Genomic DNA, 144179 nt, shown 5'->3' on the forward strand with positions numbered 1-144179 from the left:
TGGAGTGGGATTGAGGTGACAGTGGTGGAGAGGTAGGCAATGGACAGATCATGAAGACGCTTATGCTCTCATAATCCTGAAACCCATTGGAAGCCATGGCATAATTTTCTCATTAGTAAGTCATCTTGGAAATAATGTAGGTGTTAGAATGGGATAGATTAGGGTAGCAATGACTTATAGGAAATAATCTATGAGTATTCCAGATAATATAGCTATGAAACGTCAGAAGATAGAAGTTACATTTCTTGCAAACTGAGTGATTTGAGTGAATCCTTGAGGCGGAGGGAGTTGAGTATGTTGTAGAAATAGAGTATAAGTCCTAGGACTCTTGTTTTAGAGGTTGGGAAGAAGATGGTGCCATTTATTTGAAAATAAAAAATAACTGTAAAACATGTAAATTTATAGAAGTGGATAAACCATTCAGTTTATATATATATATATGTGTGTGTATATATATATATGATATGTATATATATATATGAAACAAAATAGTAGTGAAAATGCAATGGTAGATATCCTTGTGGCGATTGAACTTTAAAACATAAAATAGAAAAAAATATAAATAAACCATATAAGCAAAAGGATTGATACAAAGTAGAGCAAGAAGAGTGAAAATTAAATTTGAACATCAACACATGGAAGGTATTCATTCAATGGAAACTTTAGAGTGTCATACAGGAAAAGTATGTAGTTTGAGAAGATCAGAAAGATGAGGACAGAACTGAAAACTACCAAGAATTATGGTTTGAACAGAACTAGAAGAGACTGAGAAGAATTGACCCAAACATATGAAGAAAAGCTGGTGAGACTAGTGACACCCAAACTAAGGGATGGCAGAGTGTGTGAAAGAAGAAATAGTTAACAGTGTCAGGTGCTGCTTTAAGTTCAAATAACATCAGAATGGAAAATAAAGAGGCTGAATTTGACAATTAGGAAATTATTGGTAACCACTTTTAAAGCAGTTACAGTTGAGTGACAAATGCAGCAGGTAGATTTCAGTGGGTTGATATGGAATTGATGGTGAGAAAGCCAGTTCTTCAGTGAAAAGAGATTAATTTTCAAAAAGTTTGACTGTAAAGGCGAGGTGAGAAGTAACCTATTGAGGACTGTGTGGCAAAGGCAGGGGTCTTTTTATTTTAAAATGCCAGAGCAGAGTGTGTGTGTTTGCAGCAGAGATTGTGGTGAGCTGGGGGGAGGAACTAACTGGAAGAAAGAAAACCATTGAATTAACAAGATCCTTAAAGAATTTTGAATGGATACAATCCAAATTACAGGTAGAGATATTTGTTTTAAATAGAAGACTGTGAAATTCAAGGAAAGTCATTGAATGTAGTACTCAATGTCATAAATCTGCTGGAGATAGCAGAGGAAATTCCTTCCTAGTGCTTTCAAAGTTCTCGGTAAAATTGAACTTACGACAGAAAGGATTCAGCAGTAAGTAAAACAAGAAGGAAATGAATTGGTGGAAGGGAAGCACAGAGCTGTATAGAATGGGTGGAATAAGGAAGGTAGAGAAGATGAGGGTCTTCAATTTTGAATGTTGGCTGAGTTGATGTTAAAAATACCAGATAGAGAATGGATCCTGTCAATTAGAGTGGACAGCCCTCAATTGAGATGTTGAAATTGGGTCCTAGAAACTCTCTGGGCTGAATTTTAACCCCTGCTTGTATCTCGATGAGGTCCAGAGTGGTCCCACAGTTAGTGGCTTGGCTAGTTAAGCCAGTAGGCATGGAGGAGCCTTGGAATAGCAGTTATTTTTCACATTATGTGCATTTATTTCATCAGTTTGACTATTGGTATGGTCATGGCTTCCATGGTAGCTCAACTGGTAAAGAATCTGCCTGCAATGAAGGAGACCCCAGTTCAATTCCTGGGTCAGGAAGATCTACTAGAAAAAGGATAGGCTACCCACTGCAGTATTCTTGGGCTTCCCTCATGGCTCAGCTTGTAAAGAATCAACCTGCAATGCGGGAGACCTGGATTTGATCCCTGGGTTGGGAAGATCCCCTGGAGAAGGGGACGGCTACCCATGCCAGTATTCTGGCCTGGAAAATTCCATGGACTGTATAGTCCATGGGGTTGCAAAGAGTCGGACACCACTGAATGACTATCACTTTCATAAGTGTACAGTGTTCCCTTCATATCTGAGGTGTATTAATTCCAGGACTTTCATTGAATACTAAAATTCTCAGATGTTCAGGTCCCTTATATAAAATGATATAGTACAGGCAGCCCTCCATATCCACAGGTTCTGCCTGTGTGGGCAAAGGACCAGCTGTACAAACTGATTCAGTATCAGTCTTTGGTGTTGGCTAGGGGTAACAAAGACAGTCAGGCTGCGTATTTTGGTTTTTCAGTTCAGTTCAGTCGCTCAGTCGTGTCCGACTCTCTGTGACCCCATGAATCACATCACGCCAGGCCTCCCTGTCCATCACCAACTCCCGGAGTTCACTCAAACTCATGTCCACAGAGTTGGTGATGCCATCCAGCCATCTCATTCTCGGTCGTCCCCTTCTCCTCCCGCCCCCAACCTTTCCCAGCATCAGAGTCTTTTCCAGTGAGTCAACTCGTCGCATGAGGTGGCCAAAATTCCTAGAATGTCTATGTTCACTCTAGCCATCTCCTGTTTGACCACTTCCAATTTGCCTTGATTCATGGACCTAACATTCCAGGTTCCTATGCAATATTGCTCTTTACAGCACCGGACCTTGCTTCTATCACCGGTCACATCCACAACTGGGTACTGGTTTACCTGTTTTTTTATGCCAGTGGGCAAAGAGGCACCAAACCCCATGGTAGACAGTGTTGGTCTACAAAAATCGTTTACTTGAAGTTCACTGCAAGTAAATAAGATCTTTGGTCCAGATCAAGTAAACAAGAGTAAACTTTTGATCCAAAATTCAAGATCTTTGCTCCAGATTTCAAAAAGACAGTTGGTGAGAAAGTTGTGGGTTTTTTTTTTTTCTTTTTAATTTTATGATTCACCAGAGTTTATCTCTGGAGGGAGAAGATTAGAATAATAAAGTGATAATCATAAGCGTAGGCTTTTCTTATCTACCACAACTCAACCAGACATTCCCATCATCACACTGAAAGTTGCCATTATCAATTATATCAGCATTGAAATTTTTGTTTTCTAGCATCCTAGTCTAGGACAAATATATCGTGACTTCTTAGCATATTCCTTCTGTACTTCCACTCCAACATTATTTGACTACCTCAAGTCTTTCAACATATTGACTATCATTTTTTCATTATTCACTCTCCCAACCCATGTCCTCACTTGCTTCTTACTCAGTTTAGATGCCATGGCTCAGCATTAAAATAATCCTCATTCAAGTATCCTTTTTTCCCTCTGAAGAACCTACAATGTAAAACCCCTACTCCTGTTCATCAAAATTTACTTGCTTCTTCCTCTGTACTTGAGCAGCCATTTGTAATGAGAAAAAAGGCACAATCATGTTAATTGTTATACTTTAAATTCCAAATAAAAAGCCCATAGGGGATTTTTACCATTGCTGGACAAACCTACAACATTTCCCTAATTCATTTACTCTCTCACTCTACCATACTTCTCTTTCCCATGCTTCCTTCCCTCTTTACTCTAGATTTCTCCTTCTCCCTTTCAGCAGATGTCCTTGCTTCTCACTTCATTGATAATATAGCATGTACAGCAGAAACGACATAGAGTTGAAATATCTTGGAAGGTTCCTCATTGGAGACTAAGACATCCCCTTATAAGAAGTCTAATAAAACCAGTTTTTCTCTCTGGCATTGAAACTTTCCTTAGTTTGGTATCAGATAAATTATATAGCCTATATTCACAGTCCATATTGTACCAAAAGATGTGTTTTTAGATATTATAATCATCTTTTCTGTAGCTAGATACCCACTCAATGAGACTTACATGGGAAATTACCTCAGCTGACTCTTGCTCTGGAGCATAAACTCATAGAATGAAATGACAGGACAAATGTTTATATAGATGTTAATTTCTATAGCTATTTAAACTCATATTTTGAAGTGTGGGAGCTACTGAGTGTCAGCTGTTAATTCACATTACACAACAGATGCATGATGTGACCCCACTGAAAAATAAGATTCATTATCAATTTCTTGTTAAATTTGGTAGTCTATTTAAAATGCTTAACACAGTGACTGTCGTAGAGTAAATAATAAATATTAGCTATTATTAGCAGTGTTAACATTCAAGAGTTTATGTTACACCCAAGTGGAGAGGACATACGAATCTGAAGATAAATGGTGATGAATGATAAATACTAAATAACAATTATAGGTGCACAGAACAGAGTGATCACCATCAGATGCCTCCTCAATGGTTAGATGTGAAATGTTATGCATAAAAATACATGAGATTATAAGAAGAAACCTAGCAGCTGCAAACCTACAGTTCAGATAAGATACAGGACAGCACTGGAGATAATTTTCAGATCATTTCCAGAAAAAGAAGCCACAGAATCAAAGTTTACATGCATATGCTTTATGGTTTTCAAGAAATATTTACCTTCATTCTCTTTCTCATTTGATCTTCATGGAACTTAGTTAATAGAAGGACAGGGATTCCTATTTTCATTCTGCTAATGAAGAAACTGTTCATAAGAGAATCTATGACTTGTGTAGCTTCCTTCCACTCAGTGGTAGGGCCAGAGCTACATGTTGATCCTTCTGACTCTAAATCCAACACCTTAGCCATTGTGTTCTTCCTGTTTAGCCTGCAACAATAATTCAAAGAAAATAAATGTGTTATGATGGTAAGTGTAAGGCTTAATATATGCTTAAAGTACTTTGTTGTGTTGACAAAGTCCATTTAAGAAGAATGAGAAAATCTTTGAAAGTTGTGCAACCACCAATACTGTTATCCCATAAACTAGACACACTGGTATCATCTTAATTCAAATATTTGTAAGCAGAAAAGATATGCTAATTTTTATTCACAATGCCTTTCCTATCCCATCTGGCACAAGCAATTTCCTTTTGTGTGCCTTTAAAGTGTGTTATAAAGAAATCAATTTTACCCTGAGGGCTTTCACTATGAATCTCACAACTTTCATTCTGATTATTTCTCAATTTCATCATCAGTAACAAATTATTCATGTGGGGGGCAATTGTGCTTGTCAATTTTTCTAGTTTAGCCCATCAGATTTCTCATTAGTTCTTGCCACTAACAAATGCCTTTGTTTTCTTTCCAAAGTTGTCAGCACTATTATAATTGTCTTATCATAAAAACACAGTTTATATTAGTATATAAGTATTAATTGGAAAGTTAACTTTTTGAATTAGTTTATAATGAGAATTATTATGTTTCCTGACAGTGGCAAACAAAAAAGAGTCAGTTCAACTAAATATGTTATTAATAATTAAAATATAAATGTCTTCAATTATTCAGTTACATATTTCTTGCAGTTTTCTTGATGACTTCAACAGTTGATTAGAAAAAGCTGCAGATGCATAGCCTCAGCTTCCTAAAAGTCAGTGTTATCACTTTTATTAACTCCTTATTGATTCACTACTTTTAAATTAGGCTCAGGTTTGTTATCAGGGACATGGAAGTAGACAAGGTATAACTCCTGACTTAAAGAAGTCAGTCTAAAAACGTGACAGTATCAACAACTACCAGTTAGTCAACATTTTCTGAGGAATAAACAGAATTTCAGGTTTTTTTTACAAGGTACATAACTATTTTTCCATTGAAATATGATATCAACTCTGGAATGAAAACACATTGTAAATAATGTGAAATCCACAGAGCTCACTTGCTAAAGGTTATACTAGACCTAGGAAGTGACAGGTAGATTTAGGATGTGAACCATCTCTTGTCTCCTTCTCTCACTATGATGAGATAAGAGCCTCAGAGGTGGTGCAGCCACCTTGCTACAGAAGCACAGAAGAATCACTGTTTCACTTTTCTGGTCCAGTGCTGCTCAGAAAGACCTGTCCTCAAGTGATAGTCAAAGAAAATCCCATATTCAATAGGCTCACCATTTTCCTAGCACCCATTGTCATTAGAACAACCTGGGAGACAGTGTTGCCCACAGCATCCCTCTCCAAAAATAATCAGGCATTCAGTTCAATTCAGTTCAGTCGTTCAGTCGTGTCCGACCCTTTGTGACCCCATGAATCACAGCACGCCAGGCCTCCCTGCCCATCACCAACTCCTGGAGTTCACTCAAACTCACCTCCATCGAGTCGGTGATGCCATCCAGCCATCTCATTCTCGGTCGTCCCCTTCTCCTCCTGCCCCCAATCCCTCCCAGCATCAGAGTCTTTTCCAGTGAGTCAACTCATCACATGAAGTGGCCAAAGTATTGGAGTTTCACCTTCAACATCAGTCCTTCCAATGAACACCCAGGACTGATCTCCTTTAGAATGGACTGGTTGGACCTCCTTGCAGTCCAAGGGACTCTCAAGAGTCTTCTCCAACACCATAGTTCAAAAGCATCAATTCTTCAGCGATCAGCTTTCTTCAAAGTCCAACTCTTACGTCCATTCATGACTGGAAAAACCATAGCCTTGACTAAACAGACCTTTGTTGGCAAAGTAATGTTTCTGCTTTTTATTTTTTTTTAATTTTTTTTTATTTTTTAAATCTAATTATTTATTTATTTTTATTTATTTTTTTTTATTTTACAATATTATATTGGTTGGTTTTGCCATATACTGATATGAATTTGCTCCAGGTTTACATAAGTTCCCCCTCCTGAACCCCCCTCCCACCTCCCTCTTCCCTTTATCCTCCCTCTGGGTCATCCCCGCATGCCTGCTCCGAGCATCCTATAACATGCATTGACCCTGAACTAGTGATTCGTTTCACATATGACAACATACGTGTTTCAATGCCATTCTCCCAAATCATCCCACCCTCACCCTCTCCCACAGAGTCCCAAAGACTGTTCTATACATCTGTGTCTCTTTTGCTGTCTCGTATACAGGGTTATCATTTGCATCTTTCTAAATTCCATATATATGTGTTAGTATACTGTATTGGTGTTTTTCTTTCTGGCTTACTTCACTCTGTATAATAGGCTCCAGTTTCATCCACCTCATTAGAACTGATTCAAATGTATTCTTTTTAATGGCTGAATAATACTCCATTGTGTATATGTACCAAAGCTTTCTTTTCTGCTTTTTAATATGCTGTCTAGTTTGGTCATAATTTTCCTTCCAAGGAGTAAGCGTCTTTAAATTTCATGGCTGCAATCAACATCCACAGTGATTTTAGAGGCTTTAGGTCAAAGCTTCCAGATTTAACTCTGCTCTAAGCCCAGAGCCATGACCACTTAAACTCCCACTGCAGTATCATACCCAATTTTTAGTTCAGACAAACAAGCAATTTTGAATCCTAACTCATGTGCCAGCCACTGAACCAGGAAGTCTGATAAATTAAATGATAAAAATAAAGTTAATAAATGGAAGATTAATACATGATGTCCACTTTCAGAAATTCTAAGGCAGGATGTACTACAAGCTCATTTTTGATGAGGATGAAGAGTACAGTAGAATTTTTTTTTGAGAGAGAAGTGGTAGAAATGTTTATCTTTATTAGAAATGTCCAAAGACTAAACATTTGTCATTTTCTTTAGTCAAGTTCATCAGTTAACTTTCATGTGGTCAATCCAATGATTGTTTCTTAATATTCTTCTTGCTCACTCTGTCAGTAGCATTTGGCTCAGTTTATCACTTCCTCTTCCATATAACATCTTACTGTCCTTCAAGCACTGGTACACTGGAACCCTCCTTGCAAAAGACAACTGTTAATTTTTTTTGGAATTTTGCAAGCCTATTATTAAATAGTTCATAGCTTAAATTTGGCCAAGGTAAAAGTTTTTACATTTGTTAAATATTTACCATCACACCACTGACTTCATGACATTACGCTTTTAGTTCTTTGCCTACCTTGCAACATTTTCCTGATCTTTTAGCCAGTGACCCAGGGCTATCAGTTCTTGGACCTGTTCTCTCTCTCTCTCTCTCTTTTTTTTTTTTTAGTTATACTCACTCTCCAGGGGATCTCATCCAGGTCCATAGTTGTTAATGACTACAAAACTTATATCTACTTTCTGTTGACTACAGAATGTTCATTTCTAGCTTTGACTGTTCTGTAGAATCTCAAATTCTATCTATCCACTGGCCTTGTTGGCATCTTCACTCCAGTGTCTAACCAAGCATTCCAAAGTTAATATTCCAGAAGTAAAGTATGCCAAAGTGAAAGTTTTTCAGTCATGTCCAACTCTTTGTGACCCCATGGAATATACAGTCTATAGAATTCTCTAGGTCAGAATACTGGAGTGGGTAGCCTTTCCCTTCTCCAGGGAATTTTCCCAACCCAGAGATCGAACCCATGTCTCCCACATTGCAGGCAGATTCTTTACCAACTGAGCCACAGGCAAGCCCAAGAATACTGGAGTGGGTACCCTACTCTTCTCCAGGGGATCTTCCTGACCCAGGAATCGAACCGTGTTCTCCTGCATTGCAGGCGGATTCTTTACCAGCTGAGCTACTAGGGAAGCCAAACTCTCCCTCAACTATGCCTCTCCATGAGTCCTTCCCATGTCTCTGGCCAAAATCTTGGCATGGTCTTGACTATTTTCTTGATCTTACACCCCGCACCTAACCCATCAGCAACTCTTTCTACTTTCAAAATACACTCAATCTACTTCTCACCATCTCCACTGCCATTTCCCTAGTTCAAAGTACTATAATTTCTTATAAAAAAAAAAATTCAATAGCCTCCTAACTAGTATCCTTATTCCAACCTTGCCAGCCAGCAGTCTATTCTCCACTCCTCAGCATTGATTCCCATGCCCTTCTGTTTCATTCAGTGCAAAATCCAAAGTGATCCCAATCATATCCAATGTGAACTCTGGCTATCTGTCTAACTCTCTTTCCCTGGAATCTAGACACATTCATCTCTTTACTATTCCTCTATGTTCTGAGAATCTTTCAGAGCCTTTGCTTTTCTATCAGGCTACAATATTCATTGCTTAGATGTCTGCAGGGTTCATTTCCTTCAGTTCCTTACTCAGACATCAACTTATCAGAAAAGACTGCCATGATCACCCCCAAATACTTTTATTTTCCTTTTATAGTCTTTATCACAGTGTGCCTTAATATTACATTTATGTGTTCAGTGTGATTCCCCCCTTTTGAATTTAAGCTCCAAGAAGGAAGAGACTTGGACTGCTTTGCTTACTGCTGATTCCTTGCACTTAACAATATTTACTGAGTCAATGATAACTAAAATGCTTTTTGTGTAGTTGCTTACTCTTGTTGGGATATAAGCTTCAGCTCCATGAAAGGCTACCAAAAGATTATATACCTAATAAATTCTCAGAAGCTGTTGATAAACCCCTTGATATTCTTACCCAATTTTCCCAACAGAACCAAACTCAGTATGTCAAAAATGAACTCATCATTCTATCCACTGGAACAGCAGGTATGGTCCAGAACTTTTCAGGAGGACTGTGGTCACTGTAACTTTCACAGCGACTTTTGGTTGCCTACTCAATAATCATGCCTCCCTTCTTCTTTCTGAAGGGAGAAAAACATTTTTTTCTGGCATTCACTCCTCCTCAACATGTTTTAGATGAAGCAAATTAAGTTGTCTTAGCCAACATAATTTGTCAGTAATTGATTTGAAAGAAGCATGTGATCTAATTTTAGCCTGTGAAATATGAGAGGTAGTCTGTTCAGGGAACGAGATCTCTGAAAGATGTTTCTATACGCATACAAAGACAGTTCTTCTTCCTCTGCAGGGACTGGAAGGCTGCAATCTCTTTTGGAATACATTATTTGATGTATTTGATGACCATATCTTTGTATAGGCTTCCCCTCATTCCAGAAACTATCTCTGTTCATTTGTGCATATAAAAATCCTCAGGGCTCACTCATCTCAGATCTCTTCCGAAAGATTTCCTGATTTCTGAAATAAATCTTATCCTTCCCTGTTTTGAATCCATGTTGCCATAATGAGGTCATACTTCTCTTATGACATAGATTTGATCCCATTCTATAATACTATATACAATTCTAAATCTTACCCCTACACTTACTCTTCTCTGTATGCTTTAAGCACCTGATGGCCTTAATCAAAAGGAATATGACTTTCCATCTGGTTCTACAAAGATTAAGTTATTAACCATTGTAGTCACTGACCTACAGTACAAAACAAGGCCTTCAGATAGACAAATATATTTCAGGAGAAATTTTTATGAACCCAGAGTCTTGCTTCTCAACTTACAGCTTTTATGTTGTATTTTTTTTTCTGTTGACATGACACAGAATTTTGCATATGCAGGAAATATTTCTTACATTGAAGTTCTAAAAATATTTCTTTATCTCCAGTTATAATAAGTTAAGTAATGTATTCTTATAATTTGCAAGGCACCACACTTAAATCATTATCTTGTGCTCAAATCACTATTTAAATTAAAGAATAGAAAAAATGGGTATTTAATGATCAACATGTTTTGGGTTTTTTTTTTTTTTTCTTGATTGACAAGTACATGCTACAGATAATGCAATACTTATTTTTTCACACATCTACCCTGGCTAACCAGTTGGCCAAAGTAACTGCTTTATTGGCAGTGTATTTCTGCAATATATAGCGGATGCTTTAAAGAGATATAGGGAAGCTTGCCATATATGATGCCAAATTCTTCACTGAATTAAAAGGAATAGAGGGAAATATAGAAACGTGTATCAGTTTAGAGTTAAACTTCTTATTCAGATAAAATGCCTCTGGTTTAGCATATTTCAAACAGACTTGAGATTCTGTTCCTGGTTTGATTTTTTATTTTAAAAAATTGAACTTAATAAGAGAGTGAAAGGCAGGGAGAGGCAGGAAAAGACTTATGCTGATTGAGTGCCTAATGTATGCCACATACTATGTTATGAACTTTGGGTACATTCTTTTATTTTAGCCCCAGAAAAATCATCTAAGGGAGATGATTTTAATCTCCAGTTTACCAAAGAGAAACTGGAAGCACAGAATTCTGCCCATGAACACAGTTATTACATGATAGACTGAAGATTTCAAACCCAGGTAATTGATGTACTAGATATATTGGTAGCAATAATATTTTGAACTAAAAGTCAAAAGCTACATTTAACAATATAGAATTTTTAAGATGTAAATTGAGGAACTAACAAGTTAGGATTAATAGATGAAACAAATGCCCATAAATAATATAAAGAAAAATCAAATAAGACCATAAGGAATTCAGAACTGAAATGCTGAACTCTCTGAATTTAGATTTCCCTAAAGGAATTGGGTTTGGACAGTTATTTACAAAATTAGTATTGTGAGCACAGTGAGAAAGTACTGAGAGTGAGGCAAGGCTGGGCAAAACACCAGGAAATGGTGCATTAATAAACAGATACTATGGGCAACTGATGCGTAATCCCACTGATAGGCTCTGAGGAATTGCTCTGCTAGCAAATGGGGGAGCTGCATTATCTACACATTCCCATCTCTGAAAGTTTGAAGATTATCCCTGGGAGGTGGTAAATCCCCAGGACTCTGGGGCTTCCTTGCTCTCCAAGCACTCACACTGTGTTAAGAAAGTGCCTGAGTCCTAAGGCAGAGAAGCAGAGATGCAAGCACTTGAGATGGGAACCTGTCAGATGCACATTCACAGATGCAGGACGTGTCCACAACTCAGGGGAGGGGAGGTGAGTAACACAGGCAGCCGCATAGGGGGATACAAAGGGGAAATGTTGAAGACATACTAAGGAAACCAGGGCAGCCTTCACAAAGGAGATGTCATTTGAAGAGGGATTGAAGAACAGTTAGAATCTAACTCAGCTAGGTCTGGCAGGAGGTAAAGAAGATCAGGAAGTAGAGTTGAGTTCTGTTCAGTTTCACTCTATCCTGCCCACCCAGTTTAAAATTGCAACCCATCCTTCCCACCATTCCTTCCCACAATTCTGATCTCCCTTATTTGACTTTCCATTGCATTTATTAAAACAGTACATAATTCAATTGTTTCTTATATTTACTCTTTACTGTCCATACTATCTGGAGGAGGGCACAGCAATCCACTTCAATATTCTTGCCTAGAGAATCCCATGGACAGGGGAGCCTGGCAGGCTACAGTCAGTAGGATTGCAGAGTCGAACACGACTGAAGCTACTTAGCATGCATGCATGCATGTCCATACTATTCATTTCATTAGAATACAAGTTCAAGGAAGGCAGGGATGTTTGTTTGTCTTGTTCCAAATGTACCCTAAGTACTTCGAACAGTGCTCAGAACTTCAGACTAGTTTTGATTTGTTAAATGAAAGAATGAACCTGTTCGTTCAGCTCTTGAGTTAAAGGATGGCTATCCCTAAGTTTACTGAAGATGGAGAATCTGAAAAGAGAAAAAAATAAGAGAAAAGAATGAATGAATTCAGATTGGAACCCAATTGAATTGAAGGTACCTGGGAGACATCCCAGCCTTATGTCAGGAGGAGGAAGGGCAGGAATTGATGCTCAGTTGGTACTCTGTGTCTTTGCTATTTAACTTGATATTCAACATCATACATTTGATGCATCTTCAAGGATCTTTTTCCTCAGGAAATTATATTTACAGCAGTAATATGCTCTGGCAGGCACAATAATCTCACATTTTTCTGGCATCATCTATCCTCAAAGGCCTCTAGGATTTTGTGCTAAAAAGTTATTTCTCTTACGGTTTTGCCTTTACTTCTTTAAACTGAGAGCATCTATCACAGGGGCTGATTCTGCTTGGCAGCTCCCAATTGCTCAGTAGTCCTCTTACCATCACTGTGAAACTCAGGGGTCTGTTTTCCCTTGGACTCACGCTTCTGCTCTATACATCACAGGATTCTCCTCTGACCCTACATGCTGGGTGGAACTTGGGGATGCACAGTCTTTAGAGGTGAACTCTTCTCTGACTCTGTGTGTTAGTCAGTCTTACAATGGAGATTATTCTAGTCAGTACTGACACGAATTCTAGTTCTTGGGTGATCAGATATAAATAATAAAGGTTCAAGCGATAGCCAATGTCTGTTTCTGACATTTAAGTTTACACCTACTGTGCCCTGACAGTGAAATTTGCTTGTATAAATTACCATAATTTGAAAATATTCTTAACTGTGTTGAAGTTTACCTTTGCTCCAATGATGAAGAAATGATTTGTTAAGCAAATTAATAGAGGAAAACCATTGTGAACAGAACGTTTAAAGTTTATAACTCATTCAAAGATGAAATTACTTTCAAACAACATTGAGTGCTTTAAAAGCATCATTTACATTTATATGTAATACCTATATGTAATAAGCTAATTATAGTTGTTTTTATTTATTCATTGAGTCTATTTCCCAAAACGTTCTCTTCAACTATGCTCTCATATTCTATCATCTAGCTTCCTTGATAGTAAAATGAGTGGTTTTTAAAAATATACAATACTTTAGATTCTTCCCTAAATCTGCTTGCACCCAATCAATGAGGTTTGCCAAAAGTGAATTCACCAGCCAAGAAACAACATCCCCAAATTAAAATGTCAAAAGCCCAATGCTGTAAGCTTCAACATGAAGAAATTTCAAGTTTTATAGCCTTGTTTGAAAAGAACAAATGAGCACTGAGTGAATATTATTTACGCCAGAGGCTAAGAGCTTCCTCATTGGCCATAGCACAGTGAGGGGAGCCATAGCCATGTAAAGGAATCCTTTGAAGGATTGAAGACTGTTTGAAGAAAGAACTTGAAAAAACATGTCTTTAGTTTCTGTCCTCGTAATTAGTGTGATACCTTTAGGTTTTGTGTTTTAACTCTACAATGTAATTGTATATGACATTACTCATTGGTATATAGATTCACCGAATGAATTTTTCTACTAAAAATGATTATTCCTACTAATCCTTCTTTGCTCACATTATTTTTACTCTAGAAGGGAAATAGTTGCAGGCCAAAAACAGATGGGAAATAGAAAGGCATCTGGGGACAATCACTAGGCTGAAATTAGAGGAAGGCGAATGGGTCAGGCTTACACAGGGCTGAACAGCCGTGTCTATGCCAAAATTAGCTCCAGCATCTACTAAACAACTGAGGAAGGCAGTTCATTTGATGATGCTTGGTTTAAACTCTCTTCTATATTATACCCACCATTGAGACCCCCTACACTGACTGGCTCAGAGACTCTCTGGTTCTGTTTCTCCAGAAAAAATTTCTCATTTCCTGCAGGATGTGGGGGCTTCCCAACTGGCACTAATGGTAAAGATCTCACCTGCCAATGCAGGAGATTTAAGAAGTGTGGGTTTGAGCCCTGGGTAGGGAAGATCCCCTGTAGGAGGGCATGGCAACCCACGTCCATTTTCTAGCCCAGAGAATCCCATGGACAGAGGAGCCTATTGGGCTACAGTTAATGGGGTCACAAACAGTTGGACAGGGGATGCAGAGGAAGGTTAGGTACCTGAAACGCCAGGGTCAGGTTGACACCCTAGAGTAGTAACTGGTCTTCATCAGTTCAGTTCAGTCGCTCATTCATGTCTGACTCTTTGCAACCCCATGGAGTACAGCACACCAGGCTTCCCTGTCCACTGCCAACTCCCAGAACTTGCTCAAACTCATGTCCACTGAGGTGGTGATACCATCCAACCATCTCATCCTCTGTCATCCCCTTCTCCTCCCGCCTTCAATCTTTCCCAGCATCAGGGTCTTTTCAAATGAGTCAGCTCTTTGCATCAGGTGGCCAATGTATTGGAGCTTCAGCTCCAGCATCACTCCTTCCAATGAATATTCAGGACTGATTTCCTTTAGGATGGATTGGTTGGATCTCCTTGCAGTTCCAGGGACTCTCAAGAGTCTTCTCCAACACCACAGTTCAAAAGCATCAATTCTTCGGCACTCAGCTTTCTTTATAGTCCAACTCTCACATCCATACATGACTACTAGAAAAACCATAGCTTGGACTAGACAGACCTTTGTCGGAAGAGTAATGTGTCTGCTTTTAAATATGCTGTCTAGGTTTGCACAGCTTTTCTTCCAAGGAGAAAGCATCTTTTAATTTCACTTAGTATTGCCCTTCTTGGGAATTAGGATGAGGATTGAACTTTTCTAGTCCTGTTGCCACTACTAGGTCTTCCAAATTTGCTGGCATATTGAATGCAGCACTCTGATAGCATCATCTTTTTAGGATTTTCAATAACTCTGCTGGAATTCCATCACCTCCACTAGCTTTGATGACAGCAGGGCTTCCTAAGGCCCACTTGACTTCACACCCAAGAATGTCTGGCTCCATGTGTGTGTGTTTCTGTACATGTAAGGAAAAATATCAGGAGGAAAGGTGAGTATGTAGTCAGGTAGAAAACAGTGAAGAGTCTGGTATAACAAGCTAAGAAATTTAAGTTTTATCCTGAATAATATGATCATTGAGAGATTTTAAGCATGATAGTTTCACAATTAATTTTACACTGTAAATTTTCCACTCCAACAACAATTTAGATGGAGAGTAAATTGGAGAGGTCAAAACCAGAAGCACATAAGTCAAGTTGGAAACTATCTCTGTAATCCAGTCAATGAATGCTATATTCACTAACTAAAACCATCAGTAGGAATGGAGAAAAGATAATAAAATGAAGATATACTGGAATGTCAGATTAGATATGAAATACTAAATAAAAAGCAGGTTTATAAATGACTCACTCATTCTGTGATAAGGAGGATAACTTCATTTTTGTTTGAAAATAAAGAATGTAAACACAGGACGGGGTTTGGTAAAGGTAGGAGGTGGATTTTAGATATTCTATCTCTGAGGTACCTACAAGTCTTACAAGTAAAAAGATATTCAGTAGCAGTTGGATACATGGTAAATAGATCAGACATTTCAACACCCAAACAAATGAAAAAAAGGAAAAAATCATATAAAGAATAATTTAGAAAAACCTCCCACATCTTTTAATCTCATTTATACCTATGACTTTACATAATATTTATAAACTAATGGTTCTAAATGTATAACTTTGGCTCTAATCCTTATAATCCACCTGAGCTGAATCCATGCTCAAATGTTTTCTAGGCAATAGTACCTTGACATCTAAAGACACACTAAGCCTTATCCTTTATTTATCCTGGTTAATAGATTGATCACTCCTTAGTTTCTAAGGCAGAAACCTCATTTCATTTCAACAACTCCTGTTCTCTCACTCATTGTATCAAATCAATTATCAATTTCTTTCAATATTAATCAAGTAAATATTTCTGCAAACTATTCTATCCATTCTATCCTCACTGCTAATTCCTTGGTTCAGACTCATATAACAACCTTCAGTCCATCTATTGCACTGGCCCAGAAGAGACATGATAATATCATGGTTCCAATATGGCTTTAGCATCAGGTACCCATAGAATACTCAAGGCAGTAAAGTGCCTCTATGCAGTGAGCATTCTGAAGTATCTAGGTTTAGATGCTAAAACTATATATGTACTGAAAACCCAATAATTATGTTTGCAAAAAATGTAGAGGCATAGATTGATATAGTAATGCATTATTATGTTTAAATGTGGGAAAGCACATGTGTACATGTATGGGTTTGATCTTAGCTCACATAAATTGACATCACAATTCATCTAATGGTATGCATCCTAAAGTCAGTCACAGTGCACATACATAATTATTTGATCTCTATGAGAAGGAAATGGCAACCCATTCCAGTATTCTTGCCTGAAGAATCCCATGGACAGAGCAGCTTGGTGGGCTATAGTCCATAGGGTCACACGGAGTTGGACACAGCTGAAGGGACTTAGCATGCATCTGATTGGTCATTCATTTTGTGTTCATTTTAGAAACATAATCTAACACATTCTGACTATGTTTTCATATACAGCTACATCTGCCCATTTAATAGCAATACAATTTTTTTTTAAAGTAGTCAGTGGTATCCAAAATAATAGACAGTTGGGGCCAAACGAAAAGGGAATATCACAGCCTTTTAAAATGCAGGTTTCAAAATGCATCATCTCCATGGCACATCTGAATGTCAACAGTCTATTATGGTTTCTTTACTTGACCCTAAGCTGGATATCAATATCAGTTTCTCAGCAATGTGTTATCTTTTTAATTATTTTACTTTCAGGTAAATTATTGAACATAGATATCCTTGCATGTAAACTGCAAATGACAAAAAACAACTAAGACTTCAAAAAGCTTAAGTTCCTTATGGTAAGTAAGTTTACAGTACAACCCAGCAAATGTCCGTTACCCACAGTCATTTTTCTTCATAGACATTCCTTTGGAGTCTATTCTAGAATGCATTCTGATAATGAGTTTTTGAGCACTAATTTTATGTGCTACAGGGTCATATTTGAAAAATTTTTATCAAAATAACTGGAGATGTAATCTTAAATACACTTCATCAGTACAGCTGTCTTTAGTCTCTGGGGATAAATAGTGACAAATGAGGCTTAGTTTTTGACTTGTGTACCTGCTGCTGAAACAAGAGTGGGTGTTTTAATGACGCTCTTAAGTGGATAATAGGCATGCAGTGAGGTATGATAATGAGCTCTATGTATGGTTGCAGGATTATATTTTTCACTGTGTTTCTGCACAAGAAAGTGTTTGCAATTTATAAAAGAATCAGAAGCCTATTTACATGGCCACTGGGATGTATGCTAAATTTCCTTATGCATTTAAATATCCCTATTTTCACACCCACTACAACCATTATTTAGTTTGCAGATTCATTTAACTGTATAATGTGTTCTTATTAACTGCCAAAGAAATCATGTCAAATTAGGTGTGGATTTTTATTATGTTAAAAAAAATTTCACAACAATGCAACATGCTCAAAATGTTTGAATCACAAAATGGATATGAGGAGAAAAAAACTTTGGATAAAAATCTTTCAGCCAAACCTTCACATTAATGAATTTAATGTTAATGTACTCCAATTACAGGAAAGCACTAGCTGTGATTTGGGGGACTGGTTTGATGAAACTACTAGAGAATCTAGATTCTCTAATTACTGAAATGTGATAGACCACAGAAATGACTACAAACTGGATACAGGGAGCCATGGGATCACGACAAAGCAGCAGAAACTCCTGCTTTTGCAAATCTCAATGTAGTTGGTGTAGAAGAAAGAGTAATCAAAGGTACAAGGAAAAGCTATGGTTGGTACTCTGAAAATAACATATTTTGATAGCCTAATAAAATCAATGATTTCCTGCAAATAAGATAATGTGAAGGCAAATATACAGGAATTTTATTAACATGATGCTTTATATTTCCCACTATATGTACCGACAGAGGGTGGGAATATGATCTGATAGAAACAGCACAGATTCCCATCCTACCTATGAAAATTTCTAGCTATAAAATGTGGGCAGATTATATATCATCTTTTTTGTTGGTTTTCTTCTTATTAAAGTTTGATGTGGGGGTGTACTTCTGATTCAGATGATGAGCTCAATTCTCTTTATGATCATATAGAGTCAAGATATTCTGAAGATGCCTCTAAATGCCATACAACTAGATATTGTACTTATGTAATAATTGCTTTTTAAAGCATTACTGGACTCACGAGAAATTCTTTTTTAAATTTAATATCCTTCCCTAATTTTTTAAAAAATAGAACTAAAATCGAATGGTTTGGCCTTGACAATATCTGAATCAGCCTTAGGGCCCTTCCCTTTCTTGAAAGATAGCACAAGTTCACAGACAAACAGCTCCATGGTCCAGTGGAGCAGGGTTTAAGAAACCATCAATTTTCCTTCATTTCTTTCTACATTCTCTGTCTCCTTTAGTACAAACTGGTAGTGTCTGCTGGTATAATTCCATCTTGATTCTTGTCCTCTGTTGAGATGGTTGATAATATCCATGGTCATGTTGTTGTTGTTTAGTCTCTGAGTTATGTCTGACACTTTTGCGACCGCATGGAGCCTGCCAGGCTCCTCTGTCTATGGGATTTCCCAGGCAAGAATACTAGAGTGGGTTGCCATTTCCTTCTTCAGGGGATCTTCCCCATCCAAGTATTGAACCTATCAGCACGAAATGAAGCAGGGCACAGGCTAATAGAGTTTTGCCAAGAGAACGCACTGGTCATAACAAACACCCTCTTCCAACAACACAAGAGAAGACTCTACACATGGACATCACCAGATGGTCAACACCGAAATCAGATGGATTATATTCTTTGCAGCCAAAGATGGAGAAGCTCTATACAGTTAGCAAAAACAAGACCAGGAGCTGACTGTGGCTCAGATCATGAACTCCTCACTGCCAAATTCAGACTGAAATTGAAGAAAGTAGGGCAAACAATTAGACCATTCAGATATGACCTAAATCAAATCCCTTATGATTATACAGTGGAAGTAAGAAATAGATTTAAGTGACGAGATCTGATAGAGTGCCTGATGAACTCTGGACAGAGGTTCGTGACATTGTACAGGAGACAGGGACCAAGACCATCCTCATGGAAAAGAAATGCAAAAAAGCAAAATGGCTGTCTGAGGAGGCCTTACAAATAGCTGTGAAAAGAAGAGAAGCAAAAAGCAAAGGAGAAAGGGAAAGATATAAGCATCTGAATGCAGAGTTCCAAAGAATAGCAAAGAGAGGTAAGAAAGCCTTCCTCAGCAATCAATGCAAAGAAATAAAGGAAAACAACAGAATAGGAAAAACAAGAGATCTCTTCAAGAAAATTAGAGATTCCAAGGGAACATTTCATGCAAAGATGGGCTCGATAAAGGACAGAAATTGTATGGACCTAACAGAAGCAGAAGATATTAAGAAGAGGTGGCAAGAATACACAGAAGAACTGCATAAAAAAGATCGTCACGACCAAGATAATCACGATGGTGTGATCACTCACCTGGAACCAGACATCTTGGAATGTGAAGTCAAGTGGGCCTTAGAGAGCATCACTACGAACAAAGCTAGTAGAAGTGATGGAATTCCAATTGAGCTATTTTAAATCCTGAAAGATGATGCTGTGAAAGTGCTGCACTCAATATGCCAGCAAATTTGGAAAACTCAGCAATGACCACAGGACTGGAAAAGGTCAGTCTTCATTCCAATCCCAAAGAAAGGCAATGCCAAAGAATGCTCAAACTACCGCACAATTGCACTCATCTCACACACTAGTAAAGTCATGCTCAAAATTCGCCAAGCCAGGCTTCAGCAATATGTGAACCATGAACTTCCAGATGTTCAAGCTGGTTTTAGAAGAGGCAGAGGAACCTGGGATCAAATTGCCAACATCCGCTGGATCATGGAGAAAGCAAGAGAGTTCCAGAAAAACATCTATTTCTGCTTCATTGACTATGCCAAAGCTTTTGACTGTGTGGATCACAATAAAGTGTGGAAAATTCTGAAAGAGATGGGAATCCCAGACCACCTGACCTGCCTCTTGAGAAACCTGGATGCAGGTCAGGAAGCAACAGTTAGAACTGGACATGGAACAACAGACTGGTTCCAAATAGGAAAAGGAGTACGTCAAGGTAGTATATTGTCACCCTGCTTATTTAACTTATATGCAGAGTACATCATGAGGAACGCTGGGCTGAAAGAAGCACAAGCTGGAATCAAGATTGCCAGGAGAAATATCAATAACCTCAGATATGCAGATGACACCACCCTTATGGCAGAAAGTGAAGAGGAACTCAAAGGCCTCTTGAGGAAAGTGAAAGAGGAGAGTGAAAATTTTGGCTTAAAGCTCAATATTCAGAAAACAAAGATCATGGCATCTGGTCCCATCACTTCATGGGAAATAGATGGGAAAGAGTGGAAACAGTGTCAGACTTTATTTTGGGGGGCTCCAAAATCACTGCGGATGCTGATTGCAGCCATGAAATTAAAAGACGCTTACTCCTTGGAAGGAAAGTTATGACCAACCTAGACAGCATATTAAAAAGCAGAGACATTACTTTGACAATCAAGGTCCATCTAGTCAAGGCTATGGTTTTTCCCGTGGTCATGTATGGATGTGAGAGTTGGACTGTGAAGAAAGCTGATCACCAAAGAATGATGCTTTTGAACTGTGGTGCTGGAGAAGACTCTTGAGAGTCCCTTGGACTGCAAGGAGATCCAACCAGTCCATTCTAAAGGAGATCAATCCTGGGTGTTCATTGAAAGGAGTGATGCTAAAGCTGAAACTCCAAAACTTTGGCCACCTCATGTGACGAGTTGACTCACTGGATAAGAGTCTGATGCTGGGAGGGATTAGGGGTGGGAGGAGAAGAGGACGACAGAGAATGAGATGGCTGGATGGCATCACCGACTCTATCGACATGAGTTTGAGTGAACTCCGAGAGTTGGTGATGGACAGGGAGGCCTGGCGTGCTGTGATTCATGGGGTCACAAAGAGGCAGCCATGACTGAGTGACTGAACTGAACTGAACTGATCCTGCATCTCCTGCATTGGCAGGCAGATTCTTTACCATTGAGCCACTGGGAAGTCCATTCATGGGTCATACCCACACTTAATCCCCTTATCAAAAAATCATTCAGACACACACTTCAGTTCAGTTCAGTTGCTCAGTCATTTCAGACTCTTTGTGACCCCATGAATCACAGCACACCAGGCCTCCCTGTCCATCACCAACTCCCGGAGTTCACTCAAACAGACACACCCTAGATGTTCTTATTTCTTGTAATATGAACAGGCCAAGAATTTTCAAAGTCTCCAGGTTCTCTTCTTTTTTGCTAAATGATTTCATTTTCCATTTATCACCCTTCTGTCATATTTTACTGTAAGTAGTGAGGAAGAACCAAGCCTTTCCTTCAATATTTTGCTTAGGAATCTCCTAGGCTAAAAGTCCAACTTCACTGCTTGTAAATGATATCTTCCAGAAAACATTAAAACACAAATATAATTCAGCCAAGTTCTCCACTGTCTTACCAGGGATTGCCTTTTCTCCATTGTCCAGGAATATATTCCTCATCTCGATCCAGTTCAGTTCAGTCACACAGTCGTGTCTGACTCTGCAACCCCATGGACTGCAGCATTCCAGGCTTCCCTGTCCTTCACCACCTCACAGAACTTGCTCAGACTCATGTCCATCAAATCAGTGATGCCATCCAACCATGTCATCCTCTGTTGTCCCCTTGTCCTCCTGCCTTCAATCTTCCCCAGCATCAGAGTCTTTTCTAATGAGTCAGCCCTTTGCATTAGGTGGCCAAAGCATTGGAGCTTCAGCGTCAGCATCAGCCCTTTCAGTGAATGTTCAGGACTGATTTCCTTTAGGATTGACTGGTTTGACCTCGTTGCAGTCCAAGGGACTCTCAAGAGTTGTCTCCAATGCCACAGTCAAAGACCTCATCAGAATGGCCTCTATATTTCTACCATCATTCTGTATATCATTATTAATGCATTTTTAAAAGAAGATTAAACTTTGGCCACCTCATGCGAGGAGTTGACTCATTGGAAAAGACCCTGAAGTTGGGAGGGATTGGGGGCAGGAGGAGAAGGGGATGACAGAGGATGACATGGCTGGATGACATCACTGACTCAATAAACATGAGTTTGGGTAAACTCAGGGAGTTGGTGATGGACAGGGAGGCCTGGGTGCTACAACTCATGGGGTCGCAAAGAGTCGGATACGACTGAGCGACTGAACTGAACTGAACTGAAAAGAAGATTAGAGCTTCCTCTACAGTCCCTTGTTCTGAGCCCTTACCAGATTGCTTTTAAAAATCCCTTTATAGAGATGCTGAATTTTTCTGGTATGTACCTCAAAACTCTTCATCTAGTTCTAAAATCCACTTGCACATTTTTAGATATTTGTTAGAGTGGAACTATACTTCTTGATATCAATTTCTGTCTTAGCTCTGTCTCTCATTATGAGAGCTCCACACCCATGACCTCATTCAAAATGAACCACTCCCTAAAAGGTTCCACCTTTAAATATCATCACATTGGGGATTAGGAATTCACCATATGAATTCGGGGTGGGGAGACAAACATTCAATCCATAGCATTGCCTTAGTACTCTACCATAAACTTTATTAACCTATACTGTTACTGGTTGTTCATTTATCTGTTTTTTTTTTTTTAATTAGACTTCATAACAAGATTTTTGCCATGTTTTTGGTTGTATTCCATGCATGTAGCATAGTGGCTGTTGACTCCAAGTAAATATTTATTGAATTGAAGAAGGAATTAATATGTAGGAACAGGAAGACATAGCTCTCCTTTTTGTAATAGAATTTTTCAATATTTATTAATACTTCTCTTCCAGCCCAGCGTTCCTCATGATGGAATCAAGATTGCTGGGAGAAATATCAATAACCTCAGATATGCAGATGACACTACCCTTATGGCAGAAAGTGAAGAGGAACTCAAAAGCCTCTTGATGAAAGTGAAAGAGGAGAGTGAAAAGGTTGGTTTGAAGCTCAACATTCAGAAAACAAAGATCATGGCATCTGGTCCCATCACTTCATGGGAAATAGATGGAAAAACAGTGAGTGTCAGACTTTGTTTTTTTGGGCTCCAAAATCACTGCAGATGCTGATTGCAGCCATGAAATTAAAAGACGCTTGCTCCTTGGAAGGAAAGTTATGACCAACCTTGATAGTATATTGAAAAGCAGAGACATTACTTTGCCAACCAAGGTCCGTCTGGTCAAGGCAATGGTTTTTCCCGTGGTCATGTATGGATGTGAGTGTTGGACTGTGAAGAAAGCTGATCGCCGAAGAATCGATGCTTTTGAACTGTGGTGTTGGAGAAGACTCTTGAGAGTCCCTTATACTGCAAGGAGATCCAACAAGTCCATTCTAAAGGAGATCAATCCTGGATGTTCATTGGAAGGACTGATGCTAAAGCTGAAACTCCAATACTTTGGCCACCTCATGCGACGAGTTGACTCACTGGAAAAGACTCTGGTGCTGGGAAAGGTTGGGGGAGGGAGGAGAAGGGGACGACAGAGAATGAGATGGCTGGATGGCATCACCGACTCTGTGGACATGAGTTTGAGTGAACTCCGGGAGTTGATGATGGACAGGGAGGCCTGGAGTGCTATGATTCATGGGGTCGCGGAGAGCCGGACACGACTGAGCGACTGAACTGACTGAATGACTGACTGATTAATACTTCTCTAAAGGATAGCAATTGCAATTTTATTATTTTTCACATTTCCAATGAATTCATAGTTCTTTTCATTAATTTATAGTTTTTTATACTTTTTTTTTTCCCTGAGAAGCAGAGAAAAGAGAGAAGTTAGTGTTAGTGTATGCTGCTGCTGCTGCTGCTAAGTCACTTCAGTCGTGTCTGACTCTGTGTGACCCCAGAGACGGAAGCCCACCAGGCTCCCCCGTCCCTGGGATTCTCCAGGCAAGAACACTGGAGTGGGTTGCCATTTCCTTCTCCAATGTGTGAAAGTGAAAAGTGAAAGTGAAGTCGCTCAGTCGTGTCTGACCCTTAGCGACCCCACGGACTGCAGCCCACCAGGCTCCTCCATCCATGGGGTTTTCCAGGCAAGAGTACTGGAGTGGATTGCCATTGCCTTCTTCGGTGTTAGTGTATCAGTTCAGTTCAGTTCAGTTCAGTCGCTCAGTCGTGTGCAACTCTGTGTGACCCCATAGACGGAAGCCCACCAGGATCCCCCGTCCCTGGGATTCACCAGGCAAGTACACTGGAGTAGGTTGCTATTTCCTTCTCCACTTCAGTTCAGTTCAGTTCAGTCGCTCAGTCGTGTCCGACTCTCCGCGACCCCATGAATCACAGCACACCAGGCCTCCCTGTCCATCACCAACTCCCGGAGTACACTCAAAATCATGTCCACAGAGTCGGTGATGCCATCCAGCCATCTCATTCTCTGTCGTCCCCTTCTCCTCCCTCCCCCAACCTTTCCCAGCATCAGAGTCTTTTCCAGTGAGTCAACTCGTCGCATGAGGTGGCCAAAGTATTGCAGTTTCAGCTTTAGCATCAGTCCCTCCAATGAACACCCAGGATTGATCTCTTTTAGAATGGACTGGTTGGATCTCCTTGCAGTATAAGGGACTCTCAAGAGTCTTCTCCAACACCACTTCAAATCAAGTACTGTCTCTTTCAGAAGTTAGTACTAGCATTTGGATCAAAATGTCCTAATTTGGTGCATAAAAGTGATTCAGTATTATTATGACTCTATCTGTGATGTGATAGAAAAAAAAACTCTATATTTTTAATAAAGAATTGTATAACTTCATGGGAAATGTGAATAATATAATTAGCTAAAATCCATACAATTGTTATTATTGGGGAAAAAGTGTTCTCTTCTCAAAAATGACCCACAAGACATTGAAAACACCGTTTTCCAGAATCCATATTTTTCTTTTTCCCCATCTAAGATGTATTGAAGTGTTAAGGAACTGGCAAATAATTGTTTTTATCATTCAATCTAAACCCTACCCAATGCACACTACATAAATTCAAGTCTGTTATTCTCATAACATTTATTTCAAATTGATGTCAGTTTACTGATTCAAGAACATTTAATTGAATTTGTTGAATAAAGGAGATGAAGCATTTCAGGGGAAATAGGAAATGACACTGATACTGATAAACTGTGGAGAATCAACTTATAGGTGCCTTCAAATTATGACGGGAGTAATTAGTTCCATTTTATTAATTTCTAATTCTGTCTTCTGTTTGTAGCACAAGCAGCATTATACCAATAATGAAAGCTATAAATAAAAATAAAATCTTTCCCACCTCACTAACAAATCCTTTGTTTTTACTTTTTATATTCTCTTGATCATAAGAAAACAAATTTTATGCATTTGAAAGTACAGTGTACGCTTTAATTTTTTTGTACTTGACAGTATGCTATAAACATTCTTACATGTTGCTATTCTTCACAACAATACATTTTAATGGGTAGTTTATAGTCTACAAATTGATACTGTGCTATTTACTGAACCATTTCTCAGTTTCAGATATTAAGCTGCTTTCAGTTTTTCACTATTATAATTAAGGTAGCAATGAGTACTTTTGCATATGATTTTTCATTTTTCTTTCAAATAAGATAGAGTCTCAACAATAGTAATAAGATGTTCAAAAACTTTAAAATTTTCAAACTTTTTGCTATTTGGTTTTCTCAAAAAATGACTATTAATTCATCCTTAGGGCAATATGCATTAGTGCTGTAGTTTCAACACAAACTTGCACATATAAGCTAATTTCAGTTCAGTTCAGTTCAGTTCAGTTCAGTTCAGTTCAGTCGCTCAGTCGTGTCCGACTCTCCGCGACCCCATGAATCAGAGCACGCCAGGCCTCCCTGTCCATCACCAACTCCCGGAGTTCACTCATAAGCTAATTTACTGGTTGTAAAAAGATACATCATCTGATTTTACTTCGTTAACAAATGCTCACATTCATCTTTGTTCCCCATGTGATTATTGGTATGTAGACTCGTGATCCCCTTCTAGACTGCAGCTCCCTAATATAAGGCCTATTAAAACCATGACAAGGTTTTAAGTGAAGCTGCTAATCCTCTGAAGAGAAAATGATCCTATCCCTCTTTTAGCCCCTTCCCAATTTCCTGGCTTATTCTTCAACTACGTCTGACCACAAAATCACTAACTCAATATTTTCTGATGTTGAAACATGATACGTATCATTCTGCATTTCATGTTATAGAGAAAGTAGGGATACTAATTAAGATGAGAAGGAGGAGAGGTGTAAACTCTATAATTACAGAACAGCATAGGTGTTTCTGTTTGACATATAATCTAAAAAATCATATAAATAAATATAAGGACCCCTGAATTTAAGAGTACCACTGAGTATTTTCATGACTGAGTCACTTTAAGGTCACTATTAACACTTTGATTCTAAGGGGACTTTTTAAATGTATTAAATTCTAACTTTGTAAAAAAAAATAGCTACTTTGTTTCAAGTGCTTATTATGTGCCAGACATTTATATATGGGCTTCTCTGATAGCTCAGTTGGTAAAGAATCCACCTGCAAATGCAGGAGACACTGGTTTGATTCCTGGGTCAGGAAGATCCCCTGGAGAAGGGATAGATTAACCTCTCCAGTATTCTTGGGCTTCCCTGGTGGCTCAGCCAATAAAGAATAAGCCTGCAATGCGGGAGACCTGGATTTGATCCCTGTGTTGGGAAGATCCCCTGGAGAAGGGAAAGGCTACCCACTCCAGTATTTTGGTCTGGAGAATTCCACGAACTGTGCAGTTCATAGGATCGCAAAGACTTGGACATGACTGATCAACTTTCACTTACATCTAATTTTACCAACAGTCCTATTAAATAAATGTCCGTTATCTCTGTTCTATGGATTAGGAAACTAGGAATCAGAGAAGTTAAGTATCCTATCTGGATCTGTTCTGTAAATGGCTAAGGTGAATTTCACATCCAATATTGTCTCTCTCTAAAGCTATGATCTTTCACTTATACTGAGTCATTTGAAAGGGTAAGTATATTTTCTTATTTGAACCTTAATTTTCTATTATAAAGTATACTTTAACATTAGTATATTTTAAGACATGAATCAGTTATAACCCATGTAATCAAAACTCAATGAATTACTATTTCTGCTTAAAACCAGGAAATATTTCTTTCCATATAAGTTTTCACCTGAATTTTTTAAATACAGTATGAATTTTATAAAGGGCTTCCTTAGTGACTCATATAGTAAGAATCTGCCTGCAATACAGGAGACCTGGGTTTGATCCCTGGGTCAGGAAGATCCCTGGAAAAGGCAATGGCTGCCCACTAGAGTGTTCTTGCCTGGAGAATTCCATGGACAGAAGAGTCTGGTGGGTATGGGGCTGCAAAGAGTTGGACACAACTGAGAGACTAACACACGTATGAATAAAAAACACTCACAGGGCCTTATCTCCCAAAGCTCTGTATGTTACAAGCTATATGCCATTTTGACCATGATTTTCACCTTATTGCTTTTGTACCTTAGCCTATTTTCAACAGCAAACTTCCTTCTTTAACTATTAGGGGCCTAATCCAAAGGATATCTTCTTTATGACAAATTTATTAATTACCTGAGTCAAAGTAACTTCTACCTCTTTGCAATAGCTATATGACTTTGTTCTATTCTCTTCTACTTCAGTTTTTTTCATTCCATACAGAGTATGGAAAGAACATGGGCTTTGAAGTTGTACAGATGTGGTTCAGTACTCTTCCCTAGTCTAAATTATGTCACATTTCTAAAGATCAGAGTGCTAATTAACTACTGCTAGCTAAGTGCCTCGGTTGTGTCAGACTCTTGGCAACCCCATGGGCTGTAGCCCACCGTGGGGTCCATGGAATTTTCAAGTCAAGAATACTGGAGTGGGTTGCCATTTCCTACTCCAGGGGATCTTCCCCACCCAGGGATAGAACCTGCATGTCTTATGTCTCCTGCATTGGCAGGTGGGTTCTTCACCACTAGCACCACCTATTGCTGTGTAACAAATAAACCCGAAACTCGGTGTCTTAATAAGGATTTCTTCTTGCTTTTTAGTCTATGAGTGAGCTACGTGGTCCTTCTGGTCTTGGCTCCACTTACTTATGTAACTTTAATGAGATTTGTATCAAGAAGGCAGCTTTACTGGTGTTGGCTGGGTTCTTTCATGTATTTGTTAGTTGGCAGGCAATAGATGATATAGGGAAGTCTCAGTTGGGATAACTAGACTCTTTTCACATAATTTCTCATCCTCCATTAAGGTAGACTGAGCTTTCTCACATGGCAGAGACAGTGCCAAGAAAGAGCAACTGAGTATCTTTGAGCCTAAGCTCAGAAATGACAGTCACTTCTATCATAGTCTGTTGGCCAAGAATTAATCATAATAAAACTTCAGATTCAAGTGGTGGGAAATAGAGTTCACCTCTTGAGGGAAGAACTGCCAAAATTGGTATAATGGGAATACCTACATTTCAGAACTCATAAAATATTTGATTAAAATCCTTAGCAAATGCCTTAAATATATATTTATACTCAATACATGTTAAGTTACATATTCTTTACGCATCTCAGCCTGATAAATCCTGCACAAAGTAAGTCCATAAGAAATATGAAATGAATGGATTATAGAAACATAATTTAGAAGACTTTCTGGAAAATAATTTTTTTATATTTTAATAAAATATGTAATTAAATAGATACATTATTGCCTCAAAATTATATTTAACTCAAATTATATAAGATGTATAGCAAAATAAAACTTGATGCTAAAAGTCTTGACAACTTTAACCATTTTCCTTCAAACTCCTAATTCCTAATTTATATTTTTATGTCATATAAAAAGTGGGAATTTTGAAAGGAGGTGTTTGTCATTTTCAATATATAATTTGTTCAGGACTATTATTTTTGGCAATAGATTTTCTTTTATGGGATCAAAATAGAGTGTATAAATTCTGCATCACATGCTGGGAGAAAATCAGTATGGCTACACACTTTTCATGCTTCAAGGATTTTTACTGTAAGAGAAATCTGCAGGAACATAACACCTTTGAACTTGACTGCCTCACTGTGTCTTAGATAGACATGGTGAGAATGCATTCTCGTGAGTTTTACCTGCTGAAATAAAGCACACATCATGTTTAGTAGCCAAACAGATATGCTGACGTTATTATACTTACAGTTTTATAAATAGAAGCCACCTTATCTTGCCAGAGAGCTTTGAAAAAATAATCTGGAAAAAAAAGCATTTCCAAGATAAAATTGAATATTTACATTTATATATGTAGTAAAATTCAGGGTTGGGATTTGAATCATATGAAAATCAATAAAAGTTCTCTCATTCAATAAGAAAACATAATTTGCTATGATAGTGAAATTTCTCTAATTAATCTTCTGGTACAGATGCACATATTTCTACAGAACTCTGAGCAGGCACTTCAGTATTTCTAACATTTCTGATTGGCTTTTTATCTTATATAGTGTCAAAAGCAATTTTCATACATATAAGAAAAATGCCTAAGTTTGAATGTGCCATATACAATATGTAAGCTTTTAAAAGTATTGTTTCAGTTATGAAGTGGTTCAAAAGACACAGACAACAATGTAGAATAATATAAAAACCATGTGCCCAGCACCTTAATTTATCATGTTCTCACAGTATTTCATATTTGCTTTGGGGTTTTCTCTAAAATCTTTCATTTTTCCATTACCTTCGTTTCTTCCCGCAGATAATCTACTCTCAATAACTCAGTGTGTTTGTTTATAGTTATGTTTTCTAATATTTCTATTTGTATTTATCTATGAACTATATACTACAATTTTACAGAATTTTGAGCTATCTATCATGTTATAGGTATTATTTTTCAAAGTGCTTTGTGATCTTTATCCATATTGATATGTGTTGCTCTGGTTTGTTTTGACTGCGTTATTTTTGTAACATTCTGTTTTATGACAATATGACACTGTTTATTCTCCTGTGGATGGATACTGCAATTGTTTCTTATTTTTCCCCTTTCAAACAATTCTGCCAGAAAGTCTAGGACATATCTCCTTTTGCACACATGGAAGAGTTTCTCTGCTAAAAACAAACAAACAAGCAAAAAAAAAACACAAAAAACAGTGCTGAATTGTAGGGAATATACTTCTTAGATATTACCAGTTCACAATTCACTTGCCATTGCTGAGAGTTCCCTTTCTCCAAATTTTTATTTCAGTAATAAGTTATGTGCTTTCTTGTTATCATATAATGACATCTGCAGTGTGTCTCTTGACTCAGACCTCAGTGTAGTACTCAACTATGGTAACTGCCAGATTCTTCATCAAGATCATGAATCCTGATTAAACCTACCAGTTCCTGCACCATGGATTAAAGCAATAAAGATGTTTATTTTGTGAGAGGAAGAAATCAAGAATGTTAACAATGGGACCTCTCTCTGTTCCCATATAAAAGGTATGTATGATTTGTTAAAGGCGGACTATATCCAGATGAATCCTCTGAAAGTAGGCATACAGATCTCACAGGGCACAGTTCTTGGTATTTTGTAGTCTGGGAGTCAGTAGTTAAGCATTCTTGCCTCTCCACTCCCAAATTCTCCTAGGAAGGCTATATATTGAGAAGCTTATTTTGTCTTTGGAATGAGACACCATTGGTATGTGTTGTGTTATACACCAGGAGCCTCCAAATTTTGCCCTTCTCCCTCCATTGCCTAGAAAGGAGGCTTTCCAGGAGAATCTGGGAGTGGAGCGGTAAGAATGCTTAACTACTGATAGTAGAGAGTTCACATCCACATGAGTACTGATAGTTTTGCCTCCTGTTCTAACTTTGATCTTCCAGGTAGCATAAGGTTTGTCTGATATTATAATGATATATTTCAATGATATATCATTATATTGATATAATTATATGTTAACCTCTTCAATTCCCAGTAGCCTCATTTATTCCAGGAGAAACAACTGGGAATCAGGAAAGGAAAGTATTTTTTTTCAGCACAGCCAGAAACTAGCAAACCATGGACTGTAACACGTTTTTTTCTGCTTAGAAATGCATTGCTTCTCATATCATTCTTCCAAAATGACTCCCTTTAATTTATGTTGTTTTTCCTCTGAGACTTTACTGGCATTTGCTAGACAAAACTGACTTTTGCAATGAGTTCCTAGAAATAATATTGTGTAAATATGAGCTTTAGACTCAATGTTATATAGGTCATCTGCATCTTATATTCTATCCCCTTTTGAGTCTTACAGCCACAGAATTTCATAGCAGGGGAGCAAAACTTTTCCTCAAAAGTTGGTTCAACACTACTGACTTACAGATAAGACAAAGGGGTTGGTTTCCCAGGGTCACACTGCTAGCAAGTGGCAAAACCACTATCATACTTTTTCTAATTATAACTGAAAAGGACAAAATAAAATTCAATGAGAAAATTCTATCAATATCTGTTTCTCCAATCTAAGTATCCATCAGAAAAATTTATGAAAGAGAAATAAAAGGGTGCCTTCTCCATGCATGAATTGCTTATATCTAAACTATGGACAGAGTAGCCTGGTGGGCAACAGTCTGTGGGTTCGTGAAGAGTTGGACATGATCAAGCAGACATCCACATGTCATACATTTTTAATTGAAGACAAAGCCAAATCTTTGGGTGTCCAACTTAGGCTGACTTAACACATTATAGTATGTCACAAGGTAAGCCACCCAGCTGTGTTTTGCTCCCACTGCCTGCACCTGCTTTTCTCCTTTCACTTCCAACACTTCATTATCACCCTGAAGGGAAAAAACCCTAACCCTATTGCCAGACACAATTTGTTTCTCCTCTTGAATTAAAAATTCTTTAATTTCTCACTAATAATTGACCTCTCCTATATTTGTGACCCATTTTAGCTTGAACATATACTTGTCATAAACCTGAAGTCTTTATTTTTTTTTGCATCTTTCCAAGCATATGTCTGTACCTTGGAAATATAGACGAATTCATCTTTCTTTCCTCAGCACACAGCAGATTAGGTGTTCTGTGACTGTTAAGAAAGGAGAAAGAGAGAGAAGGAAGGAGAGAAGGATGGACTCCGATAAATTGAAGCCAGACTATGGTAAGGGACAATAGCATTTCAGCAAGAGAATTGTTTTTAAGAGTGAAAGGAATTGGTCTGAAACGAGACGGTTCCCTTTCAGTGTTAAGTTTTTATTTGTATCCATTCTAACCCAAGCTAGGATTGTGTATACACCCAGAGAGAATAAAAAGGGCTCTGTGTCAATTGAAAGGTCTGTTTCACTAGACTCAGTAATGATTTGGGACCCAAATAACTCTGCTGTGGAACACTTCTTTTTACAACTGAACATAACATACTTCACAAGTGCAGAGGTACTTGCATATTGGCAGCAGTAATACTGGCTCATGCCAGCATAGATCACTGGACACGGTGCCGTTAAAATAAGTGCAGAACAGTTTTGGAGCAGCAGCTAGGAAATCCCTATTATACTAGTAACCTTGGCTGTGACATCAGCAAATCTTGAGAGTGGCTGGTTTTCAATAAATAGTGGTGGTAAAAAATGGTCTGATTTGAAGGTCAGTGAGAGGTATCTCTGCTTAGAGCAGAGATGTGTCATCTTGGAGCAGCGTTTCTGTGGAATTTTTAAGGCTGGTGGTGGTGGAATCCTGAATCAGTTAACAGAAATTAATTGACTAATTAAATTTCTTTACAGATTCATCCATCATATATTTGCCTAGTGCCTACGTCTATGTTAAGTGAGAATCCTAAGTGTTTGTAAGTGCTGGACACACACTAGAGGACAAAACATATGGATTTTCTGATTTCATGGAACTGAAATTTTAGAAGAAGAAGATAGGAAATAAACAAGTAGATGAGTAAATAAGTAATTTTAGGTATTTGTATTTGGCTAACAAAGAAAGGTGGAGAAGGAAATGGCAACCCACTCCAGTGTTCTTGCCTGGAGAATCCCAGGGACAGGGGAGCCTGATGGGCTTCCGTCTATGGGGTCACACAGAGTCGGACACGCCTGAAGTGACTTAGCAGCAGCAGCAGCAACAAAGAAAGGAATCAAGAATGACGTCTAGGTTTTGGAGAATGGTTATGCCATTTACTGAAATGTAGTCATTAAAATTTTTTTTAGTGAGAAAAACCAAGTGTTTGGTTTTGAACAAGTAAAATTTGAGATGCTGCCTTGATATTAATGGAAATGTTGATTAAGCGGTAGAACATAGGAGTTTGGAGCTTGGTGTCCAGCTGTGAATTTCCACTTCAACAAGCATGGAATTAGTTGGAGCACTGATAGTACAGCCTGGAACGTTACATGTGGGCTGACAGCAAGTGGCTGCCTCAACTGGTTCATAATCCACATGTCCCCATCTTTTGGGTGTTCCCACATATATTCGAGGATGGTTACTGTAAGAATAAAGGAGCTAGAGTTGTTGGAGGAGTGGGTGGGAGCTTGAAGCAAGTAAGATTTGGGTGCTCATCTGGATGTGAGCTCATTGAAACTTACAAATTAGTGAGGAATAGCATGTTCCTATAATAGAAATACACGCAGAGTGCTATATAATTGTTTAATGAAGTATCCCAATGTGATTTCTTATTTTCACTGTATAATTCACAATTAACATGTATTAATGTCAACAGAGACTAGTGCTGTTAAATCAGTGGAGACAATGCGAATGGCAGGGTACTGGATTTGGAACAAAATTGAGGTCATCTTCCTTCAACGAATACCGTGTTGCCTCAGCTGCTGGGAGTCCTGTTGGCAGGCAGTCCACGGCTGCCATCATCTTCAGAGATGGCTTCAGCTGCAGAGAACCACGTGTCCCCAGTTCACACCCCTTCCCAGGGTGCCCCACACCCAGTGTGGAGAGTCTGTGTAAGGAGACCACGGAGAGAGCTATGCCTGAAGAGCTCTGCTCTCACAGTGGATGTTAGAGACTTCCCAGCCCAGGCATCAAACATGAGTCAAACTTCAGAGGTGACCTCAGTCCCAGTCACCACCTGATTGCAACTGCTTGAGAGACCCCAAGTATCACCCCTCAGGTGAGCAAAGACATGAGCGCTATTATTTTAAGCCACTGTTTTAGGGTGGTTTGTTAAAATTATTGCTCTCATGATAAAATTATTTTAATTCTTTCAGCCTCAATCCCTCTATCTATGGTATGGGAGTAATTTTATTAAAACTCCCTTAACCTAACTCTTGAGCATATTGTGAAAATAACTTTAATAGTTATGTAAACTTGCTTTATAAGCTAAAAGAGGCATTAGAGGAGCAATATATTATAATTATCACCATAAATCATCATTAACTTAGAAGAAAGTGTACATAGTACCAAAAAAGCAGGGCTTCTAATTTCAAGGAGCAACAATATCATCTTTGAGTTCACAATCATTTATCCTAACCACACAAATATGGAAATTTTTAAATGTAAATTAAAGGGCCTAAACTGGGAGGGGGAAACAGAAATCAAAAAGTGTACTTAAAAGCAATAATATAACATATACTTTTGCTTATCTGTCCCTTTCTTATAGCCCAGATCAGCAGGGTATTTTCAAATATACTTGCAGAAGGTCCATTCTAACTTTAAGCACAGAAACTCAGTATTTAACAATTCCCTCTTTTAACCCACTAAACACTGCCCACACTTTCATGCCCCTCCAACCTCCTATCCCTGCCATCTTCTCTTAATTCTCTTCTTCTGTATACTTTGAATTCCTGTACAGTGAACTTCGCTCAGTCATGTCTGACTCTTTGCAACCCCATGGGCTATACAGTCCATGGAATTCTCCAGGCCATAATACTGGAGTGGGTAGCTTTTCCCTTCTCCAGGGGATCTTCCCAACTCAGGAATCAAACCCAGGTCTCCGGCATCAAAGGAAGATTCTTTACTAGCTGAGCTACAAGGGAAGCCCAAGAATACTGGAGTGGGTAGCTTGTCCCTACTCTAGCAGATCTTCCTGACCCAGGAATCGAACCAGGGTCTCCTGCATTGCAGGCAGATTCTTCACCAACTGAGCCCTGTTCATGGAAGCCCTGTTCAGTTCAGTTCAGTTCAGTCGCTCAGTCCTGTCTGACTCTTTGCAACCCCATGAATCACAGCACTCCAGGCCTCCCTGTCCATCACCAACTCCCAGAGTTCACTCAAACTCATGTCCATCGAGTCGGTGATCATCCAGCCATCTCATTCTCTGTCATCCCCATCTCCTCTGTATCTCCAACTAAATATGTGTCTTTAAAGAAACAAATCCAGAGTTTTTGCCCTAAGAGTAACCATCACAGCACTTTGCAAATACTAGAAGATCAGTTCAGTTCAGTTCAGTCGCTCAGTCGTGTCCGACTCTCTGCGACCCCATGAATCACAGCACACCAGGCCTCCCTGTCCATCACCAACTCCCGGAGTTCACTCAAACTCATGTCCACAGAGTCGGTGATGCCATCCAACCATCTCATTCTCTGTCGTCCTCTTCTCCTCCCACCCCCAATCCCTCCCAGCATCAGAGTCTTTTCCAGTGAGTCAACGTCGCATGAGGTGGCCAAAGTATTGCAGTTTCAGCTTTAGCATCAGTCCTTCCAATGAACATCCAGGATTGATCTCCTTTAGAATGGACTGGTTGGATCTCCTCGCATACAAGGGACTCTCAAGAGTCTTCTCCAACACCACAGTTCAAAAGCATAGATTCTTCGGTGATCAGCCTTCTTCACAGTCCAACTCTCACATCCATACATGACCACGGGAAAAACCATAGCCTTGACTAGACGGACCTTTGTTGGCAAAGTAATGTCTCTGCTTTTTAATATACTATCAAGGTTGATCATAACTTTCCTTCCAAGGAGTAAGCGTCTTTTAATTTCATGGCAGCAATCAGCATCTGCAGTTGCTAGAAGATACTTAGTACATATTTTCAGAATAGGTAAAAGAAAAACAATAGCACAAATATAATCTGAAAGATAATACAGGATCAATGATTGCTTACTACTAAGATTCTTTTTAATTGAAAATTCAACTACCAGTTTAGCCTATTTCTTTGCCTTTTTGAGTTTCTAGACTCCAAGATCTTCCATTAGTCATTCGTGAAGTCACTTCAGTTGTGTTCGACTCATTGCGACCCTGTGGACTGTAACCCACCAGGCTCCTCTGTCCATGGGATTCTCCAGGAAAGGATACTGGAGCAGGTTGTCATTTCCTTCTTCAAAGGATCTTTCCAACCCAGGTATCAAACCCAGGTATAAATCTTCTGTATTGGCAGATGGGTTCTTTACCACTAGCACCACCTGGGAAACCCTGCCAAAGAGTCCAGTTCTCCCCTCTGACCCTGTGACTTTCCAGGCACATTTTATGATTGCATTTCCTGAGTCACTTGTGGAAACCCACTCCAGTATTCTTACCTGAAGAATCCCATGGTCAGAGGAGCCTGGAGGGCTATATGGTCCATGGGCTCTCAAAGAGTTAGACACAACTGAAGTGACTTGGTATGCATAGCTTGCAGGCATTGTAATAAATACTTGTGGTGAATTGTGAGTATAGGTGGTGTGTGTCACTTTTGATGAAGTATTTTAAAACCTGGTTCTTTTCCCTTTCAGAGCTCTGTTCCCTCTAGCAGGGATCCACAGAATTCTAGGTCATGGCTGCTTCCTTACTGACTATGAAAAGCAGAACTGTCTCTTGCCTCTGCAATGGATATATAGCATGAACAAGAAATAAACCATAGTTGCTTTTAAGGCACTTGGTAATTTTTTTCTTTTTTCCTACAGCGTAAATTCCTGATATAGCCCTTCTGATAGAGCCCATCATACTTGGTGACCAGAACCTATTGATGGGTTTAGCAAAATCTGAGAACAGAAGGACCATAGCTCAGGTATGATTTCTCTCCTTCCCAGTTGTCAGTGGAATATAAATTGGTTTAGTAATTCAGCACTTAACTTGAGATGTCAACTTTGTTACCATAGAGACCATGAATCAGCACTTCTAGTGACTGAATCATATGTACACTTTAGGCTTTGTGAGCTCTACATTAGATTCAGTTAAAATAGCTAGATAGCTAGTATATGTGAGAGTGTTAATTGCTCAGTCATGTCCAACTCTTTGCAACCCCATGGACTATAGCCCACCAGGCTCCTCTGTCCATGGGATTCTCCAGGCAAGAATATTGGACTGAGTAGCCATTCCCTTCTCCAGAGTATCTTCCTGACCCAGGGATGGAATCCAGGTCTCCTACATTGCAGGCAGATTCTTTACCTTCTGAGCCACCAGGGAATTCCCCTAAAATAGCCTATAGTATTTCAAACTTTATCTGGTATTATCTTAGGTGCAGAAAGTTTATTTGGGAGTGCTGTCCAGAACACCCGTGCCCTAGTGCAGAAAACAGAATTAGCCACAGGGAGAAGCCACACCATGGTACAGCCACAAGGCTTCAGCTGATGGCCTGCGAAGCTGTTGAGATGGCCCTTTATAGTTATCGTGGTTGAAGCAAAGGGGCTTTTGTGTTCCTGCACCAACCAGTCACTGGCTATGGCCCAACACCGAAGGGGAGATTAACATCAGACGGGCAGCTTCCTTCCATGGAGAGCCATTCTAGGGAAGAGGCTCAGCTGTGAGCCATCTGCACCCAGCTCTCCTGGGAACTGGAGGATCTCATGCCTTGGTTCCAAAGGGGGATTCTGTGTGGTGTGGTTCAGCACCCACTATAAGAGGAGTATACATTTCTAGTAATTTTTCTGGAAGGCTGTACCAGGTAACCTTCTACACTTGGACTGCTGATTCCCTATCTCCACCTGTCAAAGGCATATTTTTCCTTAAGGATTCAGCTCAAATACTATCTAGGAAAATCCTCCAAGGCTGTGCCTCTTGATTATGTTCCCAGCCTTGATTTTGTTCTTTTTATGGACTCCCTGGGCACCTCCACCAATTCTATGTACCACATATGCCTCGTAAGAGGAAAAGGTCCTTTAAGTGAACGACTGAGGTTGCTTCTCAAACAAGGCATAGAGAAACTAAGCTAGAAGATGGTGGGGCAGGGGGAACAAGAGGAGGAATTCCGATGGGACACCCCACTCTGGTGCCATGTGTTTTTTCTGGCACAGAGGACATTACACCTGTGAGTCTCAGAGGATCTTCTTGGCCCATGTTGTGTCTTGTAAGCTAGATTCTTCTCTTTTTTCACCATGCTGTATCATTCCTCCAGTGTTATTCTTAACATTCTAGTCAAGGATTGTTTAAATATTCCATTCTTGACTTGACCTTCTTTCAGAGCCTTAAAAGGAGAACAGATCATTCCCATTCCCTCTCAGGCTTTCTGTCACCATTGACCACCCCAGACTCCATCCCCACCCACAACTGAATCCTGCATGCTGATTGTACTGTTACTTACTGAAGTATTTCTTGGAGGGAGAGGGAAATGTCAGAGAATAAAGGTCTGGGCTGTAAGAGTCTGTTAATTTCCAAGTAATGATTTCCACTACATAGCCAACCTCTGATAATCTATTTGAATTTTTATTTCACCAGAAAGCAATTTCTTTATATTTTGAAGTCATTCATACATATATTTTATTTCCTCAATAGACTTATTTGAGATAAAGAGTAAATTTAAGAAAATCATTAGAAGCCTTAATTTCCCCATTTGACAAATGTGTGGTTATAATTCTCCAAGGGCCCTTCTATGTGTAGAAGCTGCTGATTTTATGAGTCAGCCTAAAATGATAGGATGTCACAATTCTAGAAGAGTTGAGAATACCTTATCTCTGGTTTCCATATTAGTTTGCTGGCAGATATGCTGGCTACATCTTTTTATTACTGTCAAGTAAAATAACTGCTCTGGAATAGAGGGCAAGAATAACACAAAGAAAGTAAAACAAAGAAATTTCACAACAGCCATCATCAGGAACTCAGGAGTGATTCAACTTACAGCAGCTTGAAACTTTAAGAGAAAAACAGAAAATGCAGTCTGCCTTTTCATTTACTTTCTGCTTCTTCTTTAAACAAGCACACTTTATCTCCCCAAAGATTTTCCCCTAAAAAGAAAACACATTGCACAGCTTGACCTGTAATTTAAATCACAATTAAGCTTCCAGTTAGGATATATCTTCATCATAAATCTGCTCTAAATTCCCCAGTGTATAGTTAAATTCCCTTATCCTCTTAAACAGCATGACCCCCATTTTAATTCCCCTAGACACAAAATGCTGAATTATAGCTTATTTATGAGTTTCATGAATAAGACTAATTTGATTGCCATTTACAGACAAATTCTCACCAGGTTATTACACTCCTAGATCTCATTAACTAATAAAAAATATACAAAATAAAAATTATTCTAAATTAGTCTTCCAAGAAGAATCGCTGGCAACATTTCTTTGTACAAAATGAAGATGCCACCAACCAACCCTAACAGGAGCAGTTCTTCTTTTTGCACTTGCTCAAGACCTCTACCTGTACTAAATCCAATCTACTTTTTATGAATATTTACAAGTCCACCCTTTAGCCTGTTACAGCATTTACTCCTAGTGGAACATTGCTACTTCCCTAAGAATTCATTCCCTGTGAACAGTGTTTAAAATGCTTCAGCTTTCGTTCTTGACCTAAGCCTGAGTACCCACTATAAGTCCGAGCATGACTGAGAATGTCCAAGCATGACTGAGAATGCCCAAGCATCTGGTGAAATAGGCCAGCTGGGGTTTCTATGACTTGAGGACTTCAGTAGTCACATGGAAAGGACAATTATTTGAGGCATTGAGACTGATAGCTACTACTAAGGCAGAATAAGAGTGTTGTAAAAAGTTACGCTTCACAATCAATAAAATAAGAACTGATGTCCACCACGGTGTAAGCTCCATAAGGCAGAAATTCTTGCTGTACTGCTCACTGGTATTGTGAGCGCTCATGCATTTGCTGAATAACTGGATGGACTTTAGTCCCAGTGCTACTCTAATCTTTAGTTCTATGATCTAGCTTCTTTGTCTAAAAAACAGAGATGATAATAATATGGAATTGCTGAATAACATGAAGTAACATAACGAAAGTATATTGCTGCTGCTGCTGCTGCTGCTACTGCTAAGTCACTTCAGTCATGTCTGACTCTGTGTGACCCCACAGACGGAAGCCCACCAGGCTCCCCCGTCCTTGGGATTCTCCAGGCAAGAACACTGGAGTGGGTTGCCATTTCCTTCTCCAATGTGTGAAAGTGAAAAGTGAAAGTGAGGTCACTCAGTCGTGTCCAACCCTTAGCGACCCCACAGACTGCAGCCTACCAGGCTCCTCCATCCATGGGATTTTCTAGGCAAGAGTACTAGAGTGGCTTGCCATTGCCTTCTCCGAACGAAAGTATATTAGGATTTTTTATTTTTTTTCAAGCAACTACCCACAGATTGGGAGAGGAGATGTTGAAATGGCAGAAAAGACTTGGTGACATGGTCTTCCTTGTCCAGTGACAAAGGACATAAATAGAACGTGATCTGCATTGCTGAAGACTCCCTGAACTCTACTGTGAATGTCCCATAAATACTGATGTTTTGAAGGGAAATGCCCTCAAACTCTTAAAAATATATTGATGTTACACTGTCCTGGTCTGTAGTCCCTTAGGAGCCCAAGGGCAGGATCCCAGCCTTATGAGAATGAGTGGGATTTGAGGAAAATGGAGTAGAGGAAGGGTGGAGACTGAAAGGTAATAAACCAGTGATTTCCTATCTGCCGTGTACCAGATGTGCAACAGAAGTGGTGTGGAAGTCAGTGTTTGGAAACAAGGCGGGAATGAGAAAAGGAAAAGAGATAGTAATCAAGGTAATTTCTCAGTTTCTTTGCATGTTAGTCTTTGAGTATCACACAAACCTCTAGTAATTTAAGTAAGGGCAAAAATAACAATAAAACAACCACCAACATTCATTTGAAAAATCTGAAAAACAGAGAATGAGTGTTCTCTGATTTAGAAAAAACAACCACCTTAATAATCTTTACATGTTCATGTAATAGTTCATGCACTTGATAAACATTTATGGAGAACAACTCTGTGTCAAGAACTGCACTGGAGGCGAGGTTTACAGACCCTGATAAGGTAAGACCACTGACATCATGGTGCTCACAGCTGGGAGAGACAACTATATAAATGAATAAATAGAACACCATGTAACGTAAGTCTGTGTGTATAATAAAGGAGTGGGAAGCAAGGGTGTGATTATACCTGGACAGAAGCTAGAGATGTGGTTATACCCAAACTGTATTCTTTCCACCTGAAACTTCAGCCATTCCAGCATTAGTAGAAGCTTGTTTTTATTTTACAGGTCAAAAGAGCAAGGACAGGGAAAAGTATATGGCCGAGAGCTCTAAGAAGCCAGCAGCTGTTAATGCCCATTCCATGGCAGATTCCTTATGAATGTCACAGTGGCCACTGGTTGTATTTGTTCAATTGCTCAGTCATATCCAACTCTTTGTGACCCCATGGACTGCAGCACACCAGGCTTCCCTATCTTCACTACCTCCCAGAGGTTGCTCAAACTCATGTCCATTGAATCGGTGATGCCATCCAATCATCTCATCCTCTATCATCCCCTTCTCCTCTTGCCCTCACTCTTTCCCAGCAGCAGGGTCTTTCCCAATGAGTCTGCTCTTTGAATCAGGAAGCCAAAGCACTGGAGCTCAGCATCAGTTCTTCCAATGAATAGTCAGGGTTGTTTTCCTTTAGGATTGACTGGTTTGATCTTGCTGTTCAAGCGACCCTCGAGTCTTCTCCAGCACCACAGTTTGAAAGCACCAATTCTTTGGTGCTCAGTCTTCATTATGGTCTAACTCTTACATCTGTACATGACCACTGGAAAAACTATAGCTTTGACTATACAGACCTTTGTAGGCAAAGTGATATCTCTGCTTTATAATACTCTGTCTAGGTCTGTCATACCTTTTCTTCCAAGGAGCAAGTGTCTTTTAATTTCATGGCTACAGTCACCATCTGTAATGATTTTGGAGCCCAGGAAAATAAAATCTGCAACTGTTTACATTTTTTCCCCATCTATTTGCCATGAAGTGATGGGGCCAGATGCCATGATCTTAGTTTTCTGAATATTGAGTTTTAAGCCAGCTTTTTTACTTTCCTCTTTCACTTTCATCAAGAGGTTCTTTAGTTCTTCACTTTCTGCGTTAGGGAGGTGTCATCTGCGTATTTGAGATTATTGGTATTTCTCCCAGCAATCTTGATTCCAGGTTGGAATTCATCCAGCCTGGCATTTAGCATGATGTAGTCAAGGCAATGGTTTTTCCTGTGGTCATGTATGGATGTGAGAGTTGGACTGTGAAGAAAGCTGATCGCCGAAGAATCGATGCTTTTGAACTGTGGTGTTGGAGAAGACTCTTGAGAGTCCCTTATGCTGCAAGGAGATCCAACCAGTCCATTTTAAAGGAGATCAATCCTGGATGTTCATTGGAGGGACTGATGCTAAAGCTGAAACTGCAATACTTTGGCCACCTTATGCAACGAGTTGACTCACTGGAAAAGACTCTGATGCTGGGAAAGGTTGGGGGCGGGAGGAGAAGGGGACGACGGAGAATGAGATGGCTGGATGGCATCACCGACTCTGTGGACATGATTTTGAGTGTACTCCGGGAGTTGGTGATGGACAGGGAGGCCTGGCGTGCTGTGATTCATGGGGTCGCAGAGAGTCGGACACGACTGAGCTACTGAACTGAACTGAACTCTGCATATAAGCTAAATAAACAGAGTGACAATATACAGCCTCGACATATACCTTTCCCAATTTTGAACCAGTCCATTGTTCTATGTCCAGTTCTAACTGTTGCTTCTTAACCTGAATACAGGTTTCTCAGGAAGCAGGTAAGGTGGTCTGGTATTCTCATCTCTTTAAGAATTTTCCACAGTTTGTTGTGATCCACACAGTCAAAGGCTTTAGCAGAAATTGATGTTTTTCTGGAATTCTCTTGCTTTTTCTATGTTCAAATGGATTCTGGCAATTTGATCTCTGGTTCCTCTGCTATATCTAAATCCAGCTTCTACATCTGGAAGTTCTCAGTTCACGTACTACTGAGGCCTATCTTGAAGGATTTTGAGAATCACCTTCCTAGCATGTGAAATGAATGTAATTGTGGAGTAATCTGAACAATCTTTGGTGTTACCCTTCTTAGGGATTGGAATGAAAACTGACTTTTTCCAGTCCTGTGGCCACTGCTGAGTTTTCCAAATTTTCGGAGTGCAGCACTTAAGCAGCATCTTCTTTTAGCATTTGAAATAGGTGGTTGCTGGTGGTATTACACAAATAGAACACTGCTAGCTGATGTAAAAATTTTTTCAACGTCTGATCAATGAAATAATCACCACCATTAACTTGTTGAATCTTATAATGTTGAATAGTTTATGGATTATGTTGTATATTTCAATATTTTCCAAGTCCTTTGACTTTTTAAATCTATTCTTTTCCTTTACCTTAATCAGAAAGCAGCAAATGAACCTCCTAAATTTATTCATATTCAACCAATATTGTGCTAGGTACTGAGGAATGTCAGAAGGTATGTCACAGTAGGAATATAGGTTAGAAGTAAATTCTAGATAAAGGGTTAAGGGATTACATAAGAATCTGCAAATAATTCTCCCAGAAATGGATCAAATTCAGGGTTTCAAATATAAGTAGAAATACATATGGGAGTAGATATGGAGAGGGGATAAGTTCAGCATGTGCAAAGACATAAAGACATAGAAGAGAACATCAATATTTCAAAACTGATAACACATTTTTCAAGATGGCACATAAAATGTTCCATAATCTGGCTTATCCTACACTAAATTTTGCTACTTCTTGCCTCTTACACTGTGTTTATCTTCCATGTCCTTGCTTATGCAATCTATCATTTATAATGCCTTTCACTCTTCCTCTGGTTAATTTCTTTATGCATGTCACTTCTATTCATCTATGGACTCCTTGGGGACAGGCCCACATCTTATCCATGTTTGTATTCCAGAACATAGTAGATTCTTAGAATAAGGTAGGCATTCTATAAATGCCTATTGAATTCTATTCATTTTAAAAGTTGTCAGACACTCTTTGTCATTGGTTGGTGCTTGGTTTATAGCAGTGAACAACAAATGACAAGGTAATCTAAGGAAGAAGTTGTAGGACACGAGTCCTAGCAAAGTAGATGGAGAATAAATTACAAAAGGCCAGGCATGCCATCTTAAAGAGGTTAAAATTAATTCTGTAGGCAATTTTCACCAAGAATTTATGCAGAGTAAAGAGATGTCATATTTCTGATATAGAAACATATATTTTGTAGGACATTTAGAGAGCAGAGACTGGTGGCTAATAAGTTTGCTGAGGTAGAAATTTAAGTAGGAATTTAAATAATGTAACAGAGACAGAAAACGCTGATTACTGAAGGGGCAGATCTTGTGGAAAATATCTAAGAGTGATATCTAGTAAGAACGGAGCTGGTAACAAAAGGAAACCAACTGAAAGGAGGTCAAGCAGATGTGTGTGGACCTGAAGTAAGAAGTAGTAAGGGACCACTGTGAAAGGGAGAACGATGAAATGAGAATGGTATTTGAGAAAGGGGAGTGAATACTCTTCCCCATAAAGGAAGGGCTGTGGCCAAGCAGAACAGCAATGAGATGAGCAGCTTTGACTGGTAACCAGTGTGGAAGTGATAAAAGCCAAGGAGAACAGGAAACACTGAAAGAACAAATACGAAATAAGTACCAAGAGACTGGATTTTATGAGTAGTGCGTGAACATATTTTCTTAAGAGCTGATACCAGACATCTTTCTCTGTTTTTTAGGAAAAACTCATTTGAATGTGGAATTGAAAATCTGAAAGCAAGGTTCAGCAGGAGCAAAACAAAGATCACTGATGCACTTCATGAATAATAAGTGGAAGGGCCTCCTCTAACCTGGTTGACTGAAATTCTCTTTCATAAAGTCATAGAACTACTGGGGAAATCTATAACTATTGTCATGTACACCATATACCACGCACAGTAACAAAACCAGAAAATTCAAAGTGCCAGAAACAGACTGAAAATGTAAAGAACAGGCACTGACAGGCAGCCCTGGCATTTACTTTACACTTGGCTATAGGGTTCAGGGGGGCTTCCCATGTGGCCCTCCCTGTGGCTCAGTGGTAAAAAATCATCTACCAATGCAGGAGACACAAGAGGTGTGGGTTCGATCCCTCGGTCAGGAAGATCCCTTGGAGAAGGGAATGGCAATCCACTCCAGTGTTCTTGCCTGGGAAATCCTATGGTCAAAGGAGCCTGGTGGGTACAATCTTTTGGGGTCCCAAAAGTCAGACACAACTGAATGACTAAACAACAATAATAGGGCTCAGGAGCCAGTGGCTGGGTTCTCAGGCACAAGCAGTGGCCCTTGAGCTTCAGTGAGCCAGAGGAGCTGGAACTAGGCCCTTATATGAAACCTGCAGTCTTAAAGATCTGCCAGTCATTGCGAATGGAAAAACTCCACGTACTAGCCTCTGGAAGAGGTAAGAAGGTTTGTTTTTTGTTTGGAGCTTTGGATAGGGGGATAAAACAAAAGCTACTTGTGATAAATTAAAAACCACAGACCTGCAACAGACATGAATTTATGATATCTGTGTAATTCAGGAACCACAAACTGAGAAACAATCATTTATAAAAGCTCCCAGATCCTTAAGAGCCAAAGAACCCTGGCAGAAACAAATGTGTAAGTGCTCTGAAGGGACCCTTTCACAACTCGGGGCATAAGAGACTCCCATAAACCAAACAACCCCATCCAAGAACAGCACCATGGGAGGAAACAAATCACTATGAGTAAGAGTCAGCAACTGTTGCAGAGTTAGGAACTCAAAAAGCTTGAAATAGTAGAAGTACCTAAGAAAAGAAGATAAAGATATTTAACTTGACTAAGGAGGCAAGATAATAGAAATCAGAAGGAAAATATAAGCAGATTTCACAAGGAACCAAACAACGAGTAGTACTGAAGACAGTGTGCTCAGATGCATCTGCCTCTTTGCGTCCCATGGATTGTAGCATGCCAGGTTCTTCTGTCCATGGTATTTTCCAGGTGAGAATACTGGAGTGGGTTGCCATCCCCTACTCCAGAGGATCTTCCCAACTCAGGGATTGAACCCGCATTTCTCTTGTCTCCTGCGTTAGCAGGTAAATTCTTTACCACTTGCACCACGTGGGAAGCCCACTGAAAACATTGTCATTGAAATGAAAATAAATGTGTCTACGTGAAAGAATATAATCACCTTTTTTAGTCTTCATTTTAAAGTATGCTCAGTTGGCATGCTTTCCAAGCTTTCCAGATTGGTTTTATTTGGTGTATTCAAAATGTGCTGCTACTCAATACAATTTTGCAATATGAACTTCAGTTCTTCCCACTGAACCCAAAATTAATCTCTTAACAAAATGAACCAAACTTTCCTTATTTCTGCAATGAAGGTAAAATTCTTTCTCCCCCGCCGCCCCCCCCCATCCTAAATTCCAGCAAAAGAGGATTGACTCAGTTACACAGAATTTTGTAGGACTCCAAAATTAGAAAAGTGAGGCTTTGGGAAGTGAGTCCCTCCCAATACCCTGGAAGAGAAGATCAAATCTTTTTCCTAGGTCCTGTTTTATTTATCAGTGTCCTTGCTGGTACCACTGCCTTCTACATAAGGACAAAGACTCCACCTGCCCACGAGTGTTCAAGCTTTCAAAAGCTTTTTTTAAAAACTTAATTTATTTTTGGTTGTGCCGGGTCTTCGTTGCTGCATGCCGGCCTTCTCTAGTTGCAGTGAGTGCAGCCTACTCTCTAGTTGTAGCCACAATAGGCTTCTCATTGTGGTGGCTTCTCTTGTTGCAGGACACAAGGTCTACTGTGCACAGGCTTCAGTAGTTGCAGCACACGGGCTCAGGAGTTGTGACCCATGGGATTAGTCACCCCATGGCATGAGGAATCTTCCAAGACCAGGGACCAAACCTGTGTCCCCTTCATTGACAGGCAGATTCTTAACCACTGAACCACAGGGAAGTATTCAAATACTTTTGATTCACAGTGATGAAACAAGAACCGTGTTTATTTATTTATACTGTTTCTATTATACTATTTATACTGTTTCTACCCTATACTCCACGGACTTGAGTTTGAACAAACTCTGGGTTTGGAAGGACAAGGAAGCCTGGTGTGCTGCAGTCCACGGGACTGCAAAGAGTTTGACACTATTTAGCAACTGAACAACAACCCCATAGTCTATCTTTACTTCCACTCCTCATCTCTCCACATTAAAGGGGTTTTAGTGGCTTCAAGCCTTGGTGTTCTCCACTTCTCTATGGTGATCTCAGGGGCCAGTTTTAACTAAGCCATTAGAGATTTCCTTAAGTTCATCGGTACTAACTGTAATTTGTTAGTGCTTTGGATATGCTCTAAGACTAAAACTGCTGTAGACCTCTCCTTTTATAGGCAATTTTCACTACAATAATTACTTTTAGTGGAAGTAGTTAGATGTGTCTATTTTTATAACCAGAAGTCCTTATACAGCAAAAGTGTAGTTGTATGTATTTTTTCCATCCATTTGACTTAAATAATATCAGCTGGTTATTAATTTATTAAAATAGTGCAAAGGGTAACAATGTCTGTCCTAACACTTACATTTTCATCCCAAAGAACTATTTATTTCACAACTTGATAAAATCCACATTAGGGTCTGTTGGCAAATTAAAAATTCTTCATTCTCAAAGAGATGAAATGAGGAGGACATAGTTGAAATGTATTTAAGACTGAAGAGAATCAATACAAGTAAAGAGCTGTGGAATATAGGAGATGAAGGAATTACCATAGACAAAGCTAAGTGTTAGTCACTTAGTAGTGTCCCCCTCTTTGCAACCCCATGGACTGTAGCCTGCCAGGCTCCTCTGTCCATGGGATTTCTCAGGCAAGAACACTGGAGTGGGTAGCCATTCCCTTCTCTAGGAGATCTTCCCAATCCAGGGATCAAACCCTGGTCCCCTGCCTAACAGGCACATTCTTTACTATATGGACCACTATGAAATAGGAACAAGACAAAGATAACTGCTTGAATAAATGATGTTAGGCCTGCAACGACTAACTTACCTAAGTGGGTGAGATAAGAGTAAATAATTTTTCTTATACAAACAGAAAACCCCCACGGAAGTTTTAATTCTCCCAAGTAGAAAAGATTTTCTAATCAATGGCCCATTCTTGGTAGCTTGACTGGTGTCCAATACTGCAAAGTCAATTGAGGCCAATAAAGCAACTTTAAATATACAACGTAAAATAGCTAGCTGGCCGCATCATCTCTTATACATCACCTAGGGAAAGCACCATAGAGCACTATGAAGCTATGTCCTTCCTAACTCATTAGTATCAACATGCTTAACTGAGTAAACTGGCTGTTTTTTTTTTTTTTTTAAGAAAAACACACACTGATAACAGCATCTGTTATTACTAGCACTGGAGTCTGTACATGAAGAGAAGTAAACATACTAGCTCCGGAGCAAGACTGCGTGGAAACAAACCTCAGCTTCCCCGCTTGCTACTTGGAAATAAGTTGCTTAACCTGTGACTCAGTTTGCTCATTTGTAAAATGAGAACAATAACACGGATTTCATAGGGTTGCTAAGATTTTAAAAAGCGCCTGAAACGCAACCTGGCATCAATAAATATCAGCTGTTATAAGGTGTTCCCCCTAAACTTCTCTGAAATGTTAGTTCTGCCATTGCTTATCATTGCACAGCTTTTCAGAGAAACGAGGGGAACTCCTATTCGTCCAGCCTCTACTATCAGCCCCACTCAACTTCTCCCGCGTGCGCTGCGTAACTCCGGTCACAGCCTTATCGGCCCTTTGGGACAGGAAACCGGAGCCCGCCAGGGTCTTTGGCCGGCGAGGGGCGGAGCCAGAACGCGAGCCACAGTCCTCGGAAGTTCGTTCGGCGCCGCCCCAGCCGCAACAAGGTGCGGCTTCCATTTAGAGGACCCTGGGCCAGCCCAGGGGGATTCTGAGGCAGAGCGAGGAGACGGACGCGAAGGCATCTGCCTCGGGTACTCGGAGACCACGGGGGCCTGCTCCCCTGAGTCCCGCCGGGCCTGAGAGGAGGCGGGGCTTCCCGGGCGCGACGGCGGCCAGACCCGGCCTGCGGCAGGGCGGGGCCGGCGAGCGCGAGGCCCCCAGGCTGAGGTGCGGGGCTGCCCGAGGTGTGCCTGATACCGAGCTCAACATTCGCCGCCAGCTTCTTTAGTCCTCGGGTCCGACCCGTCGCTTTTCCTGAGCCTACCTTCTCGACCTTCTTGTCTCTCTCTTTGTCCCTTTAACTGCTTAATGGAAGAGAAAAATGAAACCTTTAAGTCAGGCACCTCTGAGGCACCTGCCAATAGAATAGGTAGTGGAGGTGGGGTCCTGTGCTCGCGCCGAAATTCAAAGGCAAAAATAGTTCCGCCCCGGTGCCGCGCGCGGGGCAAATGTAGGAGCAGCCTTGGTGGCGTTCGCCTCTTAGCGCCCGAAGTCGGGCGAGACTGTCGCGCTCTCCGCCCGAGCGACTAGGAAGAGCTTCGGCGGCGCCTCAAGCCCAGGCGACCTGACGCAGCGGCGAGGCAGGTGCGTGCGCGCGGCCGGTTGGGCCTAGCCGGGCATCCCTGGCGGGAAATGCGCGTCGGAGGCTGGGGAGCAGGCTAGCAAGGAACTTCAGAGAAAATTTAGCCCTAAAGGGATTCCTGGCAGAATGACTAGTTCCTGTCCAACCTTGGAGTAGGGCGAGGAAGGGTTGACAGAAAGGCCTGGCGGGGCGAGGGACGAGGCTGAGTAAAAGCAGAAGCCTTCAGCACTTTATCTGGGGTACATCTACTGACATTTAAGAAATATTTACAGACCCCCGACCCATCGCGCGCCTTCGAGTTAGGCAGTATTCCAGCAAACAACGGTGAATGTAGAAGATACTACGGAAGATTACATTATGATAGGTTGGGTAGAGCAATAAATAAGTACTGATTAGTGTCGGCTGTAAGTCCGTGAATGAAAAAGAAAGCAGAGGGAGGGGATGGGTAGAGGGTACTTTTTTTATATACGAGAGTCGGAAAGGAACCTAGTGAGGTGACGTTTGAGTAAAGGCGTGAGTGATATAAAGGAGAGTGAGCCACGTCAGTGTCCGGGAAAAGTGCTTTCTGGGCAAAGGGGATGCGATGGTAAATGATCAGTAATCTGTGTTAGCTGGAGTATGATAATGGTGGAAGATTATAAGCCTGGAGAAGCAGGTGGTGGGCTTCCAGGTTCAGTTAACTTATGCGTGTGTGCGTGCTAAGTCACTTCACTCGTGTGTCTTTGCGATCCTATGGACTGTAGCTCACCAGGCTTCTCTGTGCATGGGGATTCTCCAGGAAAGAATCCTGTAGTGGATTGCCCTGCCCTCCAGGGGATCTTTCCGACCCAGGGATGGAACCCATATCTCCCGTGGCTCCTGCGTTGCAAGAGGATTCCTTTATCGCTGAGCCACCGGGGAATCCCAGTTAACTTCTAAATAGAGGCTAATTCTTGTATGTTTGGGAATAGCTTAGTAAGTGGCTGTTTTATTTCTATTGCGCTGTCATTCTTATGGTTTAGTCTATTTAGTATGATTCCAGTTTTACATTCCACTTATGCGTTGTTTTTCTGTTTTGTACAGAACTGCTTTGTGGCTTGATTTCTAGCAGAGATTTACCTGTCCAAGTCAGTAGAGAAAATGCACATTAAGTCAATCATTCTTGAGGGATTCAAGTCCTATGCTCAGAGGACTGAAGTCAATGGTTTTGACCCTCTATTCAATGCTATCACTGGTTTAAATGGTAGTGGAAAATCCAACATATTGGACTCCATCTGCTTTTTGCTGGGCATCTCCAACCTGTCTCAGGTAAAGTGTAAACTTTCTGATTTATGTGAATTTAAGTTTGAGGAACCTCAAGGGAATCTTTATATTTGCATTTTTATGTGAATTATCTTCTACCTCACTGCAGTCCTTTAAAGGTAGGTATTATTACTCCATAATTTAGGTGAAAGGGTAGAAACTTAGAGGAGTTGCTTAAGGTTAATCCTCTTAAGATGTTTGAAGCAACACTGAAACTCACACATTTTCATTCCAGAGTTTGTATGCTTTCCACCTGCACCCACCCGCATTATAATGTCTTTTCAGTATCTACTATTGGGATTGAATGAATAGTGAAATTTTTAGACAGTGTCTTTCCATAAGTTTTTCAAATCAGCTCTTGTTAAGAAATGAGTTGAAAACAGTTTAGTTCAGGATTAAAAAAGTATGGAGAGAGAGGCCCATTTCAGGTCGATGCGCATTTTCTTTGCTATCCTTGCCTATGAATACTAGTACCTGTTCTTGACTTCTTAATGGATACTACATGGGTGGTTTTCCAACAGCAAGAAAACTATTTTTAGTGCTATTTTGTGCAGTAATGAGTTTTGTAACTGATAAGCTTTTCCTTTATTTTAGGTTCGGGCTTCTAACTTACAAGATTTAGTTTATAAAAATGGGCAAGCTGGTATTACAAAAGCCTTGGTGTCAATCACCTTTGATAATTCTGACAAAAAGCAGAGTCCTTTAGGATTTGAGGTTCATGATGAAATTACAGTAACAAGGCAGGTGAGTGACTACTAAATATTTGGTTACCTAAAAACTTGCATGTCTCATGCGTTTTGGCAGTACAATTACTGGAAAGTTTATGAGCAAAACTGATGGATCAAATACTGACTAGATTCCTTAAGAATATCTTGTTTTGCTTAAGCAAATTCCACCATTTACCAAGTGGATTGAAAGGGATGTGAGATGCATCTGTACAAACACTCAGCCATGCTTATTTAAACCATAAACCATGCACTTGAGTCTCTCTCTGTGCTGGAAGACCTGTAGTTCTTGGGATCTCATTGTTTTCTGAGGTAACCCATTCTATTTTTGGAAATTAGAAAGTTATTCTTATAAATTGAGCCATACCATAGTGTTGTTTCCAGGTTTTACACATAAATCCTACTTATCTTGAGAGCACCAAGAGAACATGCAATTTATTCTTTATTTCAGTATATCAGTGTTCTTCTGTAAGTCTGTTTTCTAAGCTAAATTCTCTAGGTCTTTCAGTTGATATTTAGTTGTTTTTAGGTCTTCCACTTGTCTCATCATATGGAATGCAAATTTGCTCCAGTTTTATTTATACACACGCACACACACACATATTTTAATGCTTGGCACTTCAAATTGCATGTACCAGAATTGGTCTGGCTGGGAAGGATTAAGCAGAATTGTCACTTCTTTCATTTTAAGTACTCTACTTCTGTTTTTCTCAATATGGTGTTGAAGAGTTCATGATATATTATGAATTCATATCCGATTTACTTAAAATCACTCTAAGTTGCTCATGTTATTCAGTTCAATTCAGTTCAGTTCAGTCGCTCAGTCGTGTCCGACTCTCCGCGACCCCATGAATCACATTACTTAGCCATATACTGCCATTTCTGCATCTAAGCAGGTTCTTGAAATCAGTGGAGGACCTTAACATTTGTCCCTTAAAATCTTTTTATCTTATTATAATCAGACCTTTTTTTCAATTTGTCAGAGATTTATCTTTAAAAATTCTGTTAATTCTCATTTACTCTTCATCTTAGCGTTATGTAGCTTATAGATTTCCATGTCTATGTTAAGGAAAACTCTGGTTGGAAAAAAAAAGGATTGACTAGATTGGGACAAAATCCTGTTCTCTGTCTTTAAACGTCTATCAAATAGTTACCCTTTCAGGATTTTAAGAAAACCTACTACTAATCTACCCAAAATTCCTGTCCTCTTGTGGTCTATATGACTGTTTCTTCACCAGAATTTTATTATAAAGACTTCCTCGAATTTCTTTAGGATATATTAGGATTGTTGTTCAAATATTAATAAATGGTCTACCACCCTAATACTGTCAGGAAAAGAAGTGAATTCATATTTATTTAATATTTATTAAGTGCTTGATGAGTGCTGGGCATTCTCAGATGCATTGGGAAATACAAAGAATGAGAAACAAATCTTGTCTTCAAGAACCTCAGCAAATGGGTGAGGCAGTCATACCTCCAAAATGACGATGTACATGCTGTAGTAGACTGTTATCTAGTATAAGTTGTTCTTGTTAAACCCATGCTGCAGTTCCATGATTATTCTTTTTCTTTCAAATATTCACAAGTCTTATCTTTCATTAATCGTTTTAGAATCTTGGCAAGGATTGTCACTAAAACTGCGTGTCTTTTGTTTTTGGTATTGGACTCCTTTGGAAATCAAAAAGTAGAGGAAGATGGGTCAGCCGCTGAGTATGGAAAGTTGTAGAAGAGGGTGATCAGGGATAGAAGCTACATTCTATACATCCTTGGAAACATAAAGGTGGAAGGCACCTTAAAGACGTAGTCCACTGCGTGGGAGGTTAGGAGGCCCTAGATTAGAAGCCAGTCTCACATTGTTTTTTGACCATGTCATACTTTCTTTACTATTTACTCTAGATTCATTTTATTTATCATTAGTTGGAAAAAACAAAGATAATATATTTTGGAATTTATCATCTTAGCTCAAGATATGTGTGTTCATTTATGTCTTTTGAAATTATTTCCTTTGCAGGTAGTTATTGGTGGCAGAAATAAATATTTAATCAACGGAGTAAATGCAAACAATACCAGAGTATACGATCTCTTCTGTTCTGTTGGTCTTAATGTTAACAACCCTCACTTTCTCATCATGCAGGTATTTTGTTTGTGGACCTTATATTTCTTTCATAATAGTTTTGGCATCTTTTTTTAACTTACAGGAGAAATACTTCTGTTTGGATTTTTCATTTTTTAATTTGCTCTCAGGCTGATGTTTGGGCACCTGTTAATAAATGTGGATTAGTTATTTGTACTTACATGTTCTGGTATATTATACATATGAATTTTGAAGAATATCTGGAATTAATTTTCTTTGACTTATCTTAAAGGGCTGTTGTTTTAAAAAATCAAGAGATGTTCAGTGATTATGCCAACATTTATTTACACACTTACCCATTTTAGAGTTGGAGACTTATACATCATCCCTGTCTCAGAAATACAGTCTTGAGTTAACTTTGTATTATTTATGTAATTTATATCACTGGTAAGAAAGTAAGTAGCAAAATTCTAGAATAACAAGCTACCCTTGTTCTCAGATCTTAAAAAAGAAACATCTTTTCATATAGGTGGGAGAAATAACTGCCCAAAGATTGGTATATTAGGATATAACAGCTTTAGTACAGATAAACATGTATGCCTTTAGATTATTTCTTTCTGAATTTATTGTTATTACAGTAAGTTTGTCATTTTATTTTCAGGGCCGAATTACAAAAGTGATGAATATGAAACCTCCAGAGGTAAGAGCACTCTTTAAGCACAGTAAAAATAGTAATTGTAGATATTGTCTTAATCTTTTAGGTAATCAATTTTTAAACATAATTTTTCCATTATTAAAATTCATGGGAACGTTTATTTAAGATTGATGAGTGGAGAAAATAATTTTGTTTTTTAATATTTGACACCATGCCCTAGTTTTTTTTTTAGTGATATAATGTAAACTTGCAGAGCCTTAGTTACCTCATCCATAAACAGGAGTCCATAACCTTTACCTCAAGATCTGTTCTGAGGGTTAAATCAGAATCTTTAAAAGAAGTAAAAGGAAAGTTCTAGGACCTTGTTAAGCAGTTTTTTTAATTTTTTTTTTAATGGAGATATAATAAAGTAGTCTCAGGTGTACACCAAAAAGGTTTGATATATATACAATATTCAGCATATGTGTATATCACAAAATGATCACCACAGTTTAGTCAACATTGATCACTGTATCAGTGTGTTACATTGATGTGATCATCTTTCAGAATTTTTTTTGAAGATGAGCACTTTTAAATTATACTCTCTACAGTTTTCAAATATGCAGTTAAATATTATCAGCTATAGTTACCATGCCGTACATTACATCCCTAAGACCTTTTATTTTATAACTGGCACTTTTAACTTTTGCTCACCACCTATCCCCCACCTCTGTCAGCCACCGGTCTGTTTTCTGTATCTGTGAGTTCAGTTTTAGAGCCTACCTATTAAGTGGAATTACACTGTATTATTTTTCTGTCAGACTTATTTTACTTCGTATAATGCCCTTGTGTTCTATCCATGCTGTTGCAAATAGCAGGATTTCCTTTTTGTATGCCTAAATAACATTCTATTTATTTTATATATATAAATATTATATTCTTTATTCGTTCATCCATCAGTGGGCCCTTAGGTTGTTTCCATGTTTTTACTGTTACACATGATGTTGCAGTGAACATGGAAGTGCAGATATCTTTTCAAATTAGTGTCCTTGGTTCCTTCAGATAATTGTCCCGAAGTGGAATTATTGGATCATATGGTAGTTCTATTTTTAATTTTTTGAGGAACCTCCATGGTATTTCCCATAATGGATACACTAGTTTACAGTCCCACAAACAGTACACACGTTTTCCTTTTTCTCCACATCCTCACCAGTCTTTGTTATTTTTTTGTCTTTTTGATAAAAGCCATTCTAACAGGTGATGTCTCATTGTGGTTTTGATTTGTATTTGTGGATGGTTTCCTTTCCTATGCAGAAGCTTTTTAGTTTGATGTAGTCCTGCTTGTTTATTTTTGGTTTTAGTGCCTTTGCTTTTGGTATCAAATCCAAAAAATAAAATCATCACTAACACAGGTGTTGGGAGCTTAGCACTTACTTTTTTTCTAGGAGTTTTATGTGCCCATACAGTATTAAAAGAAATTTTGGTTTTAAAGTTGCTTTTCTTAGCTGGTGTTCCATGTCAGAGTTAAACCCTATAAGAAGAGATTTGAGTGAAATTAATTCATTAGATATAATGGATTGCTTTTAAAACATTAAGACTTAATTTTTTTGGAGCCCCCTTGAGAAGAGTTAATATGAAGAAATAAATATTTTGTGTAAGAGCTAAAGGCTTTTTTGGTATTTTTATCTATGGAGAAGAACTAAAAGGATGACTGATAATTGATGATACTAGTCTGGTTTAACCATAGGTCACACTTAATTTCTTCAGATAACATCTTAAGGGAAAAATTCTCATTCAAAATCTGCCCAATATATAGAAATCAAATGGGTTTTCAGAGAAATAATCCTCTTGAGGTAGGGATTGATAGTGATTAGAAGCTTCTGATAAAGGAGTGCAAAAAAATTATCCTTATAAAATTATAATTAGTGTTTGCCCTTTTCAGTGTACTCACATGAATTACTTTACTTTTCAATGACAGAGATACTTTCAGTCCTCAGCAGATGAAGAAAGAGAGGAACAGGGAAAACTAAATTACTTGCCCAAGTTCTTAAAGTATATGCCACAGTTGGAATGTAAATGTTAGGCCATGCTTCATCCTTGTAGGAACAAAACAGCTAAAGTCTCACTTGGAACAGTTTTAAGTAGAAATTTATAAATTGAAATATTGTTTAGCTTTTACTTTCTTCTTATATTTGAAGGAAAAGAGAAGGAATTACTGGCTTCAGTTTTCAAAGATATGTACTCTGAAACCTCAGTGTAGCATAAAGTTTGATTTTAGAATTGGAGTGAAGGCCAGAAATGTTTGTTGAATCTTAGGGTTATAGATAATATGTACTTTTTTTTTTTATGTACTTAACTGTTATGGTCCTTAACTATTTTGTTAAGATGCTTCATGACTTTAAGGCCTTACGTAATATCGTAATGTAAATTCCAATGAGACTCACTGGCTTTGATTCTTAAAACACTAATGCAATCATCTTTCCAGATTTTGTCCATGATAGAAGAAGCAGCTGGAACCAGGATGTATGAATACAAAAAACAAAATGCTCAGAGGACTATAGAAAAAAAGGAGGCTAAGCTGAGAGAAATTAAGACGGTAATTAAATTTATATAAAACATTTTTAGGGAAGGGAGTACTTTTCTTTTACAGTTTCTCTGCTGTAAAAGGGAAATTTTACACCTGTCCTCTCCTCAGCCTTTGTTCAGTTTTCCTTAGTCTTCTCCCTTTTATATTTCCTTAATGGTACTTCACATACTCAAAAATAGTTTTTCCTTTATTTTCCAGATACTTGAAGAAGAAATTACTCCAACCATTCAAAAATTAAAAGAGGTGTGTACTATATATGTGAGGACAGCAGCTAGAATGTCTCTCAGAATTGGTGATGCATCCATGGTGATACACATGGGGGTGACATGTGTACCGCTCCCAGAACTGTTTCCTGGAGATGAGATAAGGAGTTAGAGTTGATAGTCCATGCTCAACCTTCTGCTTATAGAGGACAGTGCACTTCATATCTGTTAAGTCATAATGGTTTTAGAGATTGCCTGTCATAATCTCAGAAAACAACATGCCAGATTTTCATTCTTTGTTGAAGACAAGTGTAAATCTAAATTTTCCTGGATAGTTAGAATTGAGTGGAATAAATATTTCTTAAAGATATGGCACTGTTAGAAACTTGGTAGAGTGAGTAACTTCTAGGGTAAGAGGGGCTGTCGTTGCGATTACTGCTGTCAAGGCAGTTAGTAGACAATAGGCATTGAAACGGATGGCTGTTTTCTCTATAATCCTTACATTTCTGACATCATATCACTGTTCCAGTGAAAGTATTTTAAATCACATATTTAGAAATTTCTTAAATGTTCATTAAAATTTGATGTTTCTCAAGCTCTCTTCTGAATCCATACAGTAGCATAGATGTAATTGGAAAAACTGAAAAATTGTGAACTTGAAGGTTCTGCCTTTTGTGTGTATGATTTAGTAGAAAACAATGAATCACGAGTTTAAACCTAGTTGTCATATTTTTCTTTTTGCCAAATTCTATATCTGATAATATGAAGAGCTCATTTAATCACCCTGAATTTGTTTCTTCATCTGCAGATTAGGAATTTTCATTGTTAACTTTGTCCTAGTAGGTCCCAGTGGGAATCAAGTTTAGTAATATGTGAGCAGGTATTTATAAATAGTTATATAAATGAATGTAGGGTGGGCATCTTGGTAATAGTACTACAAAATACATTTAATAGTATATCTTCATGGTTTTATAGTTTTATAGACTTATTCCCACCAGTCTGTGAATCTTATGTCCATATTTCGTTGTTAATCCCAACTGTGTGGTTATATTTGAGAAGAAATAGCCACAAAGAATTCACTAAAGATGATATTATGCTATCTAAAAAACCATAGTTCTAATGTTGTTTGAAGTTTCTTAAAATTAATAGTCCATAATTATTCAAATTTAAGACAAAATCTGTTATATTTATTGTGTAATGGGAAATTTTTTATGTGTTGCTGTATTTAAATTCTTTCCAAATTTGTTTAAAAATATTAATGTAGAGTTATACTTTTATGGTGATTTCTCTTTTAGGAAAGATCTTCCTACTTGGAGTACCAAAAGCTATTGAGAGAAATAGAACATCTGAGTCGCTTATATATAGCTTATCAGTTTTTGCTGGCTGAAGATACTAAGGAACGCTCAGCTGAGGCATTAAAAGAAATGCAGGATAAAATTATGAAGCTTCAAGAAGAAGTGTTTGAGAATGATAAAAAAATAAAAGCACTTAGTCATGAAATAGAAGAGTTGGAAAAAAGAAAAGATAAGGTCAGACATGTGTAAGAATAATAATACACTGAAAAATAATAAATAATGTATAGTAACTTTCAGATTTACTGGGCATTGTGTTCTCTATTGAAAAAAATGTATCTTAATGTATGATAATGATACAGTTTCAGTTCAGTTCAGTCATCCAGTTGGGTCTGACTCTTTGCGACCCCATGGACTGCCGCACGCGAGGCCTCCCTGTCCATCACCAACACCCGGAGTTTACTCAGATTCATGTCCATCGAGTCGGTGATGCCATCCAGCTATCTCATCCTCTGTCATCCCCTTCTCCTGCCTTCAATCTTTCCCAGCCTCAGGGTCATTTCAAATGAGTCAATTCTTCACATCAGGTGGCCAAAGTATTGAAATTTCAGCACTGAATTCCTTTAGGATGGAGTAGTTGGGTCTCCTTGCAGTCCAAGGGACTCTCAAGAGTTTTCCAACACCACAGTTCAAAATCATCAGTTCTTTGGTGCTCAGCTTTCTTTATAGTCCAACTCTCACATCCATACATGACTACTGGAAAAACCATCGCTTTGACTAGACGGACCTTTGTTGGCAAAGTAATGTCTCTACGTTTTAATATGCTGTCTAGGTTTGTCAAACCTTTCCTTCCAAGGAGCAAGAATCTTTTAGTTTCATGGCTGCAGTCACCATCTGCAGTGATTTTGGAGCCCCTAAAAATAAAGTCTGTCACTGTTTCCATTGTTTCACCATCTATTTGCCATGAAGTGATGGGACCAATTGCCATGATCTTAGTTTTCTGAATGTTGAGTTTTAAGCCAACTTTTTCACTCTCTTTCACTTTCATCCAGAGGCTCTTTAGTTCTTCACTTTCTGCCATAAGGGTTGTGTCACCTGCATATCTGAGGTTATTGATATTTCTCCCAGCGATCTTGATTCCAGCTTGTGCTTCATCCAGCCCAGCATTTCTCATGATGTACTCTGCATATAAGTTAAATAAGCAGGGTGACAATATACTTGACGTACTCCTTTTCCTATTTGGAACCAGTCTATTCCATGACCTCTTCTAAATGTTGCTTCTTGACTTGCATAGAGATTTCTCAAGAGGCAGGTCAGGTTGTCTGGTATTCCCATCTCTTAAGAATTTTCCACAGTTGTGATCCACAGTCAAAGACTTTGGCATAGTCAATAGATGTTTTTCTGGAACTCTCTTGCTTTTTTGATGATCCAGCGGATGCTGGCAATTTGATCTTTCTTTGGTTCCTCTGCCTTTTCTAAATCCAGCTTGAACATCGGGAAGTTCATGGTTCACGTAGCTGTTGAAGCTTGGCTTGGAGAATTTTGATCATTACTTTACTAGCATGTGAGGTGTGTGCAATTGTGCGGTAGTTTGAGCATTCTTTGGCATTGCCTTTCTTTGGGGTTTGGAATGAAAACTGACCTTTTTCAGTCCTGTGGCCATTGCTGAGTTTTCCAATTTTCTGGCATATTGAGTGCAGCACTTTCACAGCATCATCTTTTAGGATTTGAACTAGCTCAACTGGAATTCCATCACCTCCACTAGCTTTGTTCATACTGATGCTTCCTAATGCCCACTTGACTTCACGTTCCAGGATGTCTGGCTCTAGGTGACTGATTATACCATCGTGATTATCTGGGTCGTGAAGATCTTTTTTGTATATTTCTTCTGTGTATTCTAGCCACCTCTTCTTAATATCTTCTGCTTCTGTTAGGTCCATGCCATTTCTGTCCTTTATTGTGCCCATCTTTGCATGAAATGTTCCCTCCCTTGCTATCTCTAATTTTCTTGAAGAGATCTCTAGTCTTTCCCATTCTTTTGTTTTCCTCTTTCTTTGCATTGATACTGAGAAAGACTTTCTTATCTCTCCTATTTAGAACTCTGCATGCAAATGAGTATATCTTTCCTTTCTCCTTTGCTTTCTCTTCACTTCTTTTCACAGCTGTTTGTAAGGGCTTCCTCAGAAAACTTTTGTGCCTTTTTGCATTTTTTTTCCTTAGGGAAAAATGTTACAATGTTACGAACCTCCATCCATAGTTCTTCAGGCACTCTGTCCATCAGATCTGATCCTTTGACTATTTCTCACTTCCACCCTATAATCGTGAGGGATTTGATTTAGGTCATACCTGAATGGTCTAGTGGTTTTCCCTACTTTCTTCAATATAGGTCTGAATTTGTCAATTAGGAGTTCATGATCTGAGCCACAGTCTGCTCCTAGTCTTGTTTTTGCTGACTATATAGAGCTTCTCCATCTTTGGCTGCAAAGAATATAATCAATGTGCTTTGGTATTGACTGACTGGTGATGTCCATGTGTAGAGTCTGGAGTTTATTAAAAATAAATATATACTAATTATACCCTAACAAGTTTTTAAGTACATTGATTGAATTGGATGCATTTGATTATAGGAAGTTGGAGGTATACTTCGATCTTTAGAAGATGCTCTTACAGAAGCTCAGCGAGTTAATACTAAATCTCAAAGTGCCTTTGATTTCAAGAAGAAAAATCTGGCAAGTGAAGAGAACAAACGCAAAGAATTGGAGAAAAATATGGTAGAGGTAAGCAAATGAGAAGTGCAATTTAATTCCAGTAATAAACATTCCTCCATTCCGTTAATATTTATTGAGGGCATGCTGTGGACCCAGGGTAATTGTTTAGGCTAGGATGTAGCAACTGACAAAATGACGATAATGAACAGAATGCCTTGTGGGTCTTCATTCCAATGAGGAAAACTATGATAAAGAAACTAAGTGAAATATGTAGTATGTTATATAGTGGTAACTGATGAGAAAAAAAATAAAGCAATGGATAGGGTTAGTATTGGGCAGAGAGGTGCAGTTTGGAATTTTAAATTGGGTAGACATTAAAGGTCTTTTTGGGAGGCCTCTATTTCATTAGAGACCTGAAGGTGGTCAGAGAATAACGTAGATAGATTGGGAGGCTGTGGGGGAAGATGTTCCAGACAAAAGAGCAGCAGTTGCCCCAAGTGCCTAAGGTATTGGAAAAGCAGAGAGAAGTAAAGCTAGTTACCACTGAGTAGTAGAAATGGGGTGTGATATCACATGTGGTTTTGCAAAATACGTGAAGGACTTTGCCCTTTATTCTGAGTGGCATGGGAAGCTGCTGGAGTTGGTTGAGCGCAGGGGTGACATTTTAATATTTTAGTAGTACTGTTCTTGCTGTTTTGAGGATAAATTAAAAATAAAGGAAAGAAGTAGTGAAACCAGGTAGTAGTTGGTAGTCCAGGTGATAGTCCTTGCATAGATGCAATAGAAGGTGGAATATTAGAGAAGTTGTGGGATTTTATGTGTACCCTACTTTAAGGGTAGGTCCAACAGAGATACCCAGCAGATTTTTTTAAATTGAAGTATAGTTCATTGGTTGAGAATGTTGTTTTCTGCTGTACAACAAAATGACTCAGTTATACATGTATTCTTTTTATTTTCTTTTCCATTATGGTTTATCACAAGATATTGAATGTGGTTCCCTTTGTCATACAATAAGACCTTGTTGTTCATCCATCCTATACATAACAGTTTGTACCTGCTAATCCCAAACTCCCAGTCCTTCCCTCCCCTTCCACCCTTCCCCTTGGCAACAAGTCTGTTCTCTATGTGAGTCTTTCTATTTTGTAGATAAGTTCATTTGTATCGTATTTTAGATTCCACATATAAGTGATATCATGATGTTTGTCTTTCTCTTTCTGACTGACTTCACTCAGTATAACCTCTAGGTCCATTCCTTGGTACCCATTGGTCCAATGGCAATTTTTCATTCTTTTTAATGTCTGAGTAATATTCCAGTGTGTGTGTGTAACATCTTCTTTATCAGTTCATCTGTCGATAGACATTTAGGTTGTTTCCATGTTTTTGCTGCTGTAAGTAGTGCCCAGCAGATTGGTGTCTGAATATGAAAGAGGACTGAAGGATAACTCCAGAGTTCTGTCGTTGACAGTTTGAAATATGGTTACCATTTGTTGAATGGAGAATGATAGACTTATTTGATAATTGAAAATATGAACTTTGAATCCAAGTTAGAAATGCAAATCAAAATACATATTTTAGCATGCACCAGGGCTAGTGGTCAGACTTCTTTATATATACTCATTTCTTCAGTGATCCCATCCAGCCCTGTACCCCTCAGTACCATCTACATGTTGATGCCTTTCAAACCTATAGTTAACCTTGACTCCTTCTTTGAAGGACTCATTTGTCCAGCTATTTAATTGACATTTTTATATGGATGACTTTAAAAAATCTAATACTTAACATATCCAAAGTAGAACTCTTAAATTTTCCTCACCTGCCCAAACCTGCCTGAGCTACTGAATTTTCCTGATGTAAGTAATGATGCTGTTCACTCCAGAACCTTGAGTCCTGAATTTTCCTCTTTCTCCCAACCCTGTGGTATTTAATTCATTGACAGATTTTGTTGATTTTAAAAGTATATCCAGAATATCCATATATATATGTATATCCAGAATTCAGCCGCCTTTCACACCTCTTTAACTCCTCACGTGGTTCCTGCCATCACCTCCCAGGAAGGTACTCAGTAGTGTCCTCACTAGCTGCCTTTTTTTTACTTGCTGACTGTTCAGCCATAGTTCCTCCAATACCCAAACATATTCCTCAGAGCTAGGCAAGTGTACCATCCCCCTAGGATTAGCATGGTCACACCTTTTGTTTCATTTAGGTTTCTGCTCAAAGTGTCATCACAAAAAGGCCTTTCCTCATCATTCTTAATGATGTTCCATCATTTTTTGCTTTATTTGTTTATTATGTCTTCCACCTTAGAAATGTAGGCTCCCTGAGGACCGTGAGTCTTTAATGTCTAGAATAATGCCTAGTACATGGTAAATATCTAATAAATACCCAGTGAATCATGAATTAAGTGAGCCAAATTTCTGATCACTTTCATGTAAATATGACTAGATTTTTTTCTTTTTCTTTTAGTGCTGGTATCTTGTATAGCATTTAGTATCTGGTTATTAGAATTTAAGTGAGAGTGTTAGTCTTTCAGTCGTTCCAGCTCTTTGTGATCCAATGGACTGTAGCCTGCTAGGCTCTTCTGTCCATGGAATTCTACAGCAAGAAGACTGGAGTGGGTTACCATTCCCTTCTCCAGAGGATCTTCCTGACCCAGGGATTGAACCGGGGTCTCCTGCATTGCAAGCAGATTCTTTACTTACTGTATGAACCACCAGGGAAGCTGTTCCCATAATAATTTAATACTTAAATTTTATGGCCTTTAATAGTTTATAAAAGTATTTTCATATACATGATCTTAATCCTGAAATTTCTTTTATGCTTGGGGTAGAGTGGATATTATTTCAGTATTATAGCTTTAGAACCTGATTTTTAGTTGTTTCAGGTGGTTTGTTTAAATTTGCAATAATATTTTAACTCATTCTCTCTCAAATTTGACTATAACATGGAATGAAGGTATTTCTATTAGGATAAGAGGGACATTTATTCTAAAAACTGAGAAATTTCAAAATGGAAAGAAAATATTTAAAATTATGGTTAAATTACTATGTTTACTTCAAATTGGTATAAAATTTGATGACATTAAAGGTATATATGTTTCAGTGGTTTTCTAAAATACTTTCCAATTTCAAACTCTTCCTAAAGGATTCTAAAACTTTAGCAGCAAAGGAAAAAGAGGTTAAAAAAATAACAGATGGACTAAGTGCCCTTCAGGAAGCAAGTAATAAAGATGCTGAAGCTTTGGCCACTGCACAGCAGCACTTTAATGCTGTTTCCGCTGGTCTGTCCAGTAACGAAGATGGAGCAGAAGCAACTCTTGCTGGTCAGATGATGGCCTGTAAAAATGACATAAGTAAAGCTCAGACAGAAGCCAAACAGGTAAGTATAGACAGAACTATGTGATTGCAGTTTTTATTTCTTTATTATTATTTTATTTTTTATAAGCTCCTTCACACTATGCTTTGGCAGTTGTTAAAATGTTGAAAACACTCAGATAACTATCAAGGAACTTGTTTGTTACATTCGGCTGCTGATTAGCACCTAAAACAATGAAATTCAAGTATACTGATCGCTACCTATTGACAGTGTCAGTATAAGATGCCATAAAGCATAAAATACCTTTATAGATTAATTGAAATTTTAAGGGCAATAAATGCTCTGTTCTGTTGTTAGCATTGCATGGAATACTTGAGGTTAGTGTATTTGTTTTCATCTTTTTGGTATTTTATTGTCATTATAAAGTTGAAGTTTTAAGCTTTAATAGGAATACAAAAACATCATCTTCATTTATATGCCTGCCACACTTCGTTTTTTAAAATTTTTGTGTCTGAAACTTTGTAATGTCCTCCTTGGATGTATTGATATCGCTGCCTTCCGTTTATCCCCATTCCAATCTTTGGTTTCCCTGCTCTGATTTCATAATCTTCAATGGCTTTTCCATCTATTAAAATGGTTTTCAGATTTGTTTAGTTAGTTGTGCAGCTTGGAAGTCCTGTGAATGCAGTTTTGATGGCAGAAGGAAAAAAATGTATAAACACATCATTCTTCTATTTGTTTTTTAATGGAAAACTCATCTTTTAAAAGTGTATGCAAGACTCATCTATAAAAATATACATACGTTAAAAATGTATTAATCCTGTTTGAGGTTTTCGATTATATATTTGCAACTTTTTCATTCAGAGGTGATAGTCGCAAAATATTTGTAAATCAACAGAAAAACTTTAAAGTCCTTTCAGCTTTTTTGTTAACCTATTTTACATTAGGAACAATCCAACATTATTACATTTTAAAGGAAGGATACACTCATTTAGATTTTAGAATACTGGTTCATGGTTTTAAGGAATAGTGCTCAATTATATAATCTATAGCATTTCAGTGTCAAACTTACAGCATATAAAATTTTCTGTCAATTTAGCATCCTTTTCCTGTATACTTTCATTCCTCATCAATACAGTTAGGTGCACAGTTGGACAGCATAAATATATATAAGTGCAAATATCCATACCTAAGTGAAAAAGAAGGAAGTGATTTCTAGCTTTCTGTTTTGTTTTTAATTTGATCAGCTAATGACAATTCTTTGATATTAATCTTTGAGCTCATTGATGTTAGTTTTATAAATATTAAAAATATAGACTTAAATTATAAGATATTTAATGATTTGAGCATATATTCATTTATATTCTGAGTAGTATTTTGAGGAGAATACATTGGGAAATGGTTGACCTGTTGATATACTGATCCAAGTAGTCAGTTAAATTTTCAAGTCTGATGTCTCTTAAAACAAAATCTGTGACTATTTTATCACTAGCACTATCTGCCTCGTATAGGCTGTTATATGTTTTTCTGTTACAGGCTCAGATGAAGTTGAAACATGCCCAACAAGAATTAAAGACTAAACAAACAGAAATTAAGAAGATGGATAGTGGCTATAGGAAAGATCAAGAAGCATTAGAAGCTGTGAAAAAACTTAAAGAAAAACTTGAAACTGAAATGAAAAGGCTAAATTATGAAGGTTTGCCTTTAAAGACATGATGTTAAATCATTAGGAAGTAGTGATTATTAATACAAACTTAAAGGAAATAGCAAGTAGGAAATTTTTTTATCTCATTAATGTTAATGGGAATTAGTATAAAATTATTTATAAATATAATCAGAAAAATATCAAAGTATAAAACAATCCTTTGAAAGGATGAAAATGGTTTTATGTATTGAAAGTATGTCTACTTGACACTTAATAGAAATTCAAAGGTTAAGTATGCTTTTCTTTAATATTTACCAGGAATTTGCATTTTGCTTTTAGAAACGCTTTGGAAGTAGAGATTGCTAATATTTTCCTTAAAACAGTAGAATATTTGAGTTTTTAAAACTTGGTTTCAATTTACTTATGGCTTACTGTTCAGAAAACAAGGAGGAAAGCCTTCTGGAAAGGCGCAGGCAGCTATCTCGTGATATCAGTAGATTGAAAGAAACAGAAGAAGCTCTCTTGGCCAGATTTCCCAATCTTCGATTTGCCTATAGGTAAGAATTAAATCTTGAATTTGAACATGGTAGTAACTAGGATATATTTTTGTATAAAAGTTACCGTAAGCTGCTTTTCCTTAATTGATTTTTCTTTTTTTCCTTAAATCTTTCTTGAATGTTTCAGATTTGTAGATGGGAAATTCTTGTGAAATTTAAGGCTACTAATGCCACTGATCTCAAGACCAAAACGAGGGGAGTTTAATCTTAGTCCAAAAAGTTTCTTTAAAGTTATTTTATCATTAATGTTAAATAGCTGTGTTAACATTTTACAATTTGTTTTATTAATGCTATATGGTTTTTTCTTGGAATACTTAATATATGTATTACAAAGATTAAAACATTAAAGTTATTTTTGTTACCCTGAAAACATTATGTATACTGAAAGATCTTTTTTTGATTTTAAGACAATAGTCTATTAAGGGTACAATAGCATATGGAGAAGGAAATGGCAACGCACTCCAGTGTTCTTGCCTGGAGAATCCCGGGGACGGGGGAACTTGGTGGACTTCCATCTATGGGGTCACACAGAGTCCGACACGACTGAAGTGACTTAGCAGCAGCAGCATACTGTATCGGAGAAGGAAATGGCAACCCACTCCAGTACTCTTGCCTGGAAAATCCCATGGACAGAGGAGCCTGGTAGGCTGCAGTCCATGGGGTCGCTAAGAGTGGGACATGACTGAGCGACTTCACTTTCACTTTTCACTTTCATGCATTGGAGAAGGAAATGGCAACCCACTCCAGTGTTCTTGCCTGGAGAGTCCCAGGGACGGGGGAGCCCGGTGGGCTGCCATCTACGGGGTCACACAGAGTCAGACACGACCGAAGTGACTTAGCAGCAGCAGCAGCATACTGTTCAGTTCAGTTCAGTTCAGTCGCTCAGTCGTGTCCGACTCTCCGCGACCCCATGAATCACAGCACGCCAGGCCTCCCTGTCCATCACCAACTCCCGGAGTACACTCAAACTCATGTCCACAGAGTCGGTGATGCCATCCAGCCATCTCATTCTCCGTCGTCCCCTTCTCCTCCTGCCCCCAACCTTTCCCAGCATCAGAGTCTTTTCCAGTGAGTCACCTATACTTTAAAAAAACAGGGTATGTTAATGTATAAAAGCTTTGTTACTAAAAAAACTATCAGCTGACAATGCAAGTTTGCCACAGAACTTCAATTTGTAAAAAACAAAATGACAGCGGAAAACATCAATATTGGTAAAACACGATAAAAGGTGTGTCTGTAGCTGGACAGTCATGAGATATTTGAAATCTTTTAATTTTGTTAAAACTACTGTTTATTGTGCTTTCAATTTAATGTATTGTCAGAAAGAGCTCGTGACTAGTAAAGTACAACTTTTTATTGTCTAAGATTAATTTTTGTCCACTTTTCTGTTTTAGGGATCCAGAGAAGAACTGGAATAGAAATTGTGTGAAGGGACTTGTAGCTTCACTGATCAGTGTAAAAGATACTTCTGCAACCACTGCGTTAGAATTAGTGGCCGGGGACCGACTCTACAATGTTGTAGTAGACACAGAGGTAAACTGATTTTAGTTAAAGAAAACATATAATTGCTGTTAAAACAGTAATAGCTGCTAGCTTGAAAAATTATTTGCTTTTAGAAGAATTGTGTACGTTCTTGACGTTTTAAACTTCTAAGGCTAAATGTTGGGCTTCCCTGACGGCTCAGCTGGTAAAGAATCCGCCTGCAATGTGGGCGACCTGGGTTTGATCCCTGGGTTGGGAAGATCCTCTGGAGAAGGGAATGGCTACCCACTCCAGTATTCTGGCCTGGAGAATTCCATGGACTGTCTAGTCCATGGAGTTGCAAAGAGTTGGACATGACTGAGCGACTTTCAGTTAAGGCTAAATGTTTATCTTTACAGGGTAAAACGACAGAGTTAATGACTTCTTTTTATTATGTTATTTATTATATTTTATTAACATTATTCCAGAGGGAGTTGTATGCTAACTCCAGAGTCCAGAATGCATGTATCCACCTAAGAATTTTGATTGTTCAGGATAGTAGGCACTGAGCATATTTATGAATTCCTAAACTTGTACTGTTTCCATTGAAATGTTTTTTGTTGTCATTAATATTTTTTTCATTTCTAATGCACAATGTTTTAGGTTACTGGAAAAAAGCTACTAGAAAAGGGGGAATTGAAGCGTCGATACACTATAATTCCACTCAATAAAATTTCATCCAGATGTATTGCTCCAGAAACTCTGAGGATTGCTCAGAATCTAGTAAGTCTTTTTTATATGCTTTGTCTGCATCTTACTTTTTTTTTTTTAATTATAGGACATTAACTTTGTCCTCTGAAGTAAATTGGGATTTCAATCATGTATCAAACCACAAATTTTATTGTGTTAACCGTGCTTTAAAAAGTTAAGATACCAAAGAGAATAAAATCAACTTTTGTGAAATTAGAAGGAAAGAGAATAGAAATGTTGGATGACTAAAATTCCCTTTGATATTTTAAAGTTGTAGTGTAGAATGTCTTTAAAAGATTTTTATTGAAATATAGTTGGTTTAAATGTATTTTAGATACACTGCTAAATGACTCAGTTATACATACATATGTATATCCATTATTTTTCAAATTTTTTTCCCATATAGGTTATTACAGAATATTGAGTAGAGTTCCCTGTTCTGTACACTAGGTCCTTGTTAGTTATCTGTTTTATTTTTGTGTGTTGTGTGTGTTAAGTCACTTTAGTCATGTCTGACTCTTTGTGACCCTATGGACTGTAACCTGCTAGGCTTCTCTGTCCCTGGGATTCTCCAGGCAAGAATACTGGAGTGGGTTGCCATGGCCTCCTCCAGGATCTTACCTTCTGCATTGGCAGGTTGGTTCTTTACCACTAGCGCCTCCTGGGTAGTAGAGTTCCCTGTGCTATACAATAGGTCCTTGTTATGTTTTATTTATAGTAGTTTGTAAATGTTAACCCTAATCTCCTAATTTAATACTTCCCCTACATTTCCCCTTTGGTAGTCATAAGTATGATTTTTGAAATCTGTGAGTCTGTTTTATAAATAAGTTCATTTGTATCAACTGAATTCTTTTTAGCATTTGCTTGTCTGTAAAGCTTATGATTTCTCTGTTGAATCTGAAGGAGATCCTTCTGTGTAATCTCTTGGTTGTAGGTTTTTCTCTTTCATCAACAGGGCTTCCCTTATGCCTCAGCTGGTAAAGAATTGGGTTCCATGCCTGGATTGGGAAGATCCCCTGGAGAAGGGAATAACTACCCACTCCAGTTTTCTGGCCTGGAGAATTCCATGGTTTGTATAGTCCATGGAGTTGCAAAGAGTTGGACATGACTGAGTGACTCACTTTCACATTAAACATTAAACTTTTGATTTCTGATTAATTAGAATTATAGAGCTTATAGAGGAATATAGGAATTCTGCAGGCTTTTTTCATGCCATGCACACTTAAACCAGCTACAGTGATAACCATTATGGAAGATAATCTGTCAGTCTTGCAGCGATGCTTCTCTACTAGAGTTTTTCTAGATTGCCCACCAGCCTGTGAACATGCAAAGCAGGTGGCCAGGATAGGCAATCAGCTGCTGAGCTGGATCTGGATTAGTATGGTTTCTGGTGAATAGATGAGTGCAAGAAAATATATTTCAAAGGCTACTGTGGTTGCATGATATTTGGTAAGAACATGAAACCAGTTTTAACTCTCAGTAGTGATATCAGTATTTGAGCAGGTATTCTAAGTTCATGAGTTGAAAAAACAATTCTGTGAAACCTGAAACTGCATGTATAATTAAGATAATAAATGGATATGCAGTAAATTTCTGAAATTGAGAAGCCTTCAATGAAAATTGTTTCCAATCAGGAGAAGAACGATAAGTATAGAGTAAATAGGTGGTAATTTGGGTTAGTACTTCTTTTACTTTGAAAAATCACCTTAGAGTCTAGAAGGAAGTTATTTTCGTCTTGGGTCAAGTTCCAGTGTTAGAAGTAAGTTGAGGTTTTAAGTAACAACAAAAGTACTTTTACCCAGATCCCCTAACCACACACACTGAATGGTAATGCTATGTCAGAGGACATTGCTGAACACATGTTGCAGAGAGCTGCCTTCATTATGATTTCTGCTACTGCTACACTCCATAAAGTATATTAGGTTGGTTTACAAATGTAGGCTGAGGTAGCCATCATAAACAATAGGTGAGAAAACAGTTGGATCAAAATAAAAGATTGAGAGATTTTTTAAATTACTTTTTTGCTCTCAATTACTGTTTTCGTTTCTGTAACTGGAAGGTATTGCTCTAGCATGTGTTATTTGAATGGAAAAGTATTCACTTTGGGACAACCAAGTTGATAGTTGAAGTAAAACATGTAATTGTGTAACTCGGTTGGTCTAGAAATTATACTTTAAGAAAGTGTGTTCACAGATAATCCACTTTGAATTTAGAAACTTGATAGTAGCTTCTACTTGATTGAAACTCATGACTGGTATTTTAGCTAAATGTTTTACTTAGATTTTTCAATGTTTAAACTTGAATTGTTTTTTTCTAAAAGTGAGTTTCTATAGCATTTTAGAAAATTCAAAGAGTTGTAGTGCTGGGTATGTATATTAAGTTACTGTTAGTATTTTATACCAACAATTGTGGGCATTATTAGTATTTTATAAAATAGTATTTGAAAGGAAAGGAGTAATATGTATTATGACATATATGTTTTCCCACAGGTTGGCCCTAATAATGTTCATGTGGCTCTTTCCCTGGTTGAATACAAACCAGAACTTCAGAAGGCAATGGAATTTGTCTTTGGAATGACGTTTGTTTGTGACAATATGGATAATGCAAAAAAAGTAGCTTTTGATAAAAGGATAATGACTAGAACTGTAACTCTAGGAGGCGATGTGTTTGATCCTCATGGGACATTGAGTGGAGGTAGGATTTATATCATTTTGTCCTCATAATTCTTTGTTCTAAATAGGATGGGGACTTTTTTTTTAATAGGAAATACTGGGGTTGGAATAATTTCAGTGTTTTATTCCTAATCAAAGGATTGAGTTTTCATTTGTAACAGTTACTTGTTATTAATTGAGAAATTACACACTGTCATCATCCAGATGGAACTCATAGTCTAGTAATCAGTACTATAGCTTTTCTTGCTCATCTTAAGTCTATTCTTGTTTTCTATTTTTTCCTTTATTAAGATATTCTAGTCACTGGGAAATGAAGTATTTTTATTCAATGCAATTGTAGCTTGACCACCCAGTTTTTCTTTAGGAAACATGTTAACTTCTAATATGTGTATATGCTACTGCTCCTGTCAAAAGTAAAGCAAAACTTTAAATCTGCCTTTGAGATGGTGCCTTAAGAAAGGACTTCTTAAGTAGTGACCATGTATTTTCTGTCCTAATATTTGTGACACTGTTTCCATATCCATCTCAAGTGACCATGTAATAAATAACAAATACTGAATAGTACTTACTGTGTACTAGGCAGTGTTGTAAGCCTGTACTGTCCAATACAGTAGCTACTAGCCACGTGTGACTTTCCATTTAAATAAGGTAATTAAAATTAAAATAATTTTTAATTGCACTAGGCATATTTCAAGGGCTCAGTAACCACAGTGGTTAGTGGGTAATTGGATCGTGCAAATATAGAACATTTCTATCATTCTATAAAGCCCTATCCTAAGGACTTTAATTAGTTCATTTAATCTTTTTAGTAACCTTGAGGTAGACAATACTGTCTTTTCCATTATATGTTTGTAGAAACTAAAGTATAGAGCAGTTAAGAATTTGCTGATTTGCAGAGCCAGGGTCAGAGTTTAAACTCAGGTAATCTGATTTCACAGTTTGTGCTTTTAACCAAACCAGGAGACTTGGATGCCTCTCGAGTTATGAAGTATCTTAATTTCTTTCTAGTCCAAGAAAATAGTAGCCAATATAATGAGTTTCATGATCAAGTTCCCCAGTGTACACAGTGACTAGTATCTACAATTGGAAGATAGAGACCAAATATTTTAAAATATCTAGACTAGAAGGAACATTTTAGATTTCACTGAATTATATGTTCTTGAAATTCCTCCTTAAGTGATGGCAGATATGTAACCCCATGTCATATAAGCAAAGTGTTCATAATAGCATTGTTGACTGACCTTCACTTTCTTCCATCAAACTTAGAGTTTTCTTGACAGCTTAACACCTCAGCCTGTTACTGCCAGATAGTTATAATGCATGTAAGGTGAAACCAGTTTACTCTGCTATGTCGAGTTTAGTCTACGTTACAATATGGTAATAAACAACTTCCAAATTTCAGTGGCTTACAGATTTATTCAATAATTATGCTACATCATGTTACGTGTCTCTGCTCCATGTTATTCTCATTATGGGACTTAGGCTGACTGAAAGACCTTTTTTTTTTTTTAACATACTTTACTCATGGGAAAGGGAAAACAAATGGTAAATTATGTTCTGCCTCTTAACGCTTACTTTCAGAAGAGGCAGATTTCCCACTTCATCAGCTAGAGCAAAGCACATGGCTAAGCCTGATCTTAGTAGAGCAGAAAATGGTCCTGAGAGGGATCCACCCAGTGAGCAGAGGCAATGATTATTTTGAATAAATAATCCACTGCATATGGAGTATTTGTTATCACATATGTATGCCCTAAGATTCAAATGATAAATTGGATTCTGTAACTTCATAAACCACTTAAGATTGGCTGTTGAATTATTTCAAGTTTAAATCTCTTAGAAAACCTTATTGTTTACTAAACATGGTGACTTAGTGTCTAAGGCCTGTTTCAATTTGCCTCTGTCAGGTTTTCGATCCCAGGCAACTTCCATTTTAATGAAGTTTCAAGAACTCAAAGATGTTCAAGATGAGCTCAGAACCAAGGAGAATGAGCTACAGGCTCTAGAAGAGGAATTAGCCAGTCTTAAAAACACTGCTGAAAAGTAAGACTTTGGTTGGATTATGCTGTTATTAAAATTTTTTTTGGTCAAAGATCTGCATCTTCATGGTAGAAGATTAAAAAAACTAACATTTAAAGAAATACTTATGACTTTAAAAAAAATAATAACCTTAGTATTGAATAAGTTGTGAATTGATAACTTAATCAGGTTTTTTTTTAATATAAGTAATGTCTTTGTTTTACGAAATTATGGAATGTTAATTAAAAGGAAGAAAGAAAAATCAGCCAAATATTCCTATTTTTCCACTGAGATATATACTCTGTTAACATTCTGTGGGGAGTAGTGAGGAAATACACAGATGCTCTGAAGGTTGATACCAGAGGACACTTGAGTCCTTGATTTGAAAGGATGTAATATGCTATAGCATTGATTGGGTGTCTGCACTAAGTTTTGCAGCCTTATGGCTGTCCTATACATGTTGAAGATAGCTAGTTTGCCTGTGGAGAAGTTAAACAAGTTTTTGTCAAAAGATACTGCTAAAATTAAAGTGTTTACTTTCCGTGTTTTTTCTTTGTGGGTGTGGATATAGGTATGTGTGTGTACTGTTCAACATTACTACTGTTTGTGTATGGTACATATTTATGTATGAAGAAATATATGTATGCCACATTTTTTTTTTCATAATTGGGTTCGTGCTATTCAAGGTAACCCTTTTTGTCTCTTAACATTATTTACTATTGCATACTTCATGTGCCAAGTACTCTTCAAAGAACTGGGAATATAGCAGTGAATCAAATAGATAAATCTCTTCCTTTATCTTATTTTCATATGTGGAGTTGGGGCAACAGATAATATAAAAAGTTAAATGGGTAAAAGGTATGTTAGATAATGCTAAGTTGTAAGAATAAAAATGTAAAATAGGAAAGTAGTATTGAAAGTTTATATGGAGTGGGCAGGGAAGGCCTTACTGAGAAGATGACTTTTGAATAAACACCTGAATGATGTTGAGTGAACTCACTGTGTGGTTATCCAGAAGAGTCCTTACTTTCTTTAAAAACTTCAGGAGTATAAATGCCACAAACTTAACAAAGTACAGTATTTGAGAGTTTAATTGTAATTTTTTTCTAATCCCTCTGAAGATGGCAAGTGGGAAATGAGATAAAATTAAACATTTTATTTAGAATCACAATACTGAATGAAGGTAAGAGAAAATAAAAGATAAAAACTTAAATTTTTTTTGAGGGGTAAACTTTTGGCATTTATCTTCTGAAATTATCAAAGCTTAGAATAGTACTAAGACTTTTTTGGGACACAGTTTATATATGGAAAAGATTGTTTACACTAAGAGTGGCCATTCCGAGATGTAAATTATATCAAAATGCCCACTTTCAAACACTATATACATGTAAAGCCTACCTTTTGCCTTCATTGACATATGACATTAATCATAAAATGAAGAAACTTTCTGTGAGAAAGAAACAAAAAGATGTTTCTGAAATGTGGAAGTTCTGTCAAGGGAATGAATTACAAACTCAATTGTAGTTACATTTGGCTTGGAACTGTTAAGTTTGCTGAGCAGTACTAGGTCGTTTATTCTGCAAAGTTGTTTTGTAGACTAATTGTGGCCCTCCAGGAAGAAAAAATAGATTTTGAAAAATGAAAGTGGAAGGGTCACCTAAAGCCATTCTTTCATAGATCATATCAGGAAAATAGCTTGCCTTTTTTTAAAAATTTCCTTACATTTTTAAATGAATTGAAAAATGACTCTGAGTTAAAATTACGGCTTTTTAATTGCTGTCAAGTAGTCTCAGACAAGAATACTCAAGGGAGTATTTATAAGTTGCTTGTTTTTTGCCCTCAGACCTCGTGATTTTCTAGTTACAAGCAACCTTTGAATTTACTATAATTTAAAATTTCACTGCAGCTGAATTAGCAAAATACCTTCCAAAGCTGTAATTTGAAGCTGCCAGAACTGGGGGACAATTACATGATCTGCAAAAAAAAGTGCTTCGTGAATATTTAAGTTTAGTAGTGTGTCATTTGGAGCCCCCCAAAAATAAAGTCTGACACTGTTTACACTGTTTTTCCATCTATTTCCCATGAAGTGATGGGACCAGATGCCATGATCTTTGTTTTCTGAATATTGAGCTTCAAGCCAACCTTTTCACTCGCTGACTTCAGCCATGAAATTAAAAGACGCTTACTCCTTGGAAGGAAAGTTATGACCAACCTAGATAGTGTATTAAAAAGCAGAGACATTACTTTGCCAACCAAGGTCCGTCTAGTCAAGGCTATGGTTTTTCCAGTGGTCATGTATGGATGTGAGAGTTGGACTGTGAAGAAGGCTGATCGCCGAAGAATTGATGCTTTTGAACTGTGGTGCTGGAGAAGACTCTTGAGAGTCCCTTTACTGCAGGGAGATCCAGCCAGTCCATTCTAAGGGAGATCATTCCTGGATGTTCATTGGAAGGGCTGATGCTGAAGCTGAAACTCCAATATTTTGGCCACCTCAATGCGACGAGTTGACTCACTGGGAAAGACTGATGCTGGGAAGGATTGAGGGCAGGAGGAGAAGGGGACGACAGAGATGAGATGGCTGGATGGCATCACCGACTCTATGGACACGAGTTTGAGTGAACTCTGGGAGTTGGTGATAGACAGGGAGACCTGGCGTGCTGTGATTCATGGGGTTGCAAAGATTTGGACACGACTAAGCGACTGAACTGAACTGAACTGTGTCATTTTAAACCACCAGTCTCCTTACAAAATGGATGGAATGTTATTATTTTTTAAAACATTTGAAACTGGGGATTGAGCTAACCAAATTTTTGAAATTTTATATAATTGTTGTATATTCTGTTTTTGTGATGGGGACTGTTATGGAGTTTTTCTTTTAGATAAGTATCAGTGAAAAGGGTTATTTTTAAGGTAACTTATTTAATTCGAGATTATTAGTATTTTCTAAAATTAAGAAGATTTCTGTGGATGGTTACTATCAGTCTTGGGCATTTAGAGTATTTACCTTCAGTAACCAAGTCAAACTTGAGTTTAATTGATGCTTCAGAAGTGTGGAAGTCATCAAAATGAGTCTTGTAACCAGTGGCATCTTACATTATTTTGTATGAGTTTGTTTTAGGTAAGAGCTTGTTTAAATTCATATCTCAGACATCAGAATAATTGTCATTTATTATAAACTTTTCTTCCTTAAGGTATCGCCACCTCAAACAGCAGTGGGAGATGAAAGCTGAGGAGGTAGATTTATTACAGACCAAGCTTCAGCAAAGCTCGTACCACAAGCAACAGGAAGAATTAGATGCTCTTAAAAAAATCATTGGTAAGATAAAAACATTTTATGCTAATCTGTTTCAGCTGATAACCATACTTTAGGTATTTGAAGCTCTCATGTTTATTGTATATTTGAATTAATTATTTTAATTATATGTAATAATTTTCTGTTAATTTGTGCTTTTTTGTTGGGTTGCTCATACTTGTTTTTATTGTTCTCATGGACCACATTACAAATACCTTTTTTGTTATATGCTTGTCTTTTGGTTTTGTTTATGTTTATAGTATTTTTGTTATATGTGTAGTTCAATTTATAACTATCTCTGTCCCTAATTTTAAGAACCTATCTTAAATACCTTTAATCAGAATTTAATTGTATGTGGTAGTTTTAAATTTCTCTTATTCCTTGGACTATTCACAGACCTATAACTCCACTATTATTTTTATTTTTTTTATAAAATTAAAAATGTATTCATTTCATTCACCTTCCCCACCCCCTGCCACGAGCAACCACCAATCTTTTCTTTGTATCTGTGACCTAAGATATTTAAGATTCCACATATAAGTGAGATCATATGGTATTTATCTTTAACTTATTTCACTTCATGCAATGCCCTCAAGGTCCATCCATGTTATTGCAAATGGTAGGATTTCCTTCTTTTTTTTATGGTTGAATAGTATGCCGTGGTATGTTTATGCCAGTTTCTTTATCTATTCATCCATTAGTGGGCTCGGGTTCTTTCCATGTCTTGGGTGTTGTAAATAGTGAAGCAGTGAACACCACCTGTCTTTTTGAGAGCCGGTATAACAGTTGAGGTGATTGCTGTCTGGTTTTGATTTGAATTTCCCTTTTGATTAATGTTGAGTATCTTTTCATTTACCTCTTGGCCGTTTGTACATCTTCTGTGGAAAATGTGTATTCAGGCCCTCTATTTTTTTATTTGATCAGTTTTCTTTCCTGTTGAATCATATGAGTTCTTAATATGGTTTAGATATTAACCCCTTATCAGATAGATGATTTACAGATGTTTTCTCCTATTCAGTAGGTTGCCTTTTAGTGTTGCTGATGATTTGTTTTGCTATGCAGAAGCTGTTTGGTTTGATGTAGTCCCCCTTGTTCATTTTTGCTTTTGTTACCTCTGCTTTTGGTGTCAAATTCAAAAGAATCATCAAAACCTATGTTATGGAGCTTACCACCTGTTTTCTTCTAGGATTTTCATGATTTCAGGTTTTTCTTTCAAGTCTTTAATCCATTTTGACTTAATTTTTGTATGTGGTGTTAGAAAGTGGTCCGGTTTCCTTCTTTTGTAAGTGACTGTCCAGGTTCCTTGCAACATTTACTGAAGAGACTGTCTTTTCCCCATAATATATTCTTGGCTCCTTTGTCATAAATTAATTGATTGTGTATGCATGGGCTTTGTTTTGGGCTTCTTTTATTCAATAGTTCCATTGATCCTTGTGTCTATTTTTATGCCACTACTCTACTGGTTTAATTACTCTAGCTTTGTAATATAGTTTGAAATCAGGGAGTATGGCGCCTTCAGTTTTGTTCTTTTTCAAGCTTGCTTTGGCTTTTGTGGTTCCATACAAATTTTCAGATTGTTCATTCTATTCCTATGAAGTGTGCCATTGACATTTTGATAAGTTCTGACTTGAATCTGTAGCTTGCATTGGGTAATATGGACATTTTATCAGTACCCTTCCAATCTGTGAACAGACTATTTTTCCATTTATTTCTGTCTTCAGTTTCTTTCATCAGCGTTGCATCATTTTCAGTGGACATATCTTTCACCTCCTTGGTTAAATTTATTCTTAGGTATTTTCTTTATGATACAGTTGTGAATGGGATTGTTTTCTGTATAGAAACAACAGATTTTTATAATTGATTTTGTATTCTGCAGCTTTGTTGACTTTGCTTATTATTTCCAACAGTTTTTTGATGGAGTCTTTACAGTTTTTTGTTTATAAGAGGGTTTTCTATTTATGTCATCTACAAATAGCGACAGTTTCACTTCTTTCTTTCCTACTGGGATGCCCTTCTTTTCTTTGCCCTGTTGCTATAGCACTTCCAATACTGTGTTGAATAAAAGTGGTATGGGCATCCTTATCTTTTTCTTGGTCTTAGAGGAAATGCTTTCAGCTTTTTACCATTGAGTATGATGTTTGCTGTGAGCTTGTCATGTGTATAGCCTTGTTTATTCTCTCTATACTCACTTTACTGTGTTTTTATCATAAATGTTGGATTTTCTCAAGTGCTTTTTCTGCTGTTGAGATGACCATGATTTTTATCCTGAATTTGTTATTATAGTGTATCATATTCACTAATTGGCAGATGTTAAACTATCATTGTATCCCTGGAGTAAATCCCACGTAGTCATGGTGTCGGAGAAGGCAGTGGCAAGCCACTCCAGTACTCTTGCCTGGAAAATCCCATGGATGGAGGAGCCTGGTAGGCTGCAGTCCGTGGGGTCGCTAAGGGTCGGACACGACTGAGCGACTTCACTTTCACTTTTAACTTTCACACATTGGAGAAGGAAATGGCAACCCACTCCAGTGTTCTTGCCTGGAGAATCCCAGGGATGGGGGACCCTGGTGGGCTTCCGTCTATGGGGTCACACAGAGTCGGACACGACTGAAGTGACTTAGCAGCAGCAGTCATGGTGTATGATTCTTTCAATGTGTTGTTGAATTCCGTTTGCTGGTGTTTTGCTGAGGATTTTTGCATTTATGTTTATCAGGGATGATAGCCTGTGATTTTTTTTTTTGCTTGTGGTGTCCTTGTCTGGTTTTAATATCAGGATGATGACGACTTCACAAAATGAGTTTGGAATAATTTTCTTTTTGTCTGCTTTTTGGAAGAATTTGAAAAGGAAAGATTGGTATTAATTCTTTAAATGTTTGATTTAATTCAGCTGGACTTTTATTGGTTGGGAGGTTTTTGATTCCTTATTCAATTTCCACATTACTAATCTGTCTTTTCAGGTTTTCTATGTCATCATGATTGAATCTTGATAGGTTGTCTTTTTCTAGGGATTTATTTCTTATGGGTTGTCTGATTTGTTGGTGTGAAATTTTTCATAGTTACCTTGTCTGATTCCTTATATTTCTGTGATATCAGTTGTAGTATTTTTTATTTCTGACTTTGAGTCTTTTTTTTCCCCTTAGGTCTAGCTGGAAGGTTGTCGGTTTTAAAGAACCAGATTTTAATTTCATGTTTTTTTTGTTTTTTTTTTTTTAGTCTCAATTTATTTCCACACTGATCTTTATTATTTTCTTCCTTCTATGGGTTTTGTTTTTTCTTCTTTTTGATGCAATTCTAAATGGGACTGTTCAGTATATAGAAACACAACAGATTTTTGGTGTAAAGTTGAGATTTTTCTTGTTTCTTTAGGTAGGCATTTTGTAGGAAATTGTATAATCATGTCTTTCAAGGTTATGTTTGTACCTAGTCCTAACACTTAACAGTGTATGTTGATTGAGACCATAACATGCTCATTCTATCTTACTTTATTTTTTAATTTATAAATTCAGAGGTAATATGTTTCCTATGTATGTTTTCACAATATTTCTCTACTTTAATAAGTTTCCTTGAATAAAAATATGTGATAAAGGAACACTAAGTTAAGCTTTTTTATGGGGTTAATTAAAAGTATTCTTATAACTAAAATAAAAATACCATAGTTATGTGCTCAGTTCTGATTTTAGGAAGCATATGGTATATAAAATGGTCTGTGATCTTTTTATAAGTTAAATTGTAGGTAGAGTTTATGTTACTCAATTTCATGGGATTGGAAATAATTTCTTTACAGAATTTAGATAATTCAAGTATGGCTGTAACGTATGACCTGTGTTTTCAATACACTATTTCTAGAATAAGGTTAGAACAGTTAATTTTTTTTTTAAACTCTTGCCTCCAACTTTCTATGCCTTTTCTTCTCTTAAAAGTTGAACTGTTACTAGTTAGAAGATCTCATTTCATTGTATTTGCCTGCTTTATGATGCAGAGGAAAGTGAGGAGACCTTAAAAAACACCAAAGAAATTCAGAAAAAAGCCGAAGAAAAATATGAGGTATTGGAGAATAAGATGAAAAATGCAGAAGCTGAAAGAGAGAGAGAACTGAAGGATGCACAGAAAAAACTAGATTGTGCCAAAACTAAAGCAGATGCTTCTAGCAAGAAAATGAAAGAAAAACAACAGGTAATTTTTTTTTTAATAGAATTAATCTTTTAACATCAGCGTAGAACTCAAGGGTGGTAGAGCACCATTGGTTGATTTGGCCTTCTTCATCGATATTTGTCACAAATCCAAAAGTGAGAGACAAGGTTGCTTGATAAAGGTTTGATTTTAATAATGTTTCGTTCAGGAGTGGACCAAAGCTTGTACCAAGCTGTGTCATATCAGAGACTCACTGTTGACGTTTCTGTTTGGTGATCATCTGTTTGAACATACACTGTGAAAGAATAATGACAACAAAGCAGGTTATATTTGCAGTGTTATTCAATTGTAGACTATTTTGGATAGTTTCAGGGCTGGAATTTGAACCTGTGTTTTTCTGTTTACAAAGGACATGCTCAATCACTATTCCATATAATTTCACTATTGAATACAATTTCACTTAAATCTAACTTTCCTTCACAGTTCTTTTTAAGCCCACCTTATGATTCTACTATTAAATATTTAGCTTTACACAAAGCATTTTGTAAAGAACTAAAGGCTATAATGGGGAAGAAGAGAAACTATTTTTTTTGTCGTTAAATAATTGTTTAAAAGTTTTTACCTCTCTTAATTTATCTGCTATATAGAATTCTGTGTTGTTTTTCCCTATAGGAATAAAAGGATGAAATAGTTTATGTAAAGTTCTTTGAACCCATAAAAATTGTATGTACATTTTTTAAATAAGAAAAATAAATTTCTTTTTCCCTTTTTTCTTTGGAAGCAGCTTACATGTTTTCAGTAGTTAAGTAAGCTATGGTCCCTACTTGCTTGAGTATCTTACTAGTTTTGCTGACATGTGTGTAATTATTTTTCAATAGTTGGTAACTGTTGAATGCCCAGATGCTGTGTTTTTTATAGGAAGTTGAAGCTATCACCCTGGAGCTGGAGGAGCTCAGGAGAGAGCATGCATCCTATGAACAACAGCTTGAAGCTGTAAAGGAAGCTATCATATCCTATGAGGGTCAGATTGCAGTAATGGCCTCTGAGGTGGCTAAAAATGAGGTAAGAGTGATTTAACCACATTAGAGAAATACAAATATCAATCTGCTTCTGAAATGGTGGCTTAAAGATGTTTGACTTCAGAGGTCTCAGTCTCTTCACCCTTGTCATGATGAGAAGGAAAATGATGATTACCAATCAGAAAGAGTCCTGAAATAATATCACTAATTGTTTTAATCTAGGTGAATTAGAAAGTGGAAACACCCAGTAATTTGATCAGGCAGAGTTTAAATAAAAATTATTAATTATAACAAGAGTTTGGAATGATGTACGCTTGATTGCTAAGGGGTAGAGAAAACTCTAAAGAATATATGAACAGCAGATACAGGAGCAGTCATTACCTATAAGTTGAAGCAGTGCACCCCCAGAACAAACAAATCTGGAAAAGAGCCCCATTCTACCTGCAAGGCTGAGTACTATGTGTCGTTGGAGAACACATCATTGTGGCCCTCTGGTTGTGGGGTTTGGTGTAGTTGGGAAACCATGCTGAGGAAAGTGCTGCACAGAACATCTGCTGGGAAAACAGCTTTCTGGGACACCAGGGGGACTGGCCACAGGGAGGTGCCCAGCCTGTGGACAGGCTGCAAAGACTGCTGCTGGGGATGCCAGAGGAAGCCATGTAAGTGACAATCTTGCCTTTGAGAAAAGCATATCAGAACCAAGAAGTAAAACTAAAACCCCTTCCTTCTCCAGTGTCCCTACAGCAGCATCCATTACTGATGAGGCTTCATATTGTTACACCTGGCAAGGGAGGAGTGTTCCCATCTCAGAAGCAGGCAGTAAAGGGTGGATTTGGGGTGTGAGGGTTTCATGTTGTGAAGATATTTCTGTTTCCTACAAATATTAGAAATGCTCCCTCATTAACATTGGATACCCTCTTGAGCCTTTTTTGATTTTGACCTTGAAGTCTGTTTTGTGTCATTATTTCTACTCCTACTTTTTAAAACTCAGATATAATTGGCATAATATTTATATTAGTTTCAGGTGTATAATATAATGGTTCAACATTTTAATGTATTGTGAAATGATCACCCCAATAAGTCTGGTAACCATATATAATTACAGATTATTTTCTTGTGATGAGAACTTTGTAAGATGTGTTGTCTTAGCAACTTTGAAATATATAGTAGTATTTATTATTAACTACTGTCACCATGCCCTACAAAGTATAACCACCTTTGGTTTTTTGATACTTTTTTTTTTTTAAGATTTCTGTTCTGTTGCAGTTATGTGCTTTTTGTAGGTCATGTTAACTAAAATGTAACAGCTTCTAACGGGAGTTCCATCCATTTACCTGCAATACAGTAAAGTGTGTTTTGCCTTTTGTCCTCTACTTTTACATTTCCTGTTACATTTTTTCCTTGAGATGATTGTTTTAATTGTGCTGTGCATTGTTTTATAAAGTAGTTCTTTTCTCTTCATTCTATTTGTGGTTAAACTCCAGGTTTTTTTTTTTTAATTTTTAACACATTATCAAATCAATAGCAGAACAATTTTTTAACTATATTTTTGAACATCAGGGATCAAAATGCTTTTCAGCTTTGTGTTTTGTGTTGCTGATTACATTTTCTACAGTTTCTTTTCTACCTCTGACTTACCTTTTTGTCTCATTGCTCCTTATCTTTTACCGTCTTTCATGGACATCATGTTGTGGAGTTTTTTAAAAAATTAGATGTCATATTTTTAAAGAGAAATGTGGAAGTAAAATAAGCCACTTCTTCCTTGATCTAAATAATGATAAAATCAAAGCATATACATATTTCTATAAAGAGAATATCTATTTCTCTATGGAAAACTATAAAATGGATCTCTTAGTTTGTAAATGTTGTTCTTTGAGTCTCTATATTCTGAATTGTTTCTGTTTGCCCTCTTAGGGAGCTAAGAAGAGAAACTGCCTTCAAATTAATTATGTTCAAACAAAACTAAAAACTTTTGCTCAATCTGAAGTGATAGATATCCTTGTTTTTCTCTTAACCATTGTAGATTGAAACAGTTACACCTGTGACGCCATCTTCAATCTTTAGGTGTGAGAGAATCTTCTTCATAAACATGTTTTTGTCATGCGTTTTTGTTTTGGATTTTTTAGATGAATGCTGTGATTTAACTTTCTCCTGCAAAGGACCTTTTATGACACAAACCTATAAAGAAATTACTTATGTCATGTTCAATAACTTAACCATAACGTCAGGTATTGTTTATTGCTCAAAATTATCTTGTTTTCTAATGAGCATACCTTAAAAATTCCTAAATTTTTACTGATGCTTATCATCACTTAAAGAGATCTATTCTTCCTCAGAGTCTTTTAGCAAGTTGTTCTACTCTTTGTTTTCCCCTGCCTCAATCTGAGTTGAGCTAGGTTCTTTTTTTTTTTCAGATGTTTGTGTGAGTTTGTGACCATATCTTTACCAGAAAGACCTTTAAGATCTAGCAGAGAACTTTGAGGGAGAGGAGGTGAGAGTTGGTAGACTAAATCCCAGCTGTAATTTTCACTTGAGAGGGAAACCGATGATAGTAAAAGAGTGAGAAGTTTTTCTTTGTGCCACAGATCTGTTTCTTCAAAAAAGTTTCTCTTCCTCTTCCATATCTCTGTTTTAACCCCTATGTTAGAACCAAACACCCTGACCTTTTGTTGCTACTGTCAAAGGCCTTATGGCTTACTTCTGTAGAAGAGAAAGGAACAAATGCCAGCATACCTTACTTCCACCCCCATTCTTTGCCTTCATAATAAATGGCATTTGGGGTTCTGTCATATTATTTTGTAACCACCACCAGAATCCCACTGTTTCGAGAGACCTCACAGGGCAAATCCCAGTAACCCCTCCTCCACCTAGGTGATCCCAGTTATCCTGTGTCACAGTTGTTGCTTCCAGCATGAACAATGCATCTCATCCCTTTTTTCCTAGTGGTAATACAAGTTTTATCTGTAAATGTGTTAGTCATTTTCATGGGGATATAAAATGTAGAAGGTTAGATGACACATTGCCATCTTATCTAGAAGTCTGTTGGATGATCTTTCAGTAAACCAAAAAATGTCTCCATCTTACCTTGCTGTATGTTGTCTTGTAATTATTCATTTCAGGAGTTAGTAAATAAAGCTCAAGAAGAGGTGACCAAGCAAAAAGAAGTGATAACAGCCCAAGACAACATAGTTAAAGCTAAATATGCAGAAGTAGCAAAACACAAGGAGCAAAACAATGAATCTCAGCTTAAAATTAAGGAACTGGACCATAACATCAGCAAACATAAACGGGAAGCAGAAGATGCTGCTGCAAAGGCATGTTTGTATTGTTCATTTTTATTCTTAGTCAAATTTTTGCCTCTGGGTTTTTGAAATGTTCTGGTAAACTGCTCAGTGAAGAACTTACTATAAATGGCAGAACTACTGTGTGACAGTTTTGAGGCATACAACTGACTGCTTCTCAGCAGCCACCAAATGGCAAAAATATTTTATTTTTAAATTTAATTTCAGAGGGTTTATTCTCATCTCCAAAATGTTTTTAACCAAATATTGAGTGACCTCCCATGGAAATGAGTGTTTTTTTAATCCCCAGTTGTTCATAGAACTAATTACTAACGTATTAATAGTAGTAATATATATTCTTTCAGAGAAGGCAATGGCAAGCCACTCCAGTACTCTTGCCTAGAAAATCCCATGGACGGAGGAGCCTGGTAGGCTGCAGTCCATGGGGTCGTTACGAGTCAATATTCTTTACCTTATTGCAAGTTGAATTTAGGGAACTCAGAGAGAAATATACACAAGGAACTTCTGAAGTAAGGACTTAGTTGGTTTAGGATATCCTTATGAGGATTAGTATAGTCGGTGTTTGAAGTCTCATTTGAAATCTGACGTTTTGCCAAGCAGTGTCTTTGAAATTGTCCCACAGTTTTTTGGTCACTCTTAATTAAAATTTCTTTCATGTATTACAGTAACCTAAGTACTTTAAAGAAAATACTTAGTTTTGCAGGAATTCATTGCTTAGTTAGGAGGCTTCATTTATGTGGTTTTAACAATTCACTCATCATGTTTTCTTACTGGTGTGTAACAGTTTGGTGCTTTTTAAATATTTTTTAGCATCATAAAAGTACAAGAGATTTAATTTCAAAAAGATGGGAACATACAAAACAGTCTTCCACCCTTTTCTGCAAGGGCCATGAGTGCCTGTTCAGGTTCATTGCTTTGTTTAAAAAGCATTTTTTTAATGACCACATGATAATATCCTAATATTTTATTAGTATTGATTTCCCATTTGCCTAGTAGCCTAGTATTAGTGGATTCACTGAACTATTAACCAATGCTAACATTACTGTTAATAGGTTTTTTTTTTAATATAATTGAAAATACTAGTATTGGTAGTTGCTAGGGGATTCTATTTACAGTTAAGTGAAGAGGGTAGAAAGAGGGACTTGCAAGCAGAACTGCTAAAAAGTCAAGTATTCTTTGAAATACATAGTTTATCAAAATTTAATGTATGCTTATACCAGGCACTAAAGATACAAGAATGAGCAACATGCCACAGAATGTGTTCGTGGAGCTCACAGATGGGCAGGAAAGATAGACTAGAAATGACCATATTACTTTAGAGTCTGGTGGTGTGACTGTACTCATGGAATTAATAAGGATGATTGACAAGGATTAGCTTTCAGCAGTCAATACCAATCTTAAATAGTTATAGTAGAAGAAAGTCTTTCTTATGCACTATAATTAAAAATCCTTAATGGTTATATCATATGAGTATTTTACCGTGCCTTGTCAAAAGAGGGTAACAAGGGGATGGAGTTAATATTTAAGATAATATTTTACTTAGATTATAATTTCAAGAATTATTAGATACCAGTCACGATTAGGCTTTCATGATTTTACAGTATCTATGACTTAAATATTTGTGTAAGACTAAACTTTCACAGGTTGTTTTTTTGAATCAATAGATTGAATTTGGTAAAATCTGGAGCCTCATCTCATTATAATGGCAATGTTTACACACACCCACATACACTTCTTAACTATTTCTCTGAGTTCACATTTATTTGGGTGCTTAAGTAATATCTTTTTCTGTTTCTACTTTTTTTTAGCCTATCCTCTAGGTAAAAATATTCATACTTCTTATAGGTTCACAGTCAACAATGAGTCTCATTTTTTTTTTTTTCAAATGAGTCATTATGGGATTTTTCTCTAAAATGTTTGCAAAAATTAGTAAATATTTAAGAAACTAATTTTTAAACATAGGTTTGTGAGCAGTGATGTCATTCGATTATCTTGTGACTAGGTGTCCAGAATGCTGAAAGACTATGACTGGATTACTGTAGAAAAACACCTCTTCGGGCAGCCCAACAGCACCTATGATTTCAAAGCTAACAGCCCAAAGGAAGCTGGGGAGAGACTTCAGAAGTTACAAGAAATGAAGGAGAAACTAGGAAGAAATGTCAACATGAGAGCCATGAATGTACTGACTGAAGCTGAAGAGCGTGTAAGTCACTTTGCTATGACTGTGGCCCCTTTAAAACCTGAGTAGCACTGCTGGTTTTTATGACCCCTGATGTGTGTGTACTCAGCTGTTTCTGACTCTGCGGCCCATGGACTGTAGCCTGCCGGGCTCCCCTGTCCTTGGGATTCTCCAGGCAAGAATACTGGAGCAGGTTGCCATTTCCGTCTCCAGCAGATATGACCCCTGAGACAATTATTAGAGTCAGTCTAATAATTTAGACTTAAATTTTAGATTTAAAATCTTTGCTTTATGCTTCTGAAAATTTGTTTTGTGTTTTCCTTTTCTTCCTTTTCAGTTATTTCTTTTCTTATTTCATTCTTTTTGTATCATCAGTTATATGATCTGTTGTGCTTAAATGACTTTTTCACTGGCTTTTCCATTTGATGTGAACATGTTCAACCCCTTTCTTATTTTTGGTTTAAATAAAAACACTTTTGATCTTGTTAACTCCTCACATTTTTATCATTTCTTTCACTTATCTTTTTGAAAGGCTTTGAAGAAGACTCTACAGGTTTTCCCCACTATCCAAAAAGTAGGGCATTCCTTTGAAACCCTTCCTATGCCAAAATGGTATAAAGCAAAGAAGCAATTACTGTAGGGCCCATCTTGCTAACAGATGCACAGAGCAAACTGAGATAAAGCACAGATGCTCACAGACACAGTTCAAACCTGTGGAGGAGGCTTGATGCTGAGATGCTCGGTGTTGTTCCCATGCGGAGCGTGATGGTACCACTCTCACTACTTAGGGTTTGTGCTGCTTCTGTAAGGAATGGCTCACCGCAGAACACATGCTGAACATTATTTGTGCTTTTCACCTTTTATTGTAAAAGTACTGATATAAAGTGAACTTCGGAAAACTGAGGGAATACCTGTATCCTGCTATCTGCCTCCTTACCAGTCACTCTAACCACTGTCTTCCTTTGATTCCAGTGTATTGCAAGAACCATTACATAAGTAAATGACTAGAACTGTTATATACATTAACACTGTTTTCAGTTCAGTTCAGTCGCTCAGTCGTGTCCGACTCTCCGTGACCCCATGAATCACAGCACGCCAGGCCTCCCTGTCCATCACCAACTCCTGGAGTTCACTCAAACTCACGTCCACAGAGTCGGTGATGCCATCCAGCCATCTCATTCTCCGTCGTCCCCTTCTCCTCCCGCCCCCAACCTTTCCCAGCATCAGAGTCTTTTCCAGTGAGTCAACTCGTCGCATGAGGTGGCCGAAGTATTGGAGTTTCAGCTTTAGCATGAGTCCCTCCAATGAACACCCAGGATTGATCTCCTTTAGAATGGACTGGTTGGATCTCCTTGCAGTATAAGGGACTCTCAAGAGTCTTCTCCAACACCACAGTTCAAAAGCATCGATTCTTCGGCGATCAGCTTTCTTCACAGTCCAACTCTCACATCCATAGATGACCATGGGAAAAACCATTGCCTTGACTAGACGGACCTTGGTTGGCAAAGTAATGTCTCTGCTTTTTAATATACTATCAAGGTTGGTCATAACTTTCCTTCCAAGGAGCAAGCGTCTTTTAATTTCATGGCTGCAATCAGCACCTGCAGTGATTTTGGAGCCCAAAAAAATAAAGTCTGACACTGTTTCCACTGTTTTTCCATCTATTTCCCATGAAGTGATGGGACCAGATGCCATGATCTTCGTTTTCTGAATGTTGAGCTTCAAGCCAACCTTTTCACTCTCCTCTTTCACTTTCATCAAGAGGCTTTTGAGTTCCTCTTCACTTTCTGCCATAAGGGTAGTGTCATCTGCATATCTGAGGTTATTGATATTTCTCCCGGCAATCTTGCTTCCAGCTTGTGCTTCTTCCAGCCCAGCGTTCCTCATGATGTACTCTGCATATAAGTTAAATAAGCAAGGTGACAGTATACAACCTTGACGTACACCTTTTCCTATTTGGAACCAGTCTGTTGTTCCATGTCCAGTTCTAACTGTTGCTTCCTGACCTGCATACAGGTTTCTCAAGAGGCAGGTCAGGTGGTCTGGGATTCCCATCTCTTTCAGAATGTTCCACAGTTTACTGTGATCCACCCAGTCAAAGGCTTTGGCATAGTCAGTGAAGCAGAAATAGATGTTTTTCTGAAACTCGCTTGCTTTCTCCATGATCCAGCGGATGTTGGCAATTTGATCTCTGGTGCCTCTGCCTTTTCTAAAACCTGCTTGAACATCTGGGAGTTCACGGTTTACATACTGCTGAAGCCTGGCTTGGAGAATTTTAAGCATGACTTTACTAGCATGTGAGATGAGTGCAGTTGTGCGGTAGTTTGAGCATTCTTTGGCATTGCCTTTCTTTGGGATTGGAATGAAGACTGACCTCTTCCAGTCCTGTGGCCACTGCTGAGTTTTCCAAATCTGCTGGCATATTGAGTGCAGCACTTTCACAGCATCATCTTTCAAGACTTGAAATAGCTCAACTGGAATTCCATCACCTCCACTAGCTTTGTTTGTAGTGATGCTTTCTAAGGCCCAAGAACTGTACAAAAAAGATCTTCACGACCAAGATAGTCATGATAACGTGATCACTGACCTAGAGCCAGACATCTTTGAACACTGTTTTACTAATCTGTAAATCCGGCAGCATCTTCTCCGTTTTAGTGCTCTCAGTTACTTGTTGGTGTTATCCATCTCCCTTACCTTTTACAGTCTGCATGGCACTAGAAAAACCCAAAGGGGAAAGCAATTCCTGTTCTTTATGGCCCCATAGGAAATAGCAATCTGACTAATTTTATATTTTGCCCTGTATCTTCTTTAATTCTATAAAACTCTGAATTTGTATACCAGTTAATGAGAGTGCTGTAAAAGTGGTAGTACCTATGAGCTCAATCACTTTTAACAAATTTTTTGGTAATGGGTTTCTTAAAGCTGTTACTGACATTAGTATCTACAGAGAATCTATATTATGTTAGATACTGAACAGATTAATAATGCACATACTGTGATCTTTCTGTTAAATATTCCTGCTGGTTTTTGTTTCTCCATTAAATCTTTGCAGTATATGGTACCTTCATGGAAGTATTTTGTCTGAATTTGAGCTTCTTAACATCGTGAAATTTGTTTCCTTATACTTTTTGCTTTTATTATATAATAATAACTTGAGCTAGTTTTTTTTGTTGTTTTTTAATTTTCCAATGCCCATGTCCATATCAGAGATGAAGGGCCTATATTGTTGATCAGTGGTTCTCCTTTTTTTTGTTATTGTATTATGAATCACCACATGTAAGAAAATATATGGAATTATGCAGGGAACAGGATAAAAATGTGGCCAAGCTCCTAAAACCTTTTCTCCACAAAGGAGAGGGACAGCAAGGAAACTAGCAAGACTGGCTGGAGTTTTTCAGGGAGAATATGAAGCCGTCTTGAAATGTGAGGCTGTGAGGAGAAATAAGTTAAAAGGATTTTTAGAAAGTTCTGCTGCTCCTCATGATTTGATTATCCTTCTGTTGCTGCTGCTGCGTCACTTCAGTCGTGTCAGACTCTGTGTGACCCCACAGACAGAAGCCCACCAGGGTCCCCCATCCCTGGGATTCTCCAGGCAAGAACACTGGAGTGGGTTGCCATTTCCTTCTCCAATGTGTGAAAGTGAAGGCGCTCAGTCATGTCCGACCCTTAGTGACCCCGCAGACTATTGCCTACCAGGCTCCTCCATCCATGGGATTTTCTAGGCAAGAGTACTGGAGTGGCTTGCCATTGCCTTCTCCTCTGTAGTCTCCCTCAAAATTTTTTTCAGTAAGTTTCTTCATTAACCAGAGAAGACCACGGGCACTCTGAAAATGAGATGTTGGAGTGGAAACTTGAGGCACCAGTTAATGTCTGAAGTAGAGGAAGAACAGTGCAGGGGCTATAAGGCTACAGTGAGCTTATGTTCAGGAAACTGAAAAGAGACCATATGGCTGGAGCCTAGGGAGGAGTGTGTTGCCAAAAGTTCAGAGATAAATAGGAGTCAAATTATGTAGGACTTTATACATCACGGTGAAGAGGTAAAAAAGTTAAACCTTTATGTCACTGCTAAGACTAACCTTGCATGCAAGGCTACTTTTGAGTTTACATGACAAATATTCCTTTTTTTGCTTGGCTACTGAGTAGATAAGGGAATATAAGTGGAGTCAAAATGTTTCAAGAGTTTGTGCTATAAATTCTCAGCTATAGTAATTGAATTTTATATACAGATGTGTTTACTTTCCTCAGTTTGGCTTACGTTGTAACTCAATGTAGTGTATCTTTTTGGTAAGAAGGAGTTGTATATATTGCATATAAAAATAGTAAAATCTCTGTATTCTTGACTGAAGCCTAAAATAGAAATTTTTTGGTTTTCTCAATTAAGTCTGCTTTTTATCTTACTAGTATAATGACTTGATGAAGAAGAAGAGAATTGTAGAAAATGACAAATCCAAAATCCTGGCAACTATAGAAGACCTTGACCAGAAGAAAAACCAAGCCATAAATATTGCTTGGCAAAAGGTATTTGAACCCAAAATATTACTGTTTATTCTGTATGAGGCAAAGATGGAAGATGACATCACGTTAATAGCATTGTACTCTAAGATAAATTTGAAGCAACAACTTTGTGTTTGAATGCGGCACATGCTCATACCTTAATTAAAACTTTGTTGACTTTTTAAAGTATTTTGTCCTTTTGGACTTTACTACTGATTTGCAAAGATTTGTTTGTCACTCATTATGTTCTTACTGTCTGCTTGTCTGGTTCTTAAGCTATATTAAGTTAACTTTGTAGATTTCTCTCCATCACTTGCTAATTCTGGGTTATCTTTAAAGGGGACAGTATTTGCCCTCTTTCTTTCTCATGAGATCATAGGTTCTAATATTGGACAGTATTCTAAGGTTTCTTCCAAATATCTGCCATACCCTTACTCATACTCTGCCTAAAACTGGAAGCATTATCTGTTTCACATTGCGGAAGTGCTCATTGTTGGAATACCTCTCCAAAGGACCCCTTCAGTTGTAACCTCTTCAGTTTCTCTTGCCGTGACCCGCAGAGGTCAAATACTAGTGCTAAAAATATTTCTATAACAAGATTGTATTCCACTTATAAATTATTATTTGTGTTTCAGAATTTATAAGTATTATACATTCTTAGGTTTTTTAGCAAATCATTTTTATAATGTTAGATTAATAATTATGAAATGTTATTTTTATGTAAATATAATTTATTAACAGACCATTTGCTCTTATTTTACATGAATCATCTTAAAACAGTTCTATAATTTTGACAATTATTATCTCTTTTATAAATGAAGAAACTAAAGCTTAGAAAGTTGAAATTAGCCTAAGATCGTAATAGTCAAAAGGTAGGAATTCTCTTTTCCTAAATTAGAACTTAAGTTAAAATTACCTTTTGTTGCTCTTTAGGAATTAGAACTGATTAATTGGGAAGTCAGTATTTCCAGGATTTATATTCAACAAAATCCCAATTAACCATTTTGGTTTTGTTTTATGACAACTTCAGCAGATTTCAAGGCTCCTTACTGTTATTTCTACTTCTCTGGCTGCATAGATTTATCTCCTTTAGCATAATCCTTAGCTTCTTCTATAAAGTTTTTCTACCATAACAAAAGACTCCTAGTCAAAAGCTTTCATAGATACTGTGTTGTTTGGCACTTTAGCAAGCCTGGGCTTCTAGGATTTAACTGGGCACCTTACTACTTTTTCTCTTTTTAATTTTGCAGAAACTTTATTTTTGAAAATGGCAGAATAGTTATCTTTTTCATTTGCCTTATTTTTCCTGCTCTACAACTTATTTTCATCATTCGTCTCCCTGTAGCATTTCTGTCATTTAAAAAATGCTTGCAAAAAGTTGGCCCTGGTATCCTTGTACAACATTTGGATTTAACACTAGATCTGAGATTCTGTCTCTTGGTTTCCCCATGATTACTGGATTTGAGTACAAATTTATATTTTAAACTGATTTTTCTCCAGTCTCCAAAGTTCTCCCAACCCAAGTAAGTTTACCAAGTGCTTATTATATATGTCAGACAATATTCTCATGTTAATTTTCCCATTTAATTCTCAACAGTAACCTAATGAGATGGGTATTATTATCAGCATTCCATACTTCCTTCCTTATGGCTTTAAGTGTACTTCCTTCACAACACCAGAGTATTTTAGAAACTGGTTGTATTTTTGTTTCTTTCTTAACCTCATTGGATTTTCAGCATTCAACTTACTTCCTGTCTATGATAGGGCTGTATTCTTCTCTACCTATTAACTGATAAGATTCTCTTTTCCCTTTTGAATAATCCACATGGGATCCCATGGTCATCTTTTGGATTTATTTTGCATTCCACTATCTTAATTTTGAGCTTCCTTTCTCCTGTCTGGTCAAAAAATTTCAAGTGTTTGTAAACACTGTGTTATCTTCCATCTTTCCCCCATAAAAAGAGTGGACCTCTCCCCATTGTAATGAACCTTGTGTAGCTCTGGAAGTCTATCCTAGATAAAACTAGAATCTACTTTCTCTGTGTAGGCTATTAGCATGTGTGCAGTTGTTCTTAAAATATGTGTTCCTTAGCAAATTTATATTTAGGAGACTGTTTAAGTCTAGGAGATTTCCTATTACTCCAGATATTCATAAAATATGTACTTGCATTTGAATTTTATACGTGAATGGTGAACTTGGCTGTCATATATCTTTGTTGGGGGGGTGTGTGTGTGCACGCGTGTATACACTCAATTTTGTCTGGTGAACCTCTAAGATTATTAGTCACGTCTGAAGACAGATGGCTGAATTCTCAAGTCAGTGATCAAATGTGTATGCACAGAAATTACTCAGTTTCAGCCTAGAATATTGGTCCTAAATCTCTGTGTAATCTCTTGCTGCAACTTCATGGGGCTAGGCCAAATAGCTTCTTCAGCCTTTTTCTTTTGGGGCTTAGTCCTATTCCTGTCCCTTGACAATCTGTGAAAAGTATAGAAAAGAACCATTGAACACCTTTAACAGATGTTTTGATTTCATGCTTCTTTTTCTCCTAGACTTCACTCTGATCTTAAGCTTTTTAAAATTAGCTGATAATGACAGGCCTGTCTTACCATAACAGTCAACAGAAAACAAATTATACCAAAAAAGTTTTTTTCTCCTCCAGCTGAAAATTCAGTCTCTCCTATATTATCCAATTGTGTGTCTCTGAGGATTTCTGCAACCATGGCCGCCTGTTGTATCAAACTTCATCCTAGTGTTAGAGGTATAGCCTGTATGTAGTTTCCCCGCAAAGTTTGAGCAAAGCTCAGTAAATGATTTCTGTGAAGAGACACATAAATATATCAATATATCAGCCATATACTCTCGTTGCAACCACTGGACTCTAATGTTGCAGTGTTGTATTGCTAGCAGCTGTAGACAATACATGAATGAATGGGCATGACCAGATTTGTCATATGGACCATAATTTGCCAACCTGAAAACAAGAGTAACAGATAACAAAATTCACCTGCTGGTTTACAAATATACATGTCATTTGATTTTTCTTGGAAAACCTCCTATGATATAAATCATGTTTTCATCCAGGTAAACAAGGACTTTGGATCTATTTTTTCTACTCTTTTGCCTGGTGCTAATGCTATGCTTGCACCCCCAGAAGGGCAGACTGTGTTGGATGGTCTGGAGTTTAAGGTTGCCTTAGGAAATACTTGGAAAGAAAACCTAACTGAACTTAGTGGTGGTCAGAGGTGAGTGAGTAATCCCTTTGAAATAATTCCTCTTATTTTATTATAATCCATCAACTGTTTTCCTCCCAGTTTTATTTCAGATTTGCTTTTCTATATTTGCATGTGGAATTTAAGGAGCCTAATTTGTGAGACTATGAATTCTGATTAGAACACTTGACTAAAATGATAGGCAAAAAGTAGAAATAAGGATTAGCATCTAGGAAACTAGACCAAATACATGAGAAACAATTATTTTCAGATACTGGAAAATGAATGACCCATGACTATGATTCTGAGAGAAAAGAAACAAAACGCTGAGTCCAGTGTTTACCCTAGCTTTCTCCCTAGGAGTAATTCTTGACTGCAGATGCAGGGAGGGAAAACCGCACAAAGCCCAGTAGTCTTACTAAATGAAGGAAACATTAGAATTTGGGGAAGTCCCAGGGAAATACGTCATGGCATTAGGTTTGCACTGTCCCTAAAGTGAAGGCTATTCTAGACACACCTTAGCAAAGGTTAATTTCAGGCTTAACGCTATTTAAAGACAGACCACAAAGTTGAGACTGTAAACAACATAATGACAGTGTTCAGCGTCTAATAAACACTACTAGGCAAAAATCAAGAAAATGTGATTTATATCTTAGAGGAGGAACAGACCCAGAAGTGACAGGTGATAAAACTAGCAGACACGAAGTTAAAGAGAGTTACATTAAGTATTTCCAAAGATTACAAGGTAAGAGAAATGAAAACTATTAAAGAGTCCAGTGAAACTTCTAGAGATTTTTTTTAAAAAACAAACTTGAAAGGAAAAGTTCTCTGCCTGAGATTGATAACAAATTCAACATTAAAAGGAACATGAGTGAATTTGAAAACATAGCAATAAACTATTAAAGTTAAACTTAGAAAGAGCTTCAGTGACCTGTGGGGCAATATTGAGTACTCTGACGTACATATTATTGGAATTTCAAAGAGAGGAAGATGTGAAACAAGACTTACTTGAAGAAATAACAGCCCAGATTTTCCAGATTTGATGAGTTCTGTAAATCCACATACTTGATTTCTGTGAACCCCAGGTAGGATAAAGGGTGGCCAGATGTTAAAGAATCTTCCTGTAATGCAGGAGAGCTGGGTTGATCACTGGTCAGGAAAATCCCTTGGAAAAGGAATGGCTACCCATTCCAGTATTCTTGCTTGGAGAATTCCATGGACAGAGGAGCCTGGCAGGTTGCAGTCCATGGGGGTGGCAAAGAATCAGATACCACTGAGCAACTAACACTTAACAATTCACTTTCACACGTAGGATAAACATATGCACTCGCTTCCTACACATACAATAACAACAAAGCATGTCATATATAGTTCCTGAAAACCAGGAATTAGGAGAAAAAAAATCCTAAAAGCAGCCAGAGGTAAAAAGGCACATTAAATGCCAAGGAACAAAGATAAGAATGACTTTAGACTTCTTGTCAAAAACTATGCAAGCCAGAAGTCTGGAACAATATCTATAAAGTGCTAAAAGAAAAACATGATAACCTAGAATTCTGTATGTAGAAATATTCTTCATATTGAAGGCAGTATATGTTTTCAGAAAAACAAAAGGTGGAAGCATTTAATTCCAGCAGAGCTGTGTAAGTTAAAGGAAGTTCTCTGGTGAAAGGAAAATGGTACTAAATGGAAACTTGAGTCTCCATGACAATGAAGAGTACTAGAAATAATATGTTCTGGACTTCAGGAAAGTTTCTCCAGCCTTACACAGTGATTCAGACAGCATACTGAGAGAAACTTTAAAAGATCATTTGACCTAATTCCTTATCTGCATGCAGAGAGCCAAATGATTAAACCCCTCTGAGAGAAAATTGTGAATATTCATATAATTGAAGATGTGTATTAATTTTTATTTTCCCCCTCCAGGATGTACAGTCCATACTCCTTGATCTCATGTGCTCTTTGCTGTCATGGAACTCTTCTCCTTTGGATGTAGAAAATACTAAGATCTGTTCATTTCGCTTATGAGATCTTTTGTCATTTTTATGAATAGAATAGCAGTCCACTTTATTATTTTTCATTATTGATAAAATTCCTTAATGTTCTAAAAGATTCAAAAAAGACAGCTGCCTGGTCAATCAAAATTGAATTCCACAGTATAGATCCCAACGTCTTTAATTGTTTTTGCCAAAGTCCTAGAAAAAATTTTTTGAGGAAAATAGAGAATATTTGCTTATTTTCTTACTGGAACCTAAAAATTATTTCCATAATTAAGACAATATAAACTTATTTTCAGATATACCACAGTCTAGCATAGTGGTTTAACTTTTGGTGAGCCTTTTTTTTCCTCCTGAATGATTAAGTTGAAAGCTCAATGCCTTAAATATTCGGCACAGAGAAAGCCATTGAAAAGTAGTTTTAGGTTGCTTTAATGAGCTCAGCTACCCTGTAGGGTAGAGGTCAGCTTGCTTGCTTTTTATTGTACTGTTTCATTCCTTTCCTTTGCTAGAAAATTTGGTTCACCTTCCTAGACCCCTTCTTCTACACACATTTTTCCCCCACTTACATGTTTCTTAATAAAGACCCTATTGGAATACAGTAAGGATTAGACTGTTTAGTGCAGCATGCTAGAAGATATTTGAAGTTATAGAGTTAAGTGTGTTACAGCTGTTACTGTAATTTTAATTCTATTTTTAAATAATTATAAATGTTTTATATTGCAGTAAATAAAGATTTTTAATGCTTAAGAAAAAAATATTTTGAGAAGTATTATATTTCTTCATACCAGATTAGAACAAAATCCGTTACAATTAAAAGTGATATAAAAGAACTGAGTTTTGAGGAAGGAAAGGAAAAACTGCTGCTGCTACTGCTAAGTCACTTCAGTCGTGTCCGACTCTGTGTGACCCCATAGACGGAAGCCCACCAGGCTCCCCCTTCCCTGGGATTCTCCAGGCAAGAACACTGGAGTGGGTTGCCATTTCCTTCTCCAATGTGTGAAAGTGAAAAGTGAAAGTGAAGTCGCTCAGTCGTGTCCGACCCTTAGCGACCCCACGGACTGCAGCCTACCAGGCTCCTCCATCCATGGGATTTTCTAGGCAAGAGTACTGGAGTGGCTTGCCATTGCCTTCTCCGAAGGAAAAACTATTAACACTAATATGATGTCTCTTAAGATTAGATGCTAAATTTAATATTCTAATTATCTGACAAGAAAGAACATATAATTGTTCTATTCAAAATAACACTCATTTAAGAGAGGAAAGAATGGAAAGCTAAACTAAAAGAAACGCTTTAATACAGCAAAAGTTTTCAAGTTTGAAACTTAAGATTCTTTTTTCTATAACTGTCTTCCAGCTAAATCAGCACTATTCATAATAATAGGATAGCAGATTTGCTTCAGCGCTTTGGTAAAAAGTGGTAAAATCAAGTTTTGATGGTATTTCTTTCGGCCTTCTTTTCTCAGGTCTTTAGTGGCTCTGTCATTAATCCTGTCCATGCTCCTTTTCAAACCTGCCCCAATCTACATCCTGGATGAGGTCGATGCAGCCCTGGATCTTTCTCATACTCAGAATATTGGACATATGCTACGTACTCATTTCACACATTCTCAGGTAAGAACCAAAAAGAGCCTCAGAAGAGTTCAAGGATTTGTTTTTCTAAAACTATTCTTTAGTAGTGGTCAATATATATAAGGAATTTAGGATTGAGGAATACCAAGGTGTTGTATATCTCTTTAAATATATAATTCTATTCAAATGGTTCCAGAAGGAAAGAGGCTTTCATCTCTTATTAAAGAAAGAGCCTGGAATTATAATTGCAGGTTATAGCATGAAGAGGAATCTATTTTTTTTATTAAATTATTTAGGTTAATTATTTTCTCTAGCTAGCTGCCAGAAGATGCACAATCAAAACAAGACTGTTTCAAAGATGTACCTGGAAAATATATCAGAAAGTCATGTGTCACTTGATGGATACTCTTTGTTCCTCCTAAAATGCAGAGACAAACCCTTGAAGCTAAAAACAGTTTTCTTATTGAACTGTTGCTGCAGTAACTAGGGCTACCAAATATGATTGTATAGATAAAGCATTCAACAGCTCTGGGGGGCTTCACTTACAGTTATCATAGATTGTGTATTTATTATGGCAGGTTTTTAGCAGATAACAGTGGCATTTAGAGCTAGCAATAAGATAGTTGATACTGACTGGAGAAGATAGCAACAAGCAGTCAACCAGCAGGAAATAGTAACGTGGGTAATGAAGCACTCACAGTAAAATTAAGATACTCCTAAAACTGCATATGGAAAGAATTCATTTAGGTGCCTAATGATAACTATTTATTATGTGCATTTGCTTGGAGCCCAACATTTAAAGAGATAGCAAAATCAAATTTTTTCCAAATGATTCTTAACCACAGTATAAAAAGAGTGAACTTCAAGGATGCTACAAATTTTTCTTTTATGTTTTCCTTTTTCCCTTAAGTTCATTGTGGTATCCCTAAAAGAAGGTATGTTCAACAACGCAAACGTCCTTTTCAAAACCAAGTTTGTGGATGGTGTTTCTACAGTAGCCAGATTTACTCAGTGTCAAAACAGAAAAGTTCCAAAGGAAAACGAATCCAAGGCAAAAAGACCCAAGTGATCACATGGAAATTAAAAGTAAAGATTAACTCCTTCACCTTGACCTGTATTTTAAATATACACTGTATAAGAACTTGGGATTCATGTTGTTTATATAAAAATTTAATATTGTTACCTATTCCATTTTCTCTTACTTATATAATCACTTATCACTGAGCATAAATTCCTCTTTTCTGAATCAGTGTTAACTATGGTCCAATTACTGTAATTGTGATTTTATGTATGTCACCAAGTGTTTTCTCTTACACAAGTCTTTTCTCTATTAGAGAGCCTGAGATACATAGTTGGTGGCAACTTTTGTATGTAAGAGCAAAATTACCAAGAAGCAGATGAAATTAAATTACAGAATAAATATAGCTGATAATCAGCTTTCAATAATTAGCTAATTCCTAAGGTAATATTAGTGTTTTCTGTTGCTAATACTGTCATTCAGGTAAGGAAGAATCATAAAGCAAGTAGCTGGACCAACAGAGGGAACACAAAGAAAGCTGTTAGGCATGCACTGAGCTGTTTGTGTTTAGTTCCTTGAGGACAGTGCCAGGTCTCTGATTTAGACTCAAATAGAAAGCAGATCTTAAAAAGATTCCAATTATTTTAATGATGTTTGAATATCATATTATATTATGCTTAGTAATTGGGCTGTGCAGTCTTTTTTTTTTTTTGGTCTTTATGAGTATTGTCATAAGAGCTTGGGAGAAAGGTATCCTCTGCATGCTGCTCTCTGCTGCAGGTTTATCTGAAGTCTCCTAATATGGTCAGGGATTTTGTTAGCCTTTTCATAATCCAATCAGTAACAGTCTGTTGGTGAGTGAGAATATAGGAGTCAACAGACTAAACCAAATTAATCTTTTTCTTTTAGTCAGATAAATAAATAGATTCATCTGTTCTACCAAAAGGACTCAAAATTTGATGACTGTTTCTTAGTGTCCTCTGTTTTCCAATTCAAAACCATGAATTTCCTTTTAAGATTTCAAAAGATGGCACTAACAAACAGCATAAGAATTCTAGTGATAAGATTCTTAGTATCTCTTAGTATATCCCTAGAACCATGTCTTCCAAACTCCAGATCTTGAAAGTTCTGATGTGATTTAACCTGACCTCAGGTATGTTACTTTGGCCCACATTTCTTCTTACTACTTGAGTTTTTGTTCCTTTTTGGTATCCTTTTCCTAGTATATGCTCATACTTCCTGACCTTGGGTTTAATATTTCTCATCCTTCATCCTCATACATAGCCGAGGATGTCAGGTAACACCCAGGTAACTGATACTGTGGGACACATTGGAAGGATTGAATATGGAATTAGTTCTGTCATCTTTTGGAGGAGGAGACAAAGCTATAAATGCCGAGTTACAGGAAGGTCCAGTATTGTATACAGTAGATGTAAGTATGGTGGTGCTGGTTTAGTCACTAAGTCGTGTCCAACTGTTGTGACCCCATGAACTGTAGCCAATCAGTTTCATGAGATTTCTTTCCAAATGTATTGCAAATTGTTTGCCCAAAATAATTAATTCACACTGTCGTCAATATAGTATACCTGTTGACTTCAATCTGGTCAGCAGTAGCTGTTAATTATAATGCTTCTAATTTACTAGTTATAAAATGGTATTTAATGTCTATAATTTTGTAAGTAATTTGTAGGATTGACTATTTTACCATATGTGCTAGTATTCTTTCCTCTGCCAACAAATTTTGTATTTGTTTGCTTTTCCAATTTTTGTCTATGTATATAATCTTGCTTTTTGATGGAAATCCTCTAATGTATTAAACTTTTGTGAGTAATGTTGTCATTATTCTTTAATTAGAGGGAACACATTAAGGGGATGGGAACATTTGTTTCACAGTAATATGAGTAACTACTATTTGAGCTTTTTCTTTACATCAGACACTATTCATTCATGTTTTCACACTTAATTCTCATAATAGTCCAGTGAGGTAAACGCTGTTATCATTAGCACATATAACTGAGGAAACTCAATTGAGCCGCGAGTTTAAGAAACTTTCCCACGTTACTAATACAGTTAGTGACTAGCAGAGCCAAAATACAGGTCTTACGTAGTCTTCAGAACCCATTTATACACTACCTCTCTGATAGCTTGAACATCTGCATTTGTTATACATAGTAAATTTACACGATGTCTGGATGACTAATATATACCGTGTGAAACTTAGGGAAAAACCTCAAACATTGAAGAAAGGATTCCTTGCATTTTTGTTACTGGCGTTTCAGGTATGCTAACAGCAAATTCCAAAGCAAAGATGAGAGAATCCCTCTTCTACAATATATGATGGAGTAATTTAACAGGCCAACACTCCCACAGTCATGTCATTTGCAAATTAAGGAAGTTGCTTCTTTTTTAATCTGTTACCTTTTTTATTCTCCTGCCTTATTTCACTAGCTTGAACTTTTAGCTCCATGTTGTATGTAAGAGTGATGCGAGCTGGCATATTTGCCTTTTTCTCAGAATTAGGAGGAAAGCTTTTCAGTCTTTCACCACTGAATATAATATTAGTTACAGGCTTTTGCTAGATATTCTTTATCACCGATCTTAATCTTTATTCTAGATAAATAAGAATAAACCAAACCCAAATTAAACGGAAAGATGGAAATAATAGAGGGTAAAAATCAACACCTTATAAGACAGAAAAATAAGGGAAAATCAATGAAATCAACATTTGTTTCTCAAAAGAGCAACAGAATCAGTAGGTCTCTAATTAGACCAATCAAATAAACCAGAGAAACTGCCAATCACTAATACCAGGAATGAAAGAAGAGTTGCCACTATGGACCTTAATTAAGGATACAAATTATGACCATTTTTATGTCAGTAAATTTGACAACTTAGGACAAACTGGGAAAATTAGGAAAATAAAAATCACTGGAACTGACACAAGAAGAGACAAACTCTGAACAGCCTTAAATACTGTGAATGCAGTTGAAGTTATTATCTTCCCACAAAGAAAACTCCAATCCCATATAGTTCCTCTTACAAATGTTTCTATTCAAGGAAGAAATAACACCAGTCATCATTACACAGTATTCAGAAAATGGAGGGGGAAGAAATATTTCCAACCTATTTCATGAGGTCAGCCTTATTCTGATATTAGAACTAGACCAAAACATTACAAAACAAGAAAATTACAGGACAATGGTCCTCATGAACAATAATCCTGAAAATATTAGCAAACAATCTAACATCCATAAAAAGTCATTTTCAGATTTTTTCAACAGATGGAGCTGACATATATGGAAAACAAGCACTGACCCTTTACAACATATATGAAAAATAACTAAAAATGAGTCATAAACCTAAAAGTAATAGTCACAACACTTCTAGAAGACAATTTTAGTGGTCACAGATTAGACAAAGATTTCCTAGGACAAAAAACAAGCCTTGAAACATTAAATTGAAAATCTCTTCAGGAAAACAAAAACCACAGATCAGAGAAATAATTTGCAGTGTACTGTGTTTAGTCGTTCAGTGGTGTACTACTCTGCAACCCATGGACTGTAGCCCGCTAGGCTCCTCTGTCCATGGGGATTCTCCAGGCAAGAATACTGGGATGGGTTGCCATGCCTTCCTCCAAGGGATCTTTTCAACCCAGGGATCAAACCCATGTTTCCTGCATTGCAGGCAGATTCTTTACCAGCTGAGCTACCAGGGAAGCCCTTGCAACGTACAGTTAACAGAATCACATGAAAAAATAAAGAAAGAACTTGTTATTTATATGTTCAATGTTCGCATGAATGGTCCAAAATGGTAGGTGAAACTGCTGTCACTAGTTTAAATCAAGGCCACGTAGTATAGGCAGTACCAACTGCATACACTACCATGCATTTGAATTTTTTAAAATGGCATTTTAAGTTGAGTGTATTTAATGAAGCTGTAAGAGTTATTTTATAAACTTCCTGAGTACATGTCTAATAATATCAGTGATTAAATGCGAATTATGTATAAAGCACTTATGCTGCATATCAAAACATGATGGTTATTTTGCAGAAATTCAATTATTTCAATTGGGTGAAGAAACTTTTTTCATGGAATTCCATTTTTACTTGAAAAGATAACTTAAGACAGACTGTTCATTAAGTCTATGGTATTTGTTAGACATTTCTCAAACAAAGTGAGCCTGTCACAAGAACCTAACATACATGTTGCAAATAATTGTAGCTTTGAAATGAAAATTAGAATATTGGCAACCTTGTATTCCTCATTGTGAGCCTGACATCAGTTCAATTACTAAAGACTTTTCTGATAGCACTGGTGGCAAAGTTAACATGGGTTTTTTTTAAATATTGTAGTATGAAATGTATTGGCATTTTGAAGATCTGTGTAACTCAATGAATGGTATTTTTTCAGTGACCAATGTGTCCACGTTAAAAAATCATGGATGGGTAAAATCAGTCAGTTCAGTTCAGTTCAGTCGCTCAGTCGTGTCCGACTCTCCGCGACCCCATGAATCACAGCACGCCAGGCCTCCTTGTCCATCACCAACTCCCGGAGTACACTCAAACTCATGTCCACAGAGTCGGTGATGCCATCCAGCCATCTCATTCTCCGTCGTCCCCTTCTCCTCCCACCCCCAACCTTTCCCAGCATCAGAGTCTTTTCCAGTGAGTCAACTCGCCGCACGAGGTGGCCAAAGTATTGCAGTTTCAGCTTTAGCATCAGTCCCTCCAATGAACACCCAGGATTGATCTCCTTTAGAATGGACTGGTTGGATCTCCTTGCAGTATAAGGGACTCTCAAGAGTCTTCTCCAACACCACAGTTCAAAAGCATCAATTCTTCGGCGATCAGCTTTCTTCACAGTCCAACTCTCACATCCATACATAACCACGGGAAAAACCATTGCCTTGACTAGACAGACCTTGGTTGGCAAAGTAATGTCTCTGCTTTTTAATATACTATGGATGGGTAAAATAGCCAGTCTAATTACAGGAAAGACTGGTGATTTTAATATTACAAGGTAGAACTTTTGGTTTCAGATTCTACATTGCAACTGGCTTAAGAAGCTGTCACTTTTTGTCGTTTGTATCAAGAAAGAATATCCACATTATCTAATATTCCTCCTGTTCCCAACTCTGTATTTATTCTTAACTCTAGACAGGAAACTTGAATAATTTGTTCAAAGTCTTACAACTAGAAAGGGGTGGAGGCAGAATTTAGACTCACATTGTGTGGCTGAAGAGCCATATTCCTAGCCGTTATGATATAACAGACTATGAGTTGGGTATACTTCCTGCTTTGTACCTGGAGCTGAGAAAACATTCATATTATTTTGAATTGGCAAGATTCTTATACTTGTCATGCATGGGTCAGAGCAAGGAGTGATATACTTAAATCTATTGTAGAGAACAGAATGCCGATTAGGTCTAAGGATCTAGTGAAATATTATGGTTACTAATCCCTAAAGCTATGACAGAATGCTAAGCAGAAGCTGTCCATTTTCTTGTTAATTAAGGATCAGAGTTTTCTTCAGCGGCCTGAGAAAACATACAATTCTTTACAACTTTTCTTATGCGGGTTATAGGATGAGCTCTGTTTGTTGATGGTCATTAAACATCTAAAGTTCTTTTAAACTTCAAGGTTCACTCTTGTTCCATTCTGTATATTGGTCCTAGAGCACCTTGCTACCCTATGTAAACATTTTGGCATTCTAAGCTCGCTAATCACCCACTTAGAGGAGTTACAGCCTATCTTAAGCTAAATGCCTTTATGAAGGATCTCTACTCCACCAAATCTGCAACAGTTGCCACTCCTGAACACAGCCCTCTTCATGTTTTGCTCATGCTTGTCTGTATGGAAAAGTCACTACACCATCCTACCAACAGTGTACCCATTCCTCAAGATTCTGCTCAAAAGTCACCACCTCTGGGTCCTTCTCTATTCCCATTCCCCTCAAATGGCATCCAAAAAAAGAAAAATCCAAAAGTGTAGTAATTGAACACAAGTCTTAGTTCTAGTAGATTATGAACAGCTGATTGCATCTCTTTAGAGCTCATAACCTATTAGTGCATTGATTGCAAAGATTATTTGCTAAATAAATGAGTATGCTGCTGCTGCTGCTAAGTCACTTCAGTCGTGTCCGACTCTGTGCGACCCCATAGACGGAAGCCCACCAGGCTCCCCCATCCCTGGGATTCTCCAGGCAAGAACACTGGAGTGGGTTGCCATTTCCTTCTCCAATGTGTGAAAGTGAAAAGTGAAAGTGAAGTCGCTCAGTCGTGTCCAACCCTTAGCGACCCCACGGACTGCAGCCCACCAGGCTCCTCCATCCATGGGATTTTCTAGGCAAGAGTACTGGAGTGGCTTGCCATTGCCTTCTCCAAAATAAATGAGTATAGGAATCATAAAACTTAAAGATGGGCCAGACCATGGTATTAAATCATTACCACACTATGGATTATCAAACTAGAATGAGATAGATTAACTCATATTAATTCTGAAAAGTTACTGTTAGGATTTTGTCATGTAACCATGCAGTCTGTTTGTCATGTTACATGTAACCATGCAGGATTTTGTCATGTAACAATGAAGTCTCACAGTAAAATTTTATAAGCGAAAATTTCATGGTAGAGATTTTTCCTCCAGAGAAAAGAACTGATAGTGTCAGCTCTTTTATTATTACTTGCTATTCTGTTTCTGTAGGTGTGAAAAGTATATAAATTGTTTAAACCATTGTATTCCAAAGTTGAAAGGTTTTTATTTCATACCAACTTTAATCAAAAAGATAATTTCAAATCTGTTAGTAACAGGCATAGAAGTTTGCTTTATTGCTAATTACTTAGTATTAAAAATTCAAGGCAGATGTTAATTTGAAGAAAAAAGTCTAAAAGAGACTTTTATCCTTAGATTGCTTCCAGCTCATTCTAAGGAGGCAGGTGTTAAGTACATCCTGATTACCTGTGCTTTTGGGGACTAGAAACAGCATGAGTAATTTACTTTTATAAATAATTCCAGTGCATTAGCCATATCTTCCACTCCCTCTCTCAAGTAATTTCCACTAAGGCTAAATGGACCAAAAATGCACTGTGCTGCCAATCGATGGGCCATGCTCTTTCCTGGTGCGTTTCTATTGAAAAGGTTAGAAGGCGAAATGTAGATTCAGAATAAAGAGAGAAAAGGAAGGAGGAAAACAAGCATATATTGACTGCACATGGTTTCATCTGTTACCTATTTTAACAACAGAGTTGCTGTGATCCTTCTCAGATGATGAAAACAGGCACAGAGAAGTTAACCTACCTCAATTTTGGTGCCACAAAATCAGAATTTGAGAATGTCTTTCCTTCTGATGTTCATAATCTTTCAACTACACAACTGTTTCTAAAATGTTATTTTAAAATATAACATTATTTAAAAGAAAAACCTTTCCACACGACTTAAATATGAACATGACTTTGAGATGAACCCCTTTTGCCTTCCATTTGCATAAAACAGTAAATAACAAAAAATACAAAATAAACACAAACAACCACAAAACCAAGTTTAGCTCAGTAACATCTAATTATGCAGATAAAGGTGAAACAGTTATTCCTTAGGGTGAGACCCTGATACTATGAAGAGCAGCATGTTAACATAAATCTTGTAATGAATCCTTTTCTCACCACTGTAAAACTTTGCAGAGCATGCCATAGTGTCATTTCTCACCACCTACTAGGTGTCCGTATTAAGAATACTTATTTAATTTCATATCCTATTAAAATACCTCCAGTTCATGCTAAAGAGAATTATAGAAGTATTGGGTTGGCCAAAAAGTTCATTCAGGTTTTTCCCTAGCGTGTTACAGGAAAATCCGTTAAGGAAAAATTCAAATAAATTTTCTGGGCAACCCAATATAAATGAGGTCACCATGCAATGCTTAAGATGCAAATTGCTGAGATGAGCCCCACATATGTCCTTATTTTTAAACTTACCAAAATAAAAGCACAAACATTTAACCAAGAAAGCATTACAGACCTGAGAATGTATCCCTAGAGATCTTCCAATTGCAGTTTGAAAAGTTTGCAATATAGTCTATTGAAGATATACCTCCATAATTTGTACAGAGGATCATTATTCTCTGACAAAGGCAAGGATCGTCTCACAGTAGCATTTTTTTTACTATCCACACCTGTGTTCCACTGTACTTTATGTAGGATAAAGCTTTTCCACCCTGAATGGTAACAGTTTCAGAACACCCTTCCTGCCCATTATTTTGGGACTAAGGAAAGTGAGCCAGAATAACTTTGCTATTTGGGGTCTAATTTTTAATTTCTCAAAGTCCTATAAAAATGTCAAATATAACCTATTTATTATTCCTTTTTCATATTGTGAATTGATAATACCAAACTGTTAGGATAGAAAAATTAGAACATGGTACATGCTTGACCTTTCTTGAAATATACAAGGTACAGAAGAAAAAAAAAAAGTGTTAAATTGTATTCCCATTAGCATATGGAGACAAGATACAGAAACAAGTGTCTGTTGATGGATGAATGGATAAAGAAAATATACACATATACACGAAAATATTATTCAGCCATAAAAAGAAGGAAATCTTGCCATTTGAAACAATATGGAAGGACTTTGAGGACCTTCCGTTCCGTTCCATTCTGTCGCTCAGTCGTGTCCGACTCTGCGATCCCGTGGACTGTAGCCTAACCAGGCTTCTCCATCCATGGGATTCTCCAGGCAAGAAGTGAAATAAGTCAGACAGAGAGAGACAAATACCATATGATCTCACTTATACGTGGAATCTAAAACAAAACAAAACCTACGCTCACAGAGAACAAATTGGTGGTTTCCAGAGGTAGGGGATGGGTAAAATGGGTGAAGAGGGTTGACTATCGGGGTCCAGCCTCGATAAGGCCCAGGGTATCCTCGGGATGAACGGCGTCGGCGTCAGAGAGAGAGAGAGAGAGAAAGAAGAGAGAGACAGGGGCTGATGATTCCTTGGTTTACGCTGGAAACCAATAAAACCCCAGCACGGGGCTTGCTCTGTTTACGTAGGCCGCAGGCGCCCTCTCGAATCACTGGAGGCACCCCACCAGGGCACCCCCTCCAGTGAGTCTTAGAAGCCCAGGCAGATAAGTAAACTCAGAGGGCCCAGCGCTCCAAGGATCTCAACCAGAAAAAGGAGAATAGAGAAAAGGATGGAAAAAGAGAAAGAACGACACGGGGAGACCAAGCTTCAGTGAGCAAGGCCCAAAACTTTATTTTCCAGTGCTGCTTTTATACCCTAAGTTATGCGCATAAGAAACAGAGAAAGGGAGGTATAGAGTCACGCCAAAATCACGCGGGGTCAGCAGTCTTGACCCTTATCAGGATCAGGGCTCATTTTTGTATGTCTTGTGATATACAAAAGTTTTGGGTGGTTTACATCATCTTCTGGCCAGGTGGCCTGCTAACAGTTTATGGCCCTCTCTCCTAACAATAGGTTAGTTAGCAAGTAAAAGGCTTATATTCTTTTAAGGTGACTTTCCTAGAGTCAGGTGCTAGACACATAACAAAGTTACATTCCTATAAGGCACAGGTGTAGTGAGCTGCAAGAAAGGAATTTATTAACTTAAGATCTGATGTGGTTAAATCAAAGGCTACTACTTATATTCTCTATATGTGATTAATATATTTCCAAGGATACAATAGATAGAGGAAACTGCAGCAAGCATTGATTCAACAATGAAATCTTTTTTAGTACTACCCTAGTGATTTTAACTTCTTCAACAGATTCCTGTTGCTTTCTGTCCTTGCATGGCTGGGAGGCTATAAACAGTCACACTCATAGTTGTAAGAGCCCGGACAAACTTGTCATGCAAGTTAGAAAGCTATCAGAGGGGCTTGGATTGGAACACTCCTATTAAGCCGAGGAGAACTTTTAAACTACAGCTCTGAATTAATGTTTTCAGAGAAAGGTGGTTGGGGGGAAGCCCCTGTAAGTATTAGAGGACTTGGTAAGAGGCGTAAGATAGTAAAGCAGTCAGACTCCAGTTTTCTTTGGGTTAGATGCTCAGGTAAGTCCAGGGGGTTCCTCGAGCCCTGATTAGCCCTTGCCCGTCAGGCCTCTTCCCCAATTGACCTTTGCCATGGGTAGGATTTCCCTCGCTGGCTCCCGGCAGTTGACCAGTGCAAACTTTCAGGTACAAAATAAATCATGGGGATGTAATGTACAGCATGGTGAATATAGTTAATACCATATTATATTGATATATTTGAAATTTGATAAGAGATCTTAAAAGTTACATAAAAAATTGTATGATGATGTTATAATAGGCTTACTGTGGTGGTCATTTTACAATGTGTACAATATCATTATGTTGTGCAACTGAAACTGATGTTATATGTTGTATATGATGAAACTGTTTTGCCTCATTTTTAAAAAACAAGCTGGAAAGGTGGTTTAGGACTGGAATGAGGAAAGTCTGACTTTCAGCTGTCCTCAACAAATTGATTTGAATGGATTGAATGGAAAACTGATTCTAGAAAATCTAATCAGATATCAAGAAAATAAAACTGAAACTTCCTCCTAAAATATATAAGGAAAATAGACAAAAATTATTCAAATGTGTTGTGGCCCCATTTAGAAATTAGAAAATTTAGCACAATTCTAACAAGAACAATGACCAGAGATATAGTTAAAATGTTCCTGCATTTTAGGCAAAATTGTTGGAAAAGGGACCATACGTAATGCTATCTAGGCTTTCTGATTTGCTTTTTATTACAAAGTCACCATCTATAACTAAACTGTAAGTTTGATAAATTGAGACTCAAATTTCATGGTGTGAAAACTGTCAATTCACTACCTTTTTAACTCCAGGCACATTAACGAAAACTCACTAACTTTTGGTCCCTTCTGCTGTCTAAACCACAGACATGATGACAAGCTTAACTCAGTAACCTGGGGCAGAAATAAGGTTTGGCTTACATCAGGTGCTTAGGCCTTAGAGTCTGGGTAACAGAGCATCAAAATCAACAAGTCACTTTTTTTCTTTTTTCCCTGTCTCAGGCACTCTCCTCTTTTTCCCTGCTGACCCTACCTGCTCAAGTCTTACTGACAAACCTGATTCTTCCATTTTTGCCTGGCCTTCTTTTAGTGTTTAATGGCATGCTTTTGCAGGTAGGTCTTTGCCAGAATTTCTACAGGACAGTCTTTCCCCCAATACTATTTTTCCCCCAAAGCCGTGTTCCTACTTTCCTCCCAGGTTCAGTCTCAGTGTCTAGAACTACAGCCCACACTAAGCCTTTCATCAAGCCTTGCATCATCTGCATCTGCTTGTCTGGGAAGGAAATCTGGACCTTTAGAATATTTTTAAGTAAAAATAAACTAACAAGCAATTGACTCATACATGCTTTCTTTCTCTAAAAGAACATGAAAAGTTTTTGAGAATAATGCCAACTAATCTAGTAATTGCATAATCCCTTACATCACTGATGCTCTCCAACATGTCACAGGGAAAATTATCAAATAATCCAGATAAAAAGGCTGTTGCACATTAAGTTTATAAATGTAGCAACTGCCACAATGGAAGAATTTCTCAGCACTGACTCTTTCAGGGTGATAACAAATTAACGGGTTGGTGCAGGTTGTGACAGATTCCACTAAAATTGCCATTAGCAGTCTTCACGTTTTTAACTTTTTCTTTCTTGAGAACACACGCTCAGAGATTTTCAGTTCTAGTTTTTAGCTTCTCACCCAAATTATCATTCTTAAAACAAATTCCTGTTTGCACCTGAAAACACTCAATTTCACCTGGTATTTTCTTACAGCAAGTATGTATTATTTAATGTTACAAGGTTTCAAAATGAGCTTATTAAAACCTACACCTTCTTTTTGGTTGATATGACTCAGAAAACAATGAATCGGCAACAATTATTTGGAGAGAATGTGGCATCAGTTCATAGATCACTTTTGTTAGAAAATATGGCAGGAGAAGTTATCCGTTGAATATAATGTTTATCCACTGGGTCATAGAAAAAACAAGGGAATTTAAAAAAAAAATCTACTTCTGCTTTATTGACTACTCTAAAACCTATGACTGTGTGGATCACAACAAACTGGAAAATTCCTCAAGAGATGGGAATACCAGACCAACTTCCCTGTCTCCTGAGAAACCTGTATGCAGATCAAGAAGTAACAGAATCAGACATGGAACAATGGACTGGTTCCAAATTGGGAAAGGAGTATGACAAGGCTATATATTGTCACCCTGGTTATTTAAATTATATGTAGAGTGCTGTGCTTAGTCACTCAGTCGTGTCTGACTCATTGCGACTCTATGGACTGTACCCACCAGGCTCCTCTGTCCATGGGGATTTTCCAGGCAAGAATACTGAAGTGGGTTACCATGTCCTCCTCCAGAGATCTTCCCAACCTAGGATTGAACCTAGGTCTCTCACATTGCAGGCAGATTCTTTACCATCTGAGCCACCAGGGGAGCCCTGGTGGGCTCTACATGTAGAGTACGTCATGCAAAATGCTGAACTGGATGAAACAGAAGCTGGAATCAAGATAGCCAGAAGAAATATCAATAACCTCAGATATGCAGATGACATCACCCTTAAGGCAGAAAGTGAAGAGGAACTAAAGAGTCTCTTGATGAAGGTGAAAGAGGACAGTGAAAAAATTGGCTTAAAATTCAACATTCAAAAAACTAAGATCATAGCATCCAGTCCCATCACTTCATGGTAAATAGTGGGGCGGAGGGGGGAGTGGAAACAATGACAGATTTTATATTCCTTGGCTCTAAAATCACCACAGACAGTGACAACAGCCATGAAATTAAAAGATATTTTCTCCTTGGAAGAAAAGCTATGACACACCTAGACAGCATATTAAAAAGCAGAGACATCACTTTGCTGACAAAGGTCCATCTAATTAAAGCTATGGTTTCTCCAATAGTCATGTACAGATGTGAGAGTTGGACCACAAAGAAGGTTGAACCCCGAAGAATTGATGCTTTCGAACTGTGGTGCTGAAGAAGACTCTTGAGAATCCCTCGGACAGCAAGGAGATTAAACCAGTCAATCCTAACAGAAACCAACCCTGAATATTCACTGGAAGGACTGATGCTGAAGCTCCAATATTTTGGCCACCTGATGTGAAAAACTGACTCACTGGAAAAGACCCTAATGCTGGGAAATATTGAGGGCAAGAGGAGAAGACAGCAGGAGAGGATGAGATAGTTGGATGGCATCACTGACTCGATGGACGAGTTTGAGCAAACTCTGGGAGATAATGAAGGACAGGGAAGCCTGTCGTGCTTCATTCCATGGGGTCACAAAGAATCGGTCATGACTTAGTGACTGAAAAACAACTTCTGCTATCTGCCATTTTCCAAGAAAGCAAAAATGCCCCAAACCACCTACACCTTTTCCATTGTACATGCATATGAAACAGAAAGCACTAACAGCAGTGCTGGATTCTAGAACTATACTTGGATATTCCCTCATCCTCAAACTTTAAATTACATCATTAAACTTATTGTAACTTTTTTTTATTCTATATTATAATAAAAATGGATGTGCAGGGGAGAAGGAACTCCATTTATACTTTATATGTAAACATTAAACAGAAAATTAGCCCTCCCCCTGTCCACCCACGTTCCTATTTCTAGAATAATGCCTTTAGACTGCTTCTGTTTCAGTCTTTCTTTCCTAAATAATATTAGCAATTCCCTTTCCTTTGTGTCAGTATCATAAAGTTTCAAGGTTTTATTTGAAACTTTAGGCGATATGGAAGTGACCTTTCCATTTAATTGGTTTGAGAAGAAATTCCGCCATACATTCTACTTTGTATTTGCATCCTCAACAAAATATTGTAATCTCCCTATCCGTGTACAGTGGACTTCTCACAAGTAGACAAGGCAAATCAACTTTATTCTAAGACAAGACTCAGAACTGAATGATATAATATTAATTGGTTCACACTTATTCTTCTTTCATTGGTGATACACTTTTATGTCATTCTTATTGTAAACATAGAACATTAGTGTGTCTCAATTATTTTTACAGAAGAATTCAAGGCAGTGTTTTGTGTCAAGTTTTCTGCTGCTTTGCATACTAAATGGCATAGCTTGTGTATACTTTGAACTCTGTTTATCCAATATTGAATTAATTTTTCCATGGTCCACTAACCTGCCTCCCTCCCCTCTGGGTAGAAAGAAAGAAAATTATATCATGAGGGAGGAACACTCTCTCTAGGTCCCAGCTTCTTAGAAAGGCTTTCTTGGTCAAAACACAAGCTTGCATTTTTCCTTATTTGTGATTGCTTCTAGGAGAATACTACATATGTGTACTTTTATTCCTTACTATGTAAAAATCTGAAAGATACATAAAAGGTTTGGAAGGTATTGTGCAAAACATGAAATCACAGAGGATAGTGGTATTTAGGAGCATTTTTGTATTCAATTAACTCATCCATATTATTGTTAGGTATATATATTGTTATGTAGTATATTTCATGTTTTAGAAAGAATGAGGATAACATTGTTAAGAAGACTAGAAACAAGCATAGTTTTTATCTGACCTGGATGTTGGAACATAAAGGAAATTATGTAAAGAAAATTGATTTGGCTCAGAAGACTAGTTAATAATATGGCATTTCCCTGCTTGAACTATCCATGACTCAATTTCACAATCAACCATGAAATGATCTGAGATGACCATACATATTTGTATAAATTTATTAACCATCCATCTGTAAATGAGAGTAAGACTCTAAGAGCAGTGAAAGTGTATATTGAGGATGTCCAAGAAATAAATAAATACATATATATATGTCTAAGCCCCACTCCAGTATTCTTGCCGGGAGAATCCCACAGACTGAGGAGCCTCATGCGCTACAGTCCAAGGGGTCGCAAAGAGTCGGACATGACTGAGTGACTAAGCAAAAATATGTCTATGCACTAAGCTGTCAGACACTTATAGAAGTTAAATAAATTAACTCCCGCCCAAAAAATCACTTAACAGTATATTGTATATAGCATGACTCTGCAACATAAAATACACATAAAGTACTTACAATGTAGAGAAAATATACTTTAAAATATACTAGAATAAAATTGTGCTTAGAAGAGACAAAAAGAAACTATGAGATTTAAAAATCTAATGATACTATAAAACAAAATTAAAAATTTACATTAAAAGTTGTTAAGGTCACTCTGAAAAGCCAAATCAATATTATGGAAAACAAATGTACTCTTTTAGTTACTGGGGGAAAAAAGGGGCATAAAGAGAAAAGTAACTTAAAATAACAGAGTTTAGCCAAAGGGACCAAATACTGTTCCTAAAGAAATCACAAACAAGTTTTCCAGTAAATATACTGCAGATGCTGATTGCAGCCATGAAATTAAAAGACGCTTACTCCTTGGAAGGAAAGTTATGACCAGCCTAGATAGCCTATTAAAAAGCAGAGACACTACTTTGCCAACCAAGGTCCGTCTAGTCAAGGCTATGGTTTTTCCCATGGTCATGTATGGATGTGAGAGTTGGACTGTGAAGAAAGCTGATGGCCGAAGAATTGATGCTTTTGAACTGTGGTGCTGGAGAAGACTCTTGAGAGTCCCTTGGACTGCAAGGAGATCCAACCAGTCCATTCTAAACGAGATCAATCCTGAGTGTTCATTGGAAGGACTTATGCTGAGGCTGAACTCCAATACGTTGGCCACCTCATGCGACGAGTTGACTCACTGGAAAAGACTCTGATGCTGGGAGTGATTGAGGGTAGGAGGAGACGGGGACGACAGAATGAGATGGCTGGATGGCATCACCGACTTGATGGACGTGAGTTTGAGTGAACTCCGGGAGTTGGTGATGGACAGGGAGGCCTCGTGTGCTGTGGTTCATGGGGTCGCTAAGAGTCGGACACGACTGAGTGACTGAACTGAACTGAACTGAAGGGAAGAATATTTTCCTGAAGTACAAAAAGGCTTGAGCTTAAAAGTTCTGAGTGCTTAATGCTTAATGAAGAGAAAAACATCTAGGTAAAACAGTATGTCTATAAGTAATACACAAATATATAATTTAAATGTAAGTAATATATAAACATATGTACTTTGTTTATAAAGAATTTCATTGGTGAAGGAAAAGTCTCTAACTAGCCTTAATATCTTTTCATAATATTATATATGAAAAGATATTTGAATAGAATCTACATGGGGAAAAGTTGTAATAGATGAGCTCTATGTTCAGTCAAATTGATAATCATTTGAGAAAGCAATTAAAATTGCATATAGTGTTGTATTGTATATATTGAATACAATATATTGTATTCCAGTGGTGCCTAACTTAAATGGTTTTCCTTCTTTCTGATTTTTTTTAATTGTTTGACAAACTACCTGAAAAGAATTCAAATTAGGTTAGGCTTACAGAGCACAACTGTGTTCCATAAAATAAAGAAGGTATACAGCACAGTAACATTTACTGTATTTCCACTAGAAGTGTACATTCTCATTACTAAGTGGTCACAAATCTGTATTTCATGCAAAATAAAATTTCTTTATAATCATAGTTTATTATAATTATGGTACTCTAAATTTATTGGGGCTCTAAATTTTATTAGAACTATTAAAATGAAATTAGAAACCATTTAGCTCCCAATTTACTGACATACTGTTAAAGAAAAAGTCAGCTCCACAGGCCAGATTAACTCTATGTGTACATTTAAACATTAAGTGCATACTCTTTAGACTGGTGCAATCTGAATTTTGGATCAAATTTCTATGCCAAGAATTTGGAGATGCATTGATCTAGCCTGACATAAACCACTCTGGTCTATTGCTAAGGTAATATTCAGAAATGCAGAAATAATGTGGACAGAGGTATAATTCAGATATCGGTAGTCAGCAGTTTCTCAGGTTCAAAAGGTTTGTAAATAACCATCATGTACAGTCACCCTTTTAAACACAAGCAAACATTCAGATTTCACCTTGCATTCACAGGTCATAAAATAGTTTGTGTGAGTTCTATTGGCCTTTTCAAATTCATATAGAGATGGACAAGTTTTGACTATATCTGGTATAACAAAAATTTTCTCTTTACAAAAATATATAGTTCACTCTTGAAAACACATATAAGACAATAAAAATCACAATGTTATTACCCAGTTATAACCAATCCACATTGTCATGTATACACCTTAGGTATTTCTTTCTGTAAGTAAGGAATATATCCTTTCTTTTTTAAAAAGGTACATATTTTTACATTGTCTTCTTTAAAAACACATGAACAATTTGCAGAAGTTTTCATCTACTTTTGCTATAAAACGTGTATTTCTTAATGGGCTTCCCTGGTGGCTCAGACTGTAAAGAATCCACCTGCAGTGTGGAGGACCTAGGTTCAATCCCTGGATTGGGAAGATCCCCTGGAGAAGCACATGGCAACCCACTCCAGTATTCTTGCCTGGAGAATCCTCATGGACAGAGGAGCCTGGTGGGCTGCAGTCCATGGGGTCTCAAAGAGTTGGACACAACTGCGGGACTAAGCACAGAACAGCACAAATTAATACATTCATCATAATTACAGTACCTATGTTTTTATACAACATCTCAATACTTACATCTATAGTACATGTATATGTATACATACATGCTATAACTATGATGGAATGCATTTATATTCAGATGGCAAATAGTTATGAAAATTGTTCATAATATTTTGTAAAATGGAAGAAAATGTACAAAACTCATGTGCCTTTTAAAAGAGAAATTGTGTATATACATACTTGTCGTTCAGTCACTCAGTCATGTCCAACTCTTTGCAACCCCATTGACTGCAGCATGCCAGGCTTCCATGTCCATCACTCTCCTGGAGTTTGCTCAAACTCATGTCCATTGAGTCGATTATGCCATCCAACCATCTCATCCTCCGTTGCCCGCTTTTCCTCCTGCCCTCAGTCTTTCTCAGCACCAGGTTCTCTTACAATGAGTTGGCTCTTCATGAAATGTTCCCTTGGAATCTCTAATTTTCTTGAAGAGGTCTCTTGTTTTTCTTATTCTGTTGTTTTCCTCTATTTCTTTGCATTGATCACTGAGGAAGTCTTTCCTATCTCTTCTTGCTAGTCTTTGGAACTCTGCACTCAGATGCTTATATCTTTCCTTTTCTCCTTTGCTTTTTGCCTCTCTTCTTTTCACAGCTATTTGTAAGGCCTCCTCAGACAGCCATTTTGCTCTTTTGCATTTCTTTTCCATGGGGATGGTCTTCGTCCCTGTCTCCTGTACAATGTCACGAACCTCCGTCCAGAGTTCATCAGGCAACTTATCAATCAGATCTAGTCCCTTAAATCTATTTCTCACTTCCACTGTATAATCATAAGGGATTTGATTGAGGTCATATCTGAATGGTCTAGTGGTTTTCCCTACTTTCTTCAATTTAAGTCTGAATTTCGCAATAAGGAATTCATGTTCTGAGCCACAGTCAGCTCCTGGTCTTGTTTTCGCTAACTGTATACAGCTTCTCCATCTTTGGTTGCAAAGAATATAATCAATCTGATTTTGGTGCTGACCATCTGGTGATGTCCATGTGTAGAGTCTTCCCTTGTGTTGTTGGAAGAGGGTGTTTGCTATGACTAGTGCATTCTCTTGACAAAACTCTATTAGCCTTTGCCCTGCTTCATTCCGTGCTCCAAGGCCAAATTTGCCTGTTACTCCAGGTGTTTCTTGACTTCCTACTTTTGCATTCCAGTCCCCTATAATGAAAAGGACATCTTTTTTGGGTGTTAGTTCTAAAAGGTCTTGTAGGTCTTCATAGAACCGATTAACTTCGGCTTCTTCAGCATTACTGGTTGGGGCATAGGCCTGCATTACTGTAATATCTCTTCAAGAAAATTAGAGATTCCAAGGGAACATTTCATGCAAAGATGGGTTCGATAAAGGACAGAAATGGTATGGACCTAACAGAAGCAGAAGATATTAAGAAGAGGTGGCAGGAATACACAGAAGAACTGTACAAAAAAGATCTTCACGACCAAGATAGTCACGATAACGTGATCACTGACCTAGAGCCAGACATCTTGGAATGTGAAGTCAAGTGGGCCTTAGAAAGCATCACTACTAACAAAGCTAGTGGAGGTGATGGAATTCCAGTTGAGCTATTTCAAGTCTTGAAAGATGATGCTGTGAAAGTGCTGCACTCAATATGCCAGCAGATTTGGAAAACTCAGCAGTGGCCACAGGATTGGAAGAGGTCAGTCTTCATTCCAATCCCAAAGAAAGGCAATGCCAAAGAATGCTCAAACTACCGCACAATTGCACTCATCACACACGCTAGTAAAGTCATGCTCAAAATTCTCCAAGCCAGACTTCAGCAGTATGTAAACCATGAACTCCCAGATGTTCAAGCAGGTTTTAGACAAGGCAGAGGCACCAGAGATCAAATTGCCAACATCCGCTGGATCATGGAGAAAGCAAGAGAGTTTCAGAAAAACATCTATTTCTGCTTCATTGACTATGCCAAAGCCTTTGACTGTGTGGATCACAATCAACTGTGGAACATTCTGAAAGAGATGGGAATCCCAGACCACCTGACCTGCCTCTTGAGAAACCTGTATGCAGGTCAGGAAGCAACAGTTAGAACTGGACATGGAACAACAGACTGGTTCCAAATAGGAAAAGGTGTCCGTCAAGGTTGTATATTGTCACCGTGCTTATTTAACTTCTATGCAGAGTACATCATGAGGAACGCTGGGCTGGAAGAAGCACAAGCTGGAATCAAGATTGCTGGGAGAAATATCAATAACCTCAGATATGGAGATGACACTACCCTTATGGCAGAGAGTGAAGAGGAACTCAAAAGCCTCTTGATGAAAGTGAAAGAGGAGAGTGAAAAGGTTGGCTTGAAGCTCAACATTCAGAAAACAAAGATCATGGCATCTGGTCCCATCACTTCATGGGAAATGGAAAAACAGTGGAAACAGTGTCAGACTTGATTTTTTTGGGCTCCAAAATCACTGCAGATGCTGATTGCAGCCATGAAATTAAAAGACGCTTGCTCCTTGGAAGGAAAGTTATGACCAACCTTGATAGTATATTAAAAAGCAGACACATTACTTTGCCAACCAAGGTCCGTCTAGTCAAGGCTATGGTTTTTCCCATGGTCATGTATGGATGTGAGAGTTGGACTGTGAAGAAAGCTGATCGCCGAAGAATCGATGCTTTTGAACTGTGGTGTTGGAGAAGACTCTTGAGAGTCCCTTATACTGCAAGGAGATCCAACCAGTCCATTCTAAAGGAGATCAATCCTGGATGTTCATTGGAGGGACTGATGCTAAAGCTGAAACTGCAATACTTTGGCCACCTCATGCGGCGAGTTGACTCACTGGAAAAGACTCTGATGCTGGGAAGGGTTGGGGGCGGGAGGAGAAGGGGACGACGGAGAATGAGATGGCTGGATGGCATCACCGACTCTGTGGACATGAGTTTGAGTGAACTCCGGGAGTTGGTGATAGACAGGGAGGCCTGGCGTGCTGTGATTCATGGGGTCGCGGAGAGTCGGACACGACTGAGCGACTGAACTGAACTGAACTGAACTGGCTCTTCATACGGGTGGTGTGTAAATATTTGTGTGTGTATAAAACAGAAAAACTGCTATTTTTAACCAGTCTAATAATTGTGGGTCTTTGTTTCCAGGTTTTGTTGTAAGTACTCTTGTGATGAATATCATTATAGCTAAATCTTTGCACACATCCTTATATATTTCTGATTTTTCAATACCTGTTACAAGTGCTAAATCGCTTCAGTTGTGTCCAACTCTTTGTGACACCATGGACTGTAGCCTGCCAGACTGCTCTGCCCATGGGATTCTCCAGACAAGAATACTGGAGATTCATTGCCTCCTCCAGAACCCGTTACATGACACATATCTAATAAGTGTTAATTAAATGAATAATTTTCAAAGCATTTATAAATCTAATTGCAAACATGTAATTCTTTCTTTGATAAGAACTTTCCAATACTGAAAATATGTTTGTGATAGTAAATTTTACTACTTAGATTTATGGTTGATCCCTGGATTGGGAATATCCCCTGGAGAAGGAAATGGCAACCCACTCCAGTATTCCTGCTTAGAGAATCCCATGGACAGAGGAGCCTGGCAGGCTACAGTCCAGGGGGTTACAAAGAGTCGACATGACTAAGTGACGAGCACACACAGATTTTTGCTATAGCCTTGCAATGTGATACTGTAACTGTATTCTCTGCTTCAGGTTTGATCTCCACCACACAACTCCCTCACTCCCAGGTGCTTTTCTGCAGCCATAACATGATACACACATTCATTCATGACCTATCCCTAACGCAACTCTTCTTCCTGATCAGCTCTCATTCTTCAAAGCCCAACATAGGCATTACTTGCATTGTCATGATTTTTTTCATGCTTCTAAGATTTTGAACATTCTTCTAGTATAACCCTTATGACTCTGAACTGTATTTATATTTCTAAATTCCAAAATTAGATCACTACTTGAATTCAAGAATATTTTTATCTATGCTTTCCTAGAACCTTAACACAATTTGTGAATAACCCATTTTCTTTGGTATGGGTTTAGAGTAAAGAGAGTAACTACAGTGCTTAACAAACTTCTTTTTTTTTTTAATTTTTATTTAATAAATGGTACAAAGCACAATGCCAAAAACATTAACAGTTAAAATTTCACCAAATGAAAAAATACAATAGAATACACAGTTGTAAAAAGCTACACTAAGTTATTTTACAACTTCCTCAGGCTGCAAAAAGAAAAAAAAAAAAAACCCAATGCCATACCTAAGTTATCCCTCTCTCAAAATAATGCCATTTATGTTATAAACCATGAGCACCCCATCAAAAGACGGGGACTGCTTTTGTTAATTCATATATATATATATATATGACTGTATCACTTTGCTATACACCTGAAACAAACACAACACTGTAAATGAAATATAGTACAATATAAAATACAAGTAAGTAACAGACCTTTGGGACTTTACACCGAGTTAGAGTTCCTATCAGAGGGATAACAGCACCACAGCCGCACTGAATCCTCATGAAGGAGGCACACGAATGACTGGGTTACAAGAGTTACAGGAATGAGAGCTGCTCATTTCCCAGAAACTACAGCTCACAGAAAGCCAACAAAGGCACGAGATACAGACCATTTTCTTCCGTTCCGTTCAGTCGCTCAGTCGTGTCCGACTCTTTGCGACCCCGTGGAGTGTAACCTACCAGGCTTCTCCGTCCATGGGATTCTCCAGGCAAGAATACTGGAGTGGGTTACCATTTCTTTCTCCAGGGGATCTTCCCGACCCAGAGATTGAACCCGGGTCTCCCGCATTGGAGGCAGACGCTTTAACCTCTGAGCCACCAGGGAAGCCATTTTCTTATGAATGTGTAAACCTCATGAAAGTCCACATTATTCCTACAATATGTTGAAAGTGCTTCAGAATTCACACAATACTAATTTTCTTTTGATTCTGGTTAAATTATATATACCAGTTTATCACAAATGGTAAAATCTGTAACTCTGTTCAAAGTTTTAAAAGATTACTTAAGAATGGTTTCTTCTATTTCTATGCCACCTTTATAGTTCTGGTTTCTCATTTCTTAATTAGTAAATTCAGCGTGCAGGTTCTGTCCCAGGCTAATTTATACGCTTCCAGAAGGAACGGCCTCTTGAATCCACAGAGTGTTGAGGTGGGGAGCCCCCAACCACGTTAGATTCGTTTCACATATGATAATATATATGTTTCAATCCATTCTCCCAAATCATCCCACCCTCGCCCTCTCCCACAGAGTCCGAAAGACTGCTCCACACATCCGTGTCTCTGCTGTTGTCTCGTATACAGGGTTATCGTTATCCTCTTGCTATATTCCATATATATGTGTTAATATACTGTATTGGTGTTTTTCTTTCTGGCTTACTTCACTCTAACCAGTTTTAGAACTCAGTTTTTTTACCAGACTGTTCAAACAATATTGCATTTTAAAGATCAGAACTGGTAGTCACAAGAATTTGGTGCTTACAAAGTCCATTTTTGGCAAAGATAAACAAGACACCATGAATATTTTAAGTAGTTCACCTGTCTCTAGTTCCAAATAAAATGAATTCAAAATGTAGCTTCTATAATATGATTTCACTTTTTCTTGTCTCAAATTCTGTACTCTTCTTTGTGTGACTAGGGCATAAGCCCATAAACAAACAAGTGAAATCCCACAATATCTAGGAAATATGGCTCATAATAACCTCAAAGTGTCTTTAAAGGAAAAACAATTAAATTTTTTCCACAGTGATATAGTTTATGCAGATTAGGGTTATTCAGGGCACCATCTTGTCATGATATAACTTATCTATAGTACAACTTTTACTCTTGTCCTCCAGATTTATCACTTAAATGAGCTTTCCTGATCCATAAAAACTACTTGTAACCTTTTTATCCTCGGAATTTTCTCACCCCAGGCTACCAGGGACTCAGGTCAAATTGAACTTTAAATAACAATACTAAATATGTTTTATGGCCTTCCTCAATATCAGAGAGCAGAAACATTTATATTGTGTGTGAAAACACTTGACATGGCTATAAAAGGCTGCTGATTTCGGCATATTGGGGTCAGTACAAGATAGGTGTTCAGGAGGGCACAGGAAGTGGGACAGAAAAACTGACCCTGAAAGGCTAATTTTTGAGAAGGTGATGGCATGCACAGACAGTTCTTATTCTGTCACCTGCAGATGCCAATTAGTTGGGTATGGGCACACAAGGGAAATCCAGACATGACAGAACCTCTGGAGTCACAAGAATGATATGGAAGCTTATCATCAGAAAAATACTGGGTAGCATTTTATAAAATTCATTGCAGGGTTTAACTAAAAGGCAAGACATCTCTGAGGGCTTTTCTAGCTGTTTGTCTTCTTTCTACACACACACACACACACACACACACACACTCACTCTTCTAGTGCCAAACAGAATAATCTGTCCAACTTCTCTGAGCATCTCTTATCAGTCCCCATCAACCATGTAGACATTGTCCCCCCAAATGTTATTTCCTGTAAGATATAGAAATATTTTCTCCAAATTCTTGGTGTTTTGCACGAGCCCTCTTGCTTTTTTTCATTTAAATTTTTAATAAAAAATTAATAAACACCTTGTTAAGTATAACATAGTAAAGAAGGGTACACAAGTTATGAGAGTATAGCTTAATCAGAGTAAGCACCTCAACCCAGCAGTGGGGACTGTGTCAGCTCCTGGAAACTTGTTCAGGAGGGGAAACATTACTGGAAAGGGAGGTAGTTCTGGGCACATGACTTGCAGGTGAATTTATAGGAAATGCATTTTTTTCAGGAAAGCAGAACATGAATGAATAGCAAAAAAGAAGGAAACCTCAGTCCCAGGAACTGGGCCAAGGAAAGATTGAATAAGGGGAGTCATGACTCAGAGTCTAAGGCATGATAGTCTTTGTGATGAGAGTGTTGGAACAGCCTCTCTGGGGGAGGGAGAAAGGCTGAAGACTGAGTTCAGTCACCAAACAGTCATGTCTATGTAACAAAGCCTCCATAGAAACCTAGAAGGATGGATGTGGAAGAGTGTCCCGGCTGTTGAACAGGTGAAGGTGCTGGGCAAGCTCAGAATGAGTGTGAATATAAGCTCTGTGCCCCTTTCCCCTACATCTGGCTTTATGTAGCTCTTCATCTGGCTATTCATTTGTATCTTTTAATATCTTTTGTATTAAATCAGTAATCTAGTAAGTAAACTGGTTTCCTGAGTTCTGTGAGCTGCTCTGGCAAATTAATCAAACCCATGGAAGGGAGTCGTGGGAACCTCTGATTTATAACAAATCCATCAGAAGCACAGATAATGAATGACTTGACCCTGTAATTGGCCTCTGAAGTGTGATCAGTCTTGTGACTAAGATTCCTTAACCTGTGGAATCTCATGCTATCTGCAGGGAGACAGTGTCAGAATTAAGTTAAACTTGTGGGACATTGGGTCAGTGTCTACAGAGAACTGAGTTACTTGGTTTGTGCTTGGAAAAAATACTCACTTGAAGTAGCACCACAAACTGCGCTCTAAGGCTACCTGTTCAGGCTCCTGGGTCAGGTAGAGCCAGGGTTCATGTTTCATGGTGGGGCGGGAGCAGGACTGCAAGTCACTGCCTGGACTCTCTGACCAGGATTCCTTCTTAGGCAGAGTAGAAGCACTACTCAGCAGTTTAAAATTCTTTGAATATGTAATATATTTTAATCCACATTCTTATTTCAAACTCAATTATTCCTCACTACTCCCTCAGACAGCGGGCTTAATCTGCTCCCTCTCGCTGCATTTGTTTCTATAGAACCCTTTGAGATGAGAAATCGGAGGTTTATGGATTAAAACGAAGATGTGGAGAGAAAATAGATGTGACTGGGATTTCCCTATCTCACTGAAACATACAGAGAGAAACCATAATCATGAGGGAGGCTTAAGCACATCCTCCACAGAGCTGTGCCCCTCCCTGGAGTCCAGGAGACTTGGTGGGAGCTGCTAGGAATAGGTTTGCTTTCAGGACACACAGGATCATGAATTCCTTTGTTGTATGGCAGGCCTCTGACTCTCACTATTTTAATGAAAATGTAACAAAGAATTTGTGATTTTTGCTCAGTGTAATGATCATATATTGTTCTGACAAGATTTTTAGGTAAGAGAAAATGGGAGGTACTGAAGAAAAGCTAGATTATGCAGATACCATTCAACAGGACATTCTTCACATCTGATGTGATAAGTGGTGGTACTTCTTTAGAAGGATGGTCTTCAAGTTAAGTCCCTTAGGTACACTTCCACAAGGTTGAGAGAAGACAGTGGCTTTGATATCCTGTTCTGAGTGTATCAAAACAGTTTCAGATTTTACTACTGGGGTTATATTTTGTAGAAAGGGTGTGACCCTGCATGCATGTTAAGTTGCTTCAGTCATGTCTAACTCTTTGCGACCCCATGGACTGTAGCCTGCCAGGATCCTCTGTCTATGGGATTCTCCAGGCAAGAATACTGGAGCAGGTTGCAATTCCCTCCTCTAGGGGATCTTCCTCACCCAGGGATCAAACTCATGTCTCTTATTGTCTCCTGCAATGACATGTGGGCTCTTCACCACTGTGCTTAGTTGCTCAATCATGGCCAGTCCAGGTCTTAAAAATGATGCTACTTAGCAATAAAAATTAGCCATGAAATATAACTCAAAATTTTAATTTACTACTTTATCATGTGTCAGAAATTCTGCTAAATGCTGAGAGACTAAGATGAATGAAAGACAATCCTTATCTGAAGGAATTTATAGTTTAGAGAGTTCTGATTTCTCTACGAATCTGTGTGTAGATACATTTTGTCTGCATTTTAATTTCCATATCTTAGCCCAGTTCTCGGTATAGAGCTGGAGCTCAGGAAATATATGTTGAATGCATGATTTCCTTTGTACTCCTAAAAGTAGCTCACTTGTCCCTTTGACTCATTTTAGCTTTGTAATGTCATCAATATAAATCTTGTCATCATAGATTTCCTAGAAACAACTGGTACCTAGAAACTGATGGCAATGTTGTGTACCCAATACATTCTTCTAAATGGACAATGCATGAGGATTCTATTAAGGGCACCTACATGATGGGGTCAGAGGCTTTATGTTTGGCGTAGCTGGGGACATCAAGAATAGCGCAAATGTCATCTATTGACAGTGGGTGAGTTTGATAATGAGAAACCGTGGTGGTAGTATAGAGAAGCAATAATACATTATAACCATTAGTAACTAGAAATTACTACGCCTGTCCTTTTCACAGATATTGTACCCTCATGGAATCCTAGTAACAATCACATAAAATGATGGGTGCTATAACAACTGTATAGCAGAGAAGCTGCAGCACCAACAGATGAAGTAACTTGCTTTGAATGATTGTTAGTAAGAGGTAGAATACAGAAAACTTTTTTTAAAAAAATAATAAATTTCATTATCAAGATTAAAATATTTATGAGAATTTGAAAAGGTAGGAATTATAGGAGGTGTGGCAATTGTTAAAATTTAAACTGTTCCTTTTTATTATGAAAAGTATTCAATTTAGAATTTAGTGCATCACAAAGGGATAGTATTACAGTCAATGTTCTTTCTTGTTATAATGCATCTAAAATTTTTTAAGTTGTGCATAGAGCAAGTAGATGCTGTTATGTAATTTATTACCATATATAGATGTTAAAACCATTTTTGCTATAAAGTAATTTATTCTCAAAAGTGACTAAAATTCTTAACATTTAAGAAGTCATTTCACTGAGGAAGAAAAATAATACAGAAAAATTAAAATATCTTTACTCTTTGTAGTAGAAATGTCAAACAATTCCATTTATTCATAAATAGGTCAAATGAATCATTTGTCAAACAAAACACCCAGTCCTTATTATGTCAAGGAGCAGTGAAATAATTTAATGCATGAGAAGAACTGAAACTACAGGATAATTCAAAATCCAACCAACTAAGTAAAAAGCATTTAATAAGAAAAAAACTATTGATTCTTCCTTACAGTGAGTTTTTAGGTTTCTTAAATGTCATGACCCTAATTTATGAGAATAGTAATGACTTAGTCATTCTTTTGTGAGGTTCCCATTAATTTATTTCTAAATCTCAAGCTTCAATTTTTTGAGGTTTGAATTTTAATTAAGATGGAGTAAGTATAGCCTAAACCCCCAGGTAGCCCAGTGGTAAAGAATCTGTCAACAACACAGCAGATCTAAGAGATGCAGGTTCCGATCCCTGAGTTGAAAAGATCCCCTGGAAAAGGAAATGGCAATCCGCTCCAGTATTCTTGCCTGGAAAATTCCATGAACAGAGGAGACTGACTGGCTACAGTCCATGCATTCACAGTCAGACACAACTGAGCACACATGTGCATACACACGCACATACATGCACACACAATCTACCCTATTTCCCCAAAACTTATTATAAGTAAACAAGGAACTGAGAACTTTCAAATGTATATAATAATAGCTAGTAGACTTAGGAAGGAAATAAAAACATGAAGAATAACTAATACAGCCACGAGTCACCTGTTTTGTTTTTTTTCTCCCATGACTCCCATGATCTCAGGTTTTAAGACATGACAAATCTGTGGGTATGAACAGAAAAATTACCAAGAAATTCTCTCTTCTTTTCTGTCCAAAGAATGAGGAAAGAGAACCCTACAGAATAGTTGTAGAGGAAGCTCCAGTTTTGTTTCTTTTTTGGGGGGTCGGGCTTGTTTTTACTGAGATAATATTGCTTTATAACATTATATAAGTTTCATGTGTACACTATGTTTTGACTTCTGTATAAACTAGTATGTTCACCATCCAAAATTAAGTTGGTCTCTGTCAACTTATAGTTTTTCCCTTTACCCATTTTGTCCTCAGCCCTTCCCCTAGTTAACTAGTACTCTGTTCCCTGTATCCGTGTATTTGTTTTTTTAATTATTTTAATTGGAGGCTAATTACTTTACAATATTGTGGTGGTTTTTACCATACATTGACAAGAGTCAGCCATGGGTTTGTTGTGTTTTGTTTACTTATTTGGGGTTTTGTTTATTTTTTATATTCCACATATCAGTGAAATCATACAGTATCTGTCTTTCTCTATATGACTTACATCACTTAGTATAATACCCTCAAGACCCATACATATTATTACAAATGGCAAGACTTCATCTTTTTATGCCTGAGTAGTATTCCATTTTGTGTATGTGTGTTTGTGTGTGTGTGTATATACATATCTTCCTTATCCATTCATCCATTAATGGACACTTAGGTTATTTCTTTATCTTGGATATTGTAAACAACACTGTGATGAACATAGGGGTGCATACCTCTTTTTGAAATAGTGTTTTCATTTTATTAAAATAAATAGCCATGAATGGAATTGCTAGATTGGTAGTTCTATTAATTTTCTTGAGGAAACTCCATACTGTTTTCCACAGTGGTTGCATCAATTTACATTCTAACAATTATATATGAGGGTTCCTGTTTTTCCACATTCTCACCAACCCTTGTTATTTCTTAACTTTTTAGTAACAGTATTTCCAGGAGTGTGAAGTGATACTTCATTGTGGTTTTGATCTGCATAGGAAATTCCAGGTTTTTTTAAAAAAACCACACAGCCCAAGCCTACGCAAGCCCCAGTCAGGAGGCTGCATCTGTTAGCTAGGAGTAGTGGTCACTCGGGCTCTAAAACCATGAGATAAAATCCTGCTTTCTGACAAAAAGAACTCAGAAAAGAAGTCCCTGTATCCAAAGATTTGGGGGGGAAATTCAGGCTATTGCTCTCTTTTTTTCTCTCGCCACTTTAATGCTGAGGTATATTCAATAATAGGAAGTTTATAACAAAGTGAAAGTGTTAGTCACTCAGTCGTGCCTGACTGTTTGCGACCGGATGGACTGCAACCCACCAGGCTCCTGTGTCCGTGAGATTTTCCAGGCAAGGATATTGGAGTGGGGTGCCATTTCCTTCTCCAGGGGTTTGTGAGAAAACAGGACACTAAAACTTCAGCCCAATAGCCAAAGGGTCAGCAAATGGGACCTCCTGAAGTCAGAGAGTATGGAGGAAATCACAGAGAGGAAGGATTTGTTGCAAGAGATCCCTGAACCTGTGTATAAAGCCACAGGCTTATCCTCTGAACAGAATAAGCATGGTATTAACTAGAGATTTGCTGTCACCATTCAGTTCAGTTCAGTTGCTCAGTTGTGCCTGACTCTTTGCAACCCCATGGGCTGCAGCACCCCAGGCTTCCCTGTCCATCACCAACTCCTGGGGCCTACTCAAACTCATGTCCATTGCAACGGTGATGCCATCCAACCATCTCATGTTCTGTCGTCCCCTTCTCCTCCTGCCTTCAATCTTTCCCAGCATCAGGGTCTTTTCAAATGAGTCACTTCTTCACATCAGGTAGCCTAAGTGCTGGAGTTTCAGCTTCAGCATCAGTCCTTCCAATGAATATTCAGGACTGATTACCTTTAAGATTGACTGGTTAGATCTCCTTGCAGTCCAAGGGACTCTCAAGAGTCTTCTCCAACACCATAGTTCAAAAGCATCAATTCTTTGGTGTTCATCTTTCTTTTTAGTCCAATTCTCACATCCATACATGACTACTGGAAAAGCCATAGCTTTGACTAGACGGACCTTTGATGGTAATATCTCTGCTTTTTAATATGCTATGTTGCTCATAGCTTTTCTTCTAAGGAGCATATTTTAATTTCATGGCTGCAGTCACCATCTGCAGTGATTTTGGAGCCCAAGAATATAAAGTCTGTCACTCTTTCCTTTGTTTCCCCATCTATTTCCCATGAAGTGATGGGACCAGATGCCATGATCTTTGTTTTCTGAATGTTGAGCTTCAAGCCAACCTTTTCACTCTCCTCTTTCACTTTCATCAAGAGGCTTTTTAGTTCCTCTTCACTTTCTGTCCTTAAGGGTGTTGTCATCTGCATATCTGAGGTTATTAATATTTCTCCCAGCAATCTTGATTCCAGCTTGTGCTTCATCCAGCCTGGCATTTTACATGATGTACTCTGCATATAAGGTAAATAAGCAGAGTTGCAATATACAGCCTTGATGTACTCCTTTCCCGATTTGAAACCAGTCTGTTCCATGTTTAGTTCTAACTGTTGCTTCTTGACCTGCATACAGATTTCTCAGGAGGCAGGTCAGGTGGTCTGGTATTCCCAACTCTTGAAGAATTTTCCACAGTTTGTTGTGATCCACACAGTCAAAGGCTTTGGCATAGTCAATAAAGCAAAAGTAGATGTTTTTTGGGAATTCTCTTGCTTTTTTGATGATCCAACAGATGTTGGCAATTTGATCTCTGCTTCTTCTGCCTTTTCTAAATGCAGCTTCAACATCTGGAAGTTCATGGTTCACGAACTGTTGAAGCCTAGCTTGGAGAACTTTGAGCATTACTTTGCTAGTGTGTGAGATGAGTGCAATAGTGTGGTAATTTGAACATTCTTTGGTATTGCCTTTCTTTGGGATTGGAATGAAAACTGACTTTTTCCAGTCCTATGGCCACTGCTGAGTTTTCCAAATAAGCTGGCATAATGAGTGGAGGACTATAACAGCATCATCTTTTATGATCTGAAATAGTTCAACTGGAATTCCATCACCTCCACTAGCATCATCTTCCTAAGGCCCACTTGACTTCACATTCCAGGATGTCTGGCTCTAGGTGAGTGAGCACACCATCATAGTTACCTGGGTCATAAAGATCTTTCTTGTATAGTTCCTCTGTGTTTTCTTGCCACCTCTTCTTATCTTCTGCTTCTGTTAGGTCCATATTATTTCTGTCCTTTATTGTGCTCATCTTTGCATGAAATGTTCCCTTCGTATCTCTGATTTTCTTGAAGAAATCTCTAGTCTTTCCTATTCTATTGTTTTCCTCTATTTCTTTGCAATTGATCACTGAGGAAGGCTTTCTTATCTCTCCTTGCTATTCTTTGGAACTCTGCATTCAAATGGGTATATCTTTCCTTTTCTCCTTTGCCTTTAGCTTCTCTTCTTTTCTCAGCTATTTGTAAGGCCTCTTCAGACAACCATTTTGCCTTTTTGCATTTCTTTTTTTGGGGGATTGTCTTGATCACTGCTTCCTGTACAATGTCACAAACCTCCATCCATAGTTCTTCAGGCACTCTATCAGATCTAATCCCTTGAATCTACTTGTCATTTCCACTGTATAATCAAAAGGGGTTTGTTTCACGTCATATCTGAATGGTCTGGTGGTTTTCCTTACTTTCTTCAATTTAAGTGTGAATTTGTCAATGAAGTATTCATGATCTGAGCCACAGTCAGCTCCCAGTCTTGTTTTTGCTGATTGTGTAGAGCTTCTCCATCTTTGGATGTAAAGAATATAGTCAATCTGATTTTTGTGTTGACCATCTGGTGAGGTCCATGTGTAGAGTCTTCTCTTGTGTTTTTGGAAGAGGATGTTTGCTATGACCAGTGCATTATCTTGTAAAACTCTATTAGCCTTTGTCCTGCTTTGTTTGTACTGCAAGGCCAAATTTCCTGTTACTCCAGGTAGATCTTGACTTCCTCTTTTTTTTTTGCTATCACACACTATAGTTTAAATCAGGGGTCCCCAACCTCTAGGATCTAATGCCTGATGGTCTGAGGTGAAGCTGATGTAATAATAATAGAAATAAAATGCACAATAAATATGTGCACTTGACTAATAAATAAAATGCACCTGAATCACCCCCAAACCATCGTCCCCACTCCCTGTCCATGGAAAAATCATCTTCAGTGAAACCTGTCCCTTGTGCCAGAAACATTGGGGACTGCTGGCTTAAACCACTGATGAGTTCCCAAACTGCCACAAACAGCACTGTATAAACTTTGAGAACTAAATTGGCCTGTAAACTATAGCCCACAAAAAACAGGTTAAGACTTGCATCTGAAACTAATGAGGTCAGCTGCTGCTAAAACAAAATGCCAACAACATTCTCTGAAGAATTTAACAATCTCATAATATTCAAAAACTTCTGTATACAATTGAAAAGCACTTGATATACAAATACCTGTAAAATCTTAATAAAAATCACAGAAGCTAGAAAATTCACATATGCTAACCCTGAGATGACTCAGATACTGGAATTATCAAATAATATAAAGCAGAGATTGTAACCATGCTTCATGAAGCAATGGAAAATGTTCTTGAAATGAATGGGAAGATAGAAGTTCTCAAGAAAGAAGTAGGAATTATAAAGAAGGAGAAAAAAGACAATTTTAGAAGTGAAAAATACATTAATGGAATTAACAAAAAGCACATATAGCTCACTTGCAAAATGGATGTGACAGAGGAAAAATATCAATTAACCTGAAGATAGAACAATCGAAAATTTCCAATCTGAAACTTTTTTCCAGATTGGATAATTAACATATATGTCGGTGAAGTGCCAGAAAAATAGAAGGGAAAAATCAATGTAGGAAAATTATTTTAAGAAACAATGGCTTAAATTTATTTTTAGGGCAACAATGGAGAAACAGACATAGAGAACAGACCTATGGACATAGGGGAAGGACAGGAGGGAGAAGGAGAGATGTATGGAGAGAGAAACGTAGAAATTTACAATACCATATGTAAAATAGATATCCAATGGGAATTTGCTGTATGACTCAGGAAACTCAAACACGGGTACTGTGACAGGCTGAATGGTGTGAAGGGGAGGGAGATGGGAGGGAGGGCCACGAGGGAGGGGACATGTGTGTACCTATGGCTGAATCTTGTTGATGTATGACAGAAAACTACAAAATTATGTAAAGCAATTATCCTTCAATTAAAAAAATTTAGACAAAGAGAGAAACAATGGCTTAAATTTTCCAAAATTTGGTTAAAGATATAATTCAGTTCAGTTCAGTCGCTCAGTCGTGTCCAACTCTCTGTGACCCCATGAATCACAGCACACCAGGCCTCCCTGTCCATCACCAACTCCCGGAGTTCACTCAAACTCATGTCCATTGAATCGGTGATGCCATCCAGCCATTTCATTCTCTGTCGTCCCCTTCTCCTCCTGCCCCCAATCCTTCCCAGCATCAGAGTCTTTTCCAGTGAGTCAACTCGTCGCATGAGGTGGCCAAAGTATTGCAGTTTCAGCTTTAGCATCAGTCCTTCCAATGAACACCCAGGATTGATCTCCTTTAGAATGGACTGGCTGGATCTCCTTGCAGTCCAAGGGACTCTCAATAGTCTTCTCCAGCACCACAGTTCAAAAGCATCAATTCTTCAGTGATCAGCCTTCTTCACAGTCCAACTTTCACATCCATACATGACCACTAAACAGATACAAAAAAATGTGGTGACATTTAATCAGAATAAATGCAAAGAAAATTACATCTCAATACATCATAATCAAACTACTAAAAAATAAAAATGAGGAAAACAATCTTAAAATCAGCCAGAGGAAAGCAACATATTACATAAAGGGGGAAGCCAACTCAAATGACCTTAGATTTCTCACCAGAAACCATGAGGGGTGTAAAACAGTGGGGAAATGTCTTGGAATTCCAAAGAGAAAGTTATCTGCCCAGAATTTTTATCCAGTAAAATAGCCTTCAGAAATAAAGGAGAAATAAGGCCATCTCCCTTGGTGGCTCAGCTGGTAAAGAATCTGCATGCAATGTGGGAGACCTGGGTTCAATCCCTGGGTTGGGAAGATCCCTTGGAGAAGGGAAGGGCAAACATTCCAGTATGCTGGCCTGGAGAATTCCATGGACTGCATAGTCCACGGTGTCACAATGAGTCACACAGGACTGAGCAACTTTCACTTTCACTTTGGGCTTCCCCAGTGGCTCAGTGGTAAAGAATCCACCTGCAGTGCAGGAGCCACAGGGTACACGGGTTTGATCCCTTCATCTGGAAGATCCCCTAGAGGACGACATGGTAATCCACTCCAGAATATTTGCCTGGAGAAGCCCATGGACAGAGGAGCCAGGTGAGCTACACAACAGAAGCGACTTAGAACACAAGATGAAATAAAGAGAATTTGCTTCCAGAAGACCTTTTCTAAAAGAAAGAAGTTGTGTAGGCCGAAGAATGGTATCAGAAGGAAACTTGCTCCAGAGGATGAGAGATAAACCCTAAGGATTCAGGGATAGGTCACATTGGTAAAACTGTAGTGGTCATGGGCATTCTAGGGCATTCCATGCCAAGTGTACAAAGAAAGAGGAAGAATGACATGTAGGCTTCTTCAGATTCTAAAGGAATCAACAACTGGGAACACTGTATTGACGTGTACACCAAGTGACATGGAGGCTCTGCTGCTGCTGCTGCTAAGTCACTTCAGTCGTGTCGGACTCTGTGCGATCCCATAGTCAGCAGCCCACCAGGCTCCCCCCTTCCTGGGATTCTCCAGGCAAGAACACTGGAGTGGGTTGCCATTTCCTTCTCCAATGCATGAAAGTGAAAAGTGAAAGTGAAGTCGCTCAGTCGTGTCTAACTCTTCGCGACCCCATGGACTGCAGCCTACCAGGCTCCTCTGTCCATGGGATTTTCCAGGCAAGCGTACTGGAGTGGGTTGCCATTGCCTTCTCCATGGAGGCTCTGAGTGGGACCCAAATAGGAAAGGCTCTGTAGGGAGACCAGGCTATGATGGAAATAGCCTTGTTATTTGAAACAAGCCAGGCATACCCTGCGGCCTTACCAGCTGTGGGAAAAGATAGCATTTGGAGTGTATGACAACCACCAATGGGACATTCACAACACGGAATCATGGAGCAAAGTCATACCATCTGCAGAGGCTTTAATAGCTTCTGAAAAACAATTCCCCCATGTGCCTTTGCAGAAATGAACTATCTAACCTCCGGGTACCAAGTGCCCACACAGCCTCAGTGGTGCATTATCGGCTCAGTTCTCTCAGGTTCTCTAAGTCGTAAAGTCAGGTGGGCCCTGCAACAATCCTTTTTAAGATAAAAATGCTCTATCAAGATTCAAGTCGGTTATTACACAGGTAGCACGTAGTCCACCACCATTACCTGGGGCCTCTCCCTCCGGCGCTTGCCTGCCCCATCTCAGGAAACCATGCAGAGTGGTTTCCCCACAACACCCTCCCCCTGACCCAAAGGCCAGAGTCACGCTGAGGCTGCAGGTGTCCTGCGGGGCCCCGCAGAGAGAGAAGGACAAGGCTTCCTCCCAGTGTAGGTCAAGGGCAGGAGCATCCGCGACCTGGTCATGGCAAAGACCAGCACTGGCTGGGAGTCCATCACCTTCTAGGCAAGCCCCAGGATACAGGCGATGGCATTACAGGCTGAGTTCTAGCAGGTCAAACGCCAGAGCAGTCCAACAGCTCAGCACAGGGCTGCAGTATCCTCAGGGCAATTTTTCCCCCCAGCAGCTGCGAGGTGTCAGGAATTCTCCCAGGAGGCCGCCTGCCGCCGAGCCTTCCCCAGAACAGCCTCGGAGCCCCGCTCTTTCTTCTGACTCAGCCCTGCTGCCCACACCCTGTGGTGGGGCGCTGGCTCCGTCGCCCACGCCCCTCTGTCAGGAAATGTTCCCCTCTTTTGAGTAGCCCAAGTGGCACCCGAGGACTGGTGGGGGCGTGGAGTGTGGGGCTTCCCAGGAAGATAAACTGGAGCCTTCACACACGCTCTGTGGCTCAGGGCGGGTGCAAGGAATGAGCAGGGGCCCTGTTGGACGGGCTGGGCTGTGCTAGGTGCCTGGGAGGCTCTGAGAACTGCAGAATCAGGCCTTAACTGCTGGCTCCGACAGCTCACTCTTCCCAGAGGAAGCCAGGTCGTGCAGGATCTCAGGAGATATAACTTGTAACTTTGGGGGTCGGGTTAGGGGTCCCGGATGAAAAACACCTGCGTGCTTTTGGTCCCAACGGCCCCTTTTCCCTGACTCCTTAAAGAGTCTGGTTCACAGGATCTGATGGAAGAGACGTATAGTGCAAAGGGGTGTGTGCTTGTGCCCAAGAATACAGATTTTTACTCACCATTGTTGACTGAGTTGATATTCTTACTGACCTGGCATCTAGAATGAAGAGCGCTGGTACTCTGGTGGGGAGACAATGCGGGTCAGATGTGCCTCTGAGATCGGCTGCAGTATCTGAAGTTTGTTCCACTAACTTTCCTCCTCTGTAAAATTCATTTAAGAAGGCAAGTCTGCTAGAATCCATGGAAGTCGCTCACAAATTGTTTATCAATAAATAGATTCAATTTGTACACAGAGGGGACCTGGTGGACACTATGATATGTCCCCCAGACCTTCCTTCAGTGCAGGATTTATGGCCCCAATTGTTGGGAGTCCTGCTGGCTGAAAGCCTTCAGCTATTAGCTCTTTCAGCAGCCTTGACCTCAGCTGCACAAGTGACCTTGTGCAAGGTTACCTCTCTGCCTTGGATCCACATCCAATGAATGACTGATAAATCTGTGTGAAGAACTAACCATCTTGGCCCAACTCAGGACAACTCTGAAGGGATATTCGAATTTCAGAGCAACTTTCATAGTAGGCTGAGGCTATCACTGGTCCTAACTCTTTGCTTAACTTTCCTCTTCCCTCAATCCTATTTCCTATTTCTCCTGTCTACAGAGATTGTCCTCAGCCTGGATAAGCATTCAGCAAACTAAATTCAGTCTTACAGTCACCTTCTGGAGAAACCCAACCAGTGACAAGACTTCACATTCAAGTTTGGATTTTTCTCTTTTGCATTTGCTAATTTCTGTCATATTCTTTTAAAATTATTCTTGGGTAATTTCATGTCTGTGTCTTTTTAAACTCTAGAACAGAGAAATTTAGCACTGAAGGAAGCATTACTGGCCAGCCATCTATGTAGATTTTTCTCTTTTATACAATAATTTTTCCCTATAGTGTTCTCAACCTCAACTTATGTTTGGGTATTTCCAATGGTATGCAGAGTGGACAGTCATGCATAGCACTGATATTTACAAAGTCTCCTCCTATGATGAGTAGAAACTGGCTTCCTTGTGTCTTCTATTTGCCTTTGTTTTGTATATTAATCTACTTCCATATGACAGTTTTAAATAAATGAAAGCACCTAGGATGTCCTCTACTGAGTTTTCTTGAGGCTAAATAAATCCATTTTCCTCAACCATTCCCCATATGTTTCAAGATCCTTCACGATCATTCCATGTCTCTTATAAACTTGGTAAATTACTCATCCCTTAGCACAGAGAACTCAATTTTTTAAAACTGTTCAGTCATTCCCCTTATGAAAAGCATCTTGTCCACAGTGGGTATTAAAATGCAAATGAACAATGTAGATTGACTGGAGAGATGATACATCAAGTTACTTAATCCTTTCAAGTGTTAATATATTTTAAAAGTATCCAAACCTTTTGATTTAATCTCTTCTTCCTCAAATATAATGGCTTGCTCATAAATGTTATGGTGAGAATTGTAATCCCTTTGTAGGACTAATAAGGTTTATTTATGGGATCGTTACTGTGTGAAATGATTTGACAAATCAGAGGTGATTCAATTTTTCATTCTTTTAGTTAAATTGGGTAACTGATTTTTATTCTGATTGTCATCACTAATGACAGTATGGGATTCAGCATTCGGTATGTTGTGTCAAGGACAGCAAAAGGGTGAACTAACTGCCAATCTGACTCACATTTTATGCAAATGACATGATCCTGTATATCCCTTGTACATGGCTCATTGAAAATTATAATTGTGCATTAAAAACTGTATACAAGCCATGTTTTATATTGGCAGCATGTGTTTTGTGGAGCAGGTAACACATGACAAGAAACAAACATCCTTAAATTGCTAAGGAATTTAGGCTGCTGGCTATTTTAACACACCTTTTTTTTTTTTTTCTTAGAATGAAACGGTCCACTTCAATGAGAAAGTCTAATTATTGAATTCTGTTTTTAACTCTGAGTTCCATAGAGGGCTGCAGTCCACATTTTTTGATAACTTAAATGGCAATTTGCTTTGGAAACTGTGATGATATGAGGCTTATGTCATTAGGAAGAAAAGCTCATTAAATTAATTCCCAGTTCATAATTTACTTTAGGAAATTATTAATGTTGAAAAGATTAGTTGGGAGAAAGATTGATGAGTTTAGTTTTCTCATGGAACACTGAGGTTGTAAAAAAAAAGTTAACTGATTTATCATTTTTATATTGTGTGTACTTCCTATCTTAATGAGCAAGTTGACATTTGGTTCAGTCGATTTTTATTATTTTATAGTTCCCTAAGAGAATAAACTTTCTGAGTGTTTCCATCTTTGCTGAGGAGATGTATGGCATAGTGAATATCATCATATTCTTTAGAGTCAGACAGAAGTTTAAATCCCAGCTTTGTTGCCTATTAGCTATGTGACCTAGGTCCAGTTGTATTTTTACCTTTATCAGCCAAATTTTCCTCATCTGAAAAATGAAAATGGCAGCAATAATCATGTAATAATATTGTAATCATTAAATAAGATGGTACACCTATGCACTGCAGGTGTTCTCAAATGGTAGTTACTGTCATTATATTTTGGATGCAGCAAGAATCAGGAGCTTTGGTGCAATTAAGATTCTCTTCATATAAGAGAAAAGTGACTCTAACACAGATGTTCATTACAACTTAGAGAACAGTGAAAGGGGAAAAAATGAAGTATTCTAACTCCAAAGGCCATTTTTTCCACTTCTAACCTAAAATACAACAGAGTATCTTTCTTAGAGAAGATTTTTAAAACTCTTTAGAGAAAAATGCAGTATATTTTTCTTTGGGACATAAGGGAGAAAAACTATTGGTAGAATACACTGTAAATTATAGACATGAAGTAATCTCAAATGAGAAGGGAAGAAAAAAAAGCACTAATTTCTTACTGTGTGCCAAACCCTGTGATATTTGTTTAAAAATCACTGTTAGCACTATCATACTTCTCATCATTAACCTAATTGTAATTACAGCTGCCATTTATTAAGGACCTATTACATAGGAGGTATTTTATATATACTTTTGAATTTAATCCCCATAATGACCTTACAAGGTATGCATTCAGTTCAGTTCAGTTGCTCAGTCATGTCCAACTCTTTGCGACCCCATGAATCACAGCACGCCAGGCCTCCCTGTCCAGCACCAACTCCTGGAGTTCACTCAAACTCACCTCCATCGAGTCAGTGATGCCATCCAGCCATCTCATTTTCTGTCGTCCCCTTCTCCTCCTGCCCCCAATCCCTCCCAGCATCAGAGTCTTTTCCAATGAGTCAACTCTTCGCATGAGTTGGCCAAAGGATTGGAGTTTCAGCTTTAACATCAGTCCTTCCAATGAACACCGAGGACTGATCTCCTTTAGAATGGACTGGTTGGATCTCCTTGCAGTCCAAGGGACTCTCAAGAGTCTTCTCCAGCACCACAGTTCAAAAGCATCAATTCTTCGGCGATCAGCTTTCCTCACAGTCCAACTCTCACATCCATACATGACCACGGGAAAAACCATAGCCTTGACTACATGAACCTTGGTTGGCAAAGTAATGTCTCTGCTTTTTAATATGCTATCAAGGTTGGTCATAACTTTCCTTCCAAGGAGTAAGCGTCTTTTAATTTCCTGGCTGCAATCAGCATCTGCAGTGATTTTGGAGCCCCCCAAAATAAAGTCTGACACTGTTTCCACTGTTTCCCATCTATTTCCACGGTTTCCCATCTATTTCCCATGAAGTGATGGGACCAGATGCCATGATCTTAGTTTTCTGAATGTTGAGCTTCAAGGCAACATTTTCACTCTCCTCTTTCACTTTCATCAAGAGGCTTTTGAGTTCCTCTTCACTTTCTGCCATAAGGGTGGTGTCATCTGCATATCTGAGGTTATTAATATTTCTCCCGGCAATCTTGATTCCAGCCTGTGCTTCTTCCAGCCCAACGTTCCTCACGATGTACTCTGCATATAAGTTAAATAAGCAGGGTGACAATATACAACCTTGACGTACTCCTTTTCCTATTTGGAACCAGTCCGTTGTTCCACGTCCAGTTTTAACTGTTGCTTCCTGACCAACAAGAGGCAGGTCAGGTGGTCTGGTATTACCATCTCTTTCAGAATTTTCCACACTTTATTGTGATCCACATAGTCAAAGGCTTTGGCATAGTCAATGAAGCAGAAATAGATGTTTTTCTGGAATTCTCTTCCTTTTTCCATGATCCAGCGGATGTTGGCAATTTGATCTCTGGTTCCTCTGCCTTTTCTAAAACCAGCTTGAACATCTGGAAGTTCACGGTTCATGTATTGCTGAAGCCTGGCTTGGAGAATTTTGAGCATGACTTTACTAGCGTGTGAGATGAGTGCATTTGTGCAGTAGTTTGACCGTTCTTTGGCATTGCCTTTCTTTGGGATTGGGATGAAGACTGACCTTTTCCAGTTCTGTGGCCATTGATGAGTTTTCCAAATTTGCTGGCATATTGAGTGCATCACTTTCACAGCATCATCTTTCAAGATTTGAAATAGCTCAACTGGAATTCCATCACCTCCACTAGCTTTGTTCGTAGTGATGCTTTCTAAGGCCCACTTGACTTCATATTCCAAGATGTCTGGCTCTAGGTCAGTGATCACACCATCATGATTATTTTGTCATGAAGATCTTTTTTGTACAGTTCTTCTGTGTACTCTTGCCACTTCTTCTTAATATCTTCTGCTTCTGTTAGGTCCATACCATTTCTGTCCTTTATCGAGCCCATCTTTGCATGAAATGTTTCCTTGGTATCTCTAATTTTCTTGAAGAGATCTCTTGTCTTTCCTATTCTGTTGTTTTCCTCTATTTCTTTGCACTGAATGGTGAGAAAGGCTTTCTTATCTGTCCTTGCTATTCTTTGGAACTCTGCATTACTTTGTCTAATTTATTGATAAAAAAAGCAAGGCCTAGAAAGTTGAAGGAACTTGCCCCAAATCATATTGTTGGTGAATGTCAGTGCTAGAATTGGAACCCACTTAAAGCTATGGTTTTTCCAGTAGTCATGCATGGATTTGAGAGTTGGACCATAAAGAAAGCAGAGCACCAAAAATTGATTCTTTTGAACTGTGGTGCTGGAGAAGACTCTTGAGAGTCCCTTGGACTGAAAGCAGGTCAAATCAGTCAATCCTAAAGGAAATCAGTCCTGAATATTCATTGGAAGGACTGATGCTGAAGGTGAAGTTCCAGTACTGTGGCTACCTGATGCGAAGAACCAACTCATTGGAGAAGACCCTGATGCTGGGAAAGATTGAAGGTAGGAAGAGAAGGGGACGCCGGAGGATGAGACAGTTGGATGGCATCACTGGCTCAATGGACATGAGTTTGAGCAAGCTCTAGGTTGGTGATGGACAGGGAGGCCTGGCATGCTGCAGTCCATGGGGTTGCAAAGGTTCGGACAGGACTGAGCGAACCTGACTTGATCCGACAAGGATCAAGATTAAAGCCCCAATTATTCTGTTTCAGTTTGCTTTACTTTGGTTTGCATCAACACATAACATTTTGCATTAAAGATATGACCTTGGATAGCACTGCAGAAACCACAGGGAGGGACTGGGTAAGCCCCTAACTAACTTCCAACAGTTGTCAAGACCACCTCCATCATTTACAGCCTCCCTGAACTTTGTTCATTCTGCAGTACCTCACTTACCAAGCACATAAGTGTGTGTTCTACAAAGGCCTGCACTTAATACCTTTGTTCCTATAGCCCAGGGTTCCAAAGTTGACTTAATCATTGCTACAACCTCAGCTACTTCCAGGGAACCACCACTCTTGTGGAACATTCTGGCATTCTTAAAATGTTTTGTTAGCTAACAAGGGCTTTTGACTAGACAGCACTTTCAGAAGTGATGTCTTATGATATTTGTGCCTGTTCCTCAAGTGGTAGTTCTACAAATGCCTTGGGTATTTTTCTCTTAAAATAAATTCTAGGCAAGCTTTTCCAGAAATGAGACATTTCAAGCTGTTACATGTTTCATACAGGGGTTTCTTTTATAGAAACTCTCTAGAACTCACAGAATCAGATCCAACCTATAACTCAAAAGTGTAATAGGTCATTTCCTCCTTACCAAGGTGCTTTTTAAGTGAATTATAGGAATTTTGCTATGAAGTAAATATTGAAAGTAAAATATTGGCTTAAAAATGAAAGGTAACATTTTATAAATTTTAGGTACCAGTTAAATTTGGTCCCCAAAGTAATATTGGTATGAACTCTCAGTATATATCTATTATATTAAATCTAAAATACTGCTATTCAAAATCAGAAATAATCAGAGGTACCAAGAGATACACAGGGATCTCAGAGACGAAATTTTGTTGAAAGAAAACAATAGATCATAGGAATAATACCTCTTCAAGATGCAGATAAATGACCTAAGATACCTTAACCAGTTTCTTATCTGAGGCTCTGAGATCTCAGTTTTGAAAGATATTTTGTTGTGGATGATAAGAAGAAAACATTCCAGAAGCTTGAGTGAGTTAAAGGGGAAAAGCATTGACTGAGGCTATCAAGGTAAATGATGCATATATGATGCCCAGGGCAAGAACTAGAGGGACCCAAGTTTTACCTGACAGCTTAGCCAGTGAACTGGAAGGTTAGTTGAGACATGTAGTGAACCAAACCCAATTAGTTCCCAATTCATCACTATGACATGGAAGAAGAGAAAAATCTGCTTGCCAATGGCTTCATTGGAAGCAATTCAAGCTGAAGTGCATCATGGCATACTCAGAGTCTCTCTCTAAACCTCTATTACATTCTCACAGCTAAGCTGTGACTAGAATACTTACAGATACTTGGGGAGGGATGCTGTTCCATGGGCAAAGAGAAACTAGAGAGGTTCAAACTTGATTCATAATTTGTATGAAAAAAAGGTGAAAAGATAAGATCATGCAATTCTGTAACTTCAGGATACCTTCAAATAGCTATCCTGCTTTGTGTAGTTAAGGTCATTGTAACCCAGAAAGCTTTATTCCATATCACAGGTTCACAGCTTGGATTGAAATCTTGTCTTTTCATTCCGAAGGCTGTATTCTTTACCAATACATGACCTTACCGGTCAAGAAAATGCCAGAAGAAACAGAAAAAATGCATTGTAAAGGAAAATGACAGACAGCTCACTGGATAAGCTAAAAACAATTTCCTGTGGTCAGTTACTATTTTTGCTAACATATTCTTATTTTAATAAATATTTACCATAAGCCAGACCTTTCTTATTTAATCCTCACAATATACTTGAGAAGTAGGAATTATTCCATTTTGAATACACTATAATGTTTTAATGTATTTAAAATGATGTAGTAATGACACTGTGGCCCCAAGAGGCCAAACAGCTTTGCTCTGTAAGTTAAGGTAATTGCTCAGCCCCAATGTCTTTTGATAACAAGTCCAGTGTACTTGCCCTGAATATTCAAAACAGGTTTTGTGGGTAAGCTATGACTTGGCTCCATCATATTGTTTCCCCAGGCAGTATTGTATGGAACATTATTTGAAATATCAATTCAGAGATTTTTATAAATTGAGGTAAGGATTTCAGACATTTGCACTCTGTCATCAACCAGTCACTGGGTGTCAGCTATTCCCTTTGGCCAGGGAATATTCCCAGGAACATTAACACATGGAAACAACATTTCTGTATTTGCACTCTTTTTGAGGGATTTTCAGTAATTCAAAGTAAATCAGGGGGCTGATGATTTATAACTGTACAATAGAGCAAATGTGG

General features: G+C 38.1%; 1 protein-coding gene across 1 annotated transcript; it reads left to right on the forward strand.

The window, feature by feature from the left end:
* Positions 1-49568: 49568 nt before the first annotated feature.
* On the forward strand, positions 49569-101885 carry SMC2 (structural maintenance of chromosomes 2). The gene is made up of 25 exons (XM_088838217.1): positions 49569-49910; positions 50971-51195; positions 51784-51933; positions 53926-54048; positions 54650-54688; positions 57108-57218; positions 57408-57452; positions 58708-58941; positions 61332-61481; positions 64554-64787; positions 66261-66420; positions 66809-66926; positions 68321-68459; positions 69051-69170; positions 71627-71831; positions 73714-73849; positions 77017-77141; positions 81097-81290; positions 82167-82310; positions 85387-85581; positions 87572-87772; positions 92150-92266; positions 95328-95488; positions 98916-99063; positions 99932-101885. Exons 2-25 carry the CDS (start codon positions 51028-51030, stop codon positions 100088-100090), a joined length of 3576 nt encoding a protein of 1191 aa, XP_088694343.1. The 5' UTR covers positions 49569-49910; positions 50971-51027; the 3' UTR covers positions 100091-101885.
* Positions 101886-144179: the final 42294 nt, after the last annotated feature.

This window comes from Moschus berezovskii, chromosome 7 (assembly GCF_049115385.1).
Source record: "Moschus berezovskii isolate FMDL1 chromosome 7, NW_MosBer_1.0, whole genome shotgun sequence".
NCBI classification, from domain to species: domain Eukaryota; kingdom Metazoa; phylum Chordata; class Mammalia; order Artiodactyla; family Moschidae; genus Moschus; species Moschus berezovskii.

Excerpts from the sequence above, each read along its gene's own strand:
- SMC2 (XM_088838217.1), top strand. The coding sequence starts at position 51,028 with ATGCACATTAAGTCAATCATTCTTGAGGGATTCAAGTCCTATGCTCAG. Across the intron at positions 54,049-54,649 it reads CTCACTTTCTCATCATGCAG|GGCCGAATTACAAAAGTGAT; the intron begins GTATTTTGTTTG and ends TTTTATTTTCAG. Across the intron at positions 99,064-99,931 it reads CTCATTTCACACATTCTCAG|TTCATTGTGGTATCCCTAAA; the intron begins GTAAGAACCAAA and ends TTTTCCCTTAAG.